Here is a 113194-nt window from a genome sequence, read left to right as displayed (position 1 = left end):
TAGTGAAGAGAAGTGGATTTGGCCTCAGGGCAGAGTTGAGCTTTGGCATGGGCAGGGGAGGAGAGTGAGGAGGAGGAGTGAGGAGGGCTGCAGGGGCTGGTGGGCAGAACAGAGAAGAGGGTCAAGGTGTTTGCGGTGCTGTGGGAGCACGACTGTTGTCTGCAGAGTCCGGAAACACATTAAACAGTCGACCGAGTGTTTATCCCTCCGGTCACAGCAAGCCCAACATGTCAGCATGTTATTTATTCACTGCGTCCATGTGGGGGAGGGCGAGGTGGGTTTTTTAAATGGTTTGTGCGGGTGTTTTACTCTGCTATAAAACCACTTCTGTTAAAGCAAAGCAGTGACAGCACACGCCTGCAGGAGGTAACTCATTATTGCATCTCTTCATATACATACAGCTTATTGTTTTGGTTTTTGAATAGTGAGACAAAATACAGACTAAGTAGTTGCTTAAAGGGGGGTATTATGCTAATTTCAAGCTTCATATTTCCATTTGTGTTACCTGTAGAGTAGCTTAGCATCATTTACAGTTAGAAAAACTCATGTTTCTCACACTGGTGCTCTGTGCAAGCCCTCATACAGCCTCCGCCTGAAACGACTCAGTCAGCTCTGTCTCTTTAAGAAACCCCACCCCTACAGGCCCGTTTTCTTCTGATTGGCCAGCTCTCCAATGCCTGCTGTGACGTCACAAAGTGCAGCGTGTAGAAAAAACTGCGTGAAACCTGGCATTCACAGCAGCCTGCAGACTGAGCTGAGGAGCCTGGGGATTACTCCAACATACTTTTACCTACAGATTTGAAACTTCACCCACGTTTAGTCTGGACATCCAACATTGTAACATTATATATGTGTCTTAAAATGTGAAACAGCATAATACCCCCTCTTTAATGTTTTTTAAGATAAGTAACCTTTTCCGGTCACCTGTTGCCATTGGATATGGGTTCATTGAAGTTGCATAACTTTGCACAATATTTAATAAGAAGGTTGTTTAAAAGGCCGGACACTACAAGTCGCTTCCAAGAGTCCAAAAAATGGCAGATTCACACCAGGATAAAACAAACTCAGGTGCACCCCTGTGCCTTTGTTCTCCATCCAAACAAATCAAATACAGATTCAGGACAGGATGTCTGATCTGTACAAATATGCAGAACAATTGTTTGGTTTGAGGACACTACACAGAAAGAGAGGTTATACCAACATGACAGTAAAGAGCTGATAAGCTGTTGTTAGGTCAGCAAGACAAAAGGCTGAATACAGGGTGAGTCCTCTTCCTTATATTCTCCCTGCAGTGGCTTTAGAGGAACGTTTGGTTAATAAAAGATGACGGGAAAACATCTTTCCTTTTCATATCTTACACTGCCCAAAACACAACAGAACATTTACTGCTATTGTAAAGAAATCCAGTGACGGGGAAGGCCACAACTTCAAATTATATTTCTGAGGCCAAAACTAGACCCAGCATCACTGATGGCGCTAACACACGTGTGCTTTGTTACACCTGTCATCACACCAAACAGTGATGTCACGGTGTCCTGGAGTACAAGAGCACTGCAGCAACTTGAGAACGATGTTAAACTAAACTTAAACTAGTTCAGTTACTACTTTAAGGTTTGGTTTTATTTCTTCCATTTTTACACTTTCTGTTCAACTTTGTTTCTAAAGAGTTAGCTGTGGGCAAATCTGGAAGGACAGGCCAAGATTGAAATGGAAACAACGTGAACATAGTCAAGCTAAGACTTAACAAGCAAATGTAACGGCTGGCAAAGAAGACATAAGCTGTGTCAGCTGTGAGACAAGAGAGCGCTACTATAGTACATACACCTCAAGAGATGACGTTAAATCATGTGCTACACTGCAGTGTCATTTAACACATAAGAATAGAGCCACTTTAAAGCAAAGACTGATGCATATGCAGTTTAATATAGAGATGGATATTGGCTCAAGGTACAGGTTGTATTTTAGTAAATACTGACTGACAACAGAGATGTCATGTTCAATAATACATCGTTGTTGGATTAGCAGAAAATCAGATTTGGGGCAGCAGTAAATCAGATTGTGTTATATTCAGACAACACATTCAGTCCCTGGACGAATCCAACAATATTGACTCCTGGGAGCTGATCTGCAGCTCATCATCACAGCCTAACAAGAGCAGTTGGTCGCTGGGCTTGGACTATAATTGGATTTGTGTAGCATGGAGAAAAACTTTTATCGCAAAGTCAAAGAAATCAACGATTTCCTCCCTCTCTGCTGTATGGATACCTACAGAGACAAATTGTCAGGTAGGCTTTTGAACATGAGCACAGAGGTGTCAGAGCAGCCAGGCAGTGTAAAGTCCTCACAGTCTGTCATATTAACAGAATTACTCCACATGCTGACACACTGGCGAGGAGAACAAATTGCTCTAATTGGAAAGCATGTGGATATTCTTCAGTATATGAACGCATTTGAGCATAAATGGATTAACAGACGGAATCACCTCAAAGGAAAGCAGCTGCATATTCTCTGTTTGTACCTCGGCAGATGTTATATTTCCCATGTCCTGATGCTACTTTAATCCATTTGTGAACATTTCATCAGCTATTTGTATTTTTATTATGCAACAACTGTTTACTTCTCCACAATGTTTATAGGGTTTTTTCTCCCTTACAAGTGTCTGTATTTGTTCCCCCCTCTTATTAACCATTATATGTCCCCGGCTCTACTCTGCTACAAGTGTTTACACTGACAAAACCCATGTGTTTCTCCATCTTAGTGTAGGCACACAAGTGGCATCTATTTTTATTGAGCTTCACTCTGTTTATGCATTTCGTTTCAGGCATGTCGTTAAATGAGTGCGCTGGCAGAACCAGAGGAAAAACCTCTGCTAGATGAATCACACTTACAGGCCGAGATCAACAAGCAAGATAACAACTCCAGCAGCTAGCAGGGACATGCTGTACAAAATGTGTGACATTTGCACTGTACACACACACACACATACTGGAGCGACTCCATGTCAGCTCCAAAGACAGATTAGGAAAAAGGGTGTAATTCTATCTTCTCCTAAACTGGGCATCTTGTCATCATGTGACAGTCAGTGGAGCGGGAGCTGACAAAACCCTCCCTGTTAGGAAGGTAATTCACAGGCCTCTCAGACCCCCTGCAGATGATACTCAACCTGCTGCCAAGACAAAATGCATCATGGGTATGTATTCCAAATGAATTATGTCAAGAAAAAAAGAGAACAAGCAACAGTTTTGAACAAAAATCTAACAAATATCATCCTTAGAGTCTGCTCCAAACCCCTCTGTTTCGTGCAGCCTAATTCTCTCTACCTGCCAGGTGCTCCAGCAGTAATAAGCTGATACCTTCACCGGGGATTTCAGGGAGCAACATTACTGTAAAAGGTGAGATATTCTATTAATCAGGATCACAGAGAGGCTTTGTACCATCAGAGCAGGTGTCCTGGTAATTCTGTGGAGGAGCACAGAGAGACACTGCTTGTCATTCAACACGTCACTCGACTCCTCGCTCATCCCCCTCTATCTGATTATATAACATACCATCACACAATGAACAGGTACTGCTCACATGAACACACTCAGTACACCTGGGACAGCTGCACTATACCCGGCAGCGTCTGTACCAGCTTTAGTTGTGTTGTTCTGTGTTGGGGATGAAGGATGCACATGCACCATCTGCTGTTGTGTTGATGTAATTACCATTTAGAGCTGCATGTAAATGAAGAAATGTTATTGGTTAATGCGTTCTCTTTGCTCCTCTCCGGAGTTCAGATGTCAGACACAGCTACAGGAATTTTGTAAATAAAGCATTTTATATATCTTCCTGCTGTTTGGATTTTCTCCCATGGCCCCTCTGATGAATACTTTTGTCTTTGATTTATACAGAAGTACAAATAAAATCTCTTTCTCGACTGATCCTTTTTTGCATTTGCTTCTTTTTTTAACATTGAAGACCTTTGTTAGCAACTGCTATAAAGTTTTACATACTTTTTCAGCAGGTTGCATGTTTGACTTAAAGACAGGATGTCTGGTCAAAATGCGGTCGATTGGACTCGACCCAAAATGTTGCACTGAGCACTGTACATGAAAATATGAAAAAAAACAAACATGGGGATTACCTCCTCAGCTTGTTATCTTTGTTACGTCGGATGCCAGGAAACCCATATCCATCTGGAATGTGTTGGGACAACAGTGCATGATGGGATATTTCCTGGGAATTTAGAGATAGAGTCACGAGAGAAGAGGTATAAAAAAAGAAGAGATGAGAGTCAAGAATCGGGAATCAGGGACAAAAACGTACCTGAAGCAATAAAGCAGCAAACACAAAGTGTTCAGTAGTTTAGTGCAGTGGTTCTCAACTGGCCTCGCCTCAGGACCCAACACCACCTCCTAAATGACAAATCGTGACCTAAATATCAGATTTTTTTTAACCATATATTTAATTAAAAGTGGTGCAGTTTGCATCTAAGAGGGCATGAAACATCACAGTATCTCAGCAAAAATCACAAAATACAACAGTATAGTCAACCTATTCTATTCAACCAATGGTTAAAACTGCAACATAAATGCAACCACTGTCGGGCTCATCAAGTTTCAAGAATGTAACTGTATCTGGGATAACCCAATACATGGAGTGTGACTAAACACTACTATTGTGCGCACGTCAAAGGAAACCTATGTCCATTAAAATAAAAGCGCAGCATTGACTTTTTGCTACAACTATGTTCTTTTTTTCCAAGCACACTTCCGCGACCTACTTTTGGGTCCCGCCCCACCAGTTGAGAACCACAGGTTAAGCGTTTATGTGGCAGGATGGACAAAGAGTTAAGAGTATGGTTCATGGCCTAGGCTCTAAAGACAATGGTAAGACTTTACTTGGATCAATACGCTTCAAAATGAACAGTCCACAAATGGGCAAATGTGTAATGCATTTATCCCTCCGCTGAATGTAAAGGGGAACTGGAAGAAAAGTCTATCACCATAGAGGTTCTACTTTTCAAACATAATTAACTTATTACATAAGTCAATATTTTTTAAGACTATCTTTAGGGCATTTTTGCCTTTATTTATAGGACAGCTGAAGACAGACAGGAAACATAGGAGAAGATAGTGGGGTTGATGCAGCAAAGGGCCGAGGTTTGGAGTCGAGCCTTGGAGCTGCATCAAGGACTACAGCCTCTGTATATGAGGCGCTTGCTCTACCAACTAAGCTAAACCAGCGCCCCAATTCAGTCAATTTTGTTTAACAGATTTTCAGGGAAAAAATTGTAGATTTTTGAGTATAAGTACAGGCAATACAATGAGTTAACATTTGGTATGGAAATGATAGAAGTGACAGTTCTAACTAATTCCAGTAGGTGGCAGCCTTTTGTTACTTTTACCCCTTGAAAAGGCTCATCCCATGTCGACTGTAAAGGCTTTCCAAATGGGTGTTGAAATTGAAACTGAGGTGCTCATTTAGGATGAAAGCAATTTTCTAATACCTTTTTGTGTCACCACTGAGGGACATTGAATAGATGTACCAATCAGAGTGAACAGGATGTGGCAGCGGGCAAACCAAGACACTAAGGAGACAGAGAGAAGTACATGACTGAAATACAAGAGGGTTCATGGGTGTGAGATTTCTGAAAGGGTGAAGTTAGTTTGATGAGTGGAAGACATTTTCAAATTTTGATTTTGAGATCTGAAGTAGACCTGGGTGAGATTATACGGACTGACATGACAAAAGATAACAGATATATGATTGTTTGTGTAGAGGTTAATAAATGTGTGTGTGTGTGTGTGAGCGTGGGTGTCTAAAAGTGGAGTGGGGTGCTGGAGATGTAGCAGGTGGGAGACATGGTGGAGGCAGAGACGGAGGAGGACGTGGCAGTGGGGCAGTGATTTAATTAGCACCCTCTACCCCCTCCAGCCCTTCACTCATAGCATCAATAATGCATGGCCCCTTGTTTCCACTGCCATAATTAATCCTCTCTTACTATAATTAAAAGCCAAAAATCCCACAAGATGGTTCAGCTTGGCCAGGCACGGGTTGGGTTGGCACGGGAACTGATGAAAAACTCATGAGCTTCACACACACTCTGTGGACCGACAGATCGACAGACAGACAGACATGTTGACAGAGAGATCAATAGTCAGCCCATCTCCAACACAAGCGGAGTGAATGAGGCATGAAGGCAGGCTGAGGAACACGGATAATGTGACATGCAGGGAAATTAAATGAATGGATTTGCCAGACCGATGACGTGAACGGCTCCTTGAAAATATGCTTTTGTGCATCGTGTTTGTGAATGAGTGACAAAGTGAAGGAGCCAAGCACGAATCCACCAGCCCCTCTACTCCTAAGAAAGGAGGACGCATGCACACGTGCAGACACGAGCACACACACACACAAATACTTACACAGGCATCCTGCTCCCAGATGAGGTTCGCCTCCGCTGCAGCCAAGCCAGACGAGAGGGAGAGGTGGAGCTTTCTGATGCTGCAATTAGGACCACACTGTCTGGGCGAGCAAACAAGAATGAATATTTCAGTCCAGAGATCTCTGTGGGTACCTATGGTGGGGGCCTGGCACACCTACAGGCACACACATACACCCACACACACTGACAGACACACAACTTAGAAAGGCTGCCAGAATAATTCACCTCCCAATCACAGATGCCACAATTATCACATCAGTATCACTGCGTAAACGATGCCAACTGTTATGCTCATTGAACTATTGTACAAGGCTTACAATATCAGTATAAATATGCATCAGCAGGAGGACTCAGTACGAAGCTGACGGTTCCTCCTTTGTGAAAATAGGGGCAAGGAGCATCCAGGCTTGGCCACATGCCAGGAAACAACACAGTTGGTGGAGCAGAGGTCAAATCACATATGCAACCCAAATTTCATCTCCTCTCTCTTTACCTTTCTTGTGTCCTCACACCGAGCACCCACCTCGCTCAGTCACCTGGCCGCGCTCTACAGCATTTTTATAAACGGTGCTTCACTTCAGAAGCTGCAGTGTTCTCATCCTCCCCTCAGCACACTCCCAGTCACACACAGGGACTTGTACAATAGGAGCACTCCCTCTGGTGTGGGTTCATTGTCGATGCTCCGCGCAGCCCTCCTCCTGCCCCGCCGTCCTCGGCCCCATCTCCACTTGATTTATCGCTCTAAAATACCACTGCACTAATTAGTCAAGTAATTAATTAATAGGCATTTGCATTTGTGCATATGCAATTAGGGGGCTGGAGAGATGAGAGTGCAGATGGGGTCCGGGAGTCTGGTGGGGGTGGGAGTGTGAGTGTGTGTGTGTGTGTGTTAGTGTGTGTGTGTGTGTGTGTGTGTGTGTGTGTGTGTGTGTGTGTGTGTGTGTGTGTGTGTGTGCTGTATTTCATATTAGTGCCAGCACAAGTATGCACTTCTCCCAGAAAGACAAGTGAAGTGCAGGTCATCACCTCTCATGTCTGACAGTGAGAAAGGAGGAAGGGAGGAGGACGATGATAAGAGTGTGGAGGTGCAGCTTGGTGACTTTGAAAGGATGTTGGTGTCATTCGAACATAAGTGGGGAAAAATAGATGAAGAATTTCATACCTTGAAGGGAAAGGGCTTCAATTTTTGCATTTTGATTACATGCATTTAGCTTATGAAAAAGCACAGCAGGTGGCCCTTACTTAAGACTAATCCGCATACAAACAGGATGCAAAGTCATTCTAAAATATTCTAATTCCAAACAAGCTCTCCTCCGGAGTTTCAATATCAGATCAAAGCCTCCCTGATTGGAGTCGCCTGCAGCTCGTCGCTGGCTAAAGCCATGCTGTTGACATTTAGCATTTATTTTGGCAAGGTGACCTGAAGGTTGTTTGGGACTTGTTGAGAAGCATCAGGCCCCTCCCATGGCCGCAGCCCTCGCATACCCCCCTCCTCAGTGCAGCTGAGGAGGGATAGGGCACCGATTTGGCTGGAGTGAAGCTGGATGCCCCTTTACTCCCCCTCCACACAAACACAAACACACTGACACAGTCACCCCACCATGGTTTGGGGTAGTGCCAGGTTAGCATCCCCGCATCCCATAAGGGATGAGACACATTAGTGAATGTGCGGCATCACGGCTCCCTAGCCACAGCTGCCAAACTACCGGTGACCCCGGGGGTGACCCCGCAGCCCCCCAAACACTTCCTGGGTTGTGGCTGCAGAGGAGATAGGGGTGATCCAGGCCCAAGGACATGATAAGCTTCTATCAGCTATTTCACAGCCTCCAGGTCCCTGCTCCCTCTGTCCAGGGTGTGTTTGTGCCAAGTTGGACTTGGTGGTCATCGAGCTCATTTCTCCCACATTAACTCCACTAATGTCTGCTAAATAGAGAGATCTCAGATCTGGGATAGACACAATGCAGCGAGGCTGACATACTGAAGGGACGGGGATGCGGTTAGGGAGGAATTCTTGCATCTACTCCACGATGTGCCAACATGCCTCCTCCTAAATCTTGGGCACCTCTGCCACCTCCTACCAGCACCAATCCCCTGTCATCTCCAGCTACAACCCCCTTCCTCTTCATTTTTCATACACCCCCAGTGGGCCTGCACACCTGGGTCTCAGTCTCTCGCTCACCCTTCCTCTCGCAGTGTCTGCATGTCTCTTTCCCTCTCTCTCTGAAGCTCTCCCCTGCAGGCGCCCCTCACTCAGCACTGCACGCCGTAAACACCCGCAGAAGCTCTGGCGAACCTCACAAATTCAGAGACAGATACCAGTTAGCATTTCATCTTCACACTTTAAACACACACAACATGCGCGCTGCAGAACTCTGTAATATTATACCTTTTAATCTCACTCATTTGCAGCTTCGGCAACTGGGTCATCCGTGCCCGGGTTGTGCCCGCAAGAGTCAGAACAAATCACAATTGGTTTAAGTTGTCGTTCCTCTGAATACATTGAAGCATAATTTGATCCAATTAGGAAAATAAATAAACAATATGCCTTCTGTTCCACAGCCTTAATGCACTTATAATGCATTCCCATCCCCCTACCTCCACCCGGCTTGTGAAACAGACATGTGATGGAGGGTGAACCCGGCAACTATAAACCCAGCTTATGCACATTTTATTTGCAGAACAGTTGATTGATGTATTTTATAATAAACTCTACCAAGTGATTTAGGATTACATTTTTAAACTGATAAGTTGTATATGAAAATACATCTTTTAATGAGGTTAATTTCTTTAGTATTTCTTTTAACAGAACTTATTTGGGGTCATAGTTAATTTACATTATTGTCACTTAAGTAACATTAGGCCTAACACACTTAACATTTATTGGGAGTGGACATACATGTTGACCTTATTACACTTAATTGTACATTTACTTCACTATAGGATCCTGCGTGGTGACTGCTGGGGTATTTGCAGCTCTCATATAAATTGCATTAAACCATGATGAGTGACTTTGGCAGGTGAAAATTCGCAGGTTTGATTGAAACATTTCTGAGCCTACATCCCTTGAAGCATCAGCTCAGGTCAACAATGATGAGTTTGTTGTTCCACCATTTTATTTTCTCCCTCTCTCTTCTGTTTTTTCCTCCTTTTTTCTGGCTGTGTGAGCTCTAGCGCGGTGACAGATGGCGAAACCCTCCTCCTCCTCCTCCACCACCACCACCTCCTACCTCCTCCTCCTCCTTCTTCTCTCTCTCCCCTACTCTCTCTCTCTGTGTCTCTCTCCCCCCGCGGGCAAATCTCTCCGAATGCGGGCGCATGTCAATCACCGGGCTCTCATGTGATGGCTCTTGCCGGTGACGTGCCAGCCATATGGGCGCTGGCATCACAGCCTTAGCTGGTATGTAACCCTGTCCCCAGTAGCTCACGGTTGCCACACGCGCACTCACACACACATATACACTCACGCATGCATGCATACATGTACGTACTCACTCACACATATACACACAGAGGCGCCGAGACGCACGTTCTTTCACAAGCTCCGGTTATTCGAGCGCGCGCGCGCTGGGAGAGAAGAAGCACCCCTTAACAAGCAGTGAGAGAAAGCCGCGCGCTGCCTGCACCTATACACTGACAGGGAGCGTTGGTTCGCTCACTCGTGCGTCCCTGAAGATGGTCTGAAACTCGAGCGCGTGTTTTTTTTCCGCCCATCCCCTGTCAAGAGCTCGTGCCGAGGTAAGTTGGAACATAAACAACAATAGCAAAAAAAATGTGGATGCTGAGATATCGGTCCAAAATGGAGGAGAAATTAATCCAATTAAGAGATGAACACATAATGGAAGGTGCTGGTGCGTGTTTTAAATAGTTCTAATTTACTGTCAAGCGCTTTTTGTTTAATTAAGCACCTTTATGGCTCACAGTTTGTAGAGTAAATGCTAACCTAGTGGTATTTAAATCTAATGTGTATGGTTTGTAGTCTGCTTATTGATCCACATGCCGACAGTCTGTTTAGATCTGATGATGGCACACGTCTAATAAAAAATCATCAATGGATTTACCAGGTATTTCGTTCTATTTCGTTAGATTTCCGTATGAGCGCGCTTGCACAAATACTTCCTCACTCCCCCCGCTCTCCCTCCGCGTGCCCTTCAACTTTTGACATCCAAATCTACCTGGATTATAAGAGCTGAGATCAAATACCAAGCCCGTGTCAAAAAGGCACCCGTCCCCAGGACCCAATATCGCTCCTGCAGGTTCGTTTCCAAGAAAAGGTCCTGAGGATCGGAGTAGCCCCTCAGCGGCGCTGTAAGGCTGTAAATAGATCATATCGGACACTAATTTGATTTAGAGATTCCTGCGTCTGGACCCTGAATCAGAGAAACAAAAGAGGATGAGAACGCAACATAAACATTTATGTGGATTATTTTTGACATCAGCATCATCAGCGAAGGACGAGCTCGAGCTTAATGGGAGATTTATTGATGATTTTGTCGCTGATTTCCCCGTTAAATCTCAGAGCTAATGAAAGGGTGGGACAGCGCCATTGACGTGACAGGCAGAGTGCAGCGTGATTTATCTCTGATTGTCTTATTTTATCATCAACAATCTATCTCCACATAACATTGTTTCAACCTCAGTGGTTGCTGTTAGAGAGGAGATGCTGTATTGCGGGGTTTTGTGAGATTGGAAAGCCCAGTTGTGTTTTTATATTTAACGAGGGCTAAAGGGATACAAGCGATTTCCATCTGTAAAAGGGTTATCGCAAAAGTGCTTTGAAATCATGCACTCGTGCATACTGAATTATGTGTGAAATCTATTTCGTGTTAGCTGCATGCTCTGTTAATTAAACGTTGTTGTGTTTTTTTGCTTCTAATTGAGCAAACCTCCTGAGCCTGAGATTTAAAAACGAGATTTTGCCCCTGGCACACCCCCCGAGATAATTAACCAACCATCACAGCCTACCTTACGCTGGGCTGCAAGTCACTCTGCTGCTGCACTATAATAACAGAACATGTTAGGGAGGAAGCCAATGGAGGCTTATTGAAGCTGTCAAAGATCGTCTCTCTGTAGTTCTTTTTTCTGGGATGGGACTGCACTTACTAATCAAGTGGTAGGATGATCATTTTGTTCCTTATTTTATGTTTATTATTAAGCACGTTTGTTTGCTATTTGATTGTTAATAGTTAGTTGCTTAATAAGTGTACAACTGCGGTTCGTCGTAGTCGAGCCTACAATGATTTGAGGTATTTTTAGAAATATTTTACAAGCATTTTTCATTTGAAAATACGTAATTATTTGTATTATTATTATTATTATCTTCTTAATAATTTTGTGGTTTCTAAATCTGATATGAAACAAGCATGAATAAAAACGTGATTGTTGCGTGTAAACTAATGTATATAGGCCCTGGAATTAAACCTGCTCTCATATATCCTTTTTACAGCCTGAGTTAGGGTTTGTCTGTAAGCCTTAATTTAATAATCAGCGTGACTTTAAACGGAGCTACAGCCGATCAATTAAATAAAATCCCCCTTTGCCTCCTCTGAGGAGAGGTGTGTGCTGTGGATGAATAGTGCTGGAATGCAGCCAGGAGTGTATATGGGCGTCAGGAGGAGTGAAAGTGGGGGCCCCCATGGGACCTGTAATGTGGCCCCTGCCGCTGGGACCCGCTGCGAGAGGACGCGACAGGGCACACGGTGACAGCAGGGAATTAAATGGGGATCCGTCTGGCTGCAGCCCAGCGCAAAGCTTAAAGAGCTGATTTCTCTCTTTTTTTTATTTGCCACAAATGTTCACGAATTGTTCTTCAGATATTTGATAACGAAAATGTTGGATGTCAGTTTTAGCGACCTTTCACTCTGAAACAAAACACAAGCAGCGACTCTTCGATAATCATTTAAAGGGCCCAATATTTGGACATTTCTGGTTCGTGCGTAATTGCGCATTTAACCTCACACGAGTCTGTTTTTTTGCTCTTATTAAGTCAATCAGACATAGATTCCTTCGTTTCCTTATTGTGCATACTTTGTGCTTTTGAGGCCTCATTTTCAAACGCTCTTTCTCTTCTCTTCAGAGCCACGATGTTGACGAGGCTTTTCAGTGACCCCTCGCTGCTTCCCGAAGTGCAGAAATACTCCGACTGGGCAGAGGACAGCGACGACGATGACTCCAAGGTTAAAGATGAGGACAACGACACCCAGGACGGCATGGATGAATCAGACCTGAGGGTGGGCAGCCGGACGCACTCCGAGCTCGCCGGAGAGGACGACGAAGACGACGAGGTGGAGGAAGAGGATGAAGGAGAGGATACAGAAGGAGATAGGCCCAAGAAAAGGGGCCCCAAGAAGCGCAAAATGACCCCGGCCCGGGTCGAGCGTTCCAAGGTGCGCCGGGTAAAGGCCAACGCACGGGAGCGGACCCGCATGCACGACCTGAACTCTGCGCTCGACAATCTGCGTAAAGTGGTGCCATGCTACTCCAAAACACAAAAACTGTCAAAAATCGAGACTCTGCGTTTGGCCAAAAACTATATCTGGGCCCTTTCGGAGATATTGCGCTCTGGAAAAAGACCGGACCTTGTGGCATACGTGCAGACGCTGTGCAAGGGACTCTCCCAGCCAACGACCAACCTCGTGGCGGGATGCCTGCAGCTCAACTCCCGCAACTTCCTAACCGAGCAGCAATGTCAGGACGGGGGGAGGTACGGGTCTGGCTCCTTCTCCATGCATTCCTACCCTTACCAGTGCGCGCGTCTCTCCAGCCCCCACTGCCAGCCGGGCTCGAACTCGCACCCGCTGAGAACACACGGCTACTGCTCGGCTTACGACTCTATGTACGGAGGGAGCGGATCCCCGGAGTATAACAGCCCCGAGTATGAGGGGCCACTCAGCCCGCCGCTGTGCATCAACGGGAACTTTTCCCTGAAGCATCAAGGCTCTGCGTCCCCCGACAACGAGAAGGGGTACCACTACTCTATGCATTACTCCGGCCTGCCGGGCTCCAGACCCAGCGGGGCCCACAACCTGGTGTTCGGCTCCTCTGGCTCCCGGAGCGGCATTCACTCGGAAAACGTCCTGCCTTACCACGACATGCACTTACACCACGAACGGGCCCCTGTGTACGATGAACTGAACGCGTTTTTTCACAATTAAAATCAGAAGCCTTGTGCGTCCCCTTACAATCAACAATGTAACACGGCACACTTTGACAAGCTGACCTGCCAGGATGTGTGCATTCTGAAGAGACTTCATCAGTGTTTTCCTTTTATTTATTTCCTGTCTAATTTTGGTTTTGCTATAGTCAGATATGTAGTGGAGGGTAATCCATAACTATCGTTTTGTCACCATTATTTTTCAGCAATTTATGCTGAAATAAATCTCCAAAAGGCAATGTGATAAACAAACCATACCAACATCTACGATGATAAGGGAACTATAAGTGTTTTAAAGTGTGAGTTGTGTTTGTATCGGTGGTTTTCGCATTTTGATGACAGGAAGTCAAAGTTTACCCACTAACTTATTACCCTCACTGGCTACAGCTACACTTTGTAGGTTTTCCACTGATCTGCAACATGAAATAAATCAATGAACACACTAAGAAAAAAGCACTCGCCTGTACGTGCGAGATTTGGGAGGTTGTGGGGTTGTTGGAAATGATGCAATCTAAAGAAATGCAGACTACAATGCTGAACCGAATATAATGTGCTCGTTGGGTTGTTCTAGAAGAATCTGTTCTCCGGCAAATCAATCGTTTCGCATCTATGCAAAACCCAACGGGAGCACAGCGCGAGGCAGCAAGGCCCGGATACACACTGTATGTTTCATCAGCACTGTGGCTGCACGCACGGCTGCGCACACACAGACAAACATGCACGCAGATGCACATACGCACACACAAACAGACAGACACACACACATGACACACATTTTGGAATGAACACCCAACGAATCTGACATTTGCTGGGCTGCCAAAATGTTTCATTTCCCCCCAAAATCATCAAATTCAATGAACTGACTTTTTTCTCACGTTCTTTTTTCTCTCTTATTTATTCATATTATTCTTCTAATTGAGCCATTGCACTGTATTTTAATTTCAAAGTCACTATGGGTTCAATATTTCGTTTTGAATCAGTTTCTATTATCATTATTATTATTGCCATTATTATTATTATTATTGCACGTATTTATTGTGTTGTTTTTGTAATAAATGTTAATAGTCAATGGAAATGAAGGGACCCCATGTGTTGCTGAGCATTTTTTTTCCATAAAATTCAAGTCTTTCAACTTTGTATTCAACCAACTGTGTGGTAAAATAAAATGACAATAAATGAGACTGTGCAACTTGATTTTTTGTTCACCTCTCGTGAGGCCGTGGCTTCATATTAAACACACAATACTCTCCTCTTTGCATCTACTCTTCACATTCGATCGATAATTCGTTTTTACGCAGACTTTTAAAATGGCACCAGCATCAGAAGGCTTCCGGAGTAGTTGAAGGGTTTCAGTCTTTTGGGGAACATTAACCTGCACCAGGTTTTTTTTATTTGATAATATAAGGCTGTAAGGCTGCGCGTGCCTGGTGCCACAACCTGCAGGAGTCCCTCACAGAGCCTCGGGGCCTTTATCTAATAAAGTAGGACATGAGGGAGAGGGCAGTGTTGCCATTTTTCCTGATGAAGTAAACCGGTGCCAATGCGTCATTTGTGCTTGGCAGACGGCTCAGACTTGCAAAGCAGCTTTTAAAAAATGTATGGCTGATTTAGATTGCACACCTCAGGATGGAAACAGATTTGCAGTAAAAATGTGGAGAATACAGGGCGATTATAGTCCGGACATCCTGTTAACAAACACAAACAACAGGTTAACTGATGCCAAGAATTGCATTCAAGGTCATCTCCATAATAAAGGGGGTCTGCTTCATGTCCTCTTGGCCACTAAGACGAGGTATGAAGAGGGAAGTGTTTCAGCACCGCGGAGAGCTCCTGCAGCTGCCGTTTCATTCCAGCGGTTCAACACAGTTAAAAATCGACTCTGTGCAAAATGCTGAAGAACACACACACTCTGGAGGTCTGACACAGACTGGACGGCGACAGAAAATATTTTTTTCGATTCCTTAAACTGCCACCGTCAAGGCTGATCTATTAGTAGGCCTTGTAGATTTTCTTTATATAATTCTGTAAAGAACATTTACATTTTGCAGCATTAGCAGGACAGCAGGGGACACAGCTTTGTTGCACTGATGAAGTTTGGACATCAGTTATTTTAAAATTGTAGTAATGCATTAAACATCACATATAAATTATGAAGTGGACCCCCTTTCACAGTTTCCCCTCTTGTTACACACATCTCATATTTATGTCATACATTTATATGACATTATAAATATATGGATTATTCATCTTGGGCCTTTGGAACCAACTTAATCATCATTTAATATATCCACACTGGCGCGCACACTTTTACAAACAAATTGGCTTAAAGGTTAAATAATAAGCTTCTAGAAATATAGAAATTGTTAATAATGCTCCAATAGATAAGGGTACACACACACACACACACACACACACACACACACACACACACAGTGCAAGGGGCAGCCGTTGCCACCCCGGCTGGGTTTGGAGCGCTGCCCCGGGACCCATATGTTCCCCAAAATGTCCTGCGTGCTCTCTGCTGTAAGGACACACGCAGGCTTTGGGTGGCGACTGATGATGATGACTATAATATTCGTGTTAATATCAATACATGAAGCAGCTTAAATCTGATTGTATCCCATTTTATTCTAAATAAAACAGCGTGGGCATCAGCTGTGGATTTCAGCCCAGGGCGCCCACTGGTCTTGTAGTTTTGATCAATAGAAAATATTGACATTAAAGTTTCTAAAGAATCTGCTATTAATAATTTCCTATTAGTCATCGATACTACCAACCTCAGCCGGGATTTTAATGTCTTTATATCAGCATACAGAAAGAATAGGTAACGACTTAAACGACTTTTGTATTAGACAAATTTAATGAAAATGTGAGTTAAAATATAAACAATATTCTAACACAACTAGAGCGCAATAAGGTCCAAAATTAACCAACACATCAGCGCATTTTGGACGGTTTTTGGAAGTTGGGAATATTTTTAAAACATAGTTGGTAGCATGTTCTTGTGCCGCCTGCTGATCTAATCGGTAAAAATAAAGACGAATAAACTTGTTTTTGATTTTTATTTCGAATATAAAATCAGTGAAGCTTGAGTTTACACATGGCACTTTATACAAGCCTACTGCTTATTTAATGTCGCACTTGACAAAAGTGGTACAATAAAAAAAAAAATCTACGAAATGTATTAAAACTGTTTAATATCAGTCCGTTGAAAAGCCTCTTGGCAGGACGTTTGAGAAAAGTGCCTGAAATATTATTTTTTTTTCTATTAATTTGGGAATCAAATTTGGATTCCTGGCAGTCTTTAGGTTTCGTTTCCTTTTTTTCATTTTAATTAACCTCAGTCCTTTAAGTTCAGTATAAAAGCTCTATTTTAAATCAACATGTTCCATTTGGCACGCGCCTCTCTCTACCTGTGAGCGCATTCTTTTAGAAGAGTCCTGGGTGGGAATCAAACCTGCAGTTCTGCAGTTCAGGCTGCTTTCAAAGAGTTAGTTTAAGGCCTCTGTTTTCTTTTTGGCCTCATCAGCAAAGTAAAAAAAAAGTTGCATGCGTTTCTGCAGAAGCAAGCCCAAAAGTGAATCCGGGGAGCAGTGGGAGAGGGCATCTATCAAAATACTCCCCGACCCCCCTACTACACCCCCACCACCTCCTCTTCCTCCACAGTCCGGAGAGAGTGAGAGAGAGAGAGAGAAGGAGAGAGAGAGGCTGGCAGGCTGGCGGAGGAGAGCCGTGCCAAGTCCCTTAATGTTCCCCAGCAGCAGCAGCACCAGGAGCTCCGGAGAGGACAACCCAGTGTGTGCGCCAGTGTGCCAGTTCACCGGGCCAAAGTGGCACTGCTGGGAGGAGTCGATGTTTCTTTCCTAATTTTTGCAGCATCTGTTCATTATCCAGGACGTTTAAAAACGAGAGCGCTCATCCCGAGTAACCCTTCTGCATACGCACGCGAGCCCTCACGCACAAACACAGGAAGTCGGTTTTGGGAAGAGTTGGGCTATGCGTATTTTCCCTCTAATGTTGTGATGTGCACGAGCTCAAGCATTACAGAAGGGTTTGCTGCATCCAGTTCCATGTGGTAACCTTGCAACAAATCAGATCAATAACAAAGTTCAAGTTTTAAAAAGTCCTGCCTATTTCAGGAGTTTGCAAAAATATAATGTTTAGCCTCAAAGGAAATACATTTAGTTTAGTAAGTGCGCAAACTTATCACTGCCAATCAATCGTGCAGTGAAGGCATTTTAATTTGAAATTACAAGGCTGTTCTTCCACAGTCTTGTAGTAATGCGTGTGTTTATTTGTGACAAAGACATGTCACACCTTTCTTCAATAAAGGCAGAATAAGATAACGTGTTGTATCTGGGAGGACGGCAAATATGAAGGAACTCACAGGTGTTTTGTAAATAACAAATCAGCAGCTGAGGGATTCAGGGCACCCTTGGATTTTTCCGCATTACTTAGTGGAATTTAATTTGTTTTTATTTTGGATAATGAATTCTTTAATTTTCCTTAATTCTGGAAAGTCTGACAAATAACTCACAATCGCAGTCAGTCAGTCTTCAGGAGAGAGAAAAAAAAACTTCCAGTGACACTCTGTGCTGCACTCAGGATGAAAAGTGAGTGAATGAATCTCGCTGTTTAAATTATCATCTCCGTGCCCACTCTTTTTCTCACTCAACTTGGTCGGGAAAAAAAATCAAGAGTGTTTGTCCGACATAACAGTCAATAGTGCGATTATCAAAATGTCACAAGTACTATGGTGTGAATTCTAATTAACGTCTAGCAGAAATAAAAACGGAGTGTTTGTGCAGAATGCAGATATCACATCATGATATGGATTGAAATATGAGGGGAGGGGGCTTTTTGGATTCAATGCAATGGTGGGTAAGATAATCAGGTCAGGAGATTGTGAGTATTTGCAATCTGTCAGTGATTAAAATCAAACCATGCAGTTGAAATGGACTCGCATATGTTTAGGAAAAAACACACACACTCCGATCACACGTGAATAACTGATGTGCCAAAAAACTGCATCGGTACACTTTAACTTCTCTGGCATCCGCGCACACGCAGTGCAAACTAAAATGTAACACATGTGTACAGAGGAAACAATCGTGCAGACTCAGGCCAACCTCTTTGCCAGACTTCATGCCAGTGCCCCCACACTGCCAGACACGGGAGCGGGCCTGTCACTGGCAGGCCATTCAGAGGAAATTCCACAACATCTGTTTGTTATCACACAATGGGGCGCGGCGCGGCGCGGGCAGTGGGGTAGAAGACGAGGCAGAAGCTAAACTGAGAGTGTGCTACCGCTGGAGGTCCTGCCAAGGGAGAAACGAGGGCTTCAGGAGGAGGAGGAGGAAGAGGGGAGGAGGGGGCAGGAAGTTGGGGGGTAAAGAGGGCAGGGAGGAAAAGGGTAGGGGGATGAAAAGACAGAGGTAGAGATCCGGGTGAGCGCCAGGTAGGATTCAGGCCTTTGGATGGTGGCCAGATAGGTTTTGCCGGGGTTTGGCTGGTGCCAGATGTTGGCGCGCGCGCGGGGGGAGAAGTGTTTGTTCACAGAGTTTGACTGCAGAGCGTGCGCAGAAAGTGCTCTTGACCTGTCCACCTTGTCCTCACCGAGGCCCATGAGTGTCCGGTGGCGGGGCGTGGCTGCGTGGCCCCTGTTTAGGAGGTTAAGTAGGAGCGCGCACGGGAGCACAACTGGATCAGAGGGGGGGTCGTTGCTGGTCTGCACAGATGGCATGTGTGCGTGCGAGTGTGCGTGCGCGTGTGTTATGATAGGGTTGGATGATGCCCTGGTCACATGGGCAGCAGTAATTGGCCTCCATATTGACCAGTTTGCAGCGCTGGGGGCGGGCGGTCTCCCAGCTGGACCTGTCAGATGGCATCGCATCCACCTCACTGATCACCCCCCGGACGACCTCCGCTGCTCTCCCCCGTTCGCTTTCATCTCCCTTCTCCTTTAGCCCTTCATCTCGCCTCCTCTCCGTCACCTTCCGTCACCTTTAATCTTCAGTGGCCCGCCTTCATGGCAATCAGGGATGACCTGTCATGTCCATAACAGCCTGTCTGAACTTTCCACAGCTCCTCCAAACTTAAGGACTCTGTACTTTTGAGTTTTAGCCAGGAACACGCTGGCAAACTCTTTCCTTGCAGGGACAGAGTTGCGTTCTTGGTTGATTTAAGTGGACTGTTATAACTTTGAACCATGACCTTGAACATAGCTGTAAGAGTTAACTAAAAAAAAGGTTTTCCTGTATCAATTTCTTTTGGTTCAGCTGCTGCTGGTGATGCTTTTTGTGGATGACAAGTTAAAAATGCACATTTCCCCCCCTGCATATGCACAACTGAAAAGCATTTAGAATAGATTTGGGTTGAACTAATTTTGTACTTTGGACTCTCGAAATGTGGTCAAAATCATACTGAGCATCTTGAAAGATCTTTTACAAGAATATTACAATTTAAAAACATGAATTTGATACACTTTCTAAAGAAAGAAAAACATGTTTAAGTCATAAACTACATCTTGACTTGCTACTTTTGCAGTGTAAGTTTAAAACAGACCTTTGTGTGTCTGACTGACTTCTAGCATGGTGTCACCCTCCCACCCGGAGCAGTCATGGTGTGTGTTTTGCTGCGAGATGCCCAACTGTGAGGAGTTAGCGCTATAGAAAGGATTTCATCCCAGACTTGGCAGGGGAGGGTCTCTGGGTACGTGGAGAACAATCGTCTCTCCTTCGGTCCTGTCAGCCAGAAAACACAGAGAGCTGGCACACACTCAGTGGGAAAAGTGCGGGATTGACAACAGGGATGGACACACACACATTCACACACACTAATGCCCATCCCTTCCTCGCAGTACCAAAATGGGTTTTGATGGTGCCGCTGGGGATTGTGGGATGACAGGCTGGTTCTGGAAGTGGATGGGAGGACCTCATGAAAATAGTCTGTAAAAGGGCGACAGTGTCAGCCTGCTGTCAGACGAACACACAGACAGACAGAGGGCGAGGAAGGAGGAGGAAGAGACGGATAAAGAGGGGAAGAGATTGGCAAAGCAGCACAATCCTCTACCAGGGAGAGCTCACATGGGAATACACGCTTAAGAGTTTCCGTGTATGTTCAGTATACACTCGTGGACAAGTGTCTCCATCCTGCAGCCCCTTTGCTATCTGTGTTTTTGTGCACATGTGGATGCAGGAGTGTCACTGCATGCTGTGTGTGCATGCATGCATGTGCGTCTTTACGCGTGAGCAAGAATGAGGAGGAGGAGGAGGAGGAGGAGGAGGAGGGAGAGGAGGGAGTAGTGTGTTTGTGTGTGTGCAGAAGGAGGAGGAGGGGGGGCATGCACGTTTAAATTCTGTGACATCTGTTCATTACAACTAGAGTGTGTTTATTTTTATACAGCCAGCCACAAGCAGAGAGCTCGACTGGCACCGCTGGTTAATGTACCAGCCCGCTACGACAGCAAAGCAAATGAAATATTAACCGGCAGACAGAACGAGAGGGGAGATGAGCAAGGACAAAGGGAGAGGAGAAAGATAAAAGATAAAAATGATAAGATAATATGTGACAAAAAGGCACACACAGTGTCTCCACTCACGCACACAATGTCCCCATTCTGATCTAATTAAGGAGGAAGACGCGAGCAACAGCTCTTAGAAGAAAGGCTGTGCAAAACAGCACTCTGTTTGTGCTGCTGCAAGATAGAAAGGAACATTAAAAATGTGCAAAATCAGGCGAGGCTGTACGGAAACGGGTATGTTACGGTATATATAGTGCAAACTGGAAGCAATGCATGTTCAAGGCACAGAGGACACACAGAGGATTAATCCAGAAGGAGTTCAACCATACTTCAGTATGAAGGTCACTTCCTTTCTTAATTAAACTTGATTGGTCTTGTTTTGAATGTACTTATATTGTTTCGGTCCTTTACTTGGTTCCTGTTTCCTCTTCGGGAGTTTAGAGAGTTATCTGTCTGGATTGGGACAGGACATGTCTGCATATTAAGTCAAGATTCTTAGCGTGGGGCCAAAGTGTTCAAATTCAGTTCCTGCTGCACCGAGAGTCATCAGCAGCAAACTAACCAGACACTAACACCCCTCTAATCAACCAGACCTTTGCATCAACAAGCCCCCACAACCGAACCCCTCCCCTCTTCTCCCACCGCCCCCTAGACCCACCACTGCCCGGCCCCACTCCCGTGCTCCCCTGGGACGGCCTGCTCTGGAATGCCGCTCATGGGGAAGAATCTCGCTGCGGGCGCTCAATATGTCACATGTGTCTCAGAGAGCGAGGGAGAGAGACACACAGAGAGAGGTGTGACAGGTATGCTGTAGTGCTTTTACAAGGCGTTGACAGGTTTTCTGTGTCTGTATTTGTGTGTGTGTGTGTGTGTGTGTGTGTGTGTGTGTGTGTGTGTGTGTGTGTGTTTGTGTGATTGTGTGTGACAGATTCCCAGATTAAAGGTTTAAAGGGTTCAGATTAACAGGCTCAGGACACTGCGCCCCGCTCTGAGCTAAAGGGAATTAGGATGGCATTAACGTCTCCTCTGCACCAGCACATTAGCCATTCATTACCGTGTGGTTGCACAATGAGTACCAGGCCGCCCCTCATTCCCCTCTGTGTTATTGCATTCACAACAATGTTAACATGCAGGATGCTTTGTTATTCATAGACCATTAGCATTAGCATAGTTTAGCTATCACTTATCATCAGGCAAGCGTCACTCGTCCTTTATTTCTAAAACATCTGCAGGAATTAAGAAGAAAGGATGCAGTCACTAAATTACTATGAAAGACATACAGTTCATCTTTATTATATCACGTGACAGCTGAAAATAATCACGGTGAAAGCCAAAAGATGGCATCTGCACTGCGCTGAACTTTGTGCAGGATCACGTCAGATATCTGTGGCATGAAACCAGCGTGCCTGTCAGGGGTCTCTGGTTGGGCTGGGTCAAGAGGTAAGAGGGCCACCTGTATTTTTCCGAGTTACAAATTACACAGAGACACAACAGAGCAAAATCTGTGTATGTTACATGGTTTAAGACTTGTTTGGGCAAATATTGTGATTATATAAATGAACACTGGAATAGAACAAACCGACATTGCCAATTTCAGACGCAGCGAGCCAGAGACAAAACGAGCCTAAAATTAAAGAATGGCTCTGTGAGAAAAACAGATCTGTAAAGGTGTTTATACGAGCATCGACTTTTACGACTAATATTTTAATATTGCACATGCTGTTTACTGTAAATTAATACATTTGGAGCAACAGGATGGCAATGTCTCTAAGAAATTCTTAACCATTGCCTTACTTCATAAACACAAGTGTCACATAATTGTGGCGTTGTTAAATTTGATGCTTAAAAAGTCAACACCCACCGGCTTAGAATTGAAATAACTTACACAGAACAGCTCGTCTAATTCATTCAGGCACTGCACTGCTCTGCACTGCAAACTTTCACCGTGTTTTCGGCGTGCCTCGCCGTGCCAAGAGAGATGTGAAGACATGGATTGACACACCATCTCTCCTCCAAAGCCTTCCTCCTCAGCCTCGCCAGATTAAGGGATTACCAGGCAAGGCGAGCGCTAAAGCTGGCTAATTCTCACCCAAGCACAGAGAGCTAAGGCTACCCAGAGCCCCGCAGAGCCCGGCAGAGCCCTGCAGAGCCGCGCGCTCTCCTCAGAGCAGCTGTGTGGTGGAGGGAGGGACGGAGGGAGCAGAGGAAAAGAGAGAGAAATCAAAGCATCACAAATATTATTTTCTTCCTGTTGCACTGATTGTCAAATAGTACAGACCACTAATGGTTTGCACACAGCAACTTTTATACACTAATTATATTAAAAACTGTTAAACAGTTTCCCTTTTATTTCCCTTAATTTGTTTGTATCATCATCTTTTATTGTTCTGTACTTCTACTATGAATCAAACCAAATCAAGTATAATTGATTAAAGGAAGTTAAACATAAGACAGAACTATATTTGTATTAAATGAGATCCTAAGTGAAAACGTGTTTATGACGTTATAGTGTTTAGGGTCCATCTAATGTCAGAGGCAGGTCACACTGACTTACTTAAAGATTGTTCCACTTATTCAACATGATAGATGTAGGGGGGATAAACCACGTCACACTCTGAAAGGTTAATTAATTAATTAAGGCACATGAAGTTAATTTGGATAATTAAAAAGCAAACTATTTCTAACTGTAGTTTTTTCCTTATATATGACTGATGTTATGTTTTGTATGACATTGTCCATCACCTCACCGGTGACGATGTTCCTGCAAAGCAAAGAGACGCCAATCATGTCTTCATCTTGAGCAGAGTCTGTCAAACCTTTCACAGTTTTCTCTGCTGCTTTAAGAGGTTCATAATACTCCTCATTATGAGGAAGTGAACAAGAAAATGTGGCATTGATTATACTCTGTACTAAGCCATTAGAGACTTTGTTCGTTTGGATTGTAATTTTAGGCTTTCATTTGTCAGAGATCCAAGCTATCAACTATCCGCGCCGAGGCTTTAGAACAATATTTACTACTTCACTTGGACGAAGGTTGGAAATTTGGCGGGACACAAAGGCAGACAATGAGGTGCGGGGAACGAGATTTCCCAACAGTGTTCCATCACAAACACACACCCATTCATCTTAAGTTTGGGTGCACTTTGGAGGGCCGGGAAGCAAGCAAACGACATCCATCTCGGTTCATGTACGGTAAACAAGCGGAGAGGCGATGAAAGAGAGAGAAAAGAGAGGGATAAAGACGGAGGAAGAGAGGGGCCACGGTCTGGGCGCGTGTTCTCCAGCGGGCAGAGGACAATGCAAAGCTGGCAGAGTCGCTGCCTCGTGCCAGAGGGAATAGAGTGCCACATGGTGCCCCTTATGAGCAGGGCCAGCCTGGAGGGGGATGTGGGCCACAATGCACGTAGGCGTGTGTATTTGTGTCTGCTTTAAGACATCCATACACAATGTAAAAAAAAGAAAGAGACAAGAAGGATGTATCGTCAAGTTTTGGGTGTAATACATGTAGATTTATGTGTGTGTCAGAGTGTAAACTGGTTGTTTGAGTGCATGTGTGTATGTGGAAGGTGGAGGGGATACAGAGAGGTGGGGCACAGGGTGTGTGTGTGTGTGTGTGTGTGAGGGTGGGGGGGTGGGGGGGGAGTCCCAGTTCCCTTTTGCATCTTAAATTCCTCAACATCTGTTCAACCCTTCTCTGTGGTAGCAGCAGCGGGCTGTGATGTCTGTGTGTATGTGCGTGTACAGATGCATATGTGTCTGTCTGCATATGTGCACGCTCTGCTGAAGGTGCTGGTTGTTACCCACACCTTAATTAGAAGCAGACAGAGACTCATTTTCAACAATACTTGCAGGTAATGTGAAGCGCTCGGAGTGAATACACAACCAGAAGCTGCAACTTCTCCTCTGCTCTCAGGTCTGTGACCCAAATTACATCTTAAAACCTTTGATCAAAACTTATACGTGTAGCAGATCTGATAACAACATTGAACTATTCCCTCATCAAACACAGAGGAGAGGATGAGGACTGGGGTTCAGGCAGGGCAACATATGAACCAAGTAGGTCAACCTAAACGGCCCAGGAGTGTGTCCTAGCTAGCGCTGGTACGCCTGAATGCATTTAGGGCTTTAGTCTTCTAGCACAGATTTGAAGAAGTCAGCAAAGGATGTGGGTTAGCATTAGCATGCCATGTGCACTTATGAATGTGGAATGACAAAGATTTCTGAGATGAAATATTTAAGTCCTGTGTGCTATCTCTTGAGAGAGCGCAACGAGAACAGCTCTGCGGCTTTTCAGTGGTTAAATCAGTCATTTTTCCTGATGGTTCTTGAGTGGTAGGAGTGATATTGTGACGTTTATTAAAGGTGAGGCAAGTTCATTAAGTTTATTTATGTATATAAACACTTCCTCCACTACTGCCTGTCATGAAGCACACAATCTGCACACACACACACACTAATCCGCGACCTTTCAGACAGACACTATCCGTTCAGCACCCCTCACTAACCCGGTGCCAGTCTTTTGCCACCTTGATGCCAAGCCTGCCAAACTTATGTCACATCAGAGCAGACCCTGTGTCAACTCCTCACAGGACATATGCCAACCCAATGCCCTCCACATGCCAACCTCATGCTACATCGGTGGCAATCCTCAGACAACAATATGCCAACAATGGACCTCTGCTTTGGCCCAGTGTGCAAGTCCCTCGGCGGCGGGCACCAGGAGACACTGTATGGAAGTGGAAAAGGTCAAAAGTCAGCAGTGAATTAGGGTTCAAAGACAAATCTGTCGTTTTGGTTCTTCTTCAGTGGATGCAATTAGCAGCGAAATCCTGCTTCCAAGCCCTGCTTAAGCTCTAATCTCAGAGTCTGTGGGCTCCTTCCAGTCTGCCTGTCTACCAGCCTGTCTCCCACCAAAGCCCCTCACCTCTGTCTCTCTCTCTCCTGATGCCTGCTGGCACTTTGGGAGCAGTGCCCCTCCAATCCCTGTACCCCCCTCTCCTCCTCCCATCCTCCCCTCCCTCCCTCCCTCCTCCTCCTCTGGATGCCAGCCGACGGCCCTCACAGTGTGGCACGCCATCTGCTGCCGCCCGCCCCGGCAACCCATCCACCCCTCCCCTCCTCGCTAACTCTAACCCCCCACCCCACCCCTGCAGACAGCAGCTACCCACAATCCCCCTCTGCCTCAGCCGCGCAGCGCATAGAACAGGAGGCTTTCGCACAGATCACTTCACCCCACAATGCCCCCGCCAGAAAGGAGGAAGCTGGGGAAAGTGTGAGTGTGAGCGTGTGTGTGTGTGTGTGTGTGTGTGTGTGTGTGTGTGTGTGTGTGTGTGTGTGTAGTTGAGGCGGCGGGGGCCTTACAGAGAAAGTAGTCAAGCTTTTAGTTCTGCATGTAAATAAAAACCGCACACATACTGTATATGCAATGCACACACTCACACTATAAAACACATGTTACAACTACTTCAATTTTTGGTTTCTTGCTGAGCGTGCATTTGCAGAAGACACACACACACACTCTTTTCTCAGATGCGCACAAACACAAGTACTAACAATTTGGCTTCCTAACAGTTGTTTAATAAGACAAAAGAAACTGAATATGCCTGTAAGTATACGGCTATGTTTAGTGTTATCGCTCTCATACAATACTTTGCAATATCTTAAGACATCACTGAGGTAGAGGCGCTGGTTTAGCTCAGCTGGTAGATCAGGCGCCCCATGTACGGAGGCTACAATCTTCGACGCACTGATTGCAGGCTCGACTGCCGATCTGCCGATCATTTGGATGATGTGGTGTCATCCACCACTCTCTTCTCCCCACATTTCCTGTCTCCCTTCATCTGTCCTAGAAATAAAGGCAAAGAGCCAAAAAATCATCTTAAAAAAAAAAAAGACATCACATAGCTGACATGACGGCGTATCATAAACTCTCTCTATGGAACACACACACACACACACACACACTGATTGGGATCTGATTGTTGCTTTGTAGCGAGGCTCTCTGATCACTGTTTAGCTTTGAAAAAGAGAAATAAGATGAGAGACATCAAACTATATTAGGAACATGAGATGATGGAGAGAGAGAGAGAGAGAGAGAGAGAGCAGTGGTCCATCCATCTTGTGTGGGTATGGAGCCTCATGGCTGGCACTCTATCCATCAATGAGCGCAACATTAACTCTTTGGATCAGAACCAACATCCCCAGATCTCTCTCCATCTCTCTGCCCCTCCCCTCACTCTGCTAAAAACACACAACAACACACACACACATACAAACACCATTAGTATTCCTCTGCCATCCGTGAGAAGCCACCTCTCTACCTTCCTCTCACTCACTCTTTTCTTCCCAAACTCTTCGACTCGAAAATCATAAACGATGTTTGGTATTTTTCTCTCCTCTGTATCTTTACACACCGTCACCACCTAAACAGACAACCTCTTCAGTCCGTCTGATGTCTAGCTTGTCTCGATTCACCTCCTCTTTTCTCCTCTCTACATCTCCTCACTGCTGAGCTGCCTGATCCGCTCCTCTCTTTGTCTCTCTCCCAGTTGGTGTTAATAATTTAACTACTGAGCTGCTGCAGAGCTGGCTCGCATCCAGGCCTCAGATTGGCACTGTCTGTCTATTTATGACACTGTGTGGCGGCGCACATGTGTGGGATGTGCAAGAGTGAGAGGAGGACTGTGTGTGTGTGCGAGGGAGTTAGTGAATACGTGAACGTGTTTCCAGATTAGACTTGATCCAACAGAAAATTAGCCTTCAAAGCCACAAGACTGTCACCTCAGTTTAAGTTTGAAAATTAGATGTACATTGAAACTATTCACACACGTGCCTTGTCCTAGTGGATACAAAGGACGGTCGAAAGCAAAGCAAAATACATTTTGTCATTGGCTGAATGTCTACTGGACCCCACGGTTGTGTTTAGTGTGATGTCGTCATTGAGATATGGTTTCACAGATCTCCTGTTAAGTATTTAGAGGTTAAAATGTTAAATTGTCATTTTTTTTTTACAATCTAAATGCTCCTTTAATGCGTTCATTGTGTTAAATGTAATATTATCCATAGAAATTGTAAAGGGGGGGGGGGCTTCAATCACTGTCAGACTCATAGCACAGGACATTAAGGGGGTAAGAAAGTACCACACCTCACCTACTTGATGGACATTAACTACCTCATAGTGCAATAACAATGTGCAAAATATAGTGCAATAATATGTGAAAACATTTTCATGTACAATAATAAATGTGCAAAATTTTTCATGTGCAATAATAAATGCTACAAAAAATAATGTGCAATAATAAATGTTACAAAAATGTAATGTGCAATGATAAATGCTACAAAAATTTCATGTGCAATAATAAATGTTACAAAAATTTTATGTGCAATAATATGTGAAAAAGTGTTCATGTGCAATAATACAAGTAAAAAAAAATCATGTGCAAAGTTTTCATAGGAGAAGAGTACCTCTATAGTTTTATACAGTGTCTACTTTTATATTTTTAGAGTATATATCTTTTATAGATTGTATACTTTTTGTTCTTTATTCTATTTTAATTTAGTTTATTTATTCAGATGCTCTTCTATCTTTTTTTATATTTTGTAAAATTGACTTAAGAAGAATGCACACAATTTCTTATGTACCTGTACTGTCCTGTACCTGTGCAAATGGCAATAAATATCTATTCACTTCAAAATAGGAGTAACATTCCTGGTTGCGCAAGAGGTATAGGAAGAATGGCATAAAGATACTAATGGTGCTTTTATTTAGCAGCAAACAAGATAAACAATCAATGCATTCTCGCTCCAAGTTTAAAAGTCATTCTTACAACTTTGGTGTGTTCACAATGTTGTATTTGTTTGTTTGTTAAGAACTAATCTAATTCATTCTATGTGTAGTTTCTTTCTGTCAATAACATTTACTCTTAATGCACACTTTCTCTGTCGGTAAGTCAGATACCATAACTTTTACTAACTCTTAAAGTGGTTGTTTCGACTCGGGAGAGCGTGTACGAGAACTTTCCTAGTAAGGAACACATTATTCTGACACCGCATGATTGCATGGAAATTCCCTGGTTGTTTATAATAGAAGCTCAAACCTTCTTTAATTACACAAAACAAAGCAACCACAGATAGAGGAAAGGAATAGAAGGAGGACAAAAGGGAGGCAAGAGAAGCACTACATTTATAAAGGGAGGAAAAGAAGTGGAGTATTAAAAGCAAGATAGAAGTGTTGAGGGAAGTTTTTCAAGGTGGGAACATTCAAAAATCATGCTTCACAGAAATAAAAAATCCTCTGGTTTTTGAAGAAGCAGAGCGGAGAAGGAGAAAGGTGACCTCCAAGGACAAATGCATATTTCCAATCACATTTATTGTATTTCAATATGCAGAAGACTACTGTACAATGTTTTAGAGGAAATAGATAAATGCATTCATAATAATAGGGTTTATTTATACAATAATATTTTCCACTTATCTTCAAATTTTCTTCAGATTCTGTTACTACTCACAATGATTTCAATCATCCCCCACCCCCACCCCCAACGCGTTCCTCCACTTTACCTGAAAACAGTCTCCACACCACGGATTCAGCTGATCTGGGGAAAAAAAAAAGTGACATTTCCGAAGCCTGTGACATGGTGTGAATCTCGACGCCACCTCCCACACCTCTCACCCTCCTACAATCCTGCCCACAAGAGATCTCTGCTGGGTGAAATCCGTGCAAGCAGCTCACGACGTTCATTTATTCATACCGGGGTATCGTCAATCATCCTTAGAATCAACAACCATCATTTTTTTGACAGTAATGTTTTGAAGTTTACTTCCTGTTTTTTTTTCCTTCAACTAAAAGAGTAAGACTTGCAGATTTTTGCCCTTGACCTTGGCTCTTTTTCTTTGCAATTTACACTAAATTTAATCTTCTAGTGTCTTCAGAGTGTAAAAACAAATAAGGATTGTTTTACATTAGTTTTGTTTACCACAAAGGCATCCGTCAGAGTCTGTCTGTTCCCTTGCAAATCTGTTGAATGAATGGTTTGATGCGGTGTCTAGGCCCTTCAATGGAATTCACAGTAAACAGACATATGCAAGGTCGCCCACCGCTCCACCTTATTTAAATTTGATATCTCATAAAGGGCCTTTCACACTTGCCTGAAAACATAAACATATCACGAATGGCTGCATGCACACAGAACCTGCACTGTCATTAATTTAAGAGATAGAGGCAGGTCACTATACCAGCCGGTGTTTGTGTGTCTGTGTGCAAGCATGTGTGTAGCTTTGCATGGCAGTAGATGTGTGCTCACATGTATGTGAGTGTGCGTGTGAATGGGGGAGGGAAACATGCGTGTGCACACACACATACACACACCGGTGTTGACAGGTGGCTGTGGTAAAGAGGTGGTCCCTGAGCTGGGGTCTGCCTGTCTCTGGCTGAGAGAGAGAGGAATAAAAAGCTCCCAGCAGCTGTCGCCCTAATTCCTCTAACACGGTGCTTGTGCTCTGATTAGAAAACGGATCTGGCCTCTAATTTACTCCTGACACCAACTAATGCTCTATATCTCAATCGCCACTCCGTCCCCGCTCGCCACTGGCCTGCCTGGCTGGACACACACACCGAGTGACTCAGAAGGCTAAGAGGCTTGCAGGTATCACACCGAAGACAGGTAGCCAAAAGAAGTAACTGAGCATGACAGAGAGCTATGAAGTCCACATCTGGCATAACCATGGTATAGTAGCATGCTCAGACACAGTGCTGCTCTGCCAAAATACCAGATTGTTTTTCTCCTCAGTCTGAAAAACACATGATAGAAACAGTATGGTAACAACCTGAGCGGATAGACTCCTGTATGTGAAACCATTTCCACAGATTAGGTCCGAACTCTTTGGCTGACTAAGAAATTACAAGAAAATATCCGGAAAAAGTTTTTTTTTTTTTGGGTGGTTTAAATTATAAATGTAACATACAAGCTTTAGTTAATGGCTTAAACAGAGACATGTTGCATCAAAGAAAGCGTGGAAGTTAGAACTGTTCTATCTAAGTTGGTCTTGTGGATTTCAGTCAAAGTGTTGTGAAAGGAAAAGCACCCTGGGATGCTGATGTTGCTGGAGGTAACACAACACTGGTCTTTTTTTTTTACTTTTATCAAGAATAGGATTTTTTTTTTTTTGATACACTGTATAGTTGTATCTCTTAAAGCTTTAAAACATCCACTAATATATAAATAAAACAATGTTTCGTTAAAGTTAAATAACAATTCAAACTATGGAAGTCATTGCTGTATTTAAAACTGGCTTCATGGTAAAGTAAGATTATTTTAACTTATTTTAACTTTTAACTGACAAATAAAAGGGCACATTGGTAGAAATAGATAGTTGCATATATAAAAGTTGAAGTGGATGAGTGAGAAGATGAAAAGTGATGTTAAATGCTGCCAGTTTTTCTGCCAGCGGAGGAGGAGAGGCTGGCTGCTTGTCGGGTGTCTTGGTGCCGTGACGGGGTTGGCCCAGCAGGGGGCAGAGGTGTGATGCAGGGAGTGGGAGGTGACAGCTCAGTGTCACACTGCACACAGGGTGTCACCTCACCAGGCTGGGTGAGAGAGAGACGAAAGAGAGAGGGAGAAAGTGGACAGGGAGTCAGAGAAAAAGGTGAGAGATCTCTCTCAGTCTGTATGTGCGTGTGTGTGTTTGGTATAGTTTTCTATCTTTGTGAGGACTTTAGTTTTAGATGTTGAGGACGAGGACATTTATGGGAAGTGGGGACATTTTGGATGATACTTCTTTAAAGGACTTTTAGGGGTTAAGGCTTGGTTTTAGGTTTAAGGTTGGGTTTATATTTAGATTTGGGTACATTTTAGAGAACGCATAATTTTATTGTACTACATTAAAAAATCTTAATGATTAGAAAGAGTGTTGCTTTGTTGGATTTAAATAGGCTACTAGTAGGCTAGTTTTTTTGTGGAAGTGACAGCGTGTGTGTGTGTATGTGTGTGTGTGTGTGGATGTGTGTGTGTGTGTGTGTGTGTGTGTGTGTGTGTGTGTGTGTGTGTGTGTGAGAAATCCTTTTTATTTCCTCTTTCTTCTCTCTCTGTCCCCTGTATCTGTCTCCAGGGACTCACTTGGCATCTCTCCCTACTTTTAATTCTCGCTCTGCAAACTGCTGCTGTCTGAACACAAGCTGGCAGCACACACACACGCACACGCTCTGTTTCATAAATGCACCGGTGCACCCCACCCCCCCTCACCCCAAATAGGCAATGAAAGACACCCACACAGTTGCCCCACGTCCGGTTTAAACGCAACACACACTTTCCTCTTTCACATCACTGTCATCTGAAATATTGGAGAGGAATTCACACACACGAAACACACACACACATAAAGGGACATGAATGACACAGTACACGCTGATTCAAAGAGATAAATACAAAACACACACAGTGATGAAAGATGCTTGCAGCCTCCCAGGAAACAGGCACTCACTCCCAGACGCACACACATTTCGTCACTGTCATAGAGACACGACTCTGCATCTCAGAATACAAATCTGGTGTGAAAGAAACACACACGCAATGAGTCCTTAAAACATAAACACAAATCAAGGAAGCAAAAGGACATGAACATTCCACATTTATTTGTTTATTTCGATCCCCGCTAGCGCCTCCTTTAGTATCAAACCCACATAATAACATAACTGTCAGCTGTGCTCACGCAGCCAGTCGCACGCATACAAGTTCTCCGGCTAAACACACATACACTGACAGGCAGACGAGCCCAACTTCAAAAGCAAGAAATAAATAAATGAAGGACGAGAATGATAGGGATGAATAAATAAGAAGAGGGGAGAGAGACGCAAACAGGAAGGAGAGACGGAGAGTGCGGCGGTAAGAGAGGAAGCAGAGACGGAGATGCAGTGATTTTTGGAGGGAGGCTGGAGGTGAAAGCAACGAGAGAGAGAAGGATTGTCACACACTCTTCTGATCTCATTTAAGTCAAACAACAGCAGAGATGAAATCACACTCCAGAGATACTGCGTGTGTGCTTTTATGTGTGTGTGTGCTGCAGGTGGAACGCGCGTGCAAAACACAGTATGAGGCCAAGTGCCTCGCTTGTCTTTTGAGTTTCCTCCACTCTGTGTCTTTTTTTTAATTATTTGGAGAAGGGTGCTAGTGTGAATGCAAATATGCAAATGAAACGGTTATTATTGCATTGCTCATCAAGCAGCGCGGAGCAGACATTAATAGGCTGATGAATATGCATGTGAATTTGTTAATTAAGTTAATTATTCTGCTGAAAATGCATTCGTCTTCCAAGGACATCTTCCCCAGGATTCCAACCTGCTCCACTCATTAGTCATGCGATATTTTACACTGGGCGCTGGGACAAGAGGCAGGAGAGGGAGGGGCCAGCAGGGGCCACCGAGGTTGATATGTATACAATATAAGGGCATCATGGTTTTCAAGTCCACTTAAGAACCGCAGTAAGAGCCTCAGAGAGAGATTTAATGGCGTTATAATGACGCTTAATCCTTCATCAGTTCTTCAAAAATAAAGGGTCAGAGACGGAGACGAACACCCGGATACAGTCGGGCGTACGTGCTCCGAGAGGCCAGACATTCGGTCCATCTCCGCTTTTCTCTTTCCTCTCCAGTAATTCCCCCTCTTCACTGCTTTTCCTCTAATTGCTTATTAAAACCCTCTTAAATGAACTTTTTGTGCCAACTTTCCAACACATTAATTAATTGTTGTAGCCAATTAAGTGTCGCTGCGCAAATGAGCTTCAGCACAAATGGTCCTGCAGGGCCCTTCCACCCCCCACCACCCCCTACCCTCCTTTACACCACCACCCACCACCACCCTCCTCCTCCTCCTTCTTTTCCACCACCCTCGCTGACTGCTTTCCCAGCAGCCCCTCTGCCCTTAAAGCGGCAGCATCCGCACTGGCAGAGAGAGACAATGATCCTGCCTTGCTCTTTGAATAGAATCAGTAATGAGATGCTGAGACCTTGCAAAACTACTTCGGTTTGCAGAAGTGCAGCATCATGCAGAGAGGCTGATGTGTCTTTGGCTGAGTGCAGAGAACTATAAGAGGTCAGAGTGAGATTCTTAAAGGGCAAGTGTCTTCTTTCTTTTGGGTTTTCTGCCCCTTACTTCTTATGGATGGAGAGTCTTTAAATAAAGCAGCACACATCTGTATCATCTGGCCACTCCTAAAAAGTCTTTGCTCGATGTCGCTGCTGTCGAGCGATAAAGAAATAACGATTTGAGTGTGACAGCAGTTTCTCACAAAACTATAAACTGAGAAGAAATGGAGATGGTGTTATGGCATCAATAAAGCATGCTGCTGCAGCACTAAAGCATATATCACTGCTGGGATAAAGTCAATCAAGTCAAAATATCACATAAATAAAGATGGAGCCATAAACGAAATGACTGACACTAAATTTTGTTCCATAGAAGACAAAGGAGGGATCTGATGAATGCAGCACAATTCACACACCCAACCCAACATGCATTCATACATAAAGGCGTACTATTCATGCTTTACATTAGCTGCTCTTCGCAGATCACTGCGTGCGTGTGTGTGTGTGTGTGGTCTGTGTGTGTGTGTGTGTCTGAGATGCGAGACTGCGGGGGTCCCTGTCTCCTCTCACAGAGTTTACACATAGTCACTGATCAAACAGCCTCAGTCATCAAACTCAACATCAAACTGTAGTGGGGCTCAGAGAGACCACAGAGGCCCAGATTTGCACTGCACAAAGGAGCTTCCACACATAAACACACACACACACACACTGTGCTTGCAAGAATTCATGCACAGTCTCATTGCACAAAGACATGTGGAGTGGGAGAAATCACCTGGTTTTTAAGAGTCAGTAAAGAGACTTTTGCTGGTGCTGGTCCTATTTTTTTTACCTTCAAATGTAACCGAGGATTTATTACAGTAACAGGCATAAAAATGAGTTTATGGAGTGATTCAGCTGCAGGATTCATAGTTTTGTCTGCACAGCTCAGCCTGTGCTCTTTTGAATGCTCACATGAACTTGAGTTACTAAATCTCAACCTGAAAAGAAACTGTAGTTTTAAGGGCTTATCCAAATTCTGTATAAATTACCCTTGGATGCTTGAAGAAGCAGGTTTAAATCACTTACTTTTTCCATCCTAAGCCAGCCAGTGTGCTCTTCTTCTTCTTCGCGCATCAATCTCGCCTTCTCCGTCCCTTTTTGCCCCGTTCTTCTTTTCTCTTCTTTGTTCTTGCATCCTGAGTGAGTTTGCTGCCAAATTAAAATGTAGCACCAGTTAAGACAGACTGATTTGCCAGGCGTTTAAGATTCTAGTTCTTACATTGTTATGTGTGGCAAGCTGAAAACGATACACTTTGTGGCCAAGAAAGTTTCTGATGCAACGGAAAGGTCACTTTCCACTTTCACAGCTTCAACAATAACTTTCTACTGAAACAATAAATGATTGGCATGTGGTAATTGCGGCTGGTAGAGTGATCGGATTTCTTGTGCCCAAAATTCATTAGCATTTTTATAGCGGCTGCATTTAAGGCAGAAGAATACACATGCCTAAGTGCCCGCTGTAATCAGTCGGGGTCCAGGCAGATGTGTTATACGAGGGTTCTGTTATGTGACATTATGTTTGAAGGAGGTTCAAGGTTGCTTGATTTCACACAGTGGAAAAACGCTATCACAGCTACTGAGATTAGGAGATTGGAGACATGTTGGAGATTCCAAATATGCGCTCTTATAATCAGCTTACAAAAGCAGTAGGAAAATTCCATCCAGCAATGGTGCCAGAAATACAACTACATGAATAAAATGTGGTACGAATAGTCTGAAATGCACTGTCAGTCACTTCACTATTTGTCTGGAAGTCCACCAAAATCGCTGCAGCCGACAGTGAAGCGACGGCATCCAAAATGGAGGCTCCATTTTGAATGCCGCCGTCGCGTGTCTCTGCCATGGCGGGTACGTGCTGCAGACTGGCAGCATGGCACATTTATGGGCATTCCCCATAAGGTGCCGTTCTGATTGATGGCACAGTCTCGTGCACCTCCCTCTCTTCAGCGCTCAGTCCTGATTTATTCGTCTAGTCTCTGTGACTTGGCACTGGCATTGCCCACTACTTCTCCTGTGGAAACTCCCTGCGGGCACATTCACTATTATTTGGAGTCCCGATGGGCGAACGCATCAGACAGAAACATACACACACACACCCTCAGACACACACACTGACTGCACCGTCTCATCTCGCTCACACTGGGCCTGTGCTAGAGGGCAGGTGAGCCTCCCACTGCCTCCACTCTGAAAGGATCTCTCACCCAGAGGGCTCAGCTGCTTGGTGGGCCAGAGGGGTAAGCGGCTGTGTAAGCCTGCCAAGTGAGGGGACTGGTCTGGGTATGCATGAGGCCAATCCTGGCACGCACGCACACACACACAGAAACGAACACACACGTGCAGGCATACACACACACACGCAGCCAGTCTGTATGAGGCTTGGTGGCTGCTGCCTGTGCCAATCTGCAGTTTATGATCCTTGTCTGCCTGTCAGGATCTTCATAAAGAGATCAACCCAAGTGGTGAAAGACATAAAGAAGACTGATGCACAGGGAGTTCTTGCGACTGGGTCAAACTCATATCACACATTTGACAGTCCACAGGAAACTATTAATTAGAAAAGCGAGTGTGTTAAACTTCAATTAGACTGCCACAAATATCCAGAGTGTTTTATACAAGCTCACATGTTCCTGTAAAATTTAGTATAGCTACTAAATTTGATTTGTTCCAATGCTTTTAACTTATAATGGAAAACAGATTATGTGTCTGTTAACAGGAACGAGGCAGATCACACATCCCCAACACGAACTTTAAAGTGGTAATCTTTCAGAAAAGATTTCAGTTTTGTTCTCTTTGGCGGCACCTGCAGTTGGCGCCGGTTGATTTTCCTCACTCACTTTCCTTTTTAGACTGTTTGCTTCATCTGAGCATTGAGTTTGTTTCTTTTTCTTTGGATTTTCACTTCTTTTTGAAGTTGTATCTGTAGTCATCGATCTTTTCTTTGTTTGTTCAGCCATAGCAGATTACTGATTACTTGCAACACTTGCAGAGACCGGGAAAGCAGCCGCTTAGCTCCGCCTACCCTCTCTGGCAGACCAACCACTGCTGGGTGGCTTGTGATTTTTTCTGTGAAAGTCACGCCAGACACTACGGCTGTGTTCGAAATGCCGTACTACATACTACATGCTATATACTGCGTTCGGTGGTAGTATGTAGTATGGAAGAGCTTTTTAAATTCATTTTGCAGTATGCTACGCCAGGCGGAAGTAAACTCTAACTGCCATTTATTTTGCAATAGCGCCCCCTTCTGCTGGAATGCTGCTGCTGTCCGTCATTTCAACTCCCGCTGTGACGTTCCAGCGCTTTGCATTGTGGGATACAGTAGGCGAAGTAGACTGGTCCGATGCATACTGGAGATTTTCTCCAAATCATTACAACATCCGGGTGTTTTCGGCATACTGCACATTTTGCTTTTGTTTGCATACTACACGTTACACAGTACATTGTGTCCAAATCAGTACATACTGCTAGTATAGTATGGCATTTCGAACACAGCACCAGTCTTTAATACTGCAAATGCAAAGGCTTTCATCAGTGGGCCATTTGCTCAATCACCATACCGTGTTACCTCATTCGGCTTAACATTTATTTACATGAAAATCTTCGAGATTATTACTTTAAATAATAAAAAGTCATGCATGTTTTTAATTAAGGCTCAGTTATTTTACTAATTTTACTACTTGTGTAACTTTCCTAGCTTGATGTGTTAATAGTCAGAGTAGCCCATATAAGAAAAATTAACTACTATGAGTTTCAGGGTTAGACACAAAACCTGGAAACCTGAAACTTTGTGCGTGCTGCATTTCTTAAGATCAACCCGGCTTTGCCAAGCTTGACAGTGAGGACTGTAGTTGGAGCTGTAGCATGAGTGAATGCCTTCTAATGTTGTGGCCATTTCAGAGACACGTGCCGGACAGACAACTCAACTGGTCGCATAACTTCCTTTAATAAACTGAACCAAGAAAACACATATTACAAAATATTTTTTCTTTTTACAGAAACCATTCTTCCTTTCTTTTTCCAAAGCAAAAAATGGAAACAGAAAAATGGCCCGTTACCATCATAACCTCGAATCTTTCTCTTTTTGTAGAAAATAACTGCACCAAACAGAAAAAAACAAAGCTTTGCTGCACAAGTTGGCAGGGAGGCGACGACATATTAGACAAGGCTTTCAGAGCCCACGAGGAAAAGCCGGTTTGCGTATATAGTGTATGTTTCTGTCTGTATACTTCATGTTGCAGAGTGGTGTGTGTATTACGGAGTAGTCCATCATAATGTAGTGGTTTTATTCCATATTAGAGACAAAAAAATCAGCACTACAGGCTTAAGCTTGTTGCAACAAAGAGATTTGCTGTATGTAAAGAAAGGAAAATCTTTTTGCAGTTCAGTTGAGTTGATGACAAACAGCCTTTGGTTAAAATAAACAAAAAAAATAGTCCTGTGGATGTACACTGCTGTAGGCGCCATTCAAAGCAGAAACCGAACCCACATTTCCCCACTAGGCCGAGATCATACAGGGGTTTCTGGGGTCATGAAGGAGGCACAAGGCTGAAATCAGGGACTCTAGCCAGGCTGTAAGGTTTAATGGGAAACTCATAGTCCTCCAATGTTCTTATCAGTGCTCAAATATACCCATACACAACATTTTAGCTTCAGCTAATCGTCCCTCAGACTGTCAGAGACCTCACTCCATAAGAGAATGAAGGACGGCGACTTTGTTCTCCAAACACTGATAACTTTGTTAGTGGGCACTACAGTGGACGTAACAATCATTTCTTTAGGGGAAAAAAAGATCAAAGCTGCTTTCTAAGTTTAGTGTCAGCAGCATGGCACTCAATTTGGAAGTTCAAGTCTGGATCTTCAGTGGATGAGAAAGAGGAAGGGATTGCAGGTGGTGAGTGTTACAGAACATAAGACCCAAGATCCAAACACCCCGTCCAATACAACACAACAGCTTGTTCAGTGGGCAGTGATGTTCATGACCTGAAAAGGCCCTAAATCTCTTTCCTGCAGACATTCATTTTCAAGATTCAACTTTAGCTACCTGCTCATGGTCCAGTGAGTCAAAATCTGTAGGTGTCTCTCTGCATTCTTCCTCTGCCCTCCCTCAGGCTAGGTCTGTCACAGCGAAAAGATTTGAGCGTCAGCGGGCAGCTCCATGGGAGAAGCGAAGGTCCTGGTCCTTGGGGAACTGCGCTGAAGCGGTAGGAGCAGCACTCTCCGGTGCTGCCGGGGCCTCAGCTGCAGCCGAAGACTTAGGCGGTGAGTCTGCAACCCAGGGCGGAGGAGGCTGTACCCGGGCGGGAGCATCCGCAGCAGGAGAGGGGTCCTTGCTGCGCTTAGGGACCTCTGCTTCCGAGTCATGCTGAGAAATGAGCTGGAGCAAAGCGGCTGCTACAGCAGGGCTGATGTCCTGGCTGGGTTGGGTCTCAGATCCAGCCGGCTGGGCATTTCCAAGGAGACCAGCTGACGGAGGCGGCCCTGGTGGAGAGGGTGGACGCTGCTCAGCAGATAGGGGCACCAGGTTACCGGCAAACTGCTTCCTTTTTGATGATGCACCATCTGAAGGGGCCAAACAGGACAGGAGACAAAATGTTAAGGCGTATATAGTAGATCACTTATAACTTCAAACATGTGGACTATACACACACACAATAACATTTAATCTTATTCGTAATGTTCTATATGAAAATAATGCATTTTTGGTAAACGGCCTGACATGGAGATACACAATGTTGATGTTCCTACCTTCACCACAAGAGGGAGGCAGAGTACTTTAAGAGCATCTTCAAATCTAGTATTTTCCAGTACATTTATTAGAACATACTAGTAATAATAACTAAGTTTACTTTGTTTATCTCCGTCATTGCATGGATATAGTACAGTAAGTTCCAAGATCAGACTTTAAAACGAAGATATATCTGGCCTATAAATAATCTACCATAATGGACTTATTCAGGTATAGTAAATCTCAATGTTGCAAATGGAAACACTTTATTTTATAGTGACTGGTCATCACTTTTAAATAACGTTTATTTAACACAGTATAACAGCATTTTTTCACTATTTGGGTGCAAGACTTGCCAACACATCTGATATAATTGTATTAATGTATGCAAATCAGATGCAGCCGGATGTGTTTCTCCTTCAAAAAAACCACCTTAAACAAAATGACAAATGCAAGAACTAGGTGAGAAAACATTAGGAAGGGCATGTACAGCTGGATGAACAGAAAAGGTGACTTATGTAGGAGAATTTTAAATATTATGAAAAGGTGCAGACAAGGTTACTAAACCAGGTTAGTCTGTTTGTTTTCCAATGTGCAGCAGTGCAAGGCAAACCGAGGCTGTAAGAGGCCTTGACAGAAGAAATAAGAAGAAAACAGGACTGTTACCATTCCAGTGTCAGCAGCAAAGTCAACAGTTTTATTCAACTTGCTAATCACATCTTTGAACTAATAACCGAGTCAGAGTTAACACTTAAAAACCAAAAGAAAATAAAGTGTGTGACAAACCAAAAAGGTAAAAGAAACACATGCAGGTGAAGTCTAAAGATTGAATACATTTATTTTCACTTGAAAATTTATTAGACTTTCTTCATAAAAAGGCTGACATTACAGACTGTTTAAAGCAACATCGCTTCCTGTGAAGAATCCATGACACCTGCTTCGTAATGAAAATGGGAGGATGAAAAAACAGGTGTGGAGATGGAACAGATAAAGAAACAAAGACTGTGAAACAAGGAAAAAGGGAGGAAAGTGGAAGGGAACAATACAAAGTGAACCTTTGTTTCCACTCCAAACAATAACACTACGCTTTCTTCTGGTTCATCGTGTACACAGTGAGAGATGTCCTTGTGCACCAAACCTTTGCCCGGCGTCAAGGGTCACATGACGACAAACACTCGACAGACGTTTCGCAGGGTTTTTTCTTGTGCATTCTTCAATATGTGAGGTGGTAATGAGGGCACGAGGGGTCGATGGTGAGAGTTTAAGGAATGTCAGGGATGAAGGAAAGGATCGGGGATGCAAGATAACCCTAATAGCCAAATTAATTTGGTTAATAGATCATTTTGTTGATCTCATACGGTAGTCTAAAGTGAAATTATTTTGATAGAGTAGACAGGAATTTTGAGTACCCATACTCAGTCAGCTTGTTTGTTCTCTGCCCTGCTCTTCATATTTTTGCAGTCCCCATTGATCTCCATCTAAACCTGTTCCCAGTTTTTTTCAACCCTCTAGAGACTAAACCCAGACTTGCCCTTGCGATCAGTAGTAGAGGCGGATGAATCGCGCGTTAGTGCCTCCTCTGATTGGACGCCATTGCTCTCATCCCCTTGCTCCTCGGTTTGCGGCTTAATGATGTGGCCTAAAATGAGGGCCAACAGGTTGGCCTGGTCTTCCTGGCTCAGTGGCGGCTCTCCAGATGTCGGCGAGAGTTCCTGGGGTTCAGGAGGTGGTTCTGGGGGCTGGGACCTGGCAGGAGCTTGGGGCTGGTCCTCTGGAGCCCCCTGGTGGTCAGAAGCCTCACTGAGCGCAGACAGAGACTGGCTAAGACTCTCAGGATTGGAGAGGTTGAGGAGTTGGGCCACTTGAGGCAGGCTGAGGTCTGTTTGTCCCTGCAGGAGGTTCAGCAGCACCGCCAGCTCTGTCTGGTTCAACTGTTCTGCAGCAGCACCCAGGCCTGAACACACAAATTCACATTCACACACGACACTCAAACACTTAAACATTTCTTTTGGCTGTATGTGTTTCTGTTTAAATGCTTATAAGAGGCAGCTGTTACCTGACAACTCGCGCTCTATGTTGGCTGTGGAGGGCGGTTTTCCTGGTGGTGGTGGTGGTGGGGCTCCAGCAGGGCTGGATACGGGCCGGCTGTTCTCTCCGCTAGAGGTTCCAGTCGCTTCCTTACGGGGCACTTTGGGAACAGGCACATCCCCAGGCAGCCCGCTCTGACGGGCACGCCTTCTCTTCTTACTCCACAGCTCGTGGCAGTCTTGGTGGTGAGGAAGACTGAAGAAGAACAATAAAAAAAATAAATTCCCATTCAAATGCAAAACATGTTACAGATTACAGTAACAGTAAAAAAAGTATTCACAGTATTCTCATTTCAAATATTTTCCCCCTTATCTCTAACAAAGACAAAAAACCTATATATAAATTCTGTACTATATAGTCAAAAGGTAAAAAAAAGAGGCCATAGGTCTACTGACTCTGGAGGCGGCATCCTGCTGGGCTCAATGTCACACAGGAAGTCACAGTTGAGAGCCTGCTCCGATGTGCAGCGCCGTGCAGGGTCGAGGGTCAGCATTTGGTCAAGCAAGTCCAGGGCAGAGGATGGTAAACTGCACAGAAGGGGAGAGATTATTAAATTGTAGAAACAGATAATCACAGCGACTTTGAAGCAGTGCAGCATGCCTACATACACGGCAAACTCCTCCCGCAGTCGCCGTCTGTACTGCTTCTTGGGTTTCATGGTGTTGAAGAGGGGAAGTTTTATTACGTCAGGCCAGACTGCAGGACAGGGACTCCCACACAGACGACTGAAGGAAGTGGGAAAGTGAGACAATTATTATGATAAAGAAACAGAGAAATCAGGGTGTGTAGTGAGTTTCTTGAGGTGTTGTGTTCAGGAAAGGCACCTGATGAGTTCCAGCTGTAGAAGCTCCTGGTTAGCCTGGAAGATGGGCCTCTTGGTAAAAAGCTCTCCAAGAATACACCTGAGCAACGATAGAAGGCAGAGATGGGTATAGGTAGAGCAGGTGAACTCCGACTTACTGAGCTTAAACTGTAAAACTAAGAATCAAATAGTGAGTGTATGAGATGGACATCGTTAGGATTGTATTGATACCGAGATAGACACTGATGCTGCTTATCAATAGTGTTTCTTATTATCTTTTGGCACAACCTGCCAACTGTTTTTTCTTTTTTATTGCTATTTTTTTAGAACAGAAGCTGTGGCTGCTGATTAACCAATGATGTCTGTGAGTTGGAATAAAAATTAGAAGTGCTCGAATCCAATGCTGACTGTATTCTGAGTTAATAACCACAGTTAGGCCTTTCAATGCAATGCTGTTTTCAGCCTCTTTGTTCACAGAACATTTTGGGAGCAACAGCATGGCAGGCTGTAAGTCATATGAACTGAATCTGGTAATGACCACAAACTATTGTGTAGTATTACCGTCAATGAAGTCAGCCTAACCATGATTGAACAGGACTGTGTTAGCACCATGTTTCATTACGACCTGCTCTGCTGCCGTCCACTGTGATTGACTCTCGTACTCACAGAAGTCGATCTGTGTTGTGCTGGGAATTTGTTACTGAATACGAGCAGGAGAACACTTTTACTTCCTATAACTGTGGGGTAATCTAATGTTGTCATATCTCTGATGACAAAAAAAAATGCATTAAAGCATGTTACAGGAGTTATAGGAGTTTATAAACAGAATAAGGCTGTACTGGTGACAACTTTCTAACAGCCACCAAAGCATCAGATGTTGCAGCATTTTCATTAAATTTGGCGTTTGAATTTTTTGCCCATTCCTCAACAATTACAGGACGTAAACATGCGGTAATGAGCGAACAGGTTCAAATTTAGTATTGGTCCTTAATACTAATCCTTAATAGCTTCTCAAAGTGCAGAGTTCATGTGAATGTAGGACTTACTTTTACAACCACTAGAAAAACAAGCACAAAACGTTCTTCTGATATAACAAGTTAAAATGTGGCAGTAGAGCACACAGTAATTAAGTATCTCAGACCTACGTGAGCTGAATTTGCAAACATCCAGTCGCACACACATTTTACAACATGTCATAAAAAATACTCCAGATACATGTTATTTATTTCTTCTGAAAAATGTCCTCTAATCACATCATCTATTGTATCTACTGGGGTACAGTTTACCTTGGTGGGCAGAAAGGTGGATAACAAGGAGGGAAAACATGCAACATTACGGCTGAATGACTTTTTAAAAAGAAAATACAGACAGTGCAGTTTTGATGTTTTCTCATTTACCTTTTATGGATTCTATAAGTGACATATAGCTTAAAATATTGTTTTTCCTTCATAAAGGGATAGTGAAAAAAGTAAAAAATTAGACCAACCAATTAATTCACCAAACCAAAATTAAATTGGTTGGTGAATCAGCTAGTTTAAATCTACCTTAGCAGAAATCTCCACTGTTATAACATCGAGAGATGGACAGGCAGACGGACAATGGCACAGTGCGACCCATTTTGCATCTCGGTACTCGGCGAGATGCGGTGCCGATGACAAACGTGAATTTGGACCAACGAGGCTGTATTTTTTTCCCTTTTTTTAGACCTATATTGGCTTCTTCATGTAGCGTATTTTTAAGTTATTTTATTCAGCGTTAATGAAATGCAAAGACACACATTTAGGATGTCTAATGAATTCATTTATGTCTAATTAATTCATTAATTAGGCATATATTGCTCTTCAAAGCATATGTCTGATAGTTTTTCTATATGGCCATATTGGCAGTCAAAAACATAAGTCTAGTGTAAACTCTGATACTGCCTACTTACACTAAAGGGAGTTGGATGCAGAGGACTATAATGTGAGTTCATAAGCAAAACAAAACCTTTGACACCACTCTCTGCACTGTTAACTACATAATCGCTGTTTTTTATCTTCAGCGCAATGCTAATGATATGTAATGCTGGTATAGTGACCATCGCCTGAACTCAGATGCGTCTTACTCACCCACAGCTCCATACGTCAATGGCTGGAGAGTATCTCTCCTCTCCCAGCAGGAGTTCAGGGGGCCGGTACCATAGTGTGATTACTTTATTAGTGTACGGCCGACTGGGATCAAGGAAAGAGAGAGAGGAGAGTGAGACTCAGTTCACATTCATAGAGCATCTTAACCTGAGAGTGCCCAAACAAACATTTCAACTTTCACTGACAGGGATCTTTAAAAAAGGACAACAATGTGACAGTCAGCACCATCTAGTGGAGAGTCAAAGTAATGAAGGAGAATAATGCATGTTCATGGTGAGGTTCAATTACTGATGCAATCATGATAAACATTTACTCAAACATTGTAATTAAAGAAGTGATGTAAGGTCCCCCGGATACAATAAACATTTTAGAAGTAAATATTTACATCGCAGAAAAATCTTATCTTACCTTTCCTCTGAATTGTAAAGTCGGGCCAAACCAAAGTCTGCTAGTTTGATCTGACCTCTGTACACATAAAAACATGAGAGAAATCAAACATTAGAAGCAGTTATACCAAACACGAGACAACTTGAAGACCAATGAAAACCTCAGTTAACAATGACAAACCTGCATTTGGATCATTTAAGCTCGCTTTTGACTACTTTTGGCCTTTGGTTCATGTCATTTACAGACTTTAGCTGCCTTTAAACCATTGACAGAGATGTGGATGATGCTGCATTATAACTTGTATTGTTAATGTCACTTTGTGTAAAGGCATCAGAGGCTCTACAATATACAAACTGTGCTAAACAACTGTGCAAATGAACCACTACTCTCTGAACATTACAATACATTACTCCTGGTGTCAATTCCTTCTGCTCCTCACCTGTTGTTGAGCAGTATGTTGGAGCACTTAATGTCTCTGTGGAGGAAGTTGTTCTTATGGCAGTAGTCCAGACCCTCCATCAGTTGACGCATGAAGCTGCGGATGTGCTCATGGGAGAACTGGACCAGGCCCGACTCCAGCAGGCCCATCAGGTCATGGTCCATGTACTCAAACACAAGGTAAAAAGCACCTTCAAAAAAGAGGACATATGTATTCATAAATCAAAGACACATTATACACACGTGAAAAATGTCTGGAAGTTAGAAGAGTTGCTGTGCATTAAGACCTGTTCAGACTCTCTACTGCAGTTTTCTGCTCAATAGGTTCATTATTATTCCTCAATATTACCCAGCCCTGTCTGATCATTTCTAACCCATTCCTACCTTTGTCCTTTTTAAAGTCGAGGGCATCCTGCTTGTCAGTGACAATCTCCTTCATGTTAACAACACTGCGGTGTTTGAGCTGCCGCAAGATCTTGATCTCTCTGATGGCTGTGATGGGGAACCCCTCCTTTTCATTGTCCAGTCGCACTTTCTTCAGAGCCACCAGTTCACCTGGGATGTTAGAGAGAGTACCAGTTAACATAAGAATTGCTTGTTTTGACATAAAACACAGAGTAATACAATGACTGAGGTAACCTACCAGTGTCTTTGTCCTTGGCCTTGTACACTTGGCCGTAGGTGCCTTCCCCTATGATGCCGATGATATCGAATTTATCTACACAGCGTTTGCCCCAGTCACTCTGGGTGTGTTTGCGCTCACCATATCGTGGGCAGCAAATCCTGAGAACCATCAAAAAGAAAAACGGATTAGATTTGCAGGGTTAAAAAAGGAAGATTTGAATTTGGCAAGTAATAAAATAAACTGACTTTGGTCTCTTCTTAAGGGTTGGCTGGGGAAGCGGTGGAGCCTGGCGGATTGGCGACTGTGGAGGTGAGGCGTCCCCCCCGAGCAGAGTGGGAGGTAAAGGAAGGTCGATGATTGACGGTCGGCTGCGACCTTCCTTTTCCTTCCTAGGTAGCTTCTGAGGAGGGGTGGACTTCTTTGGACTGAGGGTGCAAAAAACACAGCATGTGTTAGATTTGTTCACTCTTGGATTGTGTACCACCAGATTTTTACAGGGCTCAGAGTCTAATCTTAAATTCACAGGGGCTTTGCACATGTTTCCAGGTAATGTTGACAATGTTGATTTAGCGCACAGGAGTTGATGTACAGTAAGCCCAAATGAGAAGTGTAAATTAAAGATGATAAATAAATTGTCAACAATAACTCCATTTGGAAAAGTCCATGTTAGGCCTGGTGATAGGGCAAATTTAACCAAATTATAAAACAAAACAGGTCAGAGCTGTAGCTACAGAGCATGCAGTTGCAGGAAAGTGAATCTCTTTTCTTTTGCAGTGATGTCTTCAAACTGTCTTAGTCTCACAAGAAATACAATTAAGATGAATTGGCAACAAAAGTTTTCATTACGTACAAAAGATGAGCATACACTGAGAGTGCAGTGTGACATATTCTCTAAGTCTGTATCTCTGTTGGGGGTCTCACCTGTCCTGAGCGTTTCCCAGCAGTGCAGGTGGTAAAGGCAGGAGAGGCAGAGTCGAGGTCTTATGCATCGGGGTCGTGCGGATGGGGCTTCGAGTAGGAAGTGGAGCTGGAGATTTGGCCTGTGAAGTGGTTGAGGGTGTAGGAGGCTGAACACTTGATTCTGCCTGAGGTGGTGGTGGTGGAGCCTGTGTGACAGAACCTGGTGGCACAGGAGGAGAGGGCTGAGGAGGAGGGGGTGCAGGGGAGGAGGTGGAAGAGGAGAGAAGAGGAACGGTAGCCTGATCTTCAACACTGGGATCATCCAGGGCTAACGGCGCAGGTGGGGGCAGAGGGGGTTCTGCTACTGATACCGCCTCTCTTTCTGGCTGTGGAGGCTCAGCTTTGGGGGGACGTAAGGACGAAGAGCCTGTAGATTTACGTGCAGGGGGAAGAGGGGACGCACCGCCACTGGCACGAGCTGCAGCCTCAGCAGCCTGCCGTTCCTTCTTTCTTCGGCTCAGCTCCGCTCCCAGGCTGGAGTTCAGTGGAAGGCGAGAGGAGGGAGGGGAGCGGCTGGTTGGCCGACTGCTGTGGGAGCTGCCCCCAACTCCACCAGAGGTAGTGTGCCTCTTGCTTCGGGAACGAGAGGAGGAGCGCCGAGATGATGAGTAGTGCAGAGGGGAGCGACTTCTGGAGCGGCCAGAGCGCCTAATTAGAAAACAATGACATTCTTAAAACATCATAAACATAAAACATAAAATATAAAATAAAAACATAAAACATATAACATAAATAAACAACATAATAAACATAAAACATCATAAACAATTCATACTTCACTGCTTCTTCCTGAAGCCAGAGACAAGGATAAAAAAAAAAGAACTGGGTGGGAAGTAATCTGAAAAAACACTTGACCACATTATAATTGAACTATACCATGTGGGGTGTTAAATTCAGAAAATTAATAAAGAAGTCAAACTGTGGCTCTGAAAACTGAATGACAGACTGGATCTAAAACTTTCATTTACTCTTAAGGGACACCGATTGTTCCTTGTTTTCATTATCTAGTTTATATTTACTCTGACTCCATTCTAGTCACAGATGTACACCGCTGTTTTCCTTAAAATAAACTCTAGAAAACAAGACAAATTAATCAAGAATATTTATGAAATTCTGAAGACATTTCCTGATTGCTAAAGGCTCTATTATTCTGCTGGTAAAATGTATAATCTACTTAGCAGTAGAACTCTTACTCACAAGTTGCAGGTCTATTTCTAGACTGGAAATTTTGAACATGCATATGAAAATACAAGACTTATAACCTTTACAACAAGCGTTCTCATATATCTGTATGATGCAATAATCAAAGCAAAAGTCTGATAACAGGAAAGGAACAAACAGTTGCTGTACTCTATCTTCCTAACTGAAGCCTAAGCCCATAGTTTTCTGACATATTTCACTAAAAACTATATTGACTGAAGGGAAATATTTCATATCACCTGGCTGACTTGACACTGCCTCCATCCATTAATTTTGTTTCGCTCTGGCCTTGGTATATGTTATGTAAGGGAAACTTCAGTAACATCTACATCCTGCCTCCTAACAGTCAATATTGTGCTTAAGGGAGAATGGCTCAGCAAGTTCAACAGGTCTATTGACCTGACTTTAACTTAGACTGCAGGCAGCTCCTGTTATTTTCATAGCTAAGCAAATACCACCAAATATGGCTTGATGGGTAAGTTGGTCTCCTGTCCCACGAAATACTCATCTTGACCTCTCATATTCTACACCTGTTCTGTAAACATGTGTGGAAAGTGTAGGTTTAAGCTTGAACATATTGCCCAAAATGGTTTCCAAAATTTTTACAGTATATACTCACCGAGACATGGGGCTGGTGCTGGAGGACCTGCGGGTACCATAGGGGCTGATGGAGCGTCTCCTTGAGTAAGGGCTGCTGTCCCTCTCATAGCTGGAGGACCTGTGTCTGCTGCCATAGGGGCTCTCTGATCTCTGTCTGCTGCGGCGTGACGTATCCCTGTAGGGACTGGGGCTCTGCTGGGCCGCCCTCCGCCTGGAGTAGCTGTCATCCCCTTGCTGCCCATACCCACTGCCCTGTGGACTCTCACTGCCAGCCCCTCTTCTGGGACTGGGTGATAGAGCAGAGCTGGTGCCCTTCCTGCGAGGGCTTCCCCTACTTGAAGACTTGCCCTTAGGGCTTGACTTGTGGCTCTTGGAGGACTTGCGGTGGCTCCCCTCTGCTCGGCTCCTCTGAGAGGAGCTGCGGCTGCCCTCCCCTCGGCCTTCTCTGCGCTGTTGCTTGTCTTTGCGAGACTTCCCTGAGCGGCTGCTCTCCTTGCTGCGAGATGAGGATGTGGAGGAAGTAGTGCTCCCGACACTGGCTCCAGGTTGCAGCTGGGAGGAGAGCATCAGCTCCCCACGTTTAGAGTCACCTTCTGGCTGGACCTGGCGTTTGGATGAGAGGCCTGATGAAGCAGCCTTCTCCTTGCTCTTTCCAGAACTGCCTTTCTCAATGTCTTTGCTGCTCTTTTTCTTGTACCCACGTTCCCCATTTCCAGGGTCTCTAACTTTGTTAGGGTCCTTAGGCTTTTTTCGGGACTGCCTGTGCCCCTTGTTCTCTCTACCGTCAGTTTCTCTGCTGACATCGTCTCTTTCATAGTCTGGTGAGGGCTCCAGTCGGTACCCGCCACCCCTCTCAGAGGGCCTGGAGGACGGTGGGTCCGAGAAAGTGTCCGAATCGGAGCTGATATCATCGTACTCCACGAGAGGCTTCACAGTGTTGACACCAGGGGGCGCCGTGTCGCCGAGGGTAAAATATTCTGGTCCCGGTGTCACCAAGGATTCCCTATTATGTTTGTTTGATTTATGCCGTTTACGTTTTGTAGAGGAAGAGGACATTGAAGATTTTAACTGCACCTTGCCGTCTTTACTCGTCTTTTCTCCCGCGGAGGTGTGAGTTGGGGCCTGGGTCTGGTGTGGCACACCGCTGTTGCTAGATTCCGGCTTCCTCTTGGTCCCATGGTGTCGGTCCGACCCAGGCATCCCTCACGCCGGCGTCGGTACCTCTCCAGCGACTGGGCCTCGGTGGTCCAGGCAATTCATTCACAGGAGAACAGTAGCTTTTCCAAATGCCAAAAAAAATGTGTTACTAAGCAGAGACAGGGCAAGAAAACACACAACATGAACACACCAGGCCGCTCACGTCCTCCTCAACGCCAATTCATTCCTTTGAGATCTCCAACATAGTTCATCAAAGCAGAAAAAAGCCACGGTGGTTCTCCGTTGTTGTAAAGTACTGTAGCTAGAATACGTCAGTGAATAAAAAAGATCCCAACAAAACATCGGAGCATTGTGGAGGCGCCTCCGTCTCAGTTTAGCTAGCACCGCTAGCTAACGCTTGGCGGCTAGCGAGTTGACTCGTAAAAAAGAAAAAAGTCCCTTTGTGAAAGGTGTCCTTGTCCGGTGCCAAGTTAAGTTAAGGTGTTTTTATTCCACAAAAGTACGGTCTTAGCATTCAGAAACAAGCAATTGCCTTCATTAAAAGACGCTCGTTTCTCGAACAAAATGAAAACTTGACCCGGTTGGTACTGTTTACATATTCCCTTTAATGTAAGTTTTATCCCCTATAAATTCAATAATGATTAGAAATCATAGTATTGTCGTGTGCAGTAGATGTTCCAGTTTATTATAAATGGCTCTGGGAATCAACCAGGCCTATATTTAGGGCGATGCTAGTGGATTTAATATCATCCACAGCCCTATCTGAAGGACACTACAAACGCCATTGTGGCTCCTGTGACTAGCAACTTCTGCGCACAGCGGAATGAACCGGAAACCGGAACGCTGTCAATCTTAAATATATCTTAGCAACGACCTATCACAACCAACGGCCCGCCTACTGCAATTGTGGTAGCGAGCAAGCTACGCAAAATGACAAGGAGGCGGTAAGTTTACACAAGGAAAAAACATTTGTATCAGCGAGTTACGTAGGCATTCGAGTATTTTCAAGTGACAAATGACCGAAATGAATAACAATCGCATACACAATTTTCTCACAGGAAATATAAAAAACATTTCTGGCTTCGAATTTTAACATGTCGAGGCAATAGGGGGAAGGCTGTATTGTGCACAGGCAAAGTGGGCAACTGCCCTTGGGCCCTGAAAGTTTCAAGGTTTTTGTGTATCATCCATAGACTGTATAAAAGCATAGACTGTCATTGTATAAAAGTCAGTGGTATCATCTAGTTTGTGCACTAATTTAATTGTTTTTTAAGGTATATGCACAACTGAAGATAAGAGACTACTGCTTTACTCCCTAATTTTGAAGCTCTGATATGAGGACGGTGCCTCTATCAAAATACGGGTTTAAGACTGTCCTTACCTCATTTCATATTATTTAATGTTTTTGATATAGAAAAAAATACACCTAAAATAGGGGCAATAGGCAATATTCCAGCAGACAAAGAACAGAAAAACTGTATTGCAAAAAGAGTAGCAGGGAATCAGTTAAAACGTTAGTAAGAGTTAACAGGGGCACACCTATGCATTTTTACCCTGGGATCCTACATCTGGTGGCTAGTTTTTCATATTGCTCAAATATCTCTTAAATTGGTCTCCTATCTCAAGACACAAGTCTTTAGATCATGCAGACAACAGATAGGTCACACATGACAATAAAAATGTATGTATTGCTTTTCATTAATTCAAAAATGAAATTTAAAAAAAGTAATACAATAGTCTGCCAAAATGATATGAAACTACACTTCCTCTTCTCAAGAACTCAGAAGTAATAGTGAAGCTTTTACCTAGTACTTCATTAAGTGAGCCAAGGGTCAAGTTGATAACAATTTTAACTGGAGTCAAACCTGTATGAGTTCAAGTCCTTTGACCTGAGTTATCATTTTCCTCTAATAGCTACCTGGATCTGTGCTAACAAGGGGAAAAGCCAAGAAAGGCATCTTTCAGAAACTCATGCTAATGACAATAAATAGGCAAATTGATAAAGGTAAGAGGTAACAATGTATTGTGGATCATGTCAGCTGGTCATGTCATATATACATGACATAAACTATGAACAATGACAGAAGAAAAAGTAGAAAGCTTGTAAACAGCAGTATACCTTAGGAACTTAAGGGAGCTTAAATACAAATAAAATAAACAAAATATAGGCAAAATAAAAAATAATGTTATATTAAACATGTGTACAATAAGTGTAATGTCACAAGGTATTTGAACAAAAGTTACAAATAATTATGGAATTGAACAACATTGGACTGTTGTCATGCGTACGCTCCTGACGTTTATGACGAGGACTCTCCCTGGTTGATGATTGGGTCCACTCTCTAAATTGGGCGTGGCCAACAAGAAACGCGGAAGTGGCATTTCCTACAGTCATAACAAAGTTACTCGATGTTTGTGAATTATAGTAACAATAGATTATAGAGTTATTGGCCTTTTAAAGGTAAATGTCTCACAAAAGAGCGTAACTCTCCGCTTCTGTGATCGTTATGGCACACTAATCGCATTGTGACAAACATTATGAACGCATTGGCCCACACTTTTACGACAGGGCCTCCAAGTGGAATTTTATCAGACACTCACAGGCAATTTGTTATTTGACGTTGGATATGTGTGGGGACGCTTTAGCTTGATCTTCACTGTTCAATTTAAAATTATTTCTATTTGCCATTGATGATGTCAGAATTTACAATGGCCTGGTATCTAACTTATTAAAAATACATGCTCTATTTTTCCCTAATTCCTGTACCCTCTTGCCAGGTTTGCGTACTTCGTGGGCTGCAAAAAAGGTGGGCACCCCACTTTGCTGTTTATCTTTACCATAAGCTTACACGGGGCCCGCACAGTGAGCTTTGGTTAAAAGACCAGCCAATAAGTAAGTAGGGCAGTAGTTTCTGTGTTTGGGCAATACATGCCTCGGCGCAATTTCTTTATATTTATTATTTCTAAGTGATGTAGGCGTAGTACCAGCTCCATTTTAGGCTGCCAGATCCTATTCCTGTCGGTCTATTGTGTGGATGGATGGAAAGCTGTATAGGGGGAGGAGGAGGTGAGGGCGAGCAGAGCAGATAAGAGAACTGGCTTATTGGCTGGCTGCTGCCTGTAGCCCATATTTTACCAGAATCAACCGAGGGTCTTGCCGTTTGTGTTACAGGCCGAAAAACAACGACATCGCAGCCTAGGAGCTACCGAGAGGACGGTAGCATGATAGTCGTAGAGGGGAAGCGGACGGAAGAGGGCCCGTATCTGCATTTTACTTCGCCTGCACCGAATTCATTGAGTCGGTAACCAGCGTCCAACATGGGGAAGGAAGTAAACGGTGTTTCACGGAGTCGGTTTGAGGTGAGTTGACCATCAATGTAACCTGACAGCCACTGCCACATGTTCAATGTAGCTTTTAGACACATTAGGATTTGGGCCTGCATCATGAATGTCGCTGTATATATTGAAAACTGCGCTCATGGTGATGCAGCTCTTCCGCAGTCAATGTTTGGGATTAGGTCAAACGCTGTTGTTTTGTTAATACAGTAGGCTATAGCTTAGGCCTGGCATGTCGTATCATCGAGCCCACAAGTCGGCATTTTCCATTAACCCTGTCGTGTTTTTTAATCAAGGCATAGATAGGTTTTAAAGGTCCTGAAATGTTGTCCACCTTCCCCTATGCGCCGTCAAAACAAAGACACCGAGGCTATCGTAACAGAGCACGCCGAGGACAGCACCGCCACAAATTATCTTATTTATAAGGAAAGGGAACTTGTTGACTGCAAAAGAAGCTGACGCCTTTCATATAACTCCCATTATACCTGCTGTTGTGATTTTATTTTATACGGCTTTTGTTCGGTTGTCTGAAGAGCTGGATTGTATTATGGCATATCCATGGCCGCTGCGCTTGTGGGGGCCTTGGGGTTGTGTCTGCTACATGCACCCCATATTAGCACAGCAATATCAACAAATAGGCCGAAGCTACCACATTGTAACCCACACCATAACCGTTGGGCCACTGATAGAATAAGGGCAGCATGTATACACACACACATAAACTACGGCGTTGTTCTGCAACAATTACCATTAACTTTGTTTCAAAGCCGCAAACGTAGCTGAATATTTTGGTGAAAACTTGTTCTGAAATACTCTGTATCCGGCCAGTGACATTGGGCGGTGTAGCCTGAGCACTTGGTGTTGTTTAATCCCCAGCTAGCGTGGGATTTGTGTCTGGTTTTATTTATTTTTAACGGTGCAACAGCTGACGACTCAGAAGATTCAGCCGTTACCTTCTGGCCCGACAGCTGCGGTAGAGCTGCCTGTCAAGGTAACTGGATTTCGGAAGTGAGAAAACAGGAAGTGGGTTGATTTTGCCTTCAAAATAATAGCAAACATTAGTTCGTCGTTGTTGGGGGGGGGCCCCGTCCAGTAGCTTTTTGTGAGAATTGTTATCATCTATCTATTTTATTATTTTCATTTTAAAGGCCTGGCTCTGTCCTGTGTGTAATTATAACAATTCTGACGAAATGCTAATTTTAAACACTTATTATTTTACCAAGTCTCAGACATTTACAGACAATACATTTTACGACTAGCACAATAAGTGTGATACAGTCGAGTTTAGCATACTGTAAATTTATTATCAAAGAGTCACCATGCTGTCCATCCTCAAAAGGCTTTTGTTATTTAAAGATTACAAACAAATGTTGATAAACTGCACATTCATTACTATGACCATTATAATTATCCCAAGTCAAAGTGGTTTTTAGTGTCACATTATTACATGCACTGTCCTGATTGTTTGTTTGTTTTTTTGAGGGGAAGAAGATGCTATTTTTGACATGTTTATAATACATTCCCCTTGCATTTTGTAAACCTACAGGCTAGTTTATTCATAAGTTACATGACCTCTGTAGGTATAACAGAGAGACTGAGAAAGCCTCAGATCAAAAGTAATAACTGTCTGTCATAAGAACATACAGCAAAGTGTAAAAACCCGTTACCAGCCTGTATATTCTGCTGAGAGTTTTATTTTGACAGGCATTGCCAGAAATGCTCTCTTTCGTTCTCTCTGGCTTTACTGCTCTGCGGTAGATACTGATCTGTTGTATACCAGCTCTTAACAAAAGACTACAGCACTGAAAAGAAGACTGGCATTAATGAAGCCCAACAGAATTTCCAACTTAAAAGGAATATGTAAATAATAACCATAATGAGATTTAAATTACCACTGTTATGTATAATTCGGTTTATTGATGTAAGGGTTGTAGAAGCATAACACAAACCTTTAGGCAAAGACAGTCTTTTAATTGCTGGCTTGTTCCTTGAGTATTTGATGTATCACTTGTCCTTAAATACATTCGTGTAGCAAAGGATGAACTAAGTATCTTACCCATTAAGCCTCGGATTTAAAATCGCTTTATAGTGTATATCACAGTTATAAGTGTCCGACTGATCTAATTTTAATCTGAGGATAAGGTCATATTAGGAAACAACATGAAAAAAGTGTTCTAAAAATATACCCACACTTTGTTTTGCTTTACAATGATCTCTAGCTGGAGGTTACAGCTTACCCAGCTTTACCTCCTGCCAGGCCTGCTTCACTGACTACAGCTGACCAGTGGAGAAAACATAATGCTCACATTCATGCAGCATCAGGTTCATTTCATGTTAGAGTACAAAAGGGGACAGTGTATGCCCGTTGACCATGCGCATCTGGTTCTTTGGAAATGGCCCTGGATTATTTGGCCAGAGAGTTGCGCCGTGGAAAGCGAGTTGTCAGAGTCAATTTGCCCCAAATCCAAACGCGAAATGTCTGTCCCTTCTTACTCCCTCAAAATTTTACACATCTACGCTGGCAGGCAGCCTCTGAATAGACAGCTGTGTGTGTGTGTGTGTGTGTGAGTGAGTGGAGTTAGTATGTTTATCAGAGACATAGAGAGGCTTTGACCCAGAGCTGACTGGATTTTTAAACAGGCCGACCTGTCAGGTTTTTTTCTGTTAGCTGATGAATAGGATTGTTTAAGTGCATCAAAATCTGAAGCGATTGTGAATGTGGTTTTAGCTTTGACACCCATTATCAAAATATCACACAGTATACTCTGTTAGGACCCATTTATTATATCTTTTATTTGTGTGTGTGAGTGCAAATAAGGACTTGCAAATTGCAAATTCCTTGTTGATGTTGTCCCAGATGTTTGCTTCTTGTGAATAACATGTGCCATCCTGCACTTTTTATTTACACACTAAAGCCCCCGCCCCTCAATTACCCTGTCCCTGGTTTAGATTTATCTTTCTAAATCTATGGAGGAAAAGGATTGGGCCAGATGTTGCTTCATTTGTCTTGTGACTGTGTGGAAGCCATCAAATATCATCGTCTCAAACTGTTGCATTTTGCTAGGATGATTTTTCGCACATCATGGGAGTCGTTAATAAGTGTGTGTGTGTGTGTTTCTAAGTAGCTTGATCTGAAAAAATGCCGATTTATTGTCTCTGAGGCCTTTTCTGTGGATTACAGGCAAGCATTTGCACTCACATGGCATGCAATAATTTGTGTGGAAATCCATTAGCTGTTTGCAGAAGCTGGAGCGATTTGTGGATATATTGTATCTGATTTCTGTTTATGCTAGTGTAAAACTAACAGTGTTAAACAACACAGGAAGTAAGGACAGAAGATAACACATCAGCAGAGGACATCACAGTTCAGAAGTCAACGTTACAAAGTCCATTTTCCTGATTTTTCTCACAAGACACAAAATCCCATCTCATGTGCTGCTTTATCTTCTGTCACCCTTTGTGTTTCAAAGACTTGACATTAAATCAATCCCAGCTGAAGAGATAACCATCATTCATCCTTGCGTCTGAGCTGGGGCCACTCGTGAGTGAGCTGAGTGGATCGAGGGGGCCCCAGCCACGTTACAACAGGCTGCAAGCACTAATATTATCCCTCTGCACCCTTTTCAGATGTTCACAAACAGCGACGAGGCAGTCATCAATAAGAAGCTGCCCAAGGAACTGTTGCTACGGTGAGTGACATTTCAAAACACTTCAATCAGACGGACTGCAGGGCTTTTTGCGAGCAAAAATGGCATGTTGCCGACCCCGCACTCAGTGCTTTCACTCCCGATCAGCCCATTCATTCATACATAGACGCACAATTTGCCTCGCACCACCCTCCTCCCTCTATGACTCTCAAACACAGTCATACACTTAGCCTGTCCATGTCACAATCATATGGGCTACTGTATACCAACTTGCCCTTAAGCAAACATTTCAGCTTAACTAACCAACAGGATGCCAGCGTCCCGTCCTTCCCCGCCCTTTCTCTGCTTCCCCAAAGCTCAAGCTGTAATTAAATACAGATGCTTGAGGCTATGAAGCAATCAAATTGATTTGAGGTTAAAAAAAAACTGAAGAGCCCCTGAGCAAACAGAAAATGAAGGCCATAACTCAAGCCTCGGCCTCTCTGGCCAAGTTGCCTCTGCTGCGGCTGCTGACTCTGTGCTGCCTGCCGGGTCCAGCGCCCTGATTTGTGAGGCTGCGCTGGGACCTGCTGCGTCCCTGCTTCAATCCTAACACAGTTTCTGCTGCATTGAGGGTGAAATGATTCGTATACAGCTCTGTTCTTAAGAAAAAATATTGCCTGTCTTCTGCGAGAGGACCCAACTTTGAGTAAACACGTCTATCCCGCAAACTGGGTAAACACATCTAACCCGCGGACAGTCAAAGACAATATTAGCTGATCTGCTCGCACCCCTGTGCTGTGAGTGGAAGCAGACGCAGCGGTGAGTTGAGGGTGATGTAAAGAGAAAGCTTCTGGCAGCGAGGATCAGGGTCCCTAAACAGTCCCCGTCTTTCTTCCAGAATCTTCTCCTTTCTGGATGTGGTGACACTCTGTCGCTGTGCCCAGGTCTCACGGGTGAGTCTGTGTTCACAAGGTGTGTGTGTATGCGTGTGTGCGTGACTGTTCCTGTTTGTCCATGTGTTTTAAGTGTGCGTTCCCCATGTGTTCGTTGTACTGTATGTCCTGAAAAGTAATGACACTAAACATGCGTTTCTCCCTCCCTGCTCTCAGTCCTGGAACGTTCTGGCTTTGGATGGCAGCAACTGGCAACGCATCGACCTCTTTGACTTTCAGAGGGACATTGAGGTGAGGAAGTCTGGTCACTTTAACTGTATCTTCAATATGCTGTGCACCTTTACACTTCACTCTTTTTTTCCCACATTTCTTAAAATAAGGCAGAGGAGCAAATCCAACAGGCTGAGTGTGTTGTTTGTTGTTGCAGGGCCGGGTGGTGGAGAACATCTCAAAGCGATGTGGGGGGTTCCTAAGGAAGCTGAGTCTGCGGGGTTGCCTGGGTGTGGGTGACAGCGCCTTGAGGTGAGTTTGGCGAGGAACTTAAACTGAACTTGCTGGCTCTATGAAATATAGAATTGATTTCCGTTTGACTGCCAACACATAAATATATGTCTGCTTATTTCTGTAGGACTTTCTCACAGAACTGCAGGAACATCGAGCTGCTCAGTCTAAACGGCTGCACAAAGATCACAGACAGGTATGTGCGTTTACCCAGGATGCAATGCAACAGAATGCCGCTTTTGCTTTGTTAAACTACTCAATGTCTTGCTCTCCTCCAGCACGTGTAACAGCCTCAGTAAGTTCTGTCCAAAGCTGAAGCACCTGGACCTCGCCTCCTGTACCTCAATCACAAACCTGTCACTCAAAGCTCTCAGGTGTGTGGCCTCAATCGGATGTTATCCCTCATTGAGTTTCTCTATTAGTATATTTCAGACATGTGATAATACTGTATATGCAGATTGTACACAAGCTTCTTTAACACAACATCAGGATGATTTCCCCATCATCCCTCTCATTGCTGTTTTCTTTTGCAATTATCTCCTCACGTTTTCCCCGTCTCTCACCTGCCCCTTTCTAATTTCCTCCTGTCAGTGAGGGTTGTCCCCTGCTGGAGCAGCTCAACATCTCCTGGTGTGACCAGGTCACCAAGGATGGCATCCAGGCCCTGGTGCGTTCATGCCCTGGACTCAAAGGCCTTTTCCTCAAAGGATGCACACAGGTATGATGGATGGCAGGTGCAGACAAGGGTTGATGGTGTTGAAGGTTTAATTCAGTCTAAAACTAAAAGTGAAAGCGGCTTGTTTTGTTGATCTGATTCCAAAGTTTCTGTGGCTTAACTAGACACTTAAGTAGGCTCTGCTTTCTCGCATGTTTCGTCATATGTACTTATCACACCAACCACCAAGTTCCTCTTATTTTCATTCCACACAGTTGCAGCTACTGCAAAGTGCATCACATCCTGTGCAACAGAGGATGTTTCTGAGGAAAGGCATGCCAAACGCTGTTTACAGTATTTGCGAACGCCTTCATAAAGCGCCATCCTGTTTCATGAACTGTCAAAATAACGGTGTGAAAAGACAGCCGTGTTTTTTTCCTCAGATCATTAATCAAAGACAAAACAAAGCGCCGTGTTAGCCAGGAAGTGTTTCTAACGTATTGAACGACCTTTTATATCAGCAACAGTGAAAGTAGAAGTAGTCAGACAATGAGTAAAATTCTTCCCTCTGTTCATCTCTTCCACAGCTAGAGGACGAGGCTCTGAAGCATATCGGGGCTCACTGTCCAGAGCTGGTCACACTCAACCTGCAGACGTGCTCAGTAAGTACAGTAACAGTTACTGTTTGTTCTTTTGCCTCTTCTCCACAGAGCTTTCTCAGATGTCTTTCATTAACTGACTCCTTAATTGGCAAATGAATATCTGTTAAGTCATACATTGGTTGCTTTTTATGTATAGCTGCAATTGACTACAGAAAAGTGAGCATGTTTCACCTCTCTGGGTTGTGGATTGTGGATTGAGGCGACCACACATACAAACACACACTTTCTCTCTGTGTGAGCAGCAGATCACAGACGAGGGCCTCATCACAATTTGCAGGGGTTGTCACCGCCTGCAGTCGCTGTGCGTTTCGGGCTGTGCCAATATCACAGACGCCATCCTGCACGCGCTGGGACAGAACTGCCCGCGCCTCAGGTGAATTTACACAACCTCAATATGAAGTAAACTGTGCACCACTTCCTAGACCCTGTCAGGACCTTTAAATACTTTTTCTTCTACTTTTTATATTTAGTCTTTGAATGTATCTGAACATCCGACTGTTTTACTGTTACCATGAGTCATTATCCACCTAAACCTGAGAAGTGATCTCACTTTAATGCCTCATTACAAGCGTTATCTCCGATTGATTGACAGGCTTTATTTTGAAAGGTTCATGTAGTGCCTTGTTTTTGAAGACTTTTCTACAATGGTTGAAATTGATCAAGATTTAAAGACCCATTTTTAATTAAAATCATGCATGGATGCGTTTCAATTTCTGTAAATTATAATTATTAATTTGATTGTTTTATCCTTTTGTATAGATGACTTGAATAATTAAGATTGTGGAGAGGAATGAATCAAACCATACTCCTGTAGATACAGTTTAAAGCCCATAGGTAACATACTGTAAGTGATGTCATTGTATAACTCTCTGCTCCTCCCTCAGAATATTAGAAGTGGCTCGCTGCTCTCAGCTTACAGACGTGGGCTTCACTACATTAGCAAGGGTGAGTGTGGCATAAAGCTCTTCTTTGCATTGACTCTTCGCTTACTGATTCAGATGTCTGAAGTTCGCTCCCAGAAATCATAATCTCCCCATTTGTTGTCTCCTTCTGCTGCAGAATTGTCATGAGCTTGAGAAGATGGATTTAGAGGAATGTGTGCAGGTAAACAAACAATCCGAGCTCCACAGATAGTTGTTCTTGTACGGAGACTTCACTTGTGACATGTTTGTGCTTTTTTTTCTGCCAGATCACAGATGGAACGCTCATCCAGCTGTCTATTCACTGCCCTCGTTTGCAAGTCCTGGTGAGTGTGATCCTGTCTCTAAAGCATATTTTTGTCTAAGCAGCATTTACACGCAACAAGTCACAGCTCATCTAAGCACACAGTTGAGTAATGGAGCCCCCTCCTGTGTGAACCTGTAGAGTCTCTCTCACTGTGAGCTGATCACCGACGATGGCATCAGACACCTCGGCAGCGGCCCCTGCGCTCACGACCGTCTGGAGGTGATCGAGCTGGATAACTGCCCCCTGATCACAGACGCCTCCCTGGAGCACCTGAAGAGCTGCCATAGTCTGGATCGCATTGAGCTCTACGACTGCCAGCAGATCACCCGCGCCGGCATCAAGAGACTAAGGGTGAGTTGTGTGGGCTAGTAAGAATGAGTCATCTCTGATTCATATGAAGAGTCTACGTAAACATCCATTGTGTGAACTTGCGCATGTTACTCTGGGGCCAAGTTGAATTCTTCAAGTCACATCATAGTGCTATCCTCATGAACCCACCTAGTCCAGGCAACTTTATTAAAGGTTCCCAGTCTTTTAACTTCTAGTAGCGCCACGAGCAGTTCTGACTTGCTCCATACATTTCTGAAAAGGGGTTTCTCGCTATTTCACAGATCAAAAGGTGGCAGTAACAAGAAGTCAGTCTTGAAAAGCTTGGAAGAAGAAAGAGAAATACTTTCAGCACTTATATTAAGAGCTTAAAGGGCCAGTTCGATTTTCAACCTCAGTCCTATCACGCTATTATGGGGAGCTAATGCCCTTATGGTAGAAAACAAATGCAATATTGCTCTGTGTCTTTGGAGGACGCTATCCGCTTCTCCAATGGGCCCTGGAAAACCTCCACCAGACTACGTAAAACGCGTCATCTGGCGGAGGCCAGGGAGCTCGCTAAACTACACTACCTCAATCTAGGACGCCTGCCTCCAATGTCATGTCTCGTACGTCAGGTTTGAAATGTAGACTGCAGACCGAAACAAGGAGCTGTTTGTACAACTTTCTCTCCAGCTATGGCGGCAATTTCAAATATTATTGCTTCAAACACCAGCTTTGACTGGCTTTTTCCAGGGGCGCATTGCTCCTTTAAGGAGGAAGTTCTCTAAAACAACTTATTTGTTTTAGAGAAAACTCCTCAAAGCACTTAGGTGCCATAGGTTACACATAATGATATGCGTAGCGTCACCCCGTCCATTTACGGGATTGGCTCCTTAGGTTTGTGACGTCTCAAACCTGCCAATCTGAAAACGTGTTGTTCAGCCTGTCCTTGGTAAACTGCAGTTTAAAAGCAGACAGGCCCAGCCATGCAGATGACTGCTTATGTTGTCCCTGTCTGTTTTGCAGCGCATGAAAAACACCACATGGAGATGTTTACAAGGTTAAACTCTTGATTTTCACTGGAGGGGGTCTTTAAGTGGAACACGATAAGAAGTGTGACTGCAGTGGATCAACTCTCACATATGCTTGACAAAGAAAGATTTCTTTAATACAGATATTCACTTGTCCTGTGATCCTGATAAGCTACAGAGGAGAAAGTTCTCAGTAGATGTCAGCCGATGATTCATACATTTTGTCCTGATTAAACTCAGGGGTTGGAGTCACAGATCCACCCACGAGAAGTGATGAATCCAAACTTTAGTGTGAAATACAGACTGTCTCTTGACAGCAGTGAGTGTCCACAGAGAACTGTGCTCATCAGCTTCATGCGTGTCTTTAATGTTGATAGAAATGAATCCAGAACATGTAATGAATCACAGACTGACTGGGGGAGTGTGGAAAAGTTTTGACAGTATTTAGGGGACTTCACATAAAGATAAATACAGATGTATTTCTGTACCTAATGCAGCTTTCCAAGTATCTGTATGATCCATTAACACTGTCCATCTGTTTTCCTTCTCTCCACAGACCCATCTGCCCAACATCAAAGTGCATGCATACTTCGCTCCCATCACTCCGCCTCCCTCCGTCGGGGGCAGCCGTCAGAGGTTTTGTCGCTGCTGTGTCCTGCTATGATGTAAAGACAACAACCCCCTCCCCCTGTGTCCCTAGTACACGCTCCCCACAGCCCGTCACTTGACCCCTGACCTGCTGTCCCCCTCCTGGCCCCCTCTGTCAGAGAGTACATGCTGGTGTGTCCCCCCCCTTTGGAGCTGCAGAGAGAGGGAGAGAGCCAAATAACGCTACAGGGTCTCGGGTAATTTTCCCAAAAACAGTCCCGAATCTCGCCACCACACAGTCACACAAAAGGCTTTTACACAAGCTGATGGAGCTGATATGCAGACACATGCACAGACAGATTAAGAGGAATGTCTGAACATTCCTGCTCGGTGTTCAGAGGACGAGCCAGTATTACAAAGAGGGTTATGTAAAAATCAGATGTGGTCGCCACTGATTTAACTCTTCATCAAATGAAGTACGAAATAAGTTTTTATAGCATTACACGAAAAGATCTTCAAAAACTCTTTAGCACTTTGAGACAGAACACAGTCATACAGAAAAGGTTAAAACATCTTTAACCTCTCTCATATTCTTCCCCCGGTGTTGAAGGTCACGTAACAGCTACCTCCAGACAAGAACTGCACTCGAGTAAGACCCGTGTTCGCTTTGCTCTGCAGGCTGTTCATTTCGAAAAGGGGAAGCAATGCAGCCGGTCAACTGCCGACGCCCCAAACACACACATGGAAAGCGGCAGGAAGCATAACGAGATGAGAAAGTGATTTATTTTGTTTGTTTAAAAAAAAAAAAGCATCTATTTGCACTTACAGTAAAGCAATGACAAGACACTTTACAAAGACGGCCATCTCTCAAATGTAAGACATGCGCACACTGAGCTTGCAGCACCTGAAGCCTCGCCTCTCTCTGTCTCTGTTACAATCAGAAGCTTCAACGTATCGAAGAAGACAAAAGACAAAGTTTAATATTTTTCTAATAGTGGACACCAATTAAGACTTACAAGTGGGGACTCGAGAAGATGCCAAATGTTGCATGTAACACCTCTAGTTTTTTAAAGTCTAACTGTAAATATTCGAGGACTATGTAGTCAGAGAGTCGGGACTGCTAAGCAACAGGAGATGATGTGAGGTTGTTGTCGATGGAACTATGGCGAAGCTCACACATGCTCGTTAAAATACGGATGTGTGTAAGAAGCTCTGGACTGAGCCGGTTATTTATCTGACAGAGGAACTGATGCCGGCCTGTGAAAGCAGCTCATTTGACAGAAGAAGAAAAAAAAAAGGTCTGACATCACTACATGAATTCTCGCTCAGACCCGGACAATGGAAAGAAAAAGCCAACTGAAAACAATCAAAGTAATTCTATTTCTCAGTTGGTTTGTTTTCATTTAGCCGCTTTGATTTCATTCAGTCGCTCTTGTGTTCACGCCGGTGACGGTTTCCGAGGACGAGGAACTGGCGAACCACACGCGGTGAGAGTTGACGAGGACGTGCCCTGACGTCACAGTGGCATCGGCGACTCCTCAACTCCCATGAGGCCTTGCAGGGGACGGAGTGACGGAGTTATTACGCCCTGCCACCTGTGACCCCCCCCCCCCCCTGTCTGTCTGGGACCAGTTGTGCTGCTGGAGGTAGAGACCGGATCAGACTGGTTGAGTCACTGCGAAGAGGAATCTTGAATCTTGAGCACACGACTCTGGCCTGCTGATACAATGGAATGATTTTCGTCACGATGGAGGGCTGCCATTGACTTCAGCCCCCTGCCCTATGAAGTATTGAAGCCTTTTCTTATGGATTATCTTCTCCTGCACTTGCACCTGCTTTATTCTGTCTCTTTCTTCCCCTTTCATTTTTTAAATGTGTCTTTTACTGCTTTTCTTTCTGGTTTCCTCTGGATCTCTACCGTTTCTCTTCTTTTGCTTTTCTGTTTTGGTGTGGTTTGGATTGCGCCTGCTTTGTGTTTGAAGTCATGAGTTCAGTGTCTCCAAGTTGAGTTTGAGTCCTCTTCCAGTCCTCAGTTTTGATCTGATGGTGTTTGTGTTTTTATTAAGAGTTTATTGTTACTAAATGTCCAGAGTGTAGCCTTTGTCTAGGGGAAGTTGTGGCGCCAGTGCAATTGTAATAAATGTTAAGTTGGACTTTTTAAATGTGAGTGGAGGAGGAGGAGGTCATGATGTATGTATAATGAATGTTTCCATCAAGGAGAAGTTCCTCGAGATGGCTGATCAGGCATTGTGTGCCACTTAAGCAGAATCCAATTTTCTCCCTTCAGCGTGCTTTCCTCATCTTAATTTTAATGCCTTGCTTTTTGAAATCGCCCTTCCCATAATGCACCCTGCTCAAATACAAGGCCGAAACCCAGTGTGGAATGTTGATCGCTCTCAAATGTCCCCCCGTTCTGCTTTAAGATGCACGCCAACAGGCAAAAGACTCTATGATGACTCCATTCAGTTTGTGATTTGACAGCTACGGCAGGCCGGATAATACACGCTGAGATGAATCCAGTGTAATCCAGCCTGATCTGTTTTGTTTGAATGGGGGTTTAAGGGGGGATTAGGGAACAACTAAGAGTCAAAATGGCGGAGATATCTAATGTGCTCTGTCACTGTGCTCCGGGGTTAAGACGGTTAACTGGAGGGGACAGGATTTATAATAGGAATCTGGTTGTAACACCTTCTTCTACACAGCGCGGGCGGCACAGGCTGAGTCATCAGTGTAGCTTACAACATGTGCTTTCAATGCAAACACTTTAAATGGATTACAGGTAATAATAGTCAACCCACTCCTGATGGTTTTATGTGTACAAAGGAATAACCTGTCATCAGTCATTTCAAGGTACAGAATACACTACAGTCTCAACAAGGCAAAACAGCAGGCTTATTCTTCATCACAGTGTTTCTTCTGTCACACTTTACACAAGTTTACACAGTCGAGCTAATACAAACTCGATCCGTGTGTTTCATACAAGTCGCGTCCCAAACACTGGAGTCTGGTAGAGGATCAGGACAGAGCGCGAGAGGTGAATCTACAGGTGGTAGATGAACGCCTGAGAAATTTCAAAAACAACTTTGACAATGACTGTAGTTCATATAATTACTGTAAATCTCTTCCTTTTCTTTTTTTCATTTTTTTTTTTTTTTTTTTTTTTTTTTACAATTAACCGATATAAATGAATATGTACGTATGAATAAATATATACCTATATTATTAAGACTTGTCTGGGTTTCTCTCTGGTGTTATGGTGGTCATGCTTTGTCTGAGCAGCAGGTGGCAGCAGCGAGCTAGATGTGACGCTTCCTGCATCACTGCTCAACTCAAAGCTTTTCAGTTCAGCTTTTCTAACAGAAGCATAATGGGATAATCCACCAGTTTCAGTGATTGATTTTTATAAAAGGAAATAAGAAAAATTAAATTAAATGGCATTATTGGTTAGTTATATTCCAGTGTCCCAGATATCACATATTTTTTTTCTTTTCCTGCTGTGAAGTGGCAAAATGTTTTTGGCTAAAAGGCTTTAACAAAAGACCCAAACTGGACACACCTCACTTTAACACACCTGGATTATGCTATTTTACAGCCTGTGGGACTAATTTTTATGAACAAGCAGTGCTACTGTTTTTTTTTATGCCTTTACTGATAGAGAGAAGACAGTGGATAGTGTTGGAAACAGGGGAAGAGAGAGTGGGGACGACGATTTACCCACTAAACCGGTGCCCCCTCCTTTCTATTCATAGGAATCAAATTCGTTTATAAACTGTTTGGTGGAAGTTGTAGCATTATTACAGCAGCTGTGGCTCAGAGTTAGAGTAGGTCGTCCTCAAATTGGATAGTTGGTAGTTGGATCCTCAGCTCCTCCAGTCTGTGTGCCGACGCATCCTTGGGCAAGATACAGAACCCAGAATTGCGTGAGAGTGAGGCAATGATTAGCTGATGAGTGGCCTTAGCGAATGTGTGTGAAAGGGTGAATGCTGACATGTAGTGTGAAGTGCCTTGAGTGCTCAGAAGACTAGAAAGGTGCTGGACAAGTGCAGCCCATTTACCATTTTGGTTATTTATCATTTGTGTTCATATTGGTGGCAATTTTCACTGCACACCACTTTTTAATACTGTAGTACTGTTTAATGTGTTGAATAAGATGTTTGATTAAAGGTAAAGGTCTGACTGGGGTCCTGTTTTTCTCTAAATAAGGGTCAATAAAGCCGATAGAAAACCATCAGCGGACATGCTGCACTTCAGCTGGGCCTGTAGAGAGAGGGGCCTTGCAGTAAGTAAGATGTAACTACAGGACGTGATTGCAGAGATTCTTGGTGTCTTGCAAGATTAAAACTGACATGGGGGGGATAGATGATGAGTTTAATGAATAGGTTTGCACATTTTTTGATCCCCTCCCAATACACTTTTAATGTAAGAAAGGATTATTTGAAGATGATATGAGGCTTCATCCGTCTGAAGTACTTCTTTTTCATGTATTTTTCAGTGTGAAATTACCTTGAATTCCCAAGACTGACAAACTTACAAAACAAGGAACTCATGGGATTCTGCATGCAGAGTCATGTCTCTGTCCATGTGTGTTTGTGTGTGTGCTTGTTACACACGTCTGAGGTGAAAAATTGGGTATCAAGTTATCCCAGTGGAAAGAGCAGCATCTCCTGTCCTGTGGCTGCTCCATGACGACCGCTGTCACAGCTGGGATGTGTCCGCCACCGCTTGGGACTCATTTTCATCCTCCTCTTCTTTCCCCTGTCTCCGAATCACTGGCAGATCAATGTGTTTTCCCTCCTGTTTTAATGTTCATTTTTAGCGGCGGTGTTCCGGCTCCTGGGGTATCACATGGAGGATGAAAGGAGGACGGCTCTGAGGGAGAAATTTAAATGTATGTGTGTGTGTGTCTCCCACCAACTCTCCCAACTGTTCTGTGTTTTGTGTGTTTAACACAGACAGATCAGATCACAGCTCACTGCACAGCTCCGCAGCAAGACATTGTGTTTCAGTTTATTTTTGACAGCAAAGCCACCGCTATGCACTTGAAAACTTTTGACTTGGCTTTTTTTTTTTTTATTCGCAGTGTTCCTTTCAGCAGTCACTCTGCTATCTGCTGTGCCCTGGCTCTGAGTGAAGAAATAATTAATGTGATAACAGAGCCTCTCTCTCTCTCTTTGTCTTTCTTCTTTTTTTCAACACACCCACACGCAAAGACTTTTGTGACAGCTTAGAGCAAACTTTGATGTCAGGCTGGGGTGAAATAACGTTGCAGAATTAGCATAAAACTCACTTTAAAATTCATTACCTCAACTCTCCCTTTATTTACCTTCATCTGCTTAATACAAAAATCAGTGGCTGTAACTACAACCGTATTGCTTCATTCGCTTTCATCTGAAGTTCAATATATGTCTTCTAAAGAGGATGATCAATAGAAATCCTCTCAAGGATGCGGGAGATTAGATTGCATTTGAATCACAGGTACCAATCCTTATTGTATCCTGCAGACCCTGATGCATCTCCATCTCTGCAGAGTGAAACCTACATGGCAGCTTGAGCTTCAGAAGACGTGTGTCAAACAGGGATAAATTATGGCAACAAACTCACGTATATTTGGACCCTTTTTTGAGCTAAAATAGAGGATGGCTGTTCGTGGTTTATTAGATTTAAGGCAGCATGTTCTGGAACATCCTCACCTATTTCTTTCAGCACTTTGACCTCAGCCAGTGACCTGATGATGACCTGATTTTACTTTTTTTTGTTTATATGGACCATATGCATTTTAAATTGTGCAGAATATTTAATACAAACCTAATTGTATCTTTAATTGACCAGTTAGGACTAGCTGCGATTATGTAGTTAGAATTAGCTTTCACACTTAATCAGATTAACACAGGTGCGTTGTGTGAGTGCTGGAACATGTGGAGGGAACATCCTGTTGTCAATACAAATCACTTGTCAACACGAAACATCACCTCAAAGAGAAAAGCTCTGTTTGCAAATTGTGCAGCTCGTCTATATTTGGGTGTCAAATAAGCCCCCGCCCCCGACCGTGAATCCTGATTAAGTCTAAATGAATCCTGGCACAGTTGTAAAAATTGCCCCAATCATGCGCCTCAGACGCACGAGAAGGCGTGCCTAACAGTGCGCTTAAATTTAACTCTGAGCAGTGGTGAAGGGCACAGTTCGCTTCGGATTTACACCTAACCAGTGGCTTCCTGAGTACACGCTTTGTTTGGATCATATGTTCAGCTGACATTTTCACATCGATGTTCTGCTAAACTGAACCTGAAGGCGGAATTGTGCCACATTGGAGCTTTCCGACGCGCATCGAAGGACGATACAGTAACGCTAATACGCGAGGTTCAGCCTTTTCCTGAGTGCTTGTCCTTGCATGGCATTAGCGAAATATCAACAGCTGATACGAGTGTGAAACAGTTTAGAAACTGTTTAATCAACATTTAAGCTTCTGTCTGGCGCGTGGAGAGCAAATGGCCATAAGGCGTCCACCTGGCAGCGCGCGCAAATCCCTGTGATGTGTATCCGTCACACTTTGTCGAGCTTTTTAATGGCTGAAACTGGAGATTTCCGACCCTGTGCATACAGTTTGAGGAAGTAAAAAGTTATTTTTTTTTTGTATCTTGAACGACTCTTGACGGTTTCAATGATGACTGAGAACAACGAGATGGAGAGCGACTCGCAGCTCCAGCGCTCCCCGAGCACCATGTCCATTCAACCGATGTCATCCAAGGCAAGTAACCACAGTGTTTCAGCTTTGTGCCGCCAAATAAACACGCTCCTGTCTTATGATCTGTCCCACATAGCACACTCGAATCTCTAAAACGAGGGGAAAGAAGACAGAAATAAGTTTAGAAGCAGTTTCCTCCACATACAGAGTTTAATGATTGCATGCAGAATAAAAATAGACTTATTTTATCGCTTTAAACTTTAATTTTGCAGTTTTTGTCCCTCTACCTGTACACTTCCGGCGGTTTATGTATTATTGATGACGGTACCTCACAATTGCAGTTGTATACATCACGACTGCGTCACTAGGTGTAACCTCACACGTAGGGTCTGATGTCACCCTGTCTCCCCTTTTCTCTCTCCCCCTCCCAAACCTACTTCCTGCACGCACACATTCACACACAAGGACTTTCTATTCAATAATAATCTATTCTATGCTTTTTTTTTAATGGGTTTAGTTCACGTGGAGGAACCGTTAGAATGTTCAATTTGTGGCTGATATGCTAAGCTACATCTTTTAATGTATGGGCCCGCCTGAGCCTCAAGCGTCCTTACAAAGTCTCCTGACAAAGTCTGATTCATTTCATTGGTTGACTTTACTGTAAAAAAACGATTTCAAGCTCTTGTATTCAAGTGCAGAAGCCATAAAAGCTTTCTCAGTGCCTGCTTTATTTATCGAAGGCTTCAGGGACACGTCATTCATTAGGCTCAGACATTGGATTCAACTTTCCCTCAGCTGAGCCTTTGTCCCCACCTCATGCCTCGTGTAGCCGCCCCCACACACACACAAACACACATGTACTGCTCGCAGCAAAGTGACACTCCTGCACAGCACTGTGAGATACATCAACAGCTGATTGTCTCTGTTTCATCTTAATATGTGATGCCTCCTGTGGGAAGCACAAAAGTGGGCATTATTATTATTATCCCCACTCTCTGCAGTGTGGTTCACTCCAGTTCCCCCGCGCCTCACCGGCTGCGACCACAGCAAATTGGGGGATGTTCTGTTCCAGGCAGAACTTATTGGTATTCACACGGTTCGTTGTTCTGCTCTGGCTTCACCACAAAACAAGCGTGTATTCTACTAACTAATCAGGCCGGCCATTCAATCGCCTGCTCGCTGCCTCATCTCCCTCAGCTCTGGCGATCGATGAGGCCGCACTGGTTGAATACCAGGACTCTGTGTGAGGTAGATTTGACTTTAACCTTCAGCACTTGTGCTCCTGGCACGGCTCATAGATGCTTGATATACAGGTGAAAGGTTTATTTTAACATTGTTTGAACTTCCCTTAAAGGTTCTGGATTCAAAAGATTGTACAACCACATATAGGAGCCTATTAAAAGTAGAGTATGATATTCTGACTGGAAGGACAAATATAATCATGTAACTGTAGAGCGAAAGACAGCAAGAATCTAGCTTATGTCTGCTAGGTTGTGGGTTAGCAGAAGAGACGGCCTTCCCAAGCTGGTGCACCAGCTCCGGACAATGCTACCCACAACTCTCCTGCTAGCATAGCTAGCATTACAACTACAACATGTCTTGGCAAAGTAGAGAGTCAGCTGAACGTCTGTGGGTAACTGTTGTGTGGCCTGATCCAAGACGCTTCGTCTGTTTCCCATTTCCAGAGCCAGAAGTCTACACACTAACATCCCATACTTAATACCATTCCTAAAATGTTAAAGAAAAAAGCACCACAGGGTTTAATTTTTGAAAGAATCTCATGCGACACATCGCCATGAGTCCATGATGTTTGTAATTAGATAAGCATGACAGGAAGAGAGAGACTGAGTAACTCGCTCTGGTAACAGATGCTCCTTCAAATCCACCAGCAGCAAATTCCCCATAAAGATGGCTATCAGAGATCAGGAACAGAGGGAAATAGTGCCAGAGGATTAAGAGGAAACGAAGCATGGACTTTCTCCCAAAAATGTACCGCGGCCTGCGCCAAGGCTGCGAGAAACGTGAGTGTGGGAGCAGATGAGCCGCAATCATGAGGAAATGGCATCCCTCTTTGCTAAGAGTAGTTTGAGCTATTGGGCTGGTGAAGCTTTCGGGAGCATTTACTGTCATAAAGCGCACACGAAAAGCTGCACAGGACAATCTCTGTTGAGACTGAAAATAATACCCTGCACCGTGATTTGGGGAGATTGGCTCGTTTGTCAGCTCGCGATGAGAGCATCACAATTCATCCCGATGTTCCCTTTGGGCTCTTCATCTTCTTCACTCAATGTGAGCTCTTAAGCACACACTCAGACACACACACACACACACAGCCGTTTGAGTGATAAAAGGTCACTGCGTTTGCCTACAGTGTGAAAATGAGGACTTGTAGCAGCTTGCAGTTTGTACTCATGTCTAAGTATGTCACTCTGGTGCTTCACACTAACACGGTTTAACTCGCAGTTTGTTGCGTGATGCAAGCTTAATCTGTGATGTTGGCTTAATCTGTAAAATGGCTTAAAAAAAAAGAGGGTGTTTTTGGGGTTTTACACTAAAAGTCCAAGAGTGGACAGCAGGCAGACTTAAGGGAGATTTAATTCATTCTAAAGGCCTATTAAGAGTATTTGTAACAATTTAATGGTAACAGTGTTCTTAAGTCCCTCATAGATGCTGCTAATGAACTACAGTGACATGATTCCTCCGCTGTCATTTCCCAGAGTGTATTCCTCGACATCACCTTAAAACCACCCACTCTTTTAATCTCATTAACTATCGCATCACTTTCTCCTCAGACGAAGGGTGTGGGACATAGATTTGAGTGACATGAGCCGGGGAGTAAGTCCAAGAGGGAGCCTGACGGGGGCCGAGGTCTTCATTAATGAATGTAACACCTCCACTGCTGTGATGTTTATTAATGTGACACAACAGGAAAAGGTGTGACATGCTCGAATATTTGACACTAGAAGGCTACAGTTATCTAAAAATAAAAGTGGTGGAGCAGCGATGAGGGGAATATTTGTTCTGTTTTTCCGTCACCGGTGATGCTCATTCAGAAATAGCCACCGGTTCGAGACTTGCGGCCGTTGTGTTGTGTTTGCAGTGTTATGTGTGTGAACAGTGATTGGGTGAGTTGAAAATGGGAGGATGATGAGTTGCCAGGGCAAAGCTGGGTGGCAGGGTTGGCTGGACGTGTGAGGAGATTGCACTGTGGTGTGGAAAGTGGTTGTAATCCACACTACTATTTCACACAGAGGCTCTCGGCTGTGAAACAATCAGAGAGAGAGAGGGGCAGAGTGGGTAGAATGAGCTGTGTGTGTGTGATAGAAGCAACCTGTGATTATGCATCTCTTATTCAAAGTAGGACTCTGCCACCTTGCCGTGCATAATGTCAAACTTTATACTTAAACGGATGCAATAAAAGATACTCCTGTAATGATTAAAGCTGCACATTTTTATGACTCAATATGTGCTTTTATTTTTAGTCTCTCCCACTCCAGAATAAAACTACCTGCCTCTGTTTAGCTGCAACTTTTTTGTCTCTGTCTTCCCAATTTCATAAATCTACCCCAAACAAATGAAGCCACACAGCGAGCGAAAAATATACATAATTACATCCCGAAATAAACCATGCGCCTGGTAACTGAAGGTAATTATTTCCTCTGGAACCACATATTCCGCTGATGACCTAGAATTAAACAGAGACAGTAAACTGTGTCTGTCACAGCAGGACCACACAGGTGTTAGTCTTCATAAGGCTGAAATATCCTCTCTAAAAAAGACAAGGTCGGACACAGTGACGTCCGTCGTGATGAAAGGGCTCACTCAGGTTTTTATAGAGCCACCAGCCTTTATGACGGGGCATGATGCTGGGGAGGATTTTAAAGTGGAAATTAGAGGCCAAAGAAAGAAAAATATTGCAGTTACAGGTCACACAGAGCAAAAACACCGGCTCTGATGCTGGGATTTGATTTAGCGTGTGGAATTGTTTATCTCTTACAGTGGCTGTTTTTGCCACAATTTCTGCTGCACTTCCTTTCTTCTGCTGCTTGGTGAACTGCACAGTAGGACAGAGCATAGAGTGCAAGAGGTAAAAATAAGAGAAATGTTAACAAAAGATTTAGCACAAGCCTGTAAAAGTTCTTTTAAAGGAGTAATTCACCCCTGGAAAAAGCCACTGTCAGTCAAAGCTGGCGTTCTCTGTAATCAATAGAAGCAATAATATTTGAAATTGGCGCCATAGCTGTGGAGGAAGTTGTACAAACAACTCGTGGTTTTGCCCGTTCTACATTCCAACAACACCCAGCATGCATTGCGCCCCTCACAGGAACGGCCCAACGAGAGATGCTGGAGTGAAATACTACTGTTTCACTGCAGGCAATGGCTCAGAGCGGTACAGAATCTGAAACAGGACAAGAATATACCGGTGGATCGTATAAAAAGTCTTCAGGTCTGCAGTCTACATTTCAAACCTGACTATTTTGAACGAGACATGACATCAGAGGCGGGCGTCCTAGATTGAGGAAGTGTAGTTTAGCGGGCTCCCTGGCCTCCGCCAGATGATGCGTTCTATGCAGTCTGGCGGAGGTTTTCCAGGGCCCATTGGAGAAGCAGATAGCGTCCTCCAAAGACACAGAGCCAAATTGCATGTTTTTTCCTACCATAATGGCATTAGCTCCCCATAATAGCATGATAGGACTGAGGTTGAAAAATGGCGAACTGGCCCTTTAATAAAGTGAGTCTGTCTGATTCTTCGTTTTAAAATGATACAAAAAAAATAGGTCCTCCAACACCTTTTCACTCAATTCCAGACTGACGCTTTAGGGGGTTAAATAGTTTGTCCTTCACAGCCTATAAATGAAGACAGAACCAGTATCTCCTACTGGTTAACATATAAATTCCCCATTCCAAATGCTGTGTACAGGTTAAATCGAATAAAACAGTCCACACTGCAGCATATTATGGCCACAAGCTGTATTTATGGTCACATCTCCAGGGGGACGCAGCCTTTGTTGTTCAGTCTTGACCTCTGGACAGGCTGGAGCATCCCATGTGTCTCCGCCTGGCCCCATTAAATCCTGCTGAAGGGAGGAAGAAATAAAAGCTTTATCATTGAATTTCATCTGCTCAAACCCCGCGGTCCCACTATGGAGCATTGATTGTGGACATTTCTGGCTGCATGTGAGAATGACGGGAGGCTGGTGTATGGATCGAAGATGTAAGAATCATAGGCTTTTATGGGTCCGCCAAGGCAGCTCTTTGTGAACGGCCTTCAGCTTGTGGATGCTGCTGCTTGAGGAATATTGACTGTTCAGGTGCATGTAACTCTGGAAGGCATTATGAGTTTGCATAACATTGTGTTTGTGACTCATAAATAATTTGTTTAGAGAGAAATATGAGCAAGCTAAAACAAAATGTTTCTTTTGGGGGCAGCATTTTGTGCGGCTGACAGGCTTAATTCATTTCTCTTGTCAGAATCACAGTCAGCAGAGGAATGAAAGACTGAGGCAGGGCGGCTGTACTTGACAAGCATTGTCATGAAATTGCTGGGGATCAATAATACATGTGGGACTACATCATACATCAAAAGCAGGGTAGCATCTGTGGAGAAGCTCAGCTCGCTCTGACTCATCCTTCGTCAATATCAGCATCTCACCTGTCACAGAAATGTGCGAGATGATGCAGATGAATGGAGTCCATGTGCACTGATGACCCAAATACAGCGTGCTATCACGGCGGCTTTGACTCGGAAGTATGACGCTCTCAGCTAATGTTCAAAGGGGAGCTAACGGGAATGCTTTTTAGGCTCGCACACTGACAGATTATTAGATTAGCTGTAATTGAGACATGTGCTCAGGCCGGAGCTGTTCTGCCAGCACTCGTCTGCGCTGATTGAGAGAGATCGGCTCACGGCTGTGACGCTGCACACAAAACGTGGAGACGAGTGTCAAAGCACTGAGACACTAATAAACATGATTAAAAAAGCTCTCTACATTCTCCATAAGGCATTCTTCATAAACAGTCTGTTTCAGCAGATACGGTTGCACAGTTGTCAGAAATTTTAGATGCTCAAACTTCCATTTCTGAGCACCTGAAAAGGAAAGCGCTGCCATTTTTACACATCAAAGTCTGGGGACTTTAGCGGGCGCCAAATAGTACAATTTAAGTGAGCTCAAAACGGCTACAAAGGGAGCTTTGCGAGAGCGATTTATCAGCTTCTGTTTCCAAGTTCAAGAATGAACTTTTAGTCTCAAATAGTAACCATAAAATTAAATAAAAATACATATTCATTCACAGCACAAACTCATTTAAGAGTCATAAATGTGTGCAAAACATGCTGAAACCACTCACTAAAAAATGTCATGCACTCCACTTATCCCAAACATCTGACGCACACAGAATATTAAAGACATACTGCTCATCTCCTGCAGATGAAAACAATTTTTATGTTAATTGCTTTTAAGAAATGCTTGAGCTGTAGATAACACACAGAAGTCTGACTCCTCTACCAGAGAGTAAAAATTAGGGATCAGTCAGGGATTTAAGTCGGACTCACAATATTTTTCAAGCCCCTTAAACAGCCTAAGCCTTTATAGGGAACAGTACACAGGGGGCATCATTCTGTGCATCCACAGCTATAATATTATTACTGTATTGTCTCATAATTTGTCTTCATTAGTGTAATCTGACCAGGGAAGTTTTTAACAGTCAAAGGAAGCATATGGAACACTTGCACTGACATACGCATGGACTTTTGTTTCACTTTCTCTACCTCCATTGGTCTTTTACACACGCACGCACGCACGCACACACATACACACAAACTCAACTAGACAAACTGTTTTAATATCTTACTCCCAGACGCGCAGAGCTGTAAACAGCATGTCCCTGTAAGGTGATTATGTTTGGCGCTGAGCGGAGCGAGCGCAGACAGTCAGACAGAGCATGTACACACAGTGTGTCTTCGGCCTACTGATTATCTGTCTGCTTGTCTGTCTCCGTTGATCCATTCTTCCCTTGCGACACGACCACGCCCTCGCACCGCTCTGCCCCTGCCACAGCTTGTCAGTGTAACAAATGGTGTCGGGGTAACAAATGTTCCGCCTATCCTCAGGGAAACTAGCATCATCATCTGTACACAGAGCCGGAGGGAGATGTCAGGAAACATGCATTTATCTGTCCTATCAGTGGTGGATGGCTGCAGAGAGCAGGGCTTACGATCCTGATAGGCACGGGTGTGATGTTTTTTTTCTTGTCTGATTGTTCGGCTGTTGAAAGGCAGGAAGCATAAATTCTTTAAGAAATGTTGGCCAAAAGAGACAAACATGGCTGGTTAGAGAGGGTACATACTATTTAACAATGCTGCATATTGTCGGCCTTTAAGTTCGTCCCTGAGAGAGGGGATCCATCAGCCCTGGTTAGTACAAACCTGTGGCAGGATCAATCGATCCAAGGAGCAGACATTGTGAGCTTAGGGGCCCCAAAGAAGTAGTCTGTTGAAAGATAAGAAGGCTCTGTAAACTGTCTGCCACTATCAGGGATGCTGTTTACACACGGCCGTCCTTAATGTATGGCCGTAGGTGTTCTCAAAGAGAAAAGCCTTATCTTGTGTAACCACAGGCCCAACGCACAAGAGGGATATGCTTGGTCACACTGAAGGGAACGTACAGATAGCTTTGCTATTAATGTGTTGTTTCCTTATGAGGTGATATTGCATTTCATGAGTCACCCGCTTTCCCTGTGGTGTACAGATCAGAGTAGTGTTGTGTTTATGGATGCCAGGATATTGCCTGTGCTGTCCTGAGGGCGTATTGGGCATCTGTTATTGCTCCCAAATGTGGCGCAGAACTCCTGCTTATCTTGTGTTTATTCTCAGCGTGCTCTTTTTCTGTCCCTGTCAATGTGTGTTTGCAGCTCCAGAGACTAAAACGCTCGCTGTCCTTCAAGACCATGATGCGCAGCAAAAGTGTGGAGAACTTCTTCCAAAGGTCCTACAGTGACGCTCGCCTGCCCCCGGATTTCATCACCGACCCGCCGCCTCCTTCTCCCCCGCTGCTGCCTGGCTCCCCTCTCGTCGGCGACCGCTCACCCTCCATTTCACCGTCTCTCAGCCCCAACCCCTCCATCGCCTCGCACTCCCCTTCTCTCAGCCTTTCCCCGTCATTGCCCACCAAGCCTCCCCGGCCGCAGATCACCCACTGTTTCCAGGACCATGTGTTTCGCAAGCCCACCAACTGCCAGCACTGCAAGCACATGATAGTGGGTAAGCTGGTCAACCGACTCTCTGGACTCTTTGCTTTCTCAAGCCAGCACTTAGCTGCGGTTTGCACAGATTGTCTGGCCTCCCTGTCTTTGTTTACATGGCATCCATCTCGTGCAAACTGGAGAACATTAATTATGGACAGAACGTCACCTTATGTGCTAAACACACTGAAACTGTTATTTAGGAGAAATGTTTCATCACCACAGCAGAATCTAGTTTATCATTCCTTAAAGCAAAAGTTAGACATTACACTTTAAAGCTTTCTGGCAGAAAGGTAGATGAAAAGATTACCACTCTCATATTTATCAGTAAGGCTACAGCTAGCAGTCAGTTAGCGTAGCTTTAGCGGGACTGAAAACAGCGTGGCAAAGCCGACCGGGCTTGGTTTAACCTTGATTAAGCCCACTTAGCAGCACCTCTAAAGCTTTACAAGGTAATTGGTTCACAAAGGTCAAAATGTATGCATTGAATAACTTATGTAAGGATTAAAAAAGCAAGATATAACATGTTTATTAGTTATTCTAAGCTTAATCCAAAAGGCAACTGGACTCGGTTGAAGTTCTTGAAGACGTTTCACCTCTCATCCGAAAGGCTTCTTCAGTTCCAAACCAGTTTAGAATGACCTGGACCATGACCTGGGTAACTGAGAACCTTCAGACATGTTTATTGGTTAGCGTAATTTGTGCTTAAGAGCTGGTAGCAAATTTGCTACCCTTGGCTAGCTGTTTCCAACTGTTTTCAGTCTTTTTGCCAAGCTAAGCTACGCTGCTCTCTGTAGCCTTTCGTTTCACATATTGATGCAGTGTTGCCAGACTGAAAATGTTGTTGCCAGATTGTTATTAATTTAACAACACGGCGGTCCGTACTTTGAACAAGACGCAATTGTATGCTTCAGCCCATTACACAACCATTCCTTCCATTATTACCCTTCAAAATAAAAGCACCTAGTAAATTCTCGCACATTTGGGGATGCTGCTTGCGAGCCACGCTGGCGCAGATATGCGATGAGTGACAGATGCATCGCTGAACTGTTCAGTTGTGGGTTTCTTTGAAAGAACAAAATTATCGTATGTTCGGCCTTTTTTTGCATTATTGATCGTATATCGTACAAAGGGCAAAGATATCGTATAATTACGATAGTTATTATTAATCTTGCAACACTGTATTGATGTGAGAGTCGTATCAGTTGTATCGTCTAATTATCTGCAAGAAAGCGAAGCATGAAGGTCAAACTAATAGTAGCTTGAACATAACAGAGCTGGTTTCAAAGATGGAATAAAAAATTAATGACATTTTTAAAGTCCAGATTTGAAACTTTAAGTCTTTGTCAGCTTTTACAGCTGTGAAGAAAGCAGTAGATTATTACCAGACATTGCTGAGGTGCACAAGTGTCAGTGCTTTTATCCCTAATTTGCACCTTGCATGAACTACAAGGCACAGCCAGTATTTGTGCTAAATCCACATCCTGTCACTGTGATTGATTACAGACTCCAACCTGCCTCTCTGCTATTTTGCGTCGCTGCTGTTTTTTTTTGCATGCATAATGGTTTTATTTATGTAATGCATCACCTCGCTACAGCTGTTCTCCTCCTGCAGTCCCCAAACACAGCCCAGCCTCTGTTTCCTGCTTAAGCTGATGACATAAAATCAATTTATTTCTCATCAGAGTAAAAGCAGTTTTTTTAATAAAACCATCCAGATGGATTATTTTTCCTGCCATAAAAGACCTGTCGATGTACAACAACTCCAGAAATCTTTTTGTTTGTTTTTAGGATAAAAAGAGACTTAACCCTTAATCTTTAGATACAACAGAGGTTTTCCCATGACCTAAAACACGAGGGAAAATCTCCACATACTCACAGGCTTCCAGCACTGAAGCACTTCAGAACAAAGATGAAAAACAAGATGATTCAATGCCGAATCGATTATGATTGAAACATCTCCAGCCGGTTTCCAATCTGTGCAGGTTGTTTGGAAGAGGAGCTGTTGATTTTGAAGCTGTCAGCTCTGAGAGCAGTGACAGCTTGATAAACCTGGGACACATCTTTATTTCACTCTCTACCTGCCCAGAGATAAACCTGCTCACAAACCTGCTCACATGATCTGAAGTCCACTTTGTGTGCTCCCTGTTGCAGATGTGCAGCCTGCTGTGAGCTTCTTATGCGTGGCTGCTTCCATGTCTGCATCTCCTGCTCTCATTCTCTCCTCTGTGTCCTTCTCTGCAGGAAACTCCAAACAGGCTCTGCGGTGTAAAACGTGCAAGATGGCAGCTCACCTGTGGTGCACCTCAGAACTGTCGCAGCAGCTGTGTCATGGGAAGGTATGAATACATTTGCAGCATTCATCACACCCTAATGTATAACACTGTTAGTTTTTCTCGACATAGAGAAGGACTTGGTTTGCTCAGCTTTTGCAGTAATCTGAATATTGTTTTCCTTTGTAAATGTGATGTTAGTCTGTTTTGTCCCTCCATTTGTTTCTATGAATTTGAAATCATAAAAAAAACATAATTTCTAGTTTTCGGTGAGGAGATTTGACCTGAGCATTTCAGGAAAATCCCTACATTTTAAGAAATATCCTCTTCTGACAGTCGTCGGCTGGCTAGCTTAGCTTAGTACAAAGGAAGCAAGGGGAAACAGCTAGCCTGGCTTTGCTCAAAAGTAATGATCAAGGCATGTTTGCGGCAAATCAGGATCTTATTGGGTTATGAGCTGCACTTCCTGAAGGCTTCACTAAGAATAAATTGCGGCAGCTGATAGCTCCATAAATTGCGCATCATTTGCCCCCGCTATCTGCTCCGTCTCAAGGTCTGATTCACAAAGCAAATTGCACTGATGATATTCAAGTGCAAACACGCCCATAAAGTTTCACAGATCCGTGCAGTGTGCTCTTTTTTGTGTCTGATTGTGAAGAAGAGCTGTCAGCACCTCCACTCTCTGCTGCGCGGTGCTGCGAGCATCCTCAGGCATTAGGTGAGCGCACACTGACAGATCTCAACTCCATCCACAGATCAATGATGAGCAGGAAGAGGAGGGGGCAGCTCCTTTAACAGTTTATTGTAAAGTCTAGACTCGACCAGTGTTTACTAGTTTGCTTGTCTGTAAGGTAGCATCATTTTTTTAAACGAGCGCGCAACAGCAGCTCATCCAAACATCCAAAGTGTGCGTGTGTGCTGGGGTTGGGCCTCTCCCGATTATAATAATAATTATATCATATTATTAACAGATTGTTTTTATAGACAGACACATTTTTTTGGTCGCACGAAAGGTGGAATTGTCGCCAAGATCACTGGAAACTCAGAGCGTGACGGCCCTTATAATTCTGCGCTGCAGTTACCACCAAGCCTCGGTATTTTCACTCCAACTGCGCAGTACGTTTAGCGCTGCTGTTTGTGAATTAGGTGCCTTCTGCGACGAGGCTCATTTACATAGAAAGGGGCTTAATTTGCCACGAATGTTTGCATAATGACTCATTTAAATACATGCAAACAGCACCGGAGCACAGTTTGCTCTGCAGCGCACTTTGGGGTGCATTCGACCCTCTGCGTGTGCTTGGAAAATGAGGTGGAGTCTGTTTGTGTCATTTGCACAGGTTTTACGGGCGCAAAAGCACGTGATGCACACGACCCCATAAAGTGACAAATTAAAGGATTAAACAAACAAAATATGACATGTTAATTGGTGAACTTTTGAGTCGATCGTATGGGTTAGCTGTTTTCAGACTTTGTAAAATATGAAGCTATAGCCAGAATCTTTGCTTGGAACAAACAGATATGACAGCCGTCTCAATCTTAAGTACAGTCTGAAGCTAAAATGAATTGCTTAAATATTGTCTCACAACCCACCCATTTCTTGGTGGTCAGAATGACATTTTAAATAGCCAAATTATCGAAAGCACAGCAACAATGCCAGTTTGGTTTCCAATCGTGATTTAAAAAACCTTGTTACCATGGTAACTTTAACATTAACCTGGACTGGTTGTACTGCTGGATCACTTGACTTTAACTTGATCTGCTTTGCAAAAGTCTTTAGTGCATTCAGTTGCACTTGAATATCCAACAGGTTTTCAGAAAAGTGATAACAATAAATGGTTGAATGGTTTTTCAGGGACAGCAGAGTGTCGTGCAGTTGCATGGACACATCGTTTTTACACTGTCGGTGAACACAACCATATATTGAATCAACACACAGAGACACACATACACACAGGAACATTCACTTATATGAGGACAGTGTTAACACCAGCCATGTGTGCAGTGTATAAGTTAAAACGCTGACAGAAGAGATGCAGGTTGCTGTCTTTGTGTTTTAAGAGATGTAAAGTGCTGATGCGGCTGAAGCAAAGCCATTAAGCACATCACCTTTGGGGCCTAAATGACAAGAATTACCGCACTGTGTAACTAATCTGAATCTTGAATTGTCATAGTTCACTTATCTTTTAACCCATAATAATAAAAACTTTACTGTCAGCAGAAACTTTAGAGCAAAAATAAACATGTTGCATTTTTAAGCAAAGAGTAATGCAATGCTTTGGGCACTTTATTGCTCATTCCCATTGTGGGAATTAGTCCCTTTTGAATTTGGACACTGGGTGAAGGACGTTGGAAGAAGGTGAAAGCTACAGGCAGTAAATTGAGAATGATTTCAGACCGAGATTTTGTGTTTATCCCCTGATGCAGACAGAGAGGACATTAGCATGCAGCCAGAGGCGAGACCTTCTGAGGGCCACTGGGTAAAATTAAACGGCACTCTGTTTAAGAAAGAGGAACACAAAGAGAGACAGAGGAAGGGAAGCAGTATAATTGGACAGTAACAATTGTAACACTTTTTTACCTCTGATTCACAAAGACTTCTCTCCTCAGCATAAAATGACAAACAGAGAGGCTCATTTGCAAGTCAAAGACAATTTGATATCTCAGCTGTAACACTTACTGTGCTTAATTCAGTGTGAAATTGCAGTTGTGTGGACGCACACATGCAGAATCACATGTCCGTGCCTGTGTGGAAGCCATGTGCACACAAGTAAAACGGCCTGAGTGAATTCATTGTTCGTAAAAAGCAGCAAAGAGAGCCGCAAACTCGTCTCATCAGCCTGTGACTGGATGCCAGTGATGAGCTCTTTCACTGCAGAACGTGCACCAGTCTGTGCACCCTCGCACATCTGTCAGTGTGTGTTGACGGCTTCCTGATTCAGAGTTTTTAAACGCCCTGTAAACATCCTACAATCACTCCATAGATCTGTTTTAAATGCAGCTCAGCCACAGGAAGTCCTGAAAACATAAAGACATACTCTTTTCTTTCTTCTCCATTAGTCTGGAGCGTTCAAGCGAAACTTCAGCTCGCCGATGCTCGTCAACGACCAATTGTCCGTAGTAAAGGAAGTTCAACCGAGCCAAGGTGAGCACACCTGAGTGCCTGTGTGTGTGTGTTTACGAGCGAGTGCACATGTTGTGTATCTGTCCCATGTGCTTTTGTTTCGTGACGTTGCTCTTGTCTTGTCTTTTGGTTTATTTTCTTGGTTTTTGTGTGCTTGTGCGTGCACCGTAATAAAACCAGAACTGTCTCCATCTCACCTGACACCCGAGGAGCGTGAAGTGGAAAAATATAAAGAGGAAGAACAAATTCAGCTTCTCTTGGAGGCTGACGGACGGTCTGCACCCTGAAAGTATGTGAACACATATTTAAAAGTAATAATGTGTTATTGTTATTATGTCTAATGTGTTTGTTGTTACATCTCTGTTTATGATTTGTACTGTCTGACTTTGGACTGATGCATTCGTTGTCTGACACTACAGCTTGCATGTTTAGAGCTTGATAAACATTTAAATGCTGCCTATTTTTTAGATTTATCCTCTCTGGCGTAAAACCCACCTGTATTTCACAAAGAAAACTCCCCAAATTAAATTTTTAAGGACAAATTTGACATGTCCTTGTCTTTGTAAGTAAACCAGCTGGAGGCTAAAACACAGTGGAACAAGAACAGACTGTTTTTAGACTCGCCGCCCTGAAAGCACCTGAATTTGTTCTTCCTTCCTTCCTTCATCATCTCTGAATTACAGCTTGTTTTTCTTTACCCGTGTAGGTGATTCAGTCCTTCATCTCTTTTACTGTATGCCTCACTGAATCAGGGTTAGCGCCTCATGCTGTCACTTTCTTGTACTATCCATGAATCAGGGTACAATTAACCTTAAGCTCTGTCAGCACTGTGACGCCTGGGACTCAGCCAGGGCCAGCTGACACTGCAACCTGTCAAACTCACAGTCACACACTGCAAAGTGTCCTCATAATTACTGCTAACAAAAGGCCTGAGCTCCTGTTTATGCACATTAATATTAGGTGGCGATTTTAATGATGGATTTACCCACAGGCGCTGTTATTTACCATTAACTGGCTTTTAGCTAATTGGTTTGTTGACTCATATCAAAGCTCATTTGTGAGGCTGCGAGTTATTGCTCTAAGTTGCAATATTGCAATGACAATTAAAGTCTGATTACCTACCAATTGAAGTTATGAATACAGGGATTTGTTTCTCTATTTACAAAGACAAAGTTAAGGTTAAAGAAGGTTTTATTTTGTTTTTTGATTCTTTGTTAAAATGTGTTCAATTCACAAGAGCTCAAGGTTGATTGTGCTGCATTTTAAAACAGATAAAGTTCTCCTTTCTTCACTGAAGGAGCGCTGAAGGTAAAAAATAAGTATTTGTATCGACAAGAGGACTACAGTCTTTCACACAGCTTCCTTCTGTACTCGATTCCCATGCAAGTTAGTCATAGTCAGAAATACCTCCATGCAATAACAAGCGTTATCACATTCAAATACCTACTCTTGTTGCAGATTCAGTTTTTGGTTTTCCTCTTAAATTATTCATCTTTCGACGAATGCATGGAGGTACTGACTTCAATAGGACACCATTACAACTTCATCCTGCACGCACACACAAACCACATTTGGCCCTGCAGAAACATCACTCCACCCTCCTTTTAACCAACGTAGAGCTGGATGGAGGAAAGAGCAGCAAATTTTATTCCTAACTTCAGAAATACTCCGATAGCACCGAGCACAAGTAGCAATGCCGACTTTGTGAGGATTTCCATATTTAAAATCTCATCTCTTATTCCCTTTCTGCTCAATCACCACTTCAGATATATTACGGCTATTACAACTACGACACATCTCTGGCTAATAAGTAAATTAAAAATGAATCAAAGTATAGTGCAGATAAATCGGAACATCTTGATGTCTCGTTAACTTTTGGCTGCGGTCCTCTCTTAGATCTAAAGTGGGTCACTTTGGTTCAGGACTGACTGAGTTACTACAGTTATATTTAGTCCCTCTGCTTCCTCCTGATTGGCACAGGCACATTAATAATGATGTGCAGTATAATCTCAGTGTGTCGTCCAAACTGCAGTTTGCCTGGGGCTGTGTCCAGGCGTGAACAATTTACATGTGTGCTTGTAAATGAAGTGAAGCGTGCACGAGTTTGATGAATGTGTGTGTGTGTGGTTTCAGAGGCTGCGCGGATGCGTGTAGACCCTGTGTATGCCGCCTTACGCTACGGGACGTCCTTGGCACAGATGAGCCGCTCCAGTTTTGGCAGTTTGTCAGAGTCACCAACACGCAGCCTGGTATGACATCATCACCTTGTGTGATTAAGATATATACATAAGTTTTTACAGTGTCGGTCCCTTGATCAAATTACTGGTGAAGTATTTATTTACTGAGGTAACAAAAGGGGGGCTAATTTCAAGCTTCATATTTCACTCTGTGGTACCTGTGAAGTAGCTTGGTATCATTTACAGTTTAAAAAACTCCAAATTTTTCTCACGCTGGTGCTCTGTGCAGGCCCTCACGCAGCCTCTGCCTGAAACAGCTCTGTCCCTTTAAGAAGCCCCGCCCCTACAAGCCCACTTTCTTCTAATTGGCCAGCTCTCCATAGCCTGCTGAGGTCACAAAGAAAAAACTCACCCACGTTTAGTCTGGACATCCAACATTGTAACATTATTTATTTGTCTTAAAAATTAACCAGCACCTTTTAAAGCTCACAAATGAAAGTTATATTGTAGTAAGCTGTCTAAAACCCAAAGAGTTAAAGAAACACAATTTCCTGGGTGTGTGAAATAGTCCGGCTGTGTCTTGGCTTTATAGTCTTCTTTATAAGCTAACAACCTGCTAGCCTAATATAAGAGACTGTAAATCAAACCAAACAAGCCAGAAAGTGAACAAGCATATTTCCCCAAATGTCAAACTTCTACCTGAAAATGCATTATAAAGCTTATTAAAAGTTTCCCCTTTTTGAGGTCAGGCTCGTCCCCTACTTACTCTCACTTAGAATACAGTGAAGTTTTATAATTGGACAACAGGGGATGATCTGTTAGCAGCATAATGGATGACACAGGTCTCAGTGTTCTTCTCATTAGACATGTTGTTGAGGGTAACTACGCATCTGTGTGCTGTGTATTCTGCAGAGCAGAAAGTTTTACTCCCCACTTAATATCAAACACATCCTCTTTGACCTCCTGGCGCTAACATTTTATTTCTCCTCTCTATTTCCTTCTTTGAGGGGGAGGGAGGTGAGGAGAGTCAGCAGAGAGAGTGCAGCATGGAGGAAGAGATAACTCAGGAGACAGGGGGTAAACACGGCTGTGTGTCTGTTTTCTGAGTCTGTCCATGCATATGTGTGTCCATGCATATGTTCTGTTTACTTGTGCGTGTCTGTCTGAGTGTGTGAGAGATTTACTGTCTGGTTGTGAAGAATTGCATGCAAGATTGCACATGTGGGTTATGTGCGCGGCCTGGCACCTTCTAAGAAAAAATTCCCACCCCCTCCAGATATCCCTGCCCCGGCTCCCGCCCCTGCTCCCGACCCTGAGATGGAAAAAGAGGAAGATGAGAGCTTGAGCGGACAAGCTCAGACTCCTGCGGAGGACAGTAGTGTGAAGGTAGCACGTCTTGTAATCCCCATGTGCACGCTGTCACCCCTTGTTGTTTTATTCCACAGGCGTGTATATCTGTCTCACATCCCCCCCTTCCCTGTCTCTTCCTGTATGCAGATGCCGAAGCGCATTGAAGTTCACTCCATCCACACCTATGTAGCCCTGTACAAGTTTCTGCCTCAGGAACAGAATGACCTGGAACTCCAGTGAGTAACGCCAGACAGATGTGCATGACGTGAAAGCATTTGTGTGCACAAGCAGGAGAGCTTGTTTGGGATTGTGTATTTCATTTTTATTGTGTGTGTGTGAGTGCTTTGTCTGTGTTTTGCCCCGGCTTTTCTTCCTGCCGGAGGAAAACGTCCCCACCAACTGTCGAGGACGGTGCAAGGCGCCCTTAAGGACGACTAATTATAAACTCGTAGCCCGTCACTGTCCCCTTGCAGAGCTAGCGACTGAGCTGTTTGCCCAGCAGGGGAGAGGATAAAGACAGCGAACCACTGAGAGATGAAGGGACGGACAGGCGTGAGGGAGGAAGGGAGAGAGCTGGAGATTACTGAAACAGGCAGAGACATGATGGAGAAACAGGTGGAGAAAGCAAAGTGTGGATAAAGAAGTTAGAGCTCTATAGGATGAAGGAGGACAACGAGAGAAAGGAAGGACGGGGCAGTGAAATGGGGGCAGGGTGTGTTTGTGTGTGTGTAGGGGACAGTGTTAACAAAGGTAGGAGCTCCATGGGGCTATAAACAGCCATCTGTGCTGTGGCTCTGCATGTGTGACTGCAGAATACATGCGTGAACTAATGAAAGCATTATTCTTCTCCATGCTTCTGTTAGAGTTTGACCAGTATGGAGTGACAGAGTATCTGATTGCTGCAGGTGTTCATCAGAAGTGAAAAACTCTGGATGCATTAATGAAGATTTAGAGAAACTATGAGCACTTTAGCTGTTTGAATTAAAAGCCCTGCACGCCCACACAGATGTTTTCAGTAATGCTGGTGCAAATAATTGGAGCTGTGCTTGTATTAAGGTCACCACATCTCATTTGCTGTGTGTGAAATCACTTTTTATTTGTGGTGCAACTTGACATTTCTGCTGTCGTTAAATTTAGTGTCAGAATTCTGAGTGTGAAATGTATGCACTATAAAGTAGGTCTGCACTCTATGAAGGAAACCTGCAATGTGCAGATATCTTTGACTTTCTGCTCTTCTACATGTTTTACTCAGAACCCGTTTGTAACAATTTGTCTCACCTGAATCCATAATAACTTAAAATAGCACTTCTTTCACACCTAAAGGTCTTCGTCAACCCCGATCTCCACTCCTCTCCCCTTCATTAGCCAACATGCTAGCTAACCCTGCAGTCACCCCCTAACTGAAACCAATTAAGCTAAGAGAAGCTAACGGGTAGCTGGGCCTTCATCTAATTGGCCAAATGGTGTGAATGCATGGCTCATGTATCCAGGGCTCCATTTGATGGGTCTATAGATCTCGTGCTGGGTCTGAATCTTTAAATATTTTTTCTTATTATTGTCTCTCGGGCAGTTTTTTTGTGCGCAGGTCCATAACCAGATGAATATGAAAATGTGACTCCTTGTGAAGTCTTACTTCTTACTGAAGTCTTACTTCAAAAGGCCTTATAGTGCCCTAAAAATCCCACAATGGAATAAAAAAAGACTTTCTAATCACAATCCCACAATGCAATGCTTTGCATTTTGTAGATGCAGGTAACAGAAGTCAGGCAACACTACACAAGTTAATAAGTAAATTGTAATCGATGACAGAGAATTAAAGAATAAATCGGGGAGTGATTTCAGATGCAGCACTAACCCCAACCCTAATAAGAGAGTTCGGTTTAAACTGGCCTAATCCTAACAGGTGCAACACTAATAGCAAGTGAGTTAAGGAAATGCTAATCAAGACAAAGACAAAGCACAGATGTTATGGAGCGCTGGTTTAACTCAGTCAGTAGAGCAGGCGCCACATGTACAGAGGCATTGTCTTCGACTCTTCAACCCACATGTCTCTGGCCTTGTTCACATTTTCATGATCACAAGTGGACAGCCTTAATTACAAGTGTGAACACTAGAGGTCTTCACGGGTCTACGGGAACCTGAGGACCCGGGACCCAAAACGGGTCCCCACTCTCTCTTCCCCATATTTCCTGTCAATTTTTACTGTGAAGGCAAAATGCCCCAAAAAATGGGCGGGGCCGCATGAATCAGCAAGCTACAGCTAAGAAGCTAGGCTATATGCTTCTCAGCTTAGCTAGCGGTTAATAGCCATAGACTGTATAAATAATGAATAAGCTAGTTTAACTTTGCCAGGAGGAGATTCTGTTTGTGGTGGTGACTGACTGCAGATGTTTATTTATCAGACTAAAGAAGTAGCGGACTCACCGCTCGCTCGCCTGGTGAGATAGCAGCGAGTGGACACATAAAAAACTTAAAATAACCGAACTTCTCATCACTACGGTCCGCTGTAATCTCTCCGGGGAAAAGCCATCAACTCCTGACTCTTATTTACTGGCCGACTATTAAATAAATGTTTGATAAACGCTGACAAGCCAGCTAAAGCGGGCACAGTATACCAGCTACTTATTGCTAAAAATATATCAATACAATAACACTAACATTTAACTCACTGAAAAGCTGGAGCTCAGACTTCTTGCAGACAGAAAGCTCCATAAATCCCACAGAGACAGATTATTTGTCCAAACTTTGAATGAAAAAAATTCCCCAGCAATTTGTGTGTCTGTGTTGACGTCTAGCAAACAGCCAGCAGGATCCACCTGTCAATCAAGTGAGCTGGCCCCTATAATTTAAGGCTTAATATAATTAAAACGACTGTGTTATAAAAAAATTCCCCCCCCCGTACTGTTATCTTGACCAATAAAATAAGTTATTTATAACAAAACTGCTGTAAAAATTGGCGTTTTCCAACCAGCTGTAATGTTATTTCTTAGCCTCAAGCGGCCACTCGAGGAACTGCAGTTTTTTTCACTTCTGCATTGGCTTCATTTTTCAACACCTGAGGCTGCCGCTTGGAACTGATGTCAGTTCCAGTCAAGGTCCCACTACGGTGCATTGTGGCTCAGTATGATGGCTTACAGGGAAACTAATGTAACGGAGCCATTGTAAATTAAATTTGTTTCACTTGTGCAAATCCTCACATGATAAGTCTGAAAGGGTTTTTGTGTGTGGGGGCTTTGGTTATGTTTCACTTTCAAACTGTGAAAAGTTGCTAAAAGCTGCGACCTGATCCTGTCTGGTAAAATATGTGTAAGTACAACATGTTGTTAAGTAAGACACATGTCCATTTAACACGTACATGCAAACAGCATCAACAAGTTTGGCCTAACGAATAACAAACTGTACAAGTGTCCATGCTGGGAGAAACCTCAGCGTGCAGAATGTCTCATATTAAAAAAGTGGACAGAATCAGTTGAGTTATATGGGTCTCACCCTAGTTGGTAAGTTTATGTAAGTGTTCAAAGTTGTTTGCATGTAGGTGTGTGTGTGTGTGTGTGTGTGTATGTCTTTGAGTGATGATCATATAGGGCAGTAGAGAGAGCAGACACCCAGGAGATGTAACGTACAGAAGTGCAATTGGGACAGCAGTTTCTCCCTGTGTATCTAGGACACTGGGTACACTGTGAGTGCGTGTGTGTGTGTGTGTGTAAAAGTCCTATCAAAAAGGGGTAGCATCATTAGCATGCAGCCGAGGTCGGCTCCAGACCAGGTCCAGCTTTCACCGCTGCAGTCGACAGTATTTCATGTCGACCTCCTGACTTTGGTGTCGGCTGCTCTGTCACCTCTGCAGAGAGCGACACAAAGACTCATGGTCATTTTAACCTCACGGCGATGTTAACGCGGGTGCAACAGCTCGCCCGGGCTGTTTGATAATGTTATCTTTTGTGCTCGCCCTCAACTCTCTTTTTTTTTTTTTATACTGTTCTCGCTGCAGCTCTCAATCCCTCGGCCCCTTTATCTCCTCATCATGCACCCTGCTCTCGTCTCCTCGTCCCCTTTTCCACTCCACCTCAATCACCTCCCCTTCATGCCTCCTTTTTTTCACCGTCTCTCTTGTCTTATCTCCTTTAGTCCCGGTGATCGGGTGCAGGTCACCGACGACTCTAATGAAGAATGGTGGAAGGTGGGTAATAAATCATTTGCCATCATCTGCGTGCGTGTTGATGTTTGAATAATGTGTGTTCAAGTGTACGGAAATATATGTGCATGTGTTTATTGTGCGCATGCTGTAAATCAAGCCTTTAATGCAGAACACCTGCTCCAGTTCTGCTGTGATAAACATGCAGGCAGCAGCAGACCGAAATAGAACATAATTTTCTCTGAAAATTACCGAGAGTTTAACATAATGAACTTGACTAGTGTTGAAACCTCAAAGAGCTCTTTATTGAGTCTGTAATGAGTTTCACTCGCTCCCAATGGAAATGTATGTGCGTGTTTCAGTCACAGAGAAAGAAGGATGCACCCACACTTCAGTGAAGAAGAGTCTGTGTATCTTCTCTTACTGGATCAATGTTTACTAGCACTTATGCAGCCTGAAGTGAAGCAGCAGCCATTAAACACCTTAAATCAACACGGCTGCAACCTTTAAATTATGTATAATTTGTGAGTCATCCGTTCATTACTTATGTATAACGTTGAATCACTTGAATAAACACATAAACACCTGAAGCAGTGGCTGATAAACAGTGAAACACCGCCGCATAATGAGCTTTAATCAGACATCATCTGCTTCCAAGAGGCCATACTCGCCGTGATGTTTTTCTTTTCAGACTTGGAAACAAATCTGGCATTCAGGTTGCTCAATTTCTCGCTTGCATTTTAAAACTACTTTCATGTAAATTTGTGTAAATCAAGTGTAAGCTGTTTCCACACTTTGTCACTGCGCAGAATGTGAGTTAATGCGGTGCCGTCTGTCTCACTTTGTTCTTAATTCTCAATTAGGATTCAAAATGGAGAAACTGAAGGCAACAAAACATGTCTCTTTGTTTCTATTGACTCAACAAGTAAAGACAAGACTGAAACTAATACGTTCAGAAAAGTTCTCCGTCTCTGAATATGGACTAAATGACCTGAAGATGATATTGCAGCATGTAATCTGGTTGTCCTCTTGACACCCAGATAAGTTGGAAATGCTGACAATGGCACTGTTGGACTGTGTTTCTTTAGGGCAAGAGCGGCGACAAAGTCGGTTTCTTCCCTGCTAACTTTGTGCAGAGGGTCCGGCCGGGAGAGAGAGTGTGGCGGGTCGTCCAGGGTTTTCCGGGCAACCGGGAGAGAGGACACATGGCCGTGAGGGAATCCCAGGTACACCATTGTCACAATGCCCTTTAATATGTTATATGCATTTCAAAATCTAGCTTGCTCTTGCTAGTTTCACCTTATTTAGCTTGTGTTGATCACGCTGAAGCCGTACTGCACCCTGGACAATCAGGTCCAAACATTATCTGGACATATCGCAAACAGCGCTAGATTGTCTATCTAACTACTACAGATACCTCGTTTAGGGGGGGAGCGTGCAGGAGGTGGAGGACTCTTTTGTAATGGTGACTGTTTTCCAGTTGCTATCACCATAACAAGTATAAGGATGTACTGGAAATGCAAATGAGAGAGTGAAAAGCAATATACAGGCAGCAAAACTCTGTGGAACTTCATCAATGTCACTAACACGCTGACTTGCTCGCTGCAAATTGTCCAGACTGTTTCTTCTCACATGGACATTAAGGGGACTTTGTACACGGGGGTGGCAGGTTAAAGCCTGTTTAGTGTCCAGGTCAATCTGACATTTGCAATCTCCCCCCAGGTAGTGTCCTGACATTTTCAGGAGCGTAGTGCATGTGTGAAATGTGTGCTAACCCCTTTGTCCAGTGCAGAGTGGCAGGGTACATTCTGGTCAGGGCTGGCTCCAAAATAATCTCAGTGTCTTGATTTGAACACTGATGTATGAGGCTCATTATTTCCAGAATCACTGTAACCACACAAAACTTGTTGAGTCATCCTGCAGGAAGAGCTGTGCACTGGCACTTTAGTTTATAATGAAAGGATGATTATGCTCCCAAACACTCTCTCATGAAGTTAAATGCTTCGTGTTTTAATTGTTTACCGACATTTTTATTTAGTTTTTCAAAATAAATGTCACCACTTTCTAATATTCACAATCTATTCTGAAAAGTTAAGCTATGCCAAGCATAAATTATGTTGACTCACTGCAGTCATTGACATTAACTGCCAGCATGTTCATTAATTCTGTCGACAGCTTTCATACTCGTAGGAAAAGATCACGATACTGAGTCACATAACTTTCTCCACGAATGAATATCTGTTCCTTTACAGAAAATAGAGCAACTCAGTTCCTGTCTCTTCCCTTTCAGATCTGTGTGGGGAAGCTGGAAGACGGCGAGTCGTTTCTGAAGCTAAGCAGTGGCAAGAAGAGAGGGCTGGTCCCGGCTGACTCCATCGAGGAGATCTGAGCCTCTGTGCGCGCATCACCATCCTTCCACTTCTACTTCCTCCCTGGGGGACGCACCCGTCTTCAAACTATTACCGTCACCCCTCCCCCACCCTTTGCTCGGCTCAAAGACTGCCGCAGCCTCTCCAACCGGGTCCTGGCTGACTTCAAACCAAACAGAGACACACACTTCTCCAAAGAGCTGCAACCACAGCTCAGATGAACAAACGGTTTGCGGCTGTATTGGTTTAATAGACTCTCTAATAAACTGCACTGTTGTGCAGTAGCCCTGCTCTTAGCAAGGAACTGTCTGTAAGTTTATCTCTCCGATACAAGAATCAATGTTTAGATAGACAAAGGCTGCACAAGTCCAAAATGCTTTAAATAAGCTTGCCGGAAGCTGATTCTCATTTTGTTTCTCTTCATCAAAGACAAATCTACCGACGTGGGAGTCCTGTCACCGTCCTTTTCTTGTTTCAGCCCACTCCGAATGTCTCACTCCTATCTGCTCATGTCAGGGTCTCTGGCCCGGGGACGGATATCATTTTCATGTAGACTGGAACGTGACTCGAGGCACTCGCCAAGGACAACCACTGCCAGACGGAGAAAGCTGCTGCCACTCAGACAGACAGGAGAATCAGATGAAAGGAGCACACAGGATCCGAGTTATAACTGCGCTCAGCAACGTGAGAGTGCAGAAATGGGAGGATTTTCAAACGAGAATTGGAGGCTCTGAGGGTCTTTTCATAGAGAGCTGTTCCCCTGACTTTTTCAGTAAGAAATGACGATGAAAATATGTTACGAAAAAAGCATCAGTATCTTTTATTTCTGGCCCACATGCACCACAGATGATCGACCCGTTCCCTTTTCAACTATCTACAAGCCACGATGAAACTTTGAAGAATTTGTCAATGTGTTCCCTTTCCTTTTTGTCTTCAGTTATGGCATTTCCAGGAAAACATGATGGTGTATTTTACCTTGATAGCAGTGATTGTCTCGGGGCTATGTCGTGTTGTCTTTCTGTTGTAGGTGAAGATGATGCAAGAAAAATCTAAAGTCTGGGAGATGAAAGTTGTTCGTTGGGTTGCAAGAACACCGGGAAATAAATCATGGCCAGTCCGCCAGAAAAACAACACAATGTGAATCTCTCTGACCGTGACGAGCACGTTTCATTGACAGTTTGAAGGAGGCCGCTGGCAAACAGAGGGAGGAGGAGGTGCTGTGAGAGGAGTTTCATCACTGTTGAGCTGGTATGAGTCAGTGAATGCATGCAGGTAGCGACGTTCCCAGGGGTGCACGAGTCATCATTGATCAAATGTCAGGCTGTCATCTCCATCTTCCACTTCCCGTTTGGCCTGTCTTGTCCTCCCTTTATCGACGGGCCTCAGCTCGGACATAAAGTGGAGGCGTTTCTGTCTCACGTGTAAGTCAACTTTTTGTTCATCCATGACTCAGTTCTTTAAAAGAACAGCGTGTTCCAAGGTGAGGACTCAATCAGAACCTTTTCACTTGGGAAAGATCGAGAACGTCAAATGAAACAGCAAAATGATGGCACTGAAAATAAAGCATCCAATTTGTAGTCTTTCAGAGCGCAGAGATCATCCAGCTCATAGGATCCTTCTTTAGTCTACATTTCAATGTATGTGAAAGCCTTTAGAGACAGTGAGAAACAAGCTTCTCTTCTAGTAATAATGAGAATAGCACTTTATTTTATGTTATTGGAATAAGTTGTCCTTTGTGTTGAGGTTTGTCCTTCATTGTGATTGCTGTATTGTATTGAAACCTCACTTCACTTCCCCCGTGGAGCTCTTTAGGCTGATGGATGTCTTTGTGTGTCGGAAAAAAAGTTAAAAAAAAAAAACAGAACGACAAAGCAGCAACAAGGAGATAAATGGTGTCAAAGCAGAACTGGATTAAAGATTTTATCCATGTGAACACTTTGTTATCTGGCATTGTGTCTAGTTTTATGTAGCATCACACGTCCACGAGAAGTCAAAATGTAAATGATGTGTTTGGATGTGTCCCGAGTCTTTGATTGGCCACGTACCTCAATAATAAAACATCTTTACAAATCAGTGTCTGCCCTCTTCATGTGCGCAGCCTGACACGATTTGCACTCATTGGAGATAGTCCTGCATGTGTGAAGGCTGTTAAAAAATGAAGGCCTGTATGACACAGGGCATGTCATGTCAGTGTATTTTCATATCTGTAATCGTATTCATGGCCTATTAAGCCCAAAGGTAGCACGGAGCTCCAAAATAAGGCCGCTTTAATGGCTACTTTCAGTGGCGTCATGCATAATATACCACCAACCATCAACCATCCACAGACGCACTTGGTGCGGTGCACAGAGGAATACTAAGATGTTGCTGAAAACACAGCCGGATGAAAATATCACGTAGCTGCACTGCTGGAGGAAGAGTAATTCAGATCTCTTATTTAATCTCACACAGCTACATCAATGAATGGCATTTTTAGCAAATAATCAAATCAAGCACTGAATGGTTTTTACTGATTTTGTTTTAATATGCCAAAAATATAATTTGAATGCGAATGGACGTGAACGGCACAAACCAGGTAACTTAAAGGGGGGGGTGTTGTGCTAATTTCAAGCATCATATTTCACTCTGTGATACCTGTGGAGTAGCTTAGCATGATTCACAGTTAAAAAAAACTCATCATTTTTCTCACACTGGTGCTCTGTGCAGGCCCTCATACAGCCTTTACCTGAAACCCCGCCCCTACAAGCCCACTTTCTTCTGACTGGCCAGCTCTCCGAAGCCTGCAAAAGGGCAGAACTCAGTGTTTGAGGCACGCCTCCTACCCTGTGGCTGTGTTAGGGCCCGATCAGACAGAGCACGTTTTGCAGGCTGTAAAACGCGAGGCGCACCGCACTGCAACTTTTTGTTGAAGCCAACAGTTTCAAATCATTAGCTGTCATTAACCTAACCGTTATATTGTAAAGTTTTTTCAACTCGAGGCACTCAGAGCATTTCCTCAAAAACGCAAGGTGCTCTGCAACTCAAAAGCAGCGTGCAAAAACTGTCCCTCTCATTGAAAACAAAAAAGCTGCCCCCAGCTGCTGAAAACGTGTTCTGTCTGATCGGACCCTTAAAGAGTTGTCAGCAAAGAATATCTTCATTTCAAATCTTCACTTTTTTAGATTTGAAATGAACGTCTGCTGCTAAGACGTTCTTAACCAACTTGAAGAGCAGAGCCGTTGAGCAGCCGAGGCAGACTGAGCTGCTGGGTGGGCGTGTCCTTGAACTGTGCCAGGGGCAGGAAGTTCTGCTGTGTCTCGGGCAGATGCCTCCACTTTGTGACGTCACAAAGTGCAGCGTGTAGGAAAAACTGTGTGAAACCTGGCGTTCACAGCAGCCTGGGGATTACTCCAACGTACTTTTACCTACAGATTTGAAACTTCACCTACGTTTAGTCTGGACATCCAACATTGTAACATTACATATGTCTTAAAATGTGAAACAGCATAATACCTCCACCTTTTTAAAACAACTACACAGCCAGCTGTCTTCTCTGTGGGGAAAAAGCAACTGGGCACAATCCCATCCACAGGCCACCACTCATAAATCAGTGTTTGAGAAACACTGAATGAGCTAACAAGCCAGGTACATTGAGCGCAGACACAAATACCTGCTAATTAGTTCTGACATATCAAATAAAACAATATTACAGTTTCACTCACTGAAGCACTGGAGCGCAGACTTCTTGGACAGCCTGTGGGTACAATAAACCGCACAGCAAGCCGCATTAGCTGTTCGATCAATGCTGCTGACAGACGTTGAAACATTTTTCAGGGATTTCAGGAAGAAATAGTCGACATTGTGAAGTAGATCTGCACTTTTTTGACTTTACAGTGGATAAAAATTCCAACCCTTTTCATTTTTTAAATTTGAGGCAACCTTTACCTGCCTGTGTTATAGATTTTGCTCCATCTTGGTTTTGTTTGGCACCAGCAAACAGACGCTTAACAAAAGCCTGTGTCTTGATAGACTGGATCTTCTGTGGCTGATGAATTGGCTTCAGTTTCGCCTTCAATAGTGGCTGCTGCACGTCTATAAACACTTGACAGTGCTGCCCATCTGCTGTGACTCAGAGGACGGAGAGTCCTCTTATGTCGATGAAACTTTGCCAGTGTGGGAGAAGGCTGTTCAACAGTCTCCTCTATCCCTTTTCAATCCTCTCATTCCAGTTTTTTGGCTCGATCCACCTCTCTCAATCTTCTTTCTTACTCTGCCTTTACAGACGTTGACTTAGATTTTCACTCTCTCCCTTTCACTGTCTCTCTTAATCGTCTGGCTCCGTCTCACTTTTTCTGCCTGTCTTTCTGCCCCTGCCTTCATGTCTGTCTTTGTTGCAAAATGCAGGCTCAGAGTTACACTTGAGGGAAGCAAACAAGGGAACGACTGTCTCTTTCCTTCACTTTTTTCCCGCTCTTGTTTTGACACGATTCAAGTTTTGTGAGGCGGCTTTGGCTCGATTGACTCTCCATATTTGATTATGAAGACACATCTAAGGAGGCTGGGAAGCTGAAGAAAGCAAAATTGCCTATTAATAAGGCCTCATTTCTGCCGGCTGCTGGCGCTCAGCTTGCTTATAACGGCGGTAAAGCGACAGGAGGGGGACAATTAAGGCCCGGTGTAAATGTGGTAGCTTCTGAAACCTGGCCTGGCTACACGTGTGGCCGACCCTGCGCAGAGCCTGCAGGGATTTGCTTGTGCTCCTGTATAATAAATGTCCACTATCATTATTCAGAATGTCCCCTGGTGTTATTATTACGTCTCATGACCTTTTCGAGGTGCCTCCAAGCGAGTGTCAGGACTAACAGCCTCTGTCCCGGATCAGGTGAACAGAGAGACGTAACATCGAGAGAGAGAGAGAGAGAGAGAGAGAGAGAGGAACAGAGAGAGCATCAACGGCTGTTCTGAACATTTTGTTCCTCCTTTGTTATCTCATCCATGTGGTTCTCTTTATTTAACATCAAACTGCTTGTGCTGGGTTTTGTTGGAGGTCACAGTGTGGTTTGGGCGTGGACCAGAATCACAGTATCAGGGACAAGAACAAACTAAACCTAGTTACACTTGACAGGTTAGAGCCAGAAGCTCAACCACACGGACAGAGAGTTCTTTGCTTTTGGAAGTGTTTATGGTATGTTTTCAACAAAACGGACGAAAGGTTCCAACATTTCTCTGTTCCCATTTCAGCACAGATAGGATAAGACTCTGGCTCCGACCCTGTCAGATACAAGTGAGCTCAACTTTTCTCTGCTGAATATCCACAGCAGCTGAGTTTCTCTGATTGCATCGTCCATGACGTTGGAACAGAAGACTTTCTATGATCAAGCTGCAAAGGCTTAATGCCTCCTTACTGTTCAGACATTTGGCAACGACCACAATGAGTAGCAGCAGTCAAAGGATTACACTGTAAACTGACACCACTTTCTTAGCTGGACATCAGGGAAGTATCTAGCTAGCTAAACGCTAAAGACATAAAGTACACAACCCAGCAACACAAATGTTACAGAAAAAGTCTGACATTTTAGGAAAATTGCTGATTTGCTCTTTAAACAAAACAGTTACATAAGAGAATTTCAACCACATGTTTATAAATTGCACTACTGCAAGCAGCCTATGAGGAAGCACAGTGAATGGAAACGGGGCTCGTCTGGCTTTAACCAAATGTAACAATCCATCTGCCAAAATAAGACATTGAAACTTGCTTGTATAATTTGTACAAAACTAATGACAATGTTCAACAGATTTGTCGAGAAGAGTCGAGCAGGTCTTCTCATCCTGATCTCTGAAAAAAGAAAAAGAAAATTAACAATTTTTTTTAAAGATTTCTTAAGTTTTTCTTAAGAGAGCCAATTAAAATGTTTCTTTTTCACAGAGCTCAAATCTTGTTTCATATCTCTCTCAGTAGTAAAGTGTCCGTCAGCACACGTGTGTGTGTGTTCACACAATGTCAGACCATTGATCTAGAAAGAACCACAAAAGACCCCAGAATCTGCTAAGATGTCCGATTTTATTCTCTTTAACTTTGTACAGAAACAGATGAAGAAACACCATCTCATCCATGCCAAACTATTGTTAATGGCAGCCCTCATCAGGTTTTTGTCCTTTCGCAAACAAACAATATTTGTGTGTATATTGGCTGTATTATTTAATGGAGTAAGGACTTTTTTAAGTCCCTAATAAATTCTTTATTAATATTTTTATACTGCAAAAATCAAAACCAGGATCTTAAAACTGTAAAGTTAATCTGTGTCAGATACAGGATTGACAAAACCTCAGTGTTACACAGATTTAATCCCTCATTAGCACAAATAGCAGCCATGTAAACCACTTTAAAATAAAGTACAGTTACAATCAGCATAGTGGAAAAGTCACACATTCTCTCTCTCTCTCTCTCTCTCTGGTGTTCCCTTTTATAAGTAGGCATTTTTCACACGTTGCGTTTCCAGTGGGAGGGAGCGATCATTGAAGAAAAGCAAATAATAACAAAAGCAGCTGCCAGGGGAATCTGATTGCAGAAATAGAGCTGATTAAATGAATAGTCATTCCAGGAATAGCAGGTAATCACAGGTTGCTAAACACGCTCTCTCACTCACACACACACACACACACACACACACACACACAGAGCTGTCACTGCTCCTTGCTGACAGACGCATAAAGAATTATTTCTTCAGCTGCGAGCACAACATACTATTACCGTTTCTACTTCACCCACACAGGAACAAGTGCAGAGCAATCATCGCTCTTTGACATCGAGCGTCCGCACACACAAGAGTAAACACACACAGAAATAGAGACAAGAAGCAATGAACAATGCTGTCACACGTATGCAGTGTACGGAAGGCACAGGGCCGCTGTTTTAGAGCCCTCCCGTTTCCTCCATATTCCTCTTTACATAAAGGGTTGAAAAATGCCGATACTGGACGATCTGTTTAATAAATCAAACTTCAAAGCCTCACAACATGACAAGATGAAGGCTAAAGTACACATGGTCTTTTTCACAAAGCTTATATAAAACATGATGCTTCTGTCTTTCTCCAGCAACATGGCGTGTAAATCAGGGATCAAGGAGCGCTGTGTGACAAGCCATCACAAAGATAAAGGTAATGGACCACTGGTCACCTTCTCTTTTAAGAGAACATAAACATCATTATTCATGAGTCCGGCACATGTTTGATCTGGAGCTCTCAATGCTTAAAGCGGAGCGTGCATCATGTTGAGGGACAGCTTGTGACTATCTCAAATTGAGCAAAGAGATCTGTTGAAGCTTTACAGCTAAAAGATAACACCCCATTCAAGCTCTCTTATTCCATTTTGCACAGTAAAGTCTGGAAGGATACATGAACGCTGAAGACGAGAGCTGTGTTTGACATTTAAGCATGTTTCCTGACATTTAAGGATCCTACACCAGTGAGATCAAAGATTTAAGTCTAAAGGAGTTTGTTGAAAGATCTGCTCAGTTACATTATTACCAGTGGATATAGATGAATGGTTAGTTAATGGTATCATCAGAATGCTAACATACTCACAAACACGATGATGTATGAAGAAGGTGTAATCCTTGCAATGTTTACCATTGTTTAGCGTGTTAGCTTGCTAACAGTAGCTAAATGCACTCGACCAAAATACAACTGTGGCTGATGTGAGAGTCATTAGTTTTGCAAGTCAAAGTTCTGAACAAACTGAAATTGTGTCAGCCTCGTGGTTGCATTATGGGAAAAGCCAAGAGATCACCAAAGTCAGAAGGATACTGTGTCTCAGTTCGGGGGGCTGCATCCTTCGAAGGACGCGGTCTACAGAGGATGAGTCATTCGTAGCCTGTGTAGACTGTAGACTTCCTGTTTGCAGCTTTCCCCACCTTTAACCTTGAACTACCAAACAAGGCTCCTGTCGCCTAGCAACAGGTGGCTAGCGGGCTAACAAGCAATCATAACTAATGTTGTGTAACTTAACCTATTAGCCCTTTTGCTATTTTTAACATGTGTAATGCTAGCTATTCGATTGAGTTAAAACCAATTTAAAAGTGTATTCCTCGGCCGTTTAAGAGTCCACCATCTGGTTTGAGTTGGTGCGCAATAAATCACGGGATATGTTGAGCCGGGAAGGATGCACCCGGTGGATCCTTCATGGCCCAGGAAAAGGAGGACATATTTGTCCCCTGCATCTGAAGGAGCCTTCGAATTGGGACAGGCTTCGATGCGCCACTGTGACGCACTCAGTCTTCAAATAGACCCTCTGAAGGATGCAGCCCCTAATTTGAAACAATAAAAGACTGTACAATATTTTGTGTCAGGATACACCACAGCACGTAAGATATTTCACTGAATCAGTGAGAACTCTGCCCTGCTGGTAGAGTTCTCGCTGATGGTTGGAAATATATCCTTGAGGGACCATAAATGTCCATAGCAAGTCATGACAATCCATCCATTAGTTATCAAAGTATTTTACTGTGAACACCAATTGTTAACCCTATTATGATGCCAGAGGAAGAGTGAGCAGCTCACCAAGGTCAGTGGGATTAATCGTGTGAGGACAACAAATGTTGCATGCAAAATTTCATGGCATTCAATTGAACAGTTGTCGTGATAATTCTGTCCAAACCAAAGTGGTAGACCAACTGACTCACTCACTGACAGTCTGATATTGGCACCCCTAAAGAAAGCTTATTTTCCAGTCTGCTGAAGTAGCAAAATATGGTCTTTCTTACTTTAAAAGCACAAGCCAAATTCAGCATTTATGGAGCACGAATTAACGATCATTTAACTGCAATACATGCATGACTTTGATGTCTTTCCTAATCAATAGGTGAGTGCAGGGCAGAAGCACCAATTTAATCAAAATATGATTTATTCTTGCTGTGAGACTCTTTCCTGTCATTTCTGATGTAAGCAACAGTTGAGAACAGCCCATCCTGCAAGCAGAGAGACAGGATGGATGGGCAGACAGGCAGGTATAAAGAGAGACAGGACAGGCACACAGACAGCTGGCCGTGCTGGTCAGCCTCTCCATGACCACCCTGGAGTCACAGGTTATTACAGATATGATGATTGGAAGTGACTGACAGGCGAGCGGGCAGATAGGCAGGGTGGCTCACAGCTTCACCGTCCCTCTGTGGAAAACAAAACCCGGAGACGTTTTTCAGACTGTGATTCAGCACTCAGTCAGTAATGATGACTGATGTTTCCAACTCGCGACTGACTCGTCACTCTTCTTCAGCGTCTCCTGCCATTAGCATGGCGCGGCTCACCCGGGTGTGCTCGGCTCCTGATCACCGCTGATTAGACGTCGACTAACGTGGAGGCCGTGCTCCTGTGAATCGGTGATTGCCCTACATTTGTTTCAAACAGTCTCGCTCCTATTAGAGTCAAACGTGACCCTGTATCGCCCCGCGCACACACACAGACACACACATAAAACTGCATGATACGCTCTATTAATGAAACATGAGCTTCACCAGCCCCACTGGGCCTGCTCTCTCTCTCTCTCTCTCTCTCTCTCTCTCTCCTGTTGCTCTTCTTCTCTCTCCAAGAGTTTGCAGCCAGAGGCATCACTAGTAGTGAAGCGCTGGGCTATGAGCTGCTGCAGCACACACACACCCAGACACACATATGAGCTGGTATAGTGAACAACGTCATCCTCTCTACGCAGCTGACCTTCACTTCAGTCAACAGATACATGAAATGAAAGTGTGAGCGCCTGTTGATGAAGACGAAGAGCAAGAACTACGCCAGGTTAGCTGTTTCCACCTCTTCCCAGCCTTTGTGCTAAGCTACGCTAAGCGTCTTCTGACTGTGGCTTCATATTTAGCGTACAGACAGAAACGTGAAATCTGATGATGACGTCTTTTTATTTTAGTATTTTCAAACTGTTTCAATATTCTTTGTGTCTCTTTGCATTCATGTTCTGTGCTTACCTTCCTCCTTACTTGATCCCTGCTGAATTACATTTCCCACTACTACGACTCAATGTCCCCAAAGGGATCAATAAAGTTTTCTCCATGCAAACTGCATATAAATCAGGCTCCTCTCCGACTTTAACTTCCTGTCACTGTAACCTTCTTCTCCGCTCATGCTGTTGGGCTCATGAAAACTAATCATTGAGGATTACATGGCTGTTAATTGAACTCTGGCCCACCCGCTGCTCTGTGTGCATTCTCCTTTACAATGATCAAACAGCGGGGGGAAAATCAATCAGTGGCTCTTTGCACGTCTCACACACACACACACACACGCACACACACACACAAACTCCAGCTAATGAAAGATGAGTAAAAGCAGGACAGGGGATCTGGTGTGTGTCAGAATCGATAACATTATGTTTTTGACTGTTTGGCAGCACTGATAAATGATCATATGGTCAGAAATGTTGGCGCTCCATTTTCAGGTGTTGTAAAACACGTTAGCTGTCACATTAGCTGATTGCTCGCTCGCAGCACTTTTAATTACTGCTGGAGCTTGAAGCATGAAGCGTTTATCGGAAGCCAGGCTTTGATTGATGAAGAAGCAAACAAGGTGAATGTGAGGAAATAAGGACAACTTTTGGTGTCAGCAGAAGGAAGTGTAATCAGCCCTGAACCGTCGTTTCTTGTTATCTAGTCCGATCTCAGGCAGCTCAGATCAGTGACTGAGAAAATCACATCTGGTCTGATCAGAACGACTCTGATAGCGTGCCGAGATAAATCACGTCAGTGTCGTTTTTGAGAGACTGTTTGTGACTGTGTTATGCAAATCCATGTCACAGTTAAGGGACAGGATGGGCTTTCTTAACCTTCACCATCAGTCCTGTGAATATGTAAATGAACTGGTTCCACTATATAATCTGCATCTTACCCAGACACGAGGCTATTTGTTACGCATAAAAGATAAATACCCAGTGTCACTATCTCTGACGTAGAAAAAGAAATACACTCACCTCATTATGCTCTCTTCATGGCTTCGTGTGTGCTATTCTTCATGAGGACAGGAAGAGAAACTGCAAGGATAACAAATTACAGTGGAGACAAAGGCAGCACTGGGAAATTTGCACGTGAATATTTTGCAATGAAAATGACAGACAAGACAAAGAGCAGAGAAGCAATGGAGAGCTCTGATGTGTGATGTGAAGTGACTTAATGATGGAGAGAAGATGATAAACAGCCTGCTGCTGATGGTAGGTCACAGAGGGCCTTTTACAATGAGAGGATGAGAAACAAGATCTCCTCTCTCAAAAGATCAAATGAACCTGACGATATAGTCGATTTAGCGCTAGAGGAAAAAGCTGTTTCTTTGAATTTCACAACCGCCAAGACAACGTCAAAGTAGACTTAAAGGGCCAGTTCACCGATTTTCAACCTATCATGCTATTATGGGGAGCTAATGTCATTATGGTAGGAAAAAATGCAATTTTTCTCTGTGCCTTTGGACGACGCTATCCGCTTCTCAAATGGCCCCTGGAAAACGCATCATCTGGCGGAGGCCATGGAGCTCGCTAAGCTACACTTCCTCAATCTAGGACGCCTGCCTCCGATGTCAGTCTCGCTCAAAATCGTCAGGTTTGAAATGTAGACTGCAGACCTGAAGATTGTTTTCAACGATCCACCGGTATATTCTCGTCGTATTTCGGATTCTGTACTGCTCTGAGCCATTGTCTGCAGCGATCAATGTCCTTGACTGGAAAACGTCCGTTCCTTTCAGAGGGAGGTGCGCAATGCAATGGGTGTTGTAGGAATGTAGAATTGGCGAAACCATGAGCTGTGGCGCCAAGCATTGCAAACACCAGCTTTGACTGACAGTGGCTTTTTCCAGGGGTGAGTTGCTCCTTTAAAACAAACACTATCGGCCTACGCCTTTTGGATGACTTTGACGGATGACGTCCTGGCCACTGCTGCGCCTGCCTCAGTTTCCTGGGAACTGGGACCTCCTGCTTGAGAAGCCAATTTTGAGAACCAAATTATTTTGCTAAGGCCGATAAAGAAAGACTTTGATTTGTCTCTGTCTGAAACCTGTCTGCTCTTAGTTCAATAATTAATCTATATGTGTGTCATGGATTTTTAGCTCAATTAACTTGGACTGAAGGAAGAGAAGAAACATGGCAGAGGGTAAAACTGTCCTTTCAGACTATTCAAACATTCATAGACGGATATTAAATCATCTTAAATAGAAGCTAAGTGAGGTAGGGAGCATTGCAGAATTGCTTGAGCACACTCATGTGTATTACGTCCGCCCAAAGGTCATACGTTGCTGAGGACTGTGGAAAGTATAGGGTTAATTTGAAGGACTATAAGGTCATGTTGGTCTTTCTGGATGTCCTTTTAGAATAATGCAACAGGTGGTGTTGATATTCACCAGCTTAATCTCACTGTTCACATAAAACTGCACCTCTGGTGGAGTGTAAGCACAGCCTGAGAGGCTAAAAGCTGAAATCTCATCCCCTCCCCTCCCCTCATCTCGTCCCAATCTATTTTTTAAGCCGTTCTAGCAGCATGTCTCCAGGGACGGCGATGTCGGTCTGTCTGTCTGTCTGTCTGTTGGTTCACCACACTGAAATATTTTAGGGGTGATGTCTAAACATTCATTGAAAACTACATTTAAAAGTAATAAAAGCTTCAGGATTTGTTTGTTTCTGTTTGTGGCCATGCTAGTCTGTTTTCAATGTAACACATTTTTAGATAACGATGCAATACCAGACACAGTCTTTCATCAGATCAGGCCCTGTCATTTAGCAAAATGTTGTGCCCATAATTGGTAAACTTATTTCTGTCACAGCAGTTTGTTTAGTTTCTTTGTAAGGCTTAATTCGTGCCACACACTCCGATGCATGCAGAGGAGCTGAGCATGTCTCCACCTCTGCACAAGGCTCCTTATCTTCTGCTTATTTCCGTTAATCCTGTCAGTTTAGCAAGCATGTAGTTGTGCTACCGCTATGAAAATCTCTCTTCAAACAGGGCCATGGGAAAAGGGAGAAAAGGGAGGGGAGAAGAGGTTTTGGGTCATCTATTCTGGAGGAAGCAGGCTAAATCAGGGTATGACGACTGTATGGTTAACCTACTTTGGTTTATCTCCTTGTTTCGGGATTTTTCGGAGGCAACATTTTTCTCCTTCTCTGACTGCCTGTTTTTTTCAACGTTCTGTGAATGAGACTGGAAAAGAGAAATGTGGGTTACAACACATACTAAAATCATTTTCCTGTGTGAAATAAATAGGACTATTATCATTACTACAATGAGCACCTAAAAGCTCTATTATCACAGCTCTGCTCAAAGAATCCATTATAGTAATCATACATGTCCTTTGTCTGTTCTGGAGCGAGGCACTAAAGATCTTTGAGGCGTCCTGCTCCTATGGTGGTTAATACAATTATTCTAACTTGTTTGCACAAAAGCAGTTCTGTTATGTAACTTGGTGTGTGTGTGTGTGTGTGTGTGTGTGTAGCTGACCTACTACCAGAACTACTACCAAGCACCAGCCATCACTGTCTCCTGGCAGGTCTGTTAAAGTATTGCAGAGATGAAGCTCCTGTGTTACTATTTGCTGTTTCAGTGGTAAAAACAAAAGTGCTGTTATTTACTGAAGTTTGGTGAATCATTTCGTTGCCTGTCGAGCCACTCAGTAAGTACTTGCTCCTGCAGGTCGAAGCAATTTCAGAGAGAAGCTCTGTCGCTTGGATATAGATGATTCACAACACAATCAATGTGTCTCAAATGTTTTGTTGGTACATTTTTGCCCTTGAGTGGGCAAAACAACCGGGGAAATTTATATCTCCTGAAATTAAAGATTAGAAGGGAAGATTTATGTAAAAGACTTTTTCAGCCTGAGTCACAAAATGAGTTTATTTTAGAAGTAAACGATCATTTCCTGCAGATAAACTGCCTTCATCTGCAGCTGAATAACGCAGGAGCACAACTAAACATTTCAATCTAATTACAAATGTTACATAAGGTTGGATTTTTATCACATACATTTAGATTAAATTAAAGTGCAGTATGGTAAAAAATATAGTAAAGACACTATTTTTCTTCAAAGCCAATCAGACACTCACAAAATGTGCCCCTCCTTCAACAGTATTGCTGGGATTTTTCCTTTGTCCTGCTCTCTGATGTCCATGTTGCTCAACATGATACATCAAAGGTCATGCTCGCTATATGGATAATTGGACTGGCCTTTTCAGAGAGCGAGAGGGTGACGGTGATGTTGTGGTTAACAAAACCTGATTCAGTTTGATAGTGTTGTTGGTTTAGTGCACCACATGACTCTTATAACAACAGGCACTAGCCTACATCACTCTTATGGGACTTTGTGGCACCAGTGGAAAACAATTATCGTCTCTGCGGTCAACAAGGAATGTCTAATAACTTGAGTACTTTCCACACCTGCTGAACACCTGCAAACACAGTCTCATTTGTTCTAAAAACCCCGCTGACAAGACAAACAGCAGAGCAAAGATTCGAGAAACCTTGTTTACTGTGTTGCATCACCATAGAAACAAGAGCATCCTTTTAAATCCCTGCTTGGAGGTGACATGCTGACTTTGAAAGCTTTGCTAAACATCCAAAGCAATATCACAATCTTAAAAGGGGCTCAGTGGCTGATTGATGCTTTTATCTGTGATTTGTAGATGAACTTTAAAAAACAGAAAGGGATATGCTACCCGCAACATAATTATGCATGTAACAGAGACTGTTAGCTGTTGAGGCATACGTTTCTGTTGTGAGGAAAGATACAGTTTGAGTCACATATGAGTCAACAGGTCAGCTGCTGTAGGAGAAGTTAATGTATGTGTGCAGCAGCACATGAAGGAAGGAAGGAATGAAGGCTTCAAAGATGAGAGAATGACCTTCAGCAGAGCAAAGAAAAACACAGCAGTAAAGACACTGTCCGAACTCGAACTGACAAGCTGTAACAGAGCTTAGCCGAAGCTTTGAAATGGACTCCGCCATGCTCCAGTGGACCAGGGACAAAATGAATTGTGAACACAAAAGGAGCTGTTTAACAGACCGCTGGGGGGAAAAAGAGGAACCTTTTACCTTCTGTCCGTTTTGATATTAAAATATATACCTAACTATCTACAAGGAAGTCCACCAAAGAATACACCAAAACAAGTTACTAAAAATCAGCCAAAAAAACAAAAAACAAACAGCCTACTAAGGCCTCCATTATCATATTTTTTTCTATATCCGTAGTCCACATGGCAAAATGTGACATCTAGCATACTATTTTAAATTTTATGTTTGGTCCTGGCTGCTTTCTACAGTTGCAACATGAACTGAAAATGAACAGGAATTCATTTTGGCAATTGAACAACCATGCAATTAATTATCAAAGCAAAAGATTTAAACTATTTTTTGAGTTTCAGCTTCATCAGTGTACATGCATTATCTGCATTTTGGACTGTTGGTCAGACAATTCATTTGAAGATGTTGGACTCTGATAGACATCTGTCAGAAAACAGCAAATTGCCTACCTGCAGAGGAAGGCCTCTAAGTGTACGTAAAATGTGTAATTTGCAAGATAAAAGTTGAAAGTTACCCTCGCCATGTCTTCTTCTACAATGCTTAATTCCCGTTCACCGTCAACTCTCCGCGCGCGTCCAATAAACCAACGAAGAAGAGAGGTGGGTGTTGTCTTTTCTAAACAGTTTACTAACGGAATCATAAGATTTATCCTTATGTTTAGGCTTAGTCTGGTGATTGTGTTTCCTGTGTAACCACAGCTGTCTTCCCTACAAGCTTTTTAGACATTTCTATTTTAAACCGCTAGATGATGGTAGTTTAAACTTCCGGTAATGTAAGCTAGCTAGCAACAACTTCCCATTTCTGACTTAAACGTTTTGTTAGTCTTAATTATCCTACATGGAGATTCTGTTATAGATGTCTTCTTGTAGCCTTACGAGTTAGTTTTCCATTTCCAATATACCATTATCTTCCCCTCCCACACACTTACACTTGGGGACTGTAGTCAGAATAAACAGGTAAGTGCCAATATATCAAAACTGCCATGAAGTTATAATTAACGCTTATAGGTGAAAAACAGAAAATGAAAGCCTTCAAGTAGGCGATTTTACTGAAATAATGCCTGAGCATCAACACGCTCTTTAGTGTAAAAGTAATAAGGACAAAATGCATCAACTTAACCTCAGCTGAACAGATTTGACAGCTGATACATGGGTTTGTGTTCGAAGTCTTATCCACCCCCAGAGTGTCTTGTTTTCAGTGACTCAGCTCTCGCTCATGGTGCAATCCTTTGTTCATATTTAATCAACTTCAACATGTTCAGCAAATGTCAAGCAGTATTTAAGGCCTAAGCAAACTCGAAAGATAGATGCTGGAGGAGAACATCTGCTTGAGTGTGCCAACAATGAGATGCCATTTCAATTAAATGATGAAAACAAGAGATAATGAAGTGATGATGTTTTTTCAGCAGCTGCAACCAACAGGAGAGAATCTAAACACTCAAATGTAAGGTGAAACAGCATCAAACTGACACTTGGATCAAAATTCAACTTATTTTATTGGGTCTGCAGGTGCCATGTTACAAAACAAGCATTTTAGTTTGGACCTGATGTCTTCAAGAACTAGAAAACTATCTTTGAAATTCTCATATGCTTTAAATCCTATTAATGTGTCAAATAACCATAAAATAATTATATATTAATGTATTTCAGCTACATTAAGATCAACTAAAGAGACCCAAATTCTTATTTCTCAAAATTACAGAAAACAGTCCAACGTAACAATCATTTACAAAAAAAATCTAAGTTCAGCAGATTTTCATTTAACCTTTAAGTGGTGCAACCTCAGGCTTCTCCTCCATAGAACGTGGCTTTTTAATGCCAAACAGACTGCGCAGGTTTACTTCTGGGTCAACATAATGAGGGATCTTTCGTTCATTGAAGAGGCCCGAGAGGTTTGTTTCCACTTTGGTACGTCTGGAGATCCGCATGCGCAGGGCGAAGAGGCGATGCAAGTTTTCCTCCACAAGGGGCAGATGATGTCCGTCTAGACGCTTCTGCCAAGACTTTTTAGGTCGCCGACGTTTCTGTTGGCATAACAAAAACCTTTTAGTTTTTGCAATTTGATGTCAATAAACTGACTGCCGAGCCCAAGTTTAAAACAAACAAAGCAGATATTTGATGTGCCTGGGCATGAAATCATTTAAACTCCCAACTCTATCAAACAGACTGTTCCCTTCAGTTGTCCGGGACGCAGGGGAGTCGGCTTTCAACAGGTTTAAAGAGAAATCTAAAATCAATAGTCCCCAGGCCAGAAAGCTTTACCTCACACCTGTGATGGCTTTAGTCCTCATCTGCACTGTGGCATACGGACGTCACTTACCTTCAGAGCAGTAGGGCTTGTGTCATGGCGAAGCAGATGTCTGGTCATACTCTCCTTTACAATACAACACAATGCATTAAACAATTTAAAACTGTAGAACTTGTGTCACTGATCTGTTGCTAGTGCAAAGAGTAGAATGACTTCAACATTGCATTTAGCACAGACACTAAGCTATTGTCAGATATAATCAATCACTTTATGTGAACAGCGTTCCCAATGGGAATATAATTTCTGTTAATGAAAATGGTGAGGGAATTTTAGGTCTCCAGTCACAAGGACGAGCAAGAGAAGATATGTTTCTTACCCGCATTGCAAACATGCGTGGGCAGTCGGGGAAGGAGCATTTATATTTGAGGAGCTCGAGGTGCACCTTGCGGATGTGGTGCTGCAGGTTAAAGGTTGTGGAGAAGTAGGCCTGGCAGTCGTCCCTGGGACAAACCAACACAGGCTTATGGGAAGCGTGGATCCGTTTGTGCCGCCGCAGAGCGTCCACCTTCTTGAACACCTTCTTGCATGCTTGGCATGTTAACGTTGCTGAAACACATTTTAGAAATGTTAAAAAAGAAATGGAATTAACTTAAGCAACATTTCCCATGAACCCAGTAGATTTACCTGGATGTTTTGCCATGTGCTTCTGAAGTCTCCCCCAGGTGTGTTCAAGCACCTGACAGTTAGCATGAGGGCAGCGGTAACCTGCAGGGACCAAACAACAAAGCCGGTGAGTGTATCAGCGGTTCTACATAGCCCCTTTAAGAAACCATGTACCATGGCTATCATGCAGGAAAATGTTACATACAAATGCAGCCCTAACCTTATTTAAATGAATGAATTTTACAAGGGTGGAAGATGAAAGGAAACCTTAGGCTGAAATAGACCCACCTGCATGCTTCCTCTCATGGGATCTGCGGGCGATATGGGAGTCGAAAATGGCAGCGCACCCATCCTTCGAACACCTTAGTTTCAAAATGGTGACAAGCAGAGGTAAAACATTTAACTAAGGTCACTAGAGCCACACCCACTCATTCTGTTAACATTCATTTATCTTCGCAAGAGAAATTAAAATGGAAAGGGCATAATCTTTGATGGACTTATGTAGATCCGATGCAAGGCGTACAAGTACTATAAACTTGTAGGATATAGCTACAGAGTGTGGTTTTACACTACAGCAAAATCGATGCCATGTTTTCTGTGAAACCTAACAATGTTGTGCAACTACAGACATACTTGAATTTAGCAGGCACTTCATGTTGCTTCAAGTGCAGTTTGTACTTTCTACGTTTTTTGAAGGTCAATGAGCAGTTCGGCTGGTTGCACTGTGGGAGAAAAATATTCAGGTGGCTAAAATGACACTAGACTAGAAAAGTGGTTATTCAACATCAAGAGCAGTGATTTTCACGGGGTGTTTTGTGTTACAAAGTGGCATTTTGGCGCCATCTCGTGGATACATTTGCGTATTGAGAGAAACCTTGAAGTATTTCTCCTTGTCTCCATGGGCGTAGCACACGTGTCTCTTTAGCTGGCCCGTGTTGAGGAAACTCTGCGTGCAGCTCGCGAATTTGCATCTGTAGAAAGCGAAATTAAAATAAGGCCATGGTTGACAGAAGCAGAAACAGTACACATAAGATTTGGGACTTACTTGAATTGCTTCACCCCTCTGTGCTGAAGCATGTGGCGACCCAGGTGAGATTTTCTTGTGAAACGACGACCACAGCCAGCAATTGTGCACTGACAAGGGCGCTGTGGACATTGGTAATAGTTTTACAACATCCAAATTAAGTTTTTATTGAATTTTTTATGGACTTTTAAAGTAGTAAACACAATGATGCCTTAATGTGAAAAACCACATTCACGCAATGGTTTCTTTTCAAAATATTGTTTTTACTAGCTTAAATAGTTTCCTCACCGCGCCGGTGTGCACCGTCTCGTGCTCCTTCAGCCTCCACTGTCTGGTGAAAGTCGCTCCACAGTTTGCATGGGTGCAGTTGAAAAGCTGCAGCGGTGGACCGCTGGCGGGTTTCCCACAGCTGACTCCGTTCATTTTCTTCGATGTGTTAACACTTCTCCAACATAAAATATGTTTCTGAGAGGCCGCCGCTTTTGTCAGCCTGTCTTATAGCCTCCTGACAGAACTTAATTGGTTAATTGATAGCGTGGGCTCACGAGGCTATGAGTCAGGTTGCGCATAGTGTCACCGATACAACGCGTTGCGGTCCCAAAGAAGCAAAGCTGAAACTAATTAACCCTAATTGCCCTGCAGAGTTCAGCTGTGTGCTTACTAGCGTGAAACACGGGCAAGCCTGAACATGTACCAACCACCCGAAGCAGACAGGTGCTGCCTGACTG

General features: G+C 43.6%; 5 protein-coding genes across 7 annotated transcripts; 3 read left to right on the top strand and 2 right to left on the bottom strand.

Moving 5' to 3' along the window:
• The first annotated feature begins 9850 nt into the window (after positions 1-9850).
• On the top strand, positions 9851-14755 carry LOC138604113 (neurogenic differentiation factor 2-like). Of its 2 annotated transcripts, none has more exons than XM_069675963.1 (2): positions 9851-10165; positions 12504-14755. In XM_069675963.1, the coding sequence occupies exon 2, from the start codon at positions 12511-12513 to the stop codon at positions 13579-13581; it is 1071 nt and encodes a 356-aa protein (XP_069532064.1). In that variant the 5' UTR covers positions 9851-10165; positions 12504-12510; the 3' UTR covers positions 13582-14755. The 2 variants fall into 2 exon arrangements, with proteins under 2 accessions (XP_069532064.1, XP_069532065.1); XM_069675964.1 differs by lacking the exon at positions 9851-10165 and adding an exon at positions 11450-11540.
• A 20507-nt stretch (positions 14756-35262) lies between these two features.
• cdk12 (cyclin dependent kinase 12) lies at positions 35263-51115 on the bottom strand. 2 transcript variants are annotated; one of them, XR_011309275.1, is made up of 15 exons: positions 49193-51115; positions 47335-48021; positions 46659-46838; positions 46432-46571; positions 46173-46343; positions 45790-45979; positions 45372-45428; positions 44946-45047; positions 42860-42937; positions 42644-42760; positions 42431-42562; positions 42004-42230; positions 41479-41901; positions 39264-39781; positions 35263-35371 (listed from the first exon to the last, which is right to left on the bottom strand). XR_011309275.1 is itself a non-coding variant. In XM_069675803.1 (14 exons), the coding sequence occupies exons 1-14, from the start codon at positions 50371-50373 to the stop codon at positions 39363-39365; spliced, it is 4104 nt and encodes a 1367-aa protein (XP_069531904.1). In that variant the 5' UTR covers positions 50374-51115; the 3' UTR covers positions 38155-39362. The 2 variants fall into 2 exon arrangements, 1 of the variants encoding a protein (XP_069531904.1); XM_069675803.1 differs by lacking the exon at positions 35263-35371 and having other exon boundaries at positions 38155-39781.
• Positions 51116-53377: 2262 nt separating this feature from the next.
• fbxl20 (F-box and leucine-rich repeat protein 20) lies at positions 53378-66369 on the top strand. Its single transcript, XM_069676155.1, has 15 exons — positions 53378-53691; positions 57295-57356; positions 58195-58249; positions 58406-58480; positions 58617-58711; positions 58818-58886; positions 58969-59064; positions 59282-59408; positions 59933-60007; positions 60250-60380; positions 60892-60952; positions 61067-61111; positions 61197-61253; positions 61373-61585; positions 63131-66369. Exons 1-15 carry the CDS (start codon positions 53650-53652, stop codon positions 63236-63238), a joined length of 1311 nt encoding a protein of 436 aa, XP_069532256.1. The 5' UTR covers positions 53378-53649; the 3' UTR covers positions 63239-66369.
• A 2996-nt stretch (positions 66370-69365) lies between these two features.
• LOC138604177 (SH3 and cysteine-rich domain-containing protein 2-like) lies at positions 69366-95571 on the top strand. Its single transcript, XM_069676042.1, has 11 exons — positions 69366-69907; positions 77756-78104; positions 80330-80424; positions 83416-83500; positions 85613-85728; positions 86664-86733; positions 86933-87042; positions 87154-87242; positions 91135-91186; positions 92230-92367; positions 93432-95571. The coding sequence occupies exons 1-11, from the start codon at positions 69821-69823 to the stop codon at positions 93528-93530; spliced, it is 1290 nt and encodes a 429-aa protein (XP_069532143.1). The 5' UTR covers positions 69366-69820; the 3' UTR covers positions 93531-95571.
• A 14720-nt stretch (positions 95572-110291) lies between these two features.
• Positions 110292-112889, bottom strand: 42sp43 (P43 5S RNA-binding protein). The gene is made up of 9 exons (XM_069675724.1): positions 112755-112889; positions 112488-112588; positions 112317-112413; positions 112076-112164; positions 111731-111804; positions 111464-111544; positions 111156-111385; positions 110852-110905; positions 110292-110555 (listed from the first exon to the last, which is right to left on the bottom strand). The coding sequence occupies exons 1-9, from the start codon at positions 112887-112889 to the stop codon at positions 110292-110294; spliced, it is 1125 nt and encodes a 374-aa protein (XP_069531825.1).
• Positions 112890-113194: the final 305 nt, after the last annotated feature.

The sequence above is a fragment of the Semicossyphus pulcher genome, unplaced genomic scaffold (genome assembly GCF_022749685.1).
Source record: "Semicossyphus pulcher isolate SPU_LCO1_2020_fin unplaced genomic scaffold, fSemPul1.0.p SCAF_25, whole genome shotgun sequence".
Lineage (NCBI taxonomy): Eukaryota > Metazoa > Chordata > Actinopteri > Labriformes > Labridae > Semicossyphus > Semicossyphus pulcher.
Note: the sequence above shows the minus strand (reverse complement) of the source record. Positions and strands in the feature narration are given on the sequence as shown.

Coding starts and splice junctions, on each gene's coding strand:
- LOC138604113 (XM_069675963.1), top strand. CDS start 12,511: ATGTTGACGAGGCTTTTCAGTGACCCCTCGCTGCTTCCCGAAGTGCAG.
- cdk12 (XM_069675803.1), bottom strand. CDS start 50,373: ATGCCTGGGTCGGACCGACACCATGGGACCAAGAGGAAGCCGGAATCT. Junction 45,048..45,371: donor CTTTACAATTCAGAGGAAAG/GTAAGATAAGAT, acceptor CCTTGATCCCAG/TCGGCCGTACACTAATAAAG. Junction 39,782..41,478: donor CTCTACTACTGATCGCAAGG/GCAAGTCTGGGT, acceptor TGGCCCCTTCAG/ATGGTGCATCATCAAAAAGG.
- fbxl20 (XM_069676155.1), top strand. CDS start 53,650: ATGGGGAAGGAAGTAAACGGTGTTTCACGGAGTCGGTTTGAG. Junction 60,008..60,249: donor TCAACCTGCAGACGTGCTCA/GTAAGTACAGTA, acceptor CTGTGTGAGCAG/CAGATCACAGACGAGGGCCT. Junction 61,112..61,196: donor ATTTAGAGGAATGTGTGCAG/GTAAACAAACAA, acceptor TTTTTCTGCCAG/ATCACAGATGGAACGCTCAT.
- LOC138604177 (XM_069676042.1), top strand. CDS start 69,821: ATGATGACTGAGAACAACGAGATGGAGAGCGACTCGCAGCTCCAGCGC. Junction 78,105..80,329: donor CTGCAAGCACATGATAGTGG/GTAAGCTGGTCA, acceptor CCTTCTCTGCAG/GAAACTCCAAACAGGCTCTG. Junction 80,425..83,415: donor AGCAGCTGTGTCATGGGAAG/GTATGAATACAT, acceptor CTTCTCCATTAG/TCTGGAGCGTTCAAGCGAAA.
- 42sp43 (XM_069675724.1), bottom strand. CDS start 112,889: ATGAACGGAGTCAGCTGTGGGAAACCCGCCAGCGGTCCACCGCTGCAG. Junction 111,805..112,075: donor GAAGTGCCTGCTAAATTCAA/GTATGTCTGTAG, acceptor TTTGAAACTAAG/GTGTTCGAAGGATGGGTGCG. Junction 110,906..111,155: donor CACGCATGTTTGCAATGCGG/GTAAGAAACATA, acceptor TGTATTGTAAAG/GAGAGTATGACCAGACATCT.